The 144,179-nt window shown below is 46.4% G+C and overlaps 4 protein-coding genes and 1 long non-coding RNA gene across 5 annotated transcripts in view; all 5 read left to right on the top strand.

Annotated features, from left to right (window-relative positions):
* Window positions 1-1,530, top strand: part of LOC122929009 (zinc finger protein 260-like) — a 5,189-nt gene extending 3,659 nt beyond the window's left edge. The window contains exon 2 of the mRNA XM_044282412.1: window positions 1-1,530. This exon is cut by the window's left edge and continues 1,056 nt beyond it. Within this exon, the coding sequence (XP_044138347.1) occupies window positions 1-929 (929 nt within the window). The 3' untranslated portion in view covers window positions 930-1,530.
* Window positions 1,531-44,321: 42,791 nt separating this feature from the next.
* LOC122926326 (gastrula zinc finger protein XlCGF66.1-like) lies at window positions 44,322-47,745 on the top strand. Its single transcript, XM_044277702.1, has 5 exons — window positions 44,322-44,511; window positions 45,038-45,187; window positions 45,271-45,394; window positions 45,490-45,541; window positions 47,658-47,745. Exons 1-5 carry the CDS (start codon window positions 44,440-44,442, stop codon window positions 47,743-47,745), a joined length of 486 nt encoding a protein of 161 aa, XP_044133637.1. The 5' UTR covers window positions 44,322-44,439.
* On the top strand, window positions 45,785-61,518 carry LOC122926325 (zinc finger protein 850-like). The gene is made up of 5 exons (XM_044277701.1): window positions 45,785-45,841; window positions 47,733-48,714; window positions 50,360-50,453; window positions 56,954-57,008; window positions 59,284-61,518. The coding sequence occupies exons 2-5, from the start codon at window positions 47,765-47,767 to the stop codon at window positions 60,846-60,848; spliced, it is 2,664 nt and encodes an 887-aa protein (XP_044133636.1). The 5' UTR covers window positions 45,785-45,841; window positions 47,733-47,764; the 3' UTR covers window positions 60,849-61,518.
* Window positions 61,519-84,788: 23,270 nt separating this feature from the next.
* LOC122929016 lies at window positions 84,789-85,928 on the top strand. Its single transcript, XR_006387948.1, has 3 exons — window positions 84,789-84,848; window positions 84,932-85,055; window positions 85,868-85,928. It is a non-coding gene; the product is annotated as an uncharacterized LOC122929016 (long non-coding RNA).
* A 234-nt stretch (window positions 85,929-86,162) lies between these two features.
* On the top strand, window positions 86,163-130,332 carry LOC122929013 (gastrula zinc finger protein XlCGF26.1-like). The gene is made up of 3 exons (XM_044282415.1): window positions 86,163-86,219; window positions 87,190-88,219; window positions 128,500-130,332. The coding sequence occupies exons 2-3, from the start codon at window positions 87,222-87,224 to the stop codon at window positions 129,026-129,028; spliced, it is 1,527 nt and encodes a 508-aa protein (XP_044138350.1). The 5' UTR covers window positions 86,163-86,219; window positions 87,190-87,221; the 3' UTR covers window positions 129,029-130,332.
* Window positions 130,333-144,179: the final 13,847 nt, after the last annotated feature.

Here is a 144,179-nt window from a genome sequence, read left to right as displayed (position 1 = left end):
ATTCATGTTCAGAGTGTGAGAAATGTTTCACAGAAAAATCAAGTCTCCTTATACATCAGAGAATTCACACAGGGCTTAAGCCATACTCATGCTCCGAATGTGGGAAATGTTTCACAGAAAATTCAAGTCTTCTTATACATCAGAGAACTCACACAGGGCTGAAGCCATACTCCTGCTCTGAATGTGGGAAATGTTTTACCCAGAAATCACATCTTATTATACATAAGAGACTTCACACAAGAAAAAAGACACATTCCTGTTCAGAGTGTGGGAAATGTTTCACAGAAAAATCAAGTCTCCTTATACATCAGAGAATTCACACAGCGCTAAAGCCATATTCATGCTCAGAATGTGGAAAATGCTTTCTAGATAAATCATATCTTATTAAACATGAGATAAGTCACAAAGAAGAGAAACCATATTCATGTTCAGACTGTGGGAAATGTTTTACCCAAAAATCATATCTTGTAAAACATGAGCGAATTCACACAGGAGCGAAGCTGTATTTATGTTCAGAGTGTGGGAAATGTTTTACCCAAAAATCATATCTTGTAAAACATGAGCGAATTCACACAGGAGAGAAGCCATATTCATGTTCAGAGTGTGGGAAATGTTTTAGAGATAAATCAGATCTTCTTATACATGAGAGAATTCACACAGGAGAGAAGCCGTATTCATGTTCACATTGTGGTAAATGTTTTACAAGGAAATCACATCTTGTTATACATGAGAGAATTCACACAGGACAGAAGCCATATTTATGTTCAGAGTGTGGAAAATATTTTGGTTTGAAGTCAAATCTTATAATACACCAGAGAATACACACAGGAGAGAAGCCATATTCATGTTCAGAATGTGGGAAATGTTTTATAGAAAAAGCTAAACTTCTTTGTCATCAGAAAATTCACACAAAAGAGAAGCCGTATTAATATTGTATATTAGAACAATGATTGTAAGTAAACATAAGCTGACATTGGGGGTTTTACTTTACACAGGAGGCCGTTATAGTTGTGTCCCCTCCACAGAACAGGGTTTAGGCCTCTTTCACACTTGGATTGTTTTCTGGTTTTGAGATCTGTTCAGGATGCATCAGAATGTCTTCCGTTCCGGCAGCATTCCGCTTTGTGAGCGGACACAAACCTGCTGCAAGCTGCGGTTTTGTGTCCGGTCATAAAAACGGATCCAGCACTGAAAACAATGTAAGTCAATGGTGGCGGATCCGTTTTTTTCACCTATTGACTTTTAATGTATTTAGTGATGATTTTTATTTTTTTTTTCCGTTTTTTGATTTCACACAACCGCATCCTAATGGAAGCGATGCATCCTGACCTGCAAAATCAAAATGCATCCATTTAATTCCAGTATTGAGATCCTCTGCCGCAAGTGTGAAAGTAGCCCTACATGAAGCGTTCCTGACATATCTGCACAGTTATCCCCATCATCTGCTGCTCTGTACATTATGTGTGACACAGCCGCATAGTTACCCCCATCATCTGCTCTGTACATTATGTGTGACACAGCCGCACAGTCACCCCCATCATCTGCTCTCTACATTATGTGTGACACAGTCGCATAGTTACCCCCATCATCTGCTCTGTACATTGTGTGACACAGCCGCACAGTCACCCCCATCATCTGCTCTGTACATTATGTGTGACACAGCCGCACAGTCACCCCCATCATCTGCTCTGTACATTATGTGTGACACAGCCGCACAGTCACCCCCATCATCCTATCATGATAGAATTTTTTAATAAAATGCTTTTTCTCATTCTGTGTAAATCATGTTTCTGATACTTGAGGTTCGGTGAATTGGGTTTCGTCAGTCTCTCTTTCGGGTACGGCCACAAGAGGTGGATTTTGTTGCAGATTTTTTATTCTGCTGGAAAGTGCGTTTATTTCCCCCAAACTTCTGATGGGAGAGATTGGTAGAAGAAATGCCGTTATCCCGTGAATGTGTCCTCAGAACATCACATATCATGGAAAAAAACAAGAAAGAAATACCACAACTAAGCCACACCTCCAAAAATAAAACATTATTTATTGAAACATACTCATTCAAAACATCAATTCATGGAATATTCCCCACTAATTGGAATGAAGACCCACAGGGGGGAAAAGAAAACCCTCACGCGTATGTCTAGAGCATATCGTAGCTTCCTCAGAGGTCCACGTGAATATGCATTAGCGTTTCAACATTATAAACCCTATTGAATTAATCAATTAACAATTGTAGCTGTGGTCAAATACATAAACCAATACATAGAGGAGGAACTAGGGAGGGCGCACGTGGGTATTACCTGGATTCTCCCTGGTGCATTGTCCGAGCGCGAGTAGAGGCGCTGGTGAAAACCGGCATGCTCAAGTTGGCACCCGGGCGGAAGTCGATGCCGCAATGCGTTCCAAAAGGCGGAAACGCATCACGGCCTCGCCAACGCCACAGAGCGCCAGGCCGCACAGATACATCCCCCAAATGGATTGCCGAAACCAAGGAAAGTACTATTAGTTCCGGTGTAGAAACAGGTCATAACAATGTAAGACTGATGGCAATTAGGAACCCACAATTGCACGATGTCATCAAGGAGTATAAATGAAGAATTCATGAGATCACAATGGTGTCAAAGCATAATTCCGTATTATATATAAATCAATCAAAATAACCCCATAATCATGTGCGAAGTATAATGTTACATAGACAAAATATGCAGTTCGTGAAAAAATATATATAAAAAGTGAAAGAATATAATAAAGAATATATATATATATATACGAAAACGGACAGCACTTCCAGTAGAACAAGTGGTAGTTTATTGGGCCACAGTGGCACAGTGAGGCGATGTTTCGGCTCAAAACAGAGAGCCTTTCTCACTGTGCCACTGTGGCCCAATAAACTACCACTTGTTCTACTGGAAGTGCTGTCCGTTTTCGTCTACATTTTGTGGGTAAGCAGTGACACCCTTGGACATAGCACCCGTTATTTGCGTTGTGAATTGGTGCTGCCATACATTTTCCTTATATATATATATATATATATTTACAGCAAACAAATAAAGTAGCAGCGCGCCACTAAATGCACTGAGTGAACAGGGTCAAATACATGACGCCAATACTTACTGCAAAGCAGTGAAGAAGCTCTTAGCGCATATTATTGATCACAATTATGTCGAGCCCCCTACCAGACGACAAGGTAGCTTCTTATCAGGTGGGACCTACTCTAACACGGAGGGTCCAGCTCCATTGTTACTCTGATTTTGCTTTTATGTATATTATAGAGGACCAGGCACCCCCTTTGGAACTTAGCACTCCCCGCCCGTCCCCCACCCCTTGGTGTTTTTAATCAGAGTAACAATGGAGCTGGACCTTCCGTGTTAGAGTAGGTCCCACCTGATAAGAAGCTACTTTGTCGTCTGGTATTGGGCTCGACATAATTGTGATCAATAATATGCGCTAAGAGCTTCTTCACTGCTTTGCAGTAAGTATTGGCGTCATGTATTTGACCCTGTTCACACATTCACCTGTTCACTCAGTCTTAGTGCATTTAGGGGTGTGCTGCTACTTTATTTGTTTGCTGTATTATTGCCGGGTAGCTTGCACCTGCGATTTGTCTCAGGAGGTGCTGTTCCGTTTTTTGCTTTTACATATATATATATATATATAATCCAAAATTGACCCCAAAAAATAAAATAAATCATTCCTCATTAACATAATTACATGAATGAAGCAAATCATGGATTAATTCCCACCATTATTATTTTTATTTATATCGCAGGCAACAGCGTTGTTCCATGAGGATGGTCTTATTGATACAGGTGGTGATTTTAGATCATTGACTTCTGAGATCATTGATACCCACAAACTATATACACGTGTTTGGTGGAATATCTAAAGTTTGGAGGAGTACCTTAAATGTTCCATTGTCCCAAGGGGCTTGAGGGTGCAAAAATTTCCGGCTTGGGAGGTCACCGCGGAGTTCAAGGAGACTTGGGAACAGGGACTTTTACAATGTTCTAGGATTCTCATTGACATGCTAATTGCATAGGATAAAGAATTTCTACAGCGGACTAAATCAAGGCTTGTGGAATTAGAGTCTAAAATGGAAACATGATAAGGAGAAAGTTGACATATTTTATGCTAGACTTAAGGAGACTTTGGAGAATTTTGATAAGGAGATTATGATGGGCAAAAAATCTAAATTCCATCGGGATAGAGGTGATTTTGAGAGAAAACAGGCCTTTAGGTGGAAACACAGTGGTAACACACGGGCACCCTTAAAGGGTAACCATCCAAATGATACAACCATGAAGTATACTGCTCATACCTCCGCCAACCTAAATAGTGATGTGGATTTTTTATCCGAAAAACAGCGAGGACAGCGAACTCGGAGGGGATTGCGTAAATCCCAGAAAAAGGGGACCCCAACTTTGCAGGGGCAACAGCCATTTACCACTCCACAGGAAGCGGGTGTAGGAGTCAAACAACTGCAGGATAATGGATCACTCCAGTTATAAAACTTTCCCCCCATGTGTTGTCAGAAAAAGAAAGACTGGTTTTGCAGAAAGGATTGTCCTTCTCCCCTATGAGCACCTTGGATAATTTTGAGTTTGTTAAAGATGTATATTTATTTTGCAGGCAATTGTGTTTCAAATTACTTTATGCTCAACCGACATTACTAAAGGAACTTGCGGAGGATGAACGTGGAGTCTTTCTGGAGCTGATGGACCTGCTTAGAGAAAAAGAGAGTGGCATGGGTAGGAGACCTTTTAATTTATCTAAACCCTCTACCATCACGCCATCACTTAGTATGTTTCCTGATATTAATTTATTCTTTCAAGCAGTCCTACAAGAAGTCCGGAAATTAAGGAACAACACCATTAGAGGTAGAAACATGGCTGCGACAGAGTTCAATATCATCCGACAACTACAACACAATAAATCCTTTGTAATTAAGGAAGCGGACAAAGGTGGGAACGTGGTATTGTGGGATATGGGGATGTATATGAATGAAGCCAAACGTCAATTGGGTAATAGAGTCTTCTACATCCTTATTCTATCAGATCCCGCAATAACGTTCAAGAAAAAATGGGATCAGCTTCTAAGAAGGGCCTTTGATATGAGGATTATTACTAAGCGGGAACTTCAATTTTTGGAGGTGAGTTGCCCTATTACACCCACGTTTTATATGTTGCCCAAGGTCCATAAACATTTAGACAATCCACCTGGTCGCCCCATTGTGGAGGGTACTGGGGGCCTATGTGAACAGGCCTGTATTTTGATTTCTTTTTACAGTCTTTTGTTCTGGGCCTTAAATCATACATCCGTGACTCTATGCAGCTCATACAGGAATTGAGGGATGTAGTCCTGCCGCCTGGTACTTTGATAATCACATGTGACGTTAAATCACTACACTCCAACATTTCCCATAACGATGGAATAGCTGCTGTCAAGTCCTTTCTGTCCAACTCCGCCACTGGCAATCCAGTCCACCACACTTTTTTAGTGAGTCTACTGGAATTTGTGTTGACGCACAATTATTTTGTTTTTGATCGTACATTCTATAGACAAATCTCTGGCACAGCCATGGGGGCACGGTGTGCGCCCTCCTGTGCCAACCTATTTTTAGGTTGGTGGGAGGCCACACGGGTATACCCAGTGGACCAGTTCAGGGATCATGTGGTGGGTTGGCATCCTCTTCTTTTGGCAGGGATCAAGGGAGGATTGTGAGCAATTCATTGGCTGTCTTAATGAGAATCCGTTGAATATATTTTTAACATATAAAATTTCGGAATCGGAGGTGGATTTCTTGAATCTCCAAATTAGGCTGAAGGATTCCCATATTGTGACATCCCTGTTCTGAAAAAGTACTGCAACCAACAACCTACTTCACTATGCAAGTTTCCACCCGACTCACCTGAAGAAAGGCATACCTAGGGGCCAGTTTCTGCGCCTACGACGCAATTGTACTAATTTAAGTGATTTCAAGGAAGCCTCACAAAATCTGTCATCACGATTACAGGTGAGGGGGTACCCCAAAAAGGTTATATCCCAGGCCTTTGAAAGAGCTAAGGAATCCAATCGTGAGGACTTGTTTGAACCCAGGACAATAAAATACGAGTGATCACCAGGTATAATAACCAGTGGTCGGACCTCTACAGAATCTTGAATACCCATTGGTCCCTACTTTTAGCAGACCGTAAACTTGCTCCACGTGTCGACAATGAACCTAGGATTATAGCGTGGAGGGCCCCTAATCTAAAAGACACATTAGTGTGCAGTCACTTTCAACGCCCAGGAGGTACCACGGGAATCGGTGGTACGTTGAAAGGTACATACCCCTGTGGCGACTGTAATATCTGCCAATTTATGTTGAATTCGGACAGCTTCATCCATAGCGACAATTGTAGAGTAATTTAAAACATTATGTCAACTGTCGCTCCAGGAATATAGTTTACGTCTTATTGTGCCCCTGTAACAGGATATATGTGGGTCAGACTATGCAGGAGCTGAGGAAGAGAGTACAGCAACACACATCCAACATTCGGTTGGCAGCACGGGATAGAAGTAAAGGGGAAAAACCTTTAACATCGGTGGTGGCCCATTTTCTGGACTGCCATGAAGGTAGGTATGATGACCTAAGGGTAGCGGGGTTGGATTCAATTCATGGTAATATCAGGGGCACAAATATCTCTCAGAGATTGCTCCGATCTGAATCAAGGTGGATATTCAACCTCACAGGGGCCTAAATGAGGAACTCACCTTCACTGGTTTTTATACATAGATTTCTATTCTTAGACTGGCCGAATGGAAAGCAATAGACTAGCTTTATGTACCATTAACCACTAATTGCACTTTATATTTATGGTTGTCTTTATTTTCCAGCTTTGAGGGGCCTGGCAACACATGGACGCAGGACTTATTGTTTGATTGGACTTACGTGTATAGAACGGCACTCAGCACTTTATATCATTTCTGGTCACTTGTACGCATTCAGCCTCAAGGTCGTTATATCCTACTTTACGGATCTGTATTGCTACATATTATCATGATGGAGTATTTGTCCCTTTTGCATTATTCATTAACTATATGACTTTTATATATGCATTGATTGGCTCTTGCTTTCTGGCCCCCCTCTTTCTGGTGCATGGTCCGTCACCCCCCTTGGTTTGTCGCTACTTTTGGTGGGAAGGTATAGTTTTGGACTGTATACTTGCACCCCTCATTGAGTTTTTAAATTCTACAGCTTGGTGCCTTTGTCAGAGTTATGCTCTAATACCTAGGGCACAAGAAGAGTATAGGAACGGTGTAGTTAGGGAGTAATGAGACATATACTATAGATATAAGCCTGGTAAAGTAGTCTAAATAAATAAAAACGGTGGGACTTAATCCATGATTTGTTTCATTCATGTAATTACGTTAATGAGGAATGATTTATTTTATTTATTTGGTCAATTTTGTATTGTGTATATATATATATATTCTTTATTAGATTCTTTCACTTTTTATATATATTTTTTCACGAACTGCATATTTTGTCTATGTAACATTATACTTCGCACATGATTATGGGGTTATTTTGATTGATTTATACAGAATACGGAATTATGCTTTGACACCATTGTGATCTCATGAATTCTTCATTTATACTCCTTGATGACATCGTGCAATTGTGGGTTCCTAATTGCCGTCAGTCTTACATTGTTATGACCTGTTTCTACACCGGAACTAATAGTGCCGTCCTTGGTTTCGGCAATCCATTTGAGGGATGCATCTGTGCGGCATGACGCTCTACGGCGTTGGCGAGGCCATGATGTGTTGCCGCCTTTTGGAACGCATCGCAGCGTCGACTTCCGCCCAGGGGCGCCATCTTGTGCACGCGCGGTTGTTTGTCCAGCATGCCGGTTTTCACCAGCGCCTCTACTCGCGCTCGGACAATGCACCAGGGAGAATCCAGGTAATGCCCACGTGCACCCTCCCTAGTTCCTCCTCTATGTATTGGTTTATGTATTTGATCACAGCTACAATTGTCAATTGATTAATTCAATAGGGTTTATAATGTTGAAACGCTAATGCATATTCACGTGGACCTCTGAGGAAGCTAGTATATGCTCTAGCCATACGCGTGGGGGTTTTCTTTTCCCCCCTGTGGGTCTTCATTCCTTATGTGCCACCACTGTGTTTCTGACAAGTATATTATTTGACAGATTTTAGGCATTTGCTGTTATAATGTTATATATTGATTGTCCATGGTGGACCCTAACCCTGGATGTATTTTTGTACATGATTTTACCCATTAGTGGTTTAATAAATTATGTTTTATTTTTGGAGGTGCGGCCTAGTTGTGGTATTTCTCTCTTGGTTTAGTTCATATTGGTTTTTTGATACCAAGGCCTGCACTCCTCTATCATACTTATAGGTGTGCCCCCTGCTGCTTGTTTCACATATGGAAAAGGTGGCGGACAACTGGAGTATGCAGAGCGGGCGCGAGGGCATAACAATCAGTATAGAAGGCACCGGCCAAGATGTTCCCTTATCTTATATAGAAAATCTACAGTAAATATCAAAAACATCAGATGAGGCGGGAGACATGTCCAAATAGAGGTAAATGTAACTGGTGGCACAGTCCGGGCCCTTGGATATCATGGCTGCCACTGGTCTCATAACATCTGGTGTCAAATGGTGATAAACCTATACGGGATCAGCACTTAGCTGTGACCGCCCCGCTGCTGTTCACCCCCCGTCTGGAGTCACCACACCATAAACCTTCGCTCTTCAGCAGCTACATGTGGCTACGGTATATGAGGGGGGCAGATATATTAGATGCAGCACGGAGCGTCTTCCCCGCGCGTTTCCTCCACATGCTTTTTCTCCATGGCATCTAGAGGTAACTACCGCACATGCGATGTACAAAGTACTGCAGTAAACATACCGCGAGCATAGAAAACGTGTGGTGCCTGCTTCCCAAATACAAGTAGCTGTCAAAGACTCCTGTAGTCCATGGATTTGGGCCCTAAAACCTGGATGGGACTGTGCTGTGTGTTTAAAATGAGCACAAATTGCAATAACCCTCCCTGCCGCGTACAATAAAATATACTCGCCTCACCCGGTGACCTGGACTCGCCTTACCGGGCGGTTCTGTCAGAAAGGGTTAACTGTCTAGCTGTGTGACGGGTAATTTCACTTTGAACGCTAATTTAAGGAGTTGTCCACTTTCTGGCTACTGTTGACCAATATGTTTGTGGGGTGGTTATATGACACTTACTAGTATAGTATTTGTTAGAATTCGGCACCATTTTCTATATTTCATAAGGCATGCTCTTTTAGCTATCCATGCAACGTGCGCCCCCCCCCCAGGCCCCTATCGTGTCCCAGGTGTAGGAGGAATGCCGGGTGGTGTGGTGCGGCCTATATGTCTCTTTATGTGTCACGGTGCTCCTACCTGGATACTGCCGGACCCCAGGCTTTGGCTCCGAAGCAAAAAAAAGGGGAAGATAATTGAGGGATAAAAGTAAGATCGAGTCCAGACCTTGTATGTGGTTGAACAGCAGCTTTACTTGAGTAAACGTTCATCCAAAACAATCTTCAGGCTTGATCTTGGTCCCAGCAGGCTTTGGCATAAGCTGGCAGGCTTCTTCAATAACTCTGCTTGCTCCCTTTCTCTGCTGTACTGACAGGCTTGGTTAAATACATTGCTTTCTTTCCTTAAGCTGCACTAAATTCTGCTTGTCTGGTTTCTGTACTTTAGGACTGTCCTGGTGTCCTCGGATGGGGCGCCGTCCACTGCTATTCCCCTCCTGACACTTAGTAACACTTCTCTTCAGCCGAAGTACTCTTTCTTCCTCTTGCTGATTTCTCTTATGGTGGCTGAAGAACTCTTCCTCTGGCCCCTATGGCTTCCAGACATCTTTCTTAATGGCCAGCAGAGCTTAGGGTGACTGGGCATGCCCCTGCTCACACTCCTCCTGTCTAGAACTAAACTAAATATAACTGGAAACTTCTGCCCCACCCTTCCAGCAGGAAACAGGACTGGCCAACTTCTGCCCAAAGGGGGGATAATGGAATGGTGAGTTCCATTCTCTCTAACTATAACTCTGCCAGTTGCACTGCCACCTGCTGGTGAACCAGGCACATTATATGTAATAAAAAAGTTGCATAACAAGATTTGGAATGCACGGTGTAGAGAACCTGGACAGAAATACATAAGATAGAATTTAGGTTAGACCATTAAAGATAGTAGCAGGGTGTAGGAGTGGTAACACCACTCCGGGGTGTTACATCCATACAGAGGTTCTGTCCATAAAATGGCTGCTGCTGGAGGGTCACCATGTGAGGTCTCCTGCATTCTAATACAATCATGTCTGCCATCTCTACTTGTTCTGTTGGGAGTTTAGTGCAGGTACAGTGTATTAGAATGGTGGGGACATCTGTCACGATCAGTGTGTGTGTGTGGGGGGGGACTCCACACTGAACACAGGAGGGAAGGGGAACAGTAACTGGGCCTGGAAACTAGGGAAGAAACAGGTCACCTCCTAGACAACCCTAATCCAGGCCCTGACTACCTATCAATATGAATAGACCTTGAAGGTAGGAATATTCATATGCAGGATACCTAGGCCCTATTATCCCTATAAGGCCCTGGAATAAGCCAGAGACAACCCATTCCTCCCCAGATGGACGAATGGAAGTCTCTGTCTCAGGCCCAGATACAAGAACAAGGAATATAACAAATACAAACAAACACGACACTTAACTTCTGTATAGATGGAAGAACAGGAACACCAGAGAGGATCTAACACCAGCTCAGCCAAACCAAAATGAAGCTATCAACCGCATAGTCAGAAGGGTGTGTTGAGCTTATAAAGGGTAGAAGTAATGACCACTGAGCAACAGCTGAGAAAATGGAGGTGGTCATTAACCCTATCAACACTGAGTCGAGAGAAATCAAGAAGGCTGTTAGATTCCTCCACGCTCAGCCAATCTCCATGATTTCATGACATCAGTCACCTGAGGGACCATGACAGTACCCCCCCTTCTACGGGTGACCTCCGGGCACCCAGGACCGACCTTATCAGGATGGGCTCTGTGAAAGGCCTTCACCAGTCGTTTTGCATTAACATCGGCCACTGGAACCCACATCCTCTCCTCTGGCCAGTAACTCTTCCAGTGGACGAGATACTGGAGGGATCTATGGAGAACTTGAGAGTCCACAATCCTACTTATTTGAAATTCTAAATTACCATCCACCATGACAGGAGCGGGAGGCAAGAGGACGGCTCAACAGGTTCGACACATTTCTTTAACAACAACTTATGAAATACATTATGAATTTTCAAAGCCTGAGGAAGTTCAAGATGGAAAGCTACAGGGTTAACAATGGCAGTGATCCTATATGGACCAATAATTCTTGGGCCCAACCTCCAAGAAGGTACCTTAAAGGGGTTGTCCGGGATCAATATTTTTTTTTTTTTAAGTGTACTCACTGTCAACAGGTGATTCTAGGACCCCCCCATATGTTTTAAGGTATTTTTGCCATTTCTAAACGGCTCCGACAGTCCCCCACGCACTGTTTACATCTCTGTTTATTTTTGTCTAACTTCCTGCCACTCTGCACTGTGGGTCCCAGTGCAGCGCGGCATCACGTGCATTCAGACGACTCTCCTCTCTGCCGTGACTCCGCCCCCTCATTGTTATTCCGCCTCCTGCCGCACATCGCCATGTCCTCCATGCACCCACCCCCCTTGAATCATATTTAGCCTCCTGCTGCACATTTTTCTCCCCGCCTTAGTAACGCCCCCAAACTCCCAAACTCCTCCTGGCTTAGTCCTCCGAGTATTGCTTCTATCTCTAGCCTGCCGCCCCATTTGCCTGCATTGGAGGCGTTTACTATGCTAATTAGCATAGTTCCCTTGCCTCCATTGTGAACACGCCCTGCCTGGTGACGTCACTGGACCGGAGGGGCGTGGCTTAGCGCGATCTGTTGCCGAGTGCTCTGCATAATGCCTGCGGCTGATGGTGACGTCACCGGGCTCCCTGCAAAGCGGAAGAAGCAGCTTCGCTCTGCAGAAGGGACCCAGTACGTCATTGAATGTGAGAAAAGACTCACTTCCGGCTGAGAATTTGTCTAATGAATACGGGGCATCAGAAAAGTATGGGGAAGGTAGGACAGTCATGTAGAAGATATTTATGTCCTTGTTAAACAATTAAACCTAAGTCCCCAATCCCGGACAACCCCTTTAAGCTTAATGTTTCTTGTGGACAGCCACACAGAATCATCCACTCTCAGGTCCGGACCATTCATACGTCTCCTGTCGCCTTTTCATTTTTTTTTAAATTTTCCGCTAAATCGAAGATAAAGAAGAGGAAAATCGTTCCTCCTCAGGAATACTGGAAATGTGCCTAACTGTGAATGGAATCCATATGCCCCAAAAAACGTTGACTTATCAATGGGCTCCTGTCTACGGTTATTAATGGCAAACTCAGCTAATGACAAGAATGAAGACCACTCCTCCTGGTTCTCCAAAACAAAACATCTAAAGTAAGTCTCCAGATTCTGATTGGTGCGCTCCGTCTGTCTATTCGACTGAGGCTGAAAAGCCGAAGAAAAGGACAATTGTACCCCCAGTCGAGTACAGAACGCTTTCCAGAATCTGGAAATAAAGTGAGTCCCCCGATCAGACACCACATCAGAGGGAATGCCATGTAGCTTCACGATGTTATCGACAAACACCTGTGCAAGACCCTAACTACCTCCAGGATCACGATTTTTCCCTAAGAATTCGGTAAATCCGTGATAAAGTCCATGGACAAATGCATCCAAGGTCTGGACGGGATGGGTAACAGAAGGCTGAGTATGTGTCACCTTAGCACGTGCACAGGTACCACAGGCTGACACAAAGTCCGCAACACACTTACACAGCCCCGGCCACCAAAATCTGTGCGAGATGAGATCGACAGTGGATCTACTCCCGGGGTGTCCAGCCAAGACAGTACAGTGATGTTCCTGAAATACCTTATGACGTAAGTCTGAAGGATATAAAATGTAATGAAGCTGCACCAAAGCGTGGTGCTCACAGCTGGATAGCTCCACCCACTCTACATAAGGAAAATATATATGATGCAACAACTGGGCCCTCACTGATATTTGGGCCAATAATAAAATCAATTTATTAAAATAAGCAAATGAATAAATATATAAATAAGTGAATGGCAATACAAGTTATACGATAAGCTCACTACATAATGATGCAAGAGATGGACAAGCAAATATAGCGATGCTATGATATGTGCAATCCTCCAATAATACCGCACAGTCTTTCACTTCATATGCGGCCGTACACAAAGGAATAACTCATGCCAGACCCATTCAAGGGATCCCATACAGTCACTAGAAACAATGATTGTGGTAAGATAAGATAACGTTCCGTAGCAGGTGAGCGGCGTCCCGCTTTGCAGAGCTCTATTGCTGGTCTGACAAATGTAAATACCGGGGTTTCATGCATACACGCCGTCTTGTATAAGGCACTGCATCCTCAGTGTAACTATTAACACTTACGGCTTAGCGTTCTCCCCGCCTATCTGTACCACGCCGGCTTGCACCGCATGCTGACCTTTGCCTGTATTCTGGTGCCGGTTCACTCTGTAGCCGTCTTTCGCGCGGATAGATTCTGTATTCAGCGGCTTGTAATAACTGCCGGTCTCTTTATTGCAGATATTTCCTTAATGCTGTATTTGTGATCCAGTGATGCCGTCCTGGTATTAACAATAATGGTATTCTTGTCCTTTCATGGGAGAGCAGTAACATACGCATTTCGGGACTACTGACAGTCCCTTCCTCAGTGGTTACTTATCTCCCATGATCCCCTCCTTATTTATAAGGGGCTCAGTATTTTCCAAAATATGGCATGGATTTAATGAATAAATTACATAGGTTAAAAAAGGCATATTGCAGTTCTAAAATTAAAAGAGAAAGATATACACTTACATATGTCAAGGTCTAATAACCAAAACAAACATAAAACGGATCATTTTGCGATTTTGATGCGTTTCTATCTTAATCGTCCATTTTTAACTTCTTTGATTTAAGGGCAAATGTCACTCTTGAAAAAAAGACCTCTTATGCATAAAATACCAATAAATATTAAATATCAATGGAAATGGTAACAGTAATGTGAATTCTCTTTTTTTCTCTTTATATAGGAGTTTTGGAGCAATCCTTTCCCATTCGGTGTATCCCTCCAGGAACATCAACCCTGTTACAAATCTTTGTGTCATCAGCAAAAAGACGCACCTTACCATCGAGGCCTTCTGCAATTTCGCTGATAAAGATATTAAACAAAAAGTCGCCACCCAAAAAAAAAAGGCCACACACTCTAATATTTTGTTGGACCGCCTTTAGCTGTGATTCCGGCACACATTCGCTGTGGCGTTGTTCCGATAAGCTTCTGCAATGTCACAAGATTTATCTCCATCCCGTGCTGCATTAATTTTTCACCAAGATCTTGCATTGATGATGGTAGAGTCTGACTGCTGCGCAAAGCCTTCTCCAGCACATCCCAAAGATTCTCAATGGGGTTAAGGTCTGGACTCTGTGGTGGCCAATCCATGTGTGACAATGATATCTCCTGCTCCCTGAACCACTCTTCCACAATTTGAGCCCGATTAATCCTGGCATTGTCATCTTGGAATATGCCCGTGCCATCAGGGAAGAACAAATCCATTGATGCAATAACCTGGTCATTCAGTATGTTCAGGTAGTCAGCTGACCTCATTCTTGGAGCACATACTGTTGCTGAACCTAGACCTGACCAACTGCAGGAACCCCAGATCATAGCACTGCCCCGACAGGCTTGTACAGGAGGCACTAGGCATGATGGGGGCATCACTTCATTTGCCTCTCATCTTACCCTGTGTGAGGAATATGGATTATTATTTAATGGCAGCCCTGATTGTCAGTTGATTCACCTTTTGGCTTGTACACAGTAAGTATACATGCAAAATATGTTCCCACCCATCTGATTGTCAGCTAGCAAGGGAGAAAGCCCCAGGGGTCCAGGATTTAAGGAGGCCCCAGGTGGATAATGTCACACCTCAACCAGCTAGTTTGGAGGCAACCAAATCTGCAGGAAAACCCACAGCAGGGGGTCTCAGCTCTTGCCCAAGATCAATGATACCTCCCAGACATGTTGGCACCTACATTTCATAAGGAATTATGAATCGCCCGGCCATCGCAGGCGCAAACCGGATGCATATTTGTTTCCCGGTGGCCATGAGGAACGTGCCCATGTTCTTGGTTTGATAGTGGGATGCCAGGGAAGGGAGATATACATATCTCCCCACCGAAATCAACTAACGGTACCATGTTTGGACTCTAGTTGTAGCCGGAACCCAGGCGGATCAGTTGGTCCCAGAACCATCTACCTGTGACCATCTGGAATGGAGCTATGAACCCTAAAGGGTTTTGTGGGTCATTTGCAGCCAGTCCAGCAGGAAGGAAGTGCACCCCTCCCAAAAGCCAGGAGGGGAGGGGCCGGCGACAGGTTAAAAGGCTTGTGCCAGCAAGCGGGCGTGTCTTTCTCTGAAGAAGGGTTACATCATGTAATGTGTTTAGGGGGACCCAGGAACTAGCTGAGATCACTGCTCTTCATGTGACTACAGCAAAGAACACACCACAACCGAAAGGAACTTCTACCTTACCCGGTAACTGACTTTTGCTCTGCTTAACCCTGTTTTACCCATATAACCTGTATCTGTAACCTCAGACCTCTGTGTATATTCTCTGTGTATAGTGTTATATCTAGTGTGTCGTTACAGCGATTAAATATATAATTTAATCTTGTGCTATCTTGTATCTCGATCACGAATCCCCACGTCCGTGTTTCGGCCTAGTTATAAGCTTCCACGGGTTGGTTTCTCACCCTATATAATCCCGTTAGTGGACCGGGCTTATATCAAACAAGAAGCTGGTGGCAGATACACGGGCTGAGACAGCGCTATGTTCACTGCGGCAGTGAAAAGGCTCTCTCAGCTTGTTGCCTCTCTGTACCCACGTGGACAGGAGGTGTCTGTGTAAACTGTACCAAGCTGACCTTACCTGCTCCTCTGGAGGGCGTAACTTCACGCTGTGGTAACCCGTGACCATACTCAAGCGGGCACGAGGCGTGGTATTCGTCACACCCTGATGCGCCCGTTACTCTGGAACAGGGTAAATCTGGACTCATCAGACCACATCACCTTCTTCCATTGCTCCAGAGTCCAATCTTTAGGCTCCCTAGCAAATTGAAGCCTTTTTTCTGGTTTCCTCACTGATTAGTGGTTTTCTTACGGCTACACAGCTGTTCAGTCCCAATCCATAGAGTTCCCTTCACATTGTGCGTGTGGAAATGCTCTTACTTTCACTATTAAACATAGCCCTGAGTTCTACTGTTGTTTTTCTTCGATTTGATTTCACCAAACGTTTAAGTGATCGCAGATCACCATCATTCAGGATTTATTTCCCGCCACATTTCTTCCTCGAATACGATGGGTCCCCACTATCCTTCTAGTTTTTAATAATGCGTTGGACAGTTCTTAACCCAATGTTAGTAGTTTCTGCAATCTCCTTAGATGTTTTCTCTGCTTGATCCATGCCAATGATTTGACCCTTCTCAAACAGACTAACATCTTTTCCACGACTACGAGATGTGTCTTTCGACATGGTTGTTTAATAAATGAGAAGCAACTCATTGCACCAGTCGGGGTTAAATAACTTATTGTCAGCTGAAAGATAATCGCCCATGCAGTAATTATCCAATAGGAGGCTCATAACTATTTTCTTAGTTAAATCCAGGTGGCGACTTTTTTTTGGATAGGCAGCGTAGCTTCTGATGAGAACAGTTCTCTGGTGTTTGAACAACTCAAACATACAAACCGGATTCCAAAAAAGTTGGGACACTATACAAATAGTGAATAAAAACTGAATGCAATGATGTGGAGGCGCCAACTTCTAATATTTTATTCAGAATAGAACATAAATCACGGAACAAAAGTTTAAACTGAGAAAATGTACGATTTTAAGGGAAAAATATGTTGAATCAGAATTTCATGGTGTCAACAAATCCCAAAAAAGTTGGGACAAGGCCATTTTCACCACTGTGTGGCATCTCCGCTTCTTCTTACAACACTCAACAGACGTCTGGGGACCGAGGAGACCAGTTTCTCAAGTTTAGAAATAGGAATGCTCTCCCATTCTTGTCTAATACAGGCCTCTAACTGTTCCATCGTCTTGGGCCTTCTTTGTTGCACCTTCCTCTTTATGATGCGCCAAATGTTCTCTACAGGTGACAGATCTGGACTGCAGACCGGCCATTTCAGTGCCCGGATCCTTCTCCTACGCAGCCATGATGTTGTGACTGATGCAGAATGTGGTCTGGCATTATCTTGTTGAAAAATGCAGGGTCTTCCCTGAAAGAGATGACGTCTGGATGGGAGCAGATGTTGTTCTAGAACCTGAATATATTTTTCTGCATTGATGGTGCCTTTCCAGACATGCAAGCTGCCCATGCCACACGCACTCATGCAACCCCATACCATCAGAGATGCAGGCTTCTGAACTGAGCATTGATAACAACTTGGGTTGTCCTTGTCCTCTTTGGTCCGGATGACATGGCGTCCCAGATTTCCAAAAAGAACTTTGAATCGTGACTCGTCTGACCACAGAACAGTCTTCCATTTTGCCACACTCCATTGTAAATGATCCCTGGCCCAGTGAAGACGCCTGAGCTTGTGGATCTTGCTTAGAAATGGCTTCTTCTTTGCACTGTAGAGTTTCAGCTGGCAGCAGCGGATGGCACGGTGGATTGTGGTCACTGACAATGGTTTCTGGAAGTATTCCTGAGCCCATTCTGGGATTTCCTTTACAGTAGCATTCCTGTTTGTGGTGCAGCGTCGTTTAAGGGCCCGGAGATCACGGGCGTCCAGTATGGTTTTACGGCCTTGACCCTTACGCACAGAGATTGTTCCAGATTCTCTGAATCTTCGGATGATGTTCTGCACAGTTGATGATGATAGATGCAAAGTCTTTGCAATGTTTCGCTGGGTAACACCTTTCTGATATTGCTCCACTATCTTTCTGCGCAACATTGTGGGAATTGGTGATCCTCTACCCATCTTGGCTTCTGAGAGACACGGCCGCTCTGAGAAGCTCTTTTTATACCCAATCATGTTGCCAATTGACCTAATTAGTGTTAATTGCTCTTCCAGCTCTTCGTTATGCTCAAATTTACTTTTTCCAGCCTCTTATTGCTACTTGTCCCAACTTTTTTGGGATTTGTTGACACCGTGAAAATTTGAATCAACGCATTTTTCCTTTAAAATGATACATTTACTCGGATTAAACGTTTGATCCGTCATCTACGTTCTATTACAAGTAACATACTGACATTTGCCATCTCCACATCATTGCATTCAGCTTTTATTCACAATTTGTTTAGTGTCCCAACTTTTTTGGAATCCGGTTTGTACATGTGATGTATGAAGAATACAGAGAAAAACTAATCTGACAATACAGATGAACATCACAGAAAACGCTTCCATCACAATAACAGAGGAGTTCTGTGAACTCAGAGCAAAAACAGAAAGAACACATTATAGAAAAACACATAAAACACATGAAACATTATAAACAGTAAGTGATTTCTCTCCACACTCAGCGCCTCGCTATCGACCATTCACATTCTGCTCGGGCTACAGACGTCACACACAAACAGCTACTCATTGTCACGTCCATTCTTTGTCCAGTCAATGAATGATTTATGGCTGTAACACTGCAACAAAGCCCCCTCTGTATGATATCCATGAAACCTTTATACAGCCACCAAGCTTTCCTGGAGACACATGGACATCACACCAAGAATTACATTAGAGAAAGCTATACTATGATCTCAGCCGCATGTTTCTGGCATTAGTTGCCAACATCGTCTTCAATCTGCGATCAATCAAAATATCAGAACAACAACACGATATTCACTAAATGTGCTGCATAATATGACAAATCCCTCCGTCAGGTAAACACCACGTGGTCTTGACCCCAGTATGATGGGGGAGCACAGATATAAGTAGAACGTCTCCGCTGTCCTTCCTGAGATCCCCTGTGATACTATGAAGGTAATCCAGAATTCAGTAAATGTAGGGAAAATATAACTTTTAATACTACTAGTTTAAAAAAAAAAAAAGGTGACCCTTAGGATAACTCAAAAATAGTAGAATTAGCAAACAAAAACAAAAAAATATGGAAGAGGAGGAACGATGACGTACGGCAGCACAGACAGATCAAAAACCATATGGCCTACCACTCTGTCAGAGGTTCCAGCGTGCATCAATGGTCCAGGAAATTGATGAAAAACTTTCCCTGGGCTAAATGGAGATGCAGTTAGTATGAGACAGGGGTGGGAGTACCTGTCCCTGACAATGGCGTAAAAATGGGGGTGCTACACTGGCCCTGATAGCCTAGCCACTGAGCACCCACCCTGATAAGGGCGACCCCACCTGGAACCTCATCCTAAATAAATTCCCCTAGTTAGCCCTATTCTACTTTTCCCTACATGCATGTTTCGCATTCTGTTAGGAAAAAACTAATCAGGGAAAACACCGGAGAACTGGGCATGAACTAACCAGTACAAGGATGAGTACTGTAGAGCGGCAGTGTGGGTCACAATGGGTTAACTCCGCCCATACCTGCTCATGTATTAAGATAGAACTAAGCAGACGAGTGGCGGCAAATAGAAGTCCCACTCCTCCATTAACAGGGGCCTGATGACTCATGCGGGCAATTAGCAGCCTGGGGGAGACGCGGGTGACGCAGCGGTGACATCACGGTCCTAACTAAGACTACTTTCACACTCACATTTGGTGCAGATCTGTAAGAAACAGTCATGTAATGTGTCTAAGTTTCGTTATCCTGGTAAACTGTGTTAAAATTTAATGTATAATGCTATTCTAGTAATACAGATAAATGTAAATGCCTGCAGTATTCGTTTGGTCAGTAGATGGCAGCATAGGACCAATTTGCATTGAAGTTTGCCATAGAGAAAGTGTATTAATGTGGTAGTGGCTCTTTAAAACAGCAGTTAAGTGTTGAAGTGACACGCCCCTTATGATGTCAGCCTGCCTCAGTGTGAGCAGGAAGAATGAGGAAGAGGGACTGAAACTATAACGGCTGCCATCTTGGCTAGATAGAAAGCAAGTTCTGTGCTGTGTAAGACGTGTGTGGAGATACTAAAGGACGTTCCTGTGCAGCCAAGCTGTGTGAACTTCAGTCTAGAGACGGATGGAGTATAGAGAGACCGTGCATTTAGTGAAGCCAAGTTAAAAAGGACTGTGTGCAGCAGCTAACCTGTGAAGCTGACATTGGGCTGAGTGGATTGCCCCAAACAGTAAAGAGACTCACAGTGCTGTCGAGGTACCGGACAGTCACTGTAAAATTCTGGATTATATCCATCTGGTTTTCCGGCCTGCTGAGGAGGACTTCTTTGTTGCGGATCCTGCGCTGGTTATAAAGGAAAAGGACGACATCGGGCCCCACCGTGCACTTCCACAAACTGTAAGAGGTCCACTTGGACCACTGGGATAAGGGGGGTGCGCATCCGCTTGAAAGTTAGGGTCAGTTAGGGATAGTTCCTGGGACTGCTATTCCTTAGTGTCCGCACCGCGAACACGGACACAGCAAAGGTGGAAATTGTTGTAGTATTTGACTTGAATTGTTCATACTGTTTTATTGTTAACCTGCTTTTATTAATTGATAGTAAATGCAATTTTCTTAATCTTGACTTCTGCGTACGCACTCTTTTCTGGTTGCGGAGTCAAACCACCTGCCTTGCTCTCGGTTCACAAATTGGCGTAGTCGGCAGGATCCGCCTACCAGAATGGACGGCGACGCACCCATTAGGAGGGATGGTGCTGGAGGAAGAATGCCAGCAGGGGCTGTAATGAGTCAGTTAGCAAAGTTTGATGGCAATAATATGTCTGTGAGTGTGTGGGCAGAGCAGATACGAATGGTACAGCGCATGTACCAGACCGCACCAGAAGTACTAGTAGAGCTAGCCATATTGACGTTACAAGGAGATGCTAAGACTACAGTGATATTGCGGCCATTTGAACAAAGACAGACATTTGAGCAAGTTGTCCAGATTCTAGAAACTATTTATGGAGAAACCGCATTGCTGGGGTCCCTGCAGGCACGGTTCTTCCAGAGGGTACAAAAGGAGAATGAAAGTCTCCCTCAGTATGCAAATGCCCTACAAGAACTGCTCCGAGATATTCAAGGGAAGGAAAGAGGGGGCTCACCAGCCTTCTGTAACCCTGATCGGACACTCCGTGACCAGTTTGTTCTGGGGATCCGTGATGGCAGCTTGACTGTTGCTATGCAGGACTTTATACGACGGGAGACTGATGCTAAATTTCATGACGTACAGGTGGAGGCCATCTCACATGCCAATAGTATGGTTCAGAAGCCTCAGACCGCAGTTGGAGTTACATTGTCGCAGGGGGCTAGCTCTGGCCCAGAAACAGTGGAAAAAGGGACAGTTAAAGAGATACTTACAGTAATGCAGAAATTGCAAGAGCAAATGGAACACCTACAAACCAATTGTAATGAGAATTCTATGAGAATTGCAGGCCTCCAGAAAACTAGAGACGAAGGGGTGGGCCGTTCATACCAAGAAGGTCAGCATCACCCACAACCCTACTGGAGGGATGAGGATAGGACCTACCGAAGGGGTCCCAATAATGTAGTACAACTCTCAGGAGAGAACGATGGGGCTTACCGAAGGGGCCCAAACCGATGGCCAGAGCGACGGGAAGTACGCTGCTGGGAGTGTGGACGCGTGGGCCACATTGCTGCTAGATGTCCAGAGCAGCGACAAGCTTATGAGAGACCGCCGTTAAACTGAAATCCCCTGCTGCAGTAGGGCGGGCAGTAGGGGAAACTGAGAAGGAGATTATGAGAGGAGAATGCCCTGAAGAGGATCTGATCGCTGCAAGTCCCATCATACAGATGGAATTGGCAGGTATTCCGGTTACCGGGATGATTGACACGGGTTCCCAAGTAACGACCCTGAGTAGAGACTGTTACGAACGGTATTTTCAGCGACATGTGAAATATGATCCCCATACATTCATACGAGTGGTCGCAGCTAATCAGTTACCAGTACCGGTGGTGGGAGTGGCCTGGATGAATGTCAGATTATGTGGCCAAGATCTAGGCAAGAAAGGCATTGTGGTAGTACAGGAGTCACATGAAGTAAAGGTCCCTGTCATCTTGGGGATGAATGTGTTAAAAGAATTGGATCAGATTCTCTTTGAAAAGAAAGGTCACGGTTATTGGAGAGAAACCACTAGCCATCGGCCTACTCAAACGGCCTTCCAGCGGCTGGTCCGAACATGTGGCTTACAGAAAAGTTCAGATGCACAGTGTCCTCTTGCTCGAATTTCGGTCCCTCTGCATACAAAAGTTACGTTGCCACCCAGACGGGAGATGATAGTGTCCATGCCTGTAGGCACCTGTAGGAAACTAGAGGGCATAGCTGTGTTGATAGAACCACTGCCGACAGCCGGAAGAAGTGTTGATCCGCTAGTAGCCCGTTCCTTGGCAGTAGTCCGCAATGGGAGAGTACCCCTCCGATGTGTGAACACTCAGGATCAGAGTGTAGACCTAGCCCCAGGAAGGCTGCTGGCTAACCTCTATGTGACTCTGGAGGAAGTGAGGAAAGCGACCCCGATGCAGTTGAGGCCGGCTGAACGAGGTGAATGGGCCGTAACCGTGTCTATGGGGGAAGGCGAGAACCCCACCCCTAAATGGAATGGCGGTGCAATTCGAGAACAGATGAAGATAGAGACTTCTTTGTGTTCTCTGGAACAGATTCGGAAGGTAGATGAACTGTTATGGGAAAACCGCACAAACTTTGCATGTCATGCTGAAGATTTTGGATGTACGACAGGGATCTACCATGAGATTCCCACAGGAGACACCCCTCCAATCAGAGAGCGCTACCGACAAATTCCTCCACAGATGTATCAGGAGGTGAAAGAACTGTTGACCCAGATGCTGCAGAATGGGATCATTCAAGAAAGCCAAAGTCCCTGGGCAGCTCCAGTGGTACTAGTAAGGAAGAAAGATGGGTCCATTCGGTTTTGCGTAGACTATCGAAAGTTGAATACCTGCACCGTACGAGATTCCTACCCCTTACCTTGGATTGAGGAGTCCCTTTCAGCACTAGGAAGAGCTCGCTACTTCTCCTCACTAGACCTGGCTAGTGGGTATTGGCAGGTGCCAATGGCCGAGAAAGATAAGGAAAAGACAGCCTTTATCTTGCCCATGGGACTATACAAATTTAACCGGATGCCCTTTGGATTGACAAATGCACCTGGAACGTTTCAACGATTGATGGAGAAATATCTTGGTGACTTCAACTTTGAATTCACTCTCATCTACTTGGATGACATTATAGTGTACTCTGCAACCTTTGAGGACCATCTCCGCCAGTTGGGACAAGTATTTAAACGATTGCGGGAACATGGGCTCAAACTGAAACCCAGTAAATGTCGGTTGTTTCAATCTGAAATTGATTACTTGGGTCATTGTGTATCAGGAGAAGGGGTGAGGCCGTCAAGGGACAAGATAGCGGCTGTTCAAGACTGGCCGACACCGACTACCCTGCGAGAAGTGAGGGCGTTCCTGGGAGTAGCCGGCTATCATCGACGGTTTATTAAGGACTTTGCTAGAGTAGCAGCGCCACTTAATGCTCTCCTACGAGGCACCGCCGGGGGTCCGAAGAACCGGTCCGTGAAATGGGGCCCTGAACAGGAACACGCCTTCCAGGCATTGAAGGATGCTCTTACAACGGCCCCAATCTTGGCGTATGCTGATTACCACTTGCCCTTCCAGCTATATACCGATGCAAGCCTGTATGGTCTCGGAGCGGTGCTATCTCAGTTCCAGGGTGGCCAAGAGCGTGTCATAGCGTATGCCAGCCGATCCTTGCGAGATTCTGAGAGAAACCCTGACAATTATAGTTCATTCAAGTTAGAACTGTTGGCACTGGTATGGGCCATGACTGAGAAATTCTCTGAGTATTTGACTGGAGCTGAAGTCTTAGTACTGACTGACAACAACCCATTGGCTCACCTGGAAAATGCCAAGCTCGGGGCTTTGGAGCAGAGGTGGATAGCCCGAATGTCTAAGTTCAATTACCGCATTAAGTATCGGTCCAAGACGGAGAACCAAAATGCTGATGGACTTTCTAGGGTAACTACCCAGGCCCCCAGCGGAGACGTGGATCATGAGTTGGAGCATGTGGAGATGCCTGACTTCAGCAGATTTTCACAAGCCTTGGTCACTGCTATGCAGTGTGCAGTGGAAGGGACCGAAACGGCTCCTTTCTTTGGCCCCTCACTACAGGAATGGGTGCAAATACAGCAGGCCCATGAGGGGCTGGCGAAAATGATCAAGTGTGTTGAGAAAGGCAAGAAGCCCTGTAAAGAGGAAAGAGAACGACTGACCCGTGAAATGCTATTAGTCCTGAGTCAGTGGGAAAAGTTAGAGATGAAAAATGGAGTACTATGCCGAAAGGTATATCTGCCTTCTGAAATCGACATTTGTTACCAAATCGTAGTGCCTAGTGAACTGGCTCAATCATTGGCTCTTGAGGCTCATAATAAGAATGGACATTTTGGTCATGAGAAGACCTTTCGGTGGCTACAGCGACTGATTTATTGTCCAGCTCTCCGTCAAATGGTCGAAGAAGTATGTCATAGATGTCGAACTTGTGAGATCCATAAGGCAATAGAACAAAGAGCTCCCCTGCAAACCATAGTGACCCAGGAACCTTTAGAGATCGTCATGATAGACTACCCAATGGTGGGCCCATCCAACAGTGGGCTCCAGTACTGCCTCGTAATGGTGGACCACTTCACCAAATTTGCAGTGGTGACCGCCACCAAGGACCAGACCGCTGAGTCAGCAGCTCGAGCCCTATGCCAAGATTTCATCCGAGTGTACGGGTGTCCACAACGCATCCACTCTGACCAAGGGGCTTTCTTTGAGGGACATGTAATGAAAGAAGTTCAACGTATCTACGGGATAAAGAAGTCGCACACGACTCCATACCATCCCCAAGGAAACGGAGCCTGCGAACGATTTAATAGAACTCTGCTACAGATGATGCAGACTTTGGAGGAGGACAAGAAGTTACAGTGGCCTCAGTTCTTGTCTGAGATGGTGTGGGCCTATAACAATCAGGTCCATTCTACAACGGGGTATTCTCCTTATACTCTCCTCTTTGGACGGTCTGGGCGAAGTGTCGGAGAGTTACAGTTAAATGATGTGGATGGGTTCCCTCCAAGAGATCCAGCCTCCTGGGTGCGAGCACACCGGCAGAGACTTGAGACAGTTCATCGATTGGTGCGACAGCGTCTGCAAGAAAATTCTCATCCTGATAAGACCCCGGTGCAAAGGGCACCATTGCAGCCAGGTGACCTGGTGCTGGTACGTGTCAAGAAGCCTCAAGGAAAATTGGAAAGCAGGTGGGAGGCTGTGCCATATCGTGTAGTTGCCCGCAAGTATGCAAATGGGCCTGTGTACGAAGTTCAGAAGGAAGGAACTGATTGTGTCCGAGTACTTCACAGAAATATGTTGCGCCTGTGTCAATCTGAAGAAGCAAATTGTGATGGAACTGATAATGTCAACGAGCTCCCACAGTCCGAGACTGGTGGTGTGGAATGGGCTTACGATGATGAGGATGATTGTTGGCCAATCCCCGCTCCTGAGGATGTTCCACCTGTGACTAGTGTGCCCCCAGCCTGTGCCCCCTATGATGCGGAGTCTGCTGGTCCTTCTCAGCCTATGGCTACAGTACCCCAGAGTATACCAGTGGTTCTCAGACGCACCACTAGACCAAATGCTGGCATTCCCCCTGTTCGGTATGCGCAGGACGAGTTTATTTGGCCTGCCATACAACGGTACATTACCACTCTACATATAAGAGTACAGCCCTCTGGATATTCAGTCATTGGCAGGGACTGCCAATCTTAAAGTGGGGGGGGGGGGGGGGGAATATGTAAGAAACAGTCATGTAATGTGTCTAAGTTTCGTTATCCTGGTAAACTGTGTTAAAATTTTATGTATAATGCTATTCTAGTAATACAGATAAATGTAAGTGCCTGCAGTATTCGTTTGGTCAGTAGATGGCAGCATAGGACCAATTTGCATTGAAGTTTGCCATAGAGAAAGTGTATTAATGTGGTAGTGGCTCTTTAAAACAGCAGTTAAGTGTTGAAGTGACACGCCCCTTATGATGTCAGCCTGCTTCAGTGTGAGCAGGAAGAATGAGGAAGAGGGACGGAAACTATAACGGCTGCCATCTTGGCTAGATAGAAAGCAAGTTCTGTGCTGTGTAAGACGTGTGTGGAGATACTAAAGGACGTTCCTGTGCAGCCAAGCTGTGTGAACTTCAGTCTAGAGACGGATGGAGTATAGAGAGACCGTGCATTTAGTGAAGCCAAGTTAAAAAGGACTGTGTGCAGCAGCTAACCTGTGGAGCTGACATTGGGCTGAGTGGATTGCCCCAAACAGTAAAGAGACTCACAGTGCTGTCGAGGTACCGGACAGTCACTGTAAAATTCTGGATTATATCCATCTGGTTTTCCGGCCTGCTGAGGAGGACTTCTTTGTTGCGGATCCTGCGCAACATCGGGCCCCACCGTGCACTTCCACAAAACTGTAAGAGGTCCACTTGGACCACTGGGATAAGGGGGGTGCGCACCCGCTTGAAAGTTAGGGTCAGTTAGGGATAGTTCCTGGGACTGCTATTCCTTAGTGTCCGCACCGCGAACACGGACACAGCAAAGGTGGAAATTGTTGTATTATTTGACTTGAATTGTTCATACTGTTTTATTGTTAACCTGCTTTTATTAATTGATAGTAAATGCAATTTTCTTAATCTTGACTTCTGCGTACGCACTCTTTTCTGGTTGCGGAGTCATACCACCTGCCTTGCTCTCGGTTCACAGATCCATCATGGATCTGCATAGACGGATCCGTTCAAATAATACAACCGCAAGCATCTGTTCAGAACGGAACAGTTTGTATTATCTTTAACATTGCCAAGAGGAATCCGTCTTGAACATCATTGAAAGTCAATGGAGGACGGATCCGTTTTCTATTGTGCCAGATTGCGTCAGAGAAAAACACAATCTGGCACAAAACAGCAGCATTTTGGTGTCCACCTCTAAAGCGGAATGGAGACGGAACAGAGGCAAACTAAAGCATTCCGAGCAGATCTTTTTTTTGGACAGCTGAGCCCTGAACGAATCGCACAAACGGAAACCAAAACGCCAGTGTGAAAGTAGCCTAATACAAAAGAAAAGGGGGAGGGGGACTGGAGAAAACCTGATTATAATCCATATTTTTTTTGTTTCTGTTTGTTAATTCTACTATTTTTTAGTTATCTTAAGGGTCACCTTTTATTAGAAACTAAGTTACGTTTTCCTTACATTTATTGAATTCTGGATTATCTTCATAGTATAATTGAATCACAGGTGATCTCCCAATTGTCTATTTCATTCTCCTTTTTTTCTTTTGGTTATTGATTATTTGTGGCATAGCGGGTTTCTTGTCTGGTGGCCTAAATATGGAATCATGGCTTAATGAGGCAAAGGAGGTCTTTTCTGCTAAAACCTATATACAAAAGAAATTCACTCCATCATTTAAGAACTGAATAAACTATATAAGAAACATCGAGTGAGTTGGTGGGAGGTCCAAAGACTTGACAACTTCATCAAACACGGGATGGTCCCTAGAGGCCTTAGAATCTCACTCATCCCTGTGAACAGACAGAGGAGTCCTGGGTTCAGCTACCACTAGCTCCCTGCAATTTATGACACTGCTATTGGAAGAGGAGAACATTCATTTAGAAAACCTCAACGGTAAATTGAAGGCCCAAATTGAGGCTAGCAAAACATTCTCCCAAGACCCAGAATTTTCTAATAAGGAGAAACAATTCCAATATTATCTAAGAGAGCGGAAGCATAGACAATTCCACAGGGATTTGATTGAGTTTAAAGGAAATAAGATCTACATACTCTTAAAAGATAAATTATCAGTCAGAGAAGCGGCATCTGATCTCGCCACTACAGAAACCGATTTCTCTGATAGCGAACGTGAACAAGTAGGAGGACCCCTTAAAGATGGGGGGAGAGGAGGTAGAGGTCAAACTACAGGCCCTCCCAATCTTTTTTTAGAACAGGGGATAACTTATCCCCCGAGGAATCAATCAAGTACAAGGGAACAACGGGTCTACAAATAGTCAATCTATCTGACAGAGTACTGAACCCTTTAGAAATGACTGTGTTAAGCAAAGGTCTCTCCTTCATTCCGACACGTCACTGTGACATTTTTACTTGGTTTAAGGACTTACATTTATTGGTCCGAAAGCTCAGATGGCATTTTTCAAAAGTATCGATAAGCGACAGTGCCAGGACCTAGGAATCCCTCTAGATCTATTATCAGATGTTAGACTTTTACAGAGCCTCACCGATGGAGACAGTAGACCCGAGGGTGAAGGCCCATTTACTTAATTACAAAACAAAAGTAAGAAAATGCCCTCATCAGGTGACATATCATGTCTTGATGTCTTTCTCCAGGTTGTGTTGGAAGACTTATCTAGACTTCCTCAAGTTACCTCATCACAAAACTGTACAAAAGAGGAATGGTCGGCAATCACTTCCTTGAGAAATGACTCCTCAATGATAATGAAACCTTCAGACAAGGGGGTAACACAGTTATCATGAACTCTGGCGATTATCAAAAAATGTGTGAACAGCTATGATGGGATAGGGGGATCTATGACATACTTACCTCCAACTCCACCGAACCATATCTGATTGAACTTAGAGATATCCTTCTTGATGCTAAGTCTAGAAGACTCATTTCTAAGGAGGAATTTGACTTCTTATATCCAAGATTCCCAGTAATTGCAACTTTTTACAGTTTACCCAAAATCTATAAGGGCACTAGCCCTTTAAAAGGAAGGTCGATTGTCTCCGGTGTTGGGAGTATTGGACAAAACCTAGGGGTCTATATTGATTGCATCCTCATGTCATTCGTGGTCTAATTGCCGGCTTATACGAGGGACACTATGGACTGCCTCAAAAGATTAGATGGGATTACTATTGATAGACAGTCTATCCTGGGAAGCATCAATGTTGAAGCACTCTATCCATCTATTCCACATGAGGTTGGTCTTTGTGCCGCCAAACACTACTGAGGGGACGACAATTATTTGAGCATAATAATTTTATTCTGAGACTCCTCCAATACTTACTCACCCATAATTTCTTTCTTTTCAACAGGAAACTGTACCACCAGCTCAGGGGCGCAGATATAGGCTGTTATTGTGCTGCATCTTACGCAAATTTGCTCCCAGGCTGGTGGGAGTCAACCATTGTCTCTGTTGACGGGTCATCGTTATGTACCGGGGCCATATCACTATGGGCCGGTACATAGATGACATCTTTAATATCTGGAATGATACTGAATCTGCCCTCTCCAGTTTTGTTGACACACTTAATATCAATTACATCTACGAGTCTAATTCTAAAACCCTTACCTTCTTGGACATACTCATTTCCAGGAAGGGACCACTTCTATTTACAGACAACCGACTTCGACTAACTCAGTTCTGCACTGGAAAAGCAGTCATCCTATCCCCCTTAATAGGGGTATCCCATGTGGACAATACCTGCGCCTTCGTCGTAATTGTTCTGAGAAAACAGACTTTTTCAGACAAGCTAATGACCTCAGGGCTAGGTTTTAATCTCGAGGTTATCCAAACCATACGCTTAGAGCAGTATACCACACAGCACATACTGAATTACTGGTACCTAAGGACAAGACCAGTGTAGATCAAAAGATCCGCCTGATCACCACCTTTGACGGTGCTGCAAATCAGGCCGGAAGGATCCTAAATAGACACTGGCCTATCCTTCTGATGGACCTGACATCAGGGGTGTTATTCATGAGCATCCACAGGTTACATTTAGAAAGGGCAGCAGCCTCAGGGATCTTCTTGTTTTACCTACATTTATTGAATTCCGGATTACCTTCATAGTATTTATTCACTCCTGACATAAACAGTAATGTCTTAGATAATCCCGAGAGAAGATTTATTCCGCTTCACTTTCTGACTGTTTCTTTATTTCGGGTCACTTATAGAAGACCTTTCACCAGTTTGTACGCATCAAAGCCATTTAGAAAAAACAGCTCCCCTTCTCTCTGGGTGTGACGCCCTCAGCTGTGATTGGACAGCGCCACAGCCAGATAGAAGAAACGCCCACGGAGAAAAGCTGATGTCTCCTCCCCGGTGTTCCGATGCTATTAATTAGCATACAGCGCGCCTAAACAGAACGAGGGGCACAGCGGCGCAGTTTCTCAAGTACAAACTGGTAAAAGGTCTGCTTTAATTCCTATTCTCAGTTTAAGACACAGTTTCTCCCATGTCCACATGCATTTTTCAAAACCTTTCATTCAATGTCCCCTTTCCCTTAGTCTCTTTGGATTTTCTATGCAGCCCCCCCCCCCATATTCTAAAAGGGGTTTTCTGAGATTTTAATATTGATGACCTATCCTCAAGATAGGTCATGAATACCAACAGTCCCATTCACTTCTATGGACGTCTCTGTAGTATTCAAGTGTATAGGAACGAGCCGTCCCATTGAAATGACACTGTAATTACACTGATCACTGCTGCAATTTCGATGGAGAGCAGGTAAACAATGAAGGGAAGCTGCGCTCATGTGAAATGCAGCCTTCTCTTAAACCAGCTGATTGGTGGGTATTGGACCCCCGCCGATCTGATCCTGAGGATAGGTCATCAGCATTACAATCCTGGAAAACCCTTTAAGACTGGGGGATGGGCCTTATCTATTTCCAGTCCAGACAGATTAACCCCTGGATAAAGGGAAAGGCATTCTTAAAGGGAACAATCTGATATGTCATAGATACTCCACACAATGCTTGTACCATCTAAGAAGCTTCTAACCCAGTCTCAGCCGAGTTCATCAGTCCATGGTCACTCAAAACTTCATTACATCTGACACACCAAATCTCCAAACTGAAGGTGCTTCAACATCTTCTCACATCCGTCTATCGCTGATTGTTCCTTTACATGTTTCGCTCTACTACATGCTGGAACAAAGGCCGGTACCCCATTTATACCTATTTTACTTTTGCTGGATCTGATTGTCTACACTCTTCTCTGGTTCCCAGGACAGATGACAAGCCTCACAAGAGCTACAATACAGAGAAGACCTGGAGTCTCACCTACAGAGAGCTGCTTTTAGTTGCCAGACCCACTGTCCACACTTGCTGTAACTCCCAGGACATTTAGCAACAGTTCAAAACAGGATTTAAGGTACCAAAATCTCCCCAGGCACATGGCACTTGCAGGGAGATTTTATTCTAAGGCAATCTTAATACAGATTATTCCACTGTCCTGCCCAGACAATTCTCTGCAATGCCCCATACTGGCTCAGGAGCGGTTACCAACTTACCCCTGAATGCACCCTCACTAGCAGCAGAGCCCATGTCCACTGCCACAAACTTCCCAGTACAGATATTTCTACAAAAGAATTGCAAGAGGCCTAATAAGTCCTTGACTGACACCTTTGGACAACAGATATGAGACATCCCAGGCCCTCGCCTACAAAGGACAGTCTTCTGGAATAGGTGCAGGACTTATCAAACAAGCATGGCTGTCAATAACCTTACCTCTGATCAAACACAATCTTTACATTAAACATGTCACAATTGGGGCATGGCCTGAGCATGGAGCTGTGAACATGCACTTTACAGTGCTCCCAGACCCTGGTCCCTCTCTTCTGCCTTTTAAACACAACAACATCGCTCTATCAGATTTTAAGAGGATGGTGAGATGCTCGGGTCGCCGCGGGTCCACATATCTGACTTCGGAACCGCACATCGCAAGGTATTTCTCCCACACTTCGGCTCACCTACCCGAATCCTCCAAAATGGCACCTGCAGAGGAAAAAGTGGCAGCAGCACCCACTCCCCTAAGCCAAGCTCCTTCCCCCAGTTTACCGGCTCCAGCGCAGTCGGCCTCCCTGTCCGGCTGATGGTCCAGCTGCAGTGGTCCCCCGTGTCCATAGGCCGCACTCACCTCCCTTCATAGTATTTATTCACTCCTGACATAAACAGTAATGTCTTAGATAATCCCGAGACAAGATTTATTCCGCTTCACTTTCTGACTGTTTCTTTAATGAAAAGAAAAACAACATCTCTTTATTTCGGGTCACTTAAAGAAGACGAAGACCTTTCACCAGTTGTACGCGTCAAAGCCATTGAGAAAAAAACAGCTCACCTTCTCCCTGGGTGTGACGCGCTCTGCTGTGATTGGACAGTGCCACAGCCAGATAAAAGAAACGCCCATGGAGAAAAACGTCTCCTCGTTCGGGCCGCCGCGGGTCCACATATATGACCTCGGAACTGCACATCGCAAGGTATTTCTCCCACACTTCGGCTCACCTACCCGAATCCTCCAAAATGGCACCTGCAGAGGAAAAAGTGGCAGCAGCACCCACTCCCCTAAGCCAAGCTCCTTCCCCCAGTTTACCGGCTCCAGCGCAGTCGGCCTCCCTGTCCGGCTGATGGTCCAGCTGCAGTGGTCCCCCGCGTCCATAGGCCGCACTCACCTCCCTTGCCTGAGGGCGCAAGAACAGTCGGCCCTCCCCTCCAAGATGGTGACCTCGGGTGCGCAAGAGATAACTGCTCCCGCGCCACAAGATCATACTCAATGCCTTAACATGCCGGAATCATTTCCCCAGGCCCCCCCCCCCCCCCCGCCTCCTGCATCAGCTACCGGAGACCTTCTCTTACAGCTCCTGGAGATCCCACCTGGCTTTAAGCAGATGATGCCACCTCTCTACCTATTCCGGTGAGTGAAATGCCCCATGGCGCCATACCCAGTCCTCACACTTGCACTCTGCCGGCCTCTCCACCTCTCTGCTGTCGCCTGAGACATTGGCCCCACATCCTGGCATCATCCAACTTCCACTAGTGGCACAGCCATGTACACTTTCACCACATGCCCAGGATTATTTACCCGCTGCGAACAGGGATGTTCGGCCCTCCCAGAACTCACATGTAGATCTCCCTTCTACCCCTGCTATTTTTCACTCTCCAGCCGTTTCTGACTCTTCTTACACTCCATCTTCTGCCTCTTCCTCGCCTGGTAGACATTCCAAGCAACCGAAACTAAGAGATATATGGTCGCTACTCGGTACTCTTCCTACTAAGACGGATCTGGAGGCGATTATACAAAGGGTCGAATCTAAGCAAGACCAGGCTACAGCAGAGTTTAAGGATGACCTTCAGACATTTCTACTAAACTGGCTTCACAAGCTCAAGTTTCAACTGAGCTGGATGCTCGTCTCACAAATGTGGAAACAACCATGGCCTCTCAAAGGCTTTAAACAGACATCTGCTTTTACAGCTGGACGACCAAGAAAACAGGGGTCGATGCAATAATATTAAGCTGCGTGGGATTCCCGAGGAGGTCCCCGTCACCGATTTGCGCAAAGCTGTGTCCACTATATTCAATTCTCTTCTCTCCAGGCCTGCGGAGACAGAAATAGAGCTCGATAGAGTTCACAGGGTCCTAGGCCCTAGGCGACCAGAGAACTCAGCTCCTCGTGACGTTCTGTGTAGAGTCCATTTCTTTAGAGAAAAGGAGGAACTTTTGCAAAGGCAGGGCCCTACATTGTTCACTGGATCACAGATTCAAATCCTATCTGATGTGTCTAGAAGAACTTTGCTTATGAGGCCTTCTCTCAAACCTCTCTTGCAAGTTATCATTAATGCTGGGGCCATTCATTGAACCTGATCATCCGTAAGAATGGAACGAATTTTGCCCTACACACCCCGGACCAGGCGGGGGATCTTGGACGGTTCCTGGACATCCAGCCCATCTCACTGTCGGACTGGTTTGATGCTCCGATCTTCTCAACTCCAGCAACTGGGCTCCCACCATGTATGAGAGTCGGATCTCTACGAGACCGTTCCCAAGACTCGCAATATCCAGGACTGGGGACTCCCTCAAAAGTAGCTCCGGGACCTATGGGCAGAGGCGGGCCCCCATCATTCGACCTTTCGTTGTCTGAATATGTCCGGCCCGGGGAAAGGGACGCATCTCAGTTTGCTCTCCTTCACCCCTACTAGGACTGTGAGTCTTGGTTCTCTCATTTTGGGCTTGCCAAGAATCGCATAGTGGAAACCTTCTTCCACAGTTCTGTTTAGTTAAGTTCTAGTTTATTAATTTAGTATATTTTCCTACTACTTATCTTGTTAATTTTTGTCTTACCTGAACTGGATTAGCTGGTTTGGGTCTTTGGCCTTACAGGCATACTTACCTTTCTTTGATTTAAATTTTGTGTACTGTCCACCTATCCTCCTGTTTTTTTCCTTCCCCCCTGTTGTTCCTCTCTCCCACCTTTTGTTCTCTTACAGGCCTTGACTATGTCCAATGATACCTTTGCATCAATCAACTCCAATGGGCTAAATACGCCTGAATAACGCTCCTCTATTCTCCGGCTCCTGTGGTGTAAAAGGGTATAAATTGCCTTCATTCAGGAGACGCATTTTCGCAAAGATGTGATGCCGATTTTTAAATCCCCCAGACACCCCGATGCATACCATAGCTGTTACAACGTATCGAAATCGAGAGGCGTGAGTATCCTCATTGCTAGATCCACCCCCTGGGAATTGTTGGATACTAGCTCTGATGACACTGGCAGGTTTCTGTTTGTCAAAAGTCATATAGCAGGTCAATTGTATACCTTGGCCAATATATAACTCAGGGCCCTGGCAGGAATCCTATCTAAATTGGACAGCTTTGCAGAAGGCACACTTTTGGTCGGAGGAGTTTTAAATGTCGCTTTGGACCCACTTGAGGATGTCTCTAGAGGAATCTCTTATCTAGCTTACTCCTATCTCTGTCACATTAAAAGTCTCCTTCACACTCACCAGCTGGTAGATGTGTGGTGAGCGGTCAACCCAGACGCTAGGGACTTCACTTACTACTCTGCAGGTAGGGACGTTTACTTCAGATTAGATTATTTTCTGCTGAGACACTCGGCAGTTCCACTCATCGCCTCTTCCTTAATTGATCCAATGACATTCTCGGATCATGCCATGCTCCATGTTTCTTTGAAATCCCTCTTTCGTCTCCCAGATCTTGGCAATGGCGTCTGAAGAAATCTCTATTACAAGATTTGGAATTCTCTCAAGAGATTAGCTCGGTTTTATCTCGCAATTTTGAGGAAAATCAAGTTGACAATGCCTCTCCTCTTACGGTGTGGGCTGTGCACAAATGTGTAGTAAGGGGGAGTTCATCAAACATGGAGCTCGGAGTAAGAAAGAGAGGGCGTCTGAAATATCCCAGATTCTGACGGAAATTGCTGATCTAGAGCAGGCACATAAACGTTCCCACGCGCTGACCGTTTGTTCTGCTCTATTAGTGGCCAGGGGTAAACTCAGAGACAAGCTAGATATCCGCACGAAAACCATCCTTACCAGGGGTCAAAGACATTTCTTTGAATATGGTAAAAAATGTGGTAGGTATTTAGCACAATCATTATGGGAACAGAGAGCGAGAAAGTATGTCCCCCGAATTGCCAGGATACAACGCTCTACTCTCTGTCTTCTATCCACCGATGCCAAAAAGGCTTTTGACAGAGTGGAATAGCCTTGGTTATTTGCAGTGTTGAATCATGTGGGCATTGAGGGTTCGATGTTGACATGGATCCGCTCCCTTTATACCTCACCTTCGGCGACCACAAAGGTTAATTATGTGCTCTCGTCCTCCTTCGATATCAGGAATGGGACCCGCCAAGGGTGCTCTCTCTCACCCTTGATTTTCGTCCTTACCCTAGCGGCCTACGCGGACGACTTGATGTTCATTATTACCAAACCCCAGATCACCTTCCCTAACCTAATAGCTGAATTTAAGGCGTTCCACAACCTATCCAACCAGAAATCTGAGGCACTTAACATATCCTTGCCAAACTCCCTTAAAAACTGACCTAGCGACTTCTTTCCCATTCAAATGGACGGCGGGTGCCATCAAATACCTGGGTAAGATGATCCCGAGAGATCTGAAGGAGGTGTACTGCAAGAATTATACCCCTCTTCTGAGTCGGATTAGGGGAGACCTTAAGAGATGGTCTAAAGGTTTATAAACCTGGTTTGGTCGCTGTGCCATCTTCAAAATGAATGTTCTTCTGTGTCTGTTGTACCTCTTTCAGACTCTCCCCATACACATACCAGTTAGTTTATTTGATACTGTACATCGTGACTTTTTCAGATTCATTTGGGCTGGGGGGAACCCGAGACTGGCCAGATCCCTACTCCATGTTCCGAGGGACAAAGGAGGATTAGGGATACCTGATCTCCGGAAATATTACGCTGCTTCTATGCTCCAACGGGTTGTAGATTGGTGTCGACATGCTCCATTCAAACAATGGTTCTCCACTGAACAACTCTCTTCCCAGAGCCCGCTGGCTCTCTTGCCGTGGACTGGAAGGAGAACCCCTACTGCACTCTCCAGTCACCCCATCATTGTGCCAACCTTACTTCAATTACGCAAATATAAACACGTCCCCATGATCTCCCCAACACCTTCTCCTATCCTAGGACATCCAGACTTTCTGGCAGGTTGTCCTGGGGGCCCCTTCATGCAGTGGTGTTTGAGTGGTAGGTGTTGTGCACCTTTCTTTAGAACCTCTGGACAGTGGTTCACGTATACTGAACTGTCGAGGTTGCCTGACCCCTGTGCCCTCGGACCATGGAGATCCAGACAATTACATAATTTCCTTTCCTCTATCTCCTCCTCCCCGGGTCTCGATAGGTCCCTTACGCCCTTTGAAAAAGCATGTATCGGCTCAGGAGTTTACTGTCATTCTCTTTCAGAATTCTATAAAGCACTAGTATTACCTGACTCGGACTTCTGCCGTCCTTTTATTGACAAGTGGATTCAGGATTTGCAAGTTGATATCTCCTCCGACCAATGGTCAAAACTGCTCCAATTGGCTCATAAATCCTCCATTGCCAGTAAGTATCAAGAGGCCATCTACAAAATACTATCTAGATGTTCCGACCCATCTCCAGAAATTGTTTCCGACGACCTCCCCATTATGTTGGCGTTGCGAAGCATCTCATGGCTCGTTGCTTCATATTTTCTGGCAATGTGAAAAAATCAAACGATTCTGGGAATCGGTTCATAAGAGCTATTTTTTCTTTTTCTGTACTGAATACTCTGGGTTTTTTATTATTACTTCTTTCGGACTTACCTTGGAGTTTGCTCCGCCGATCTTGCTTGCGCCACTTGGTTATTGCAGCCAGGTCTTGCATTCCAGTGAAATGGAAATCCCCTGTTCCACCATCCACTGAGGTTTGGGTTCAGAAAGTGGATGTCACGCTGGAAACGATACAAGATACAACAGAAATCCACAAACCAGTGTCTAGGCCAGAAGCTGGGGAAAAGGTTACCTCCTAACAATTACTGCCTGGACACCATGGTTTACCTTCCAGGACTCCCCGGAATACCAGTCCTTATTGACCTGAAGGTGTTGTTTCTACTCCTGTTACTTGCTCCATCCTATTGCTGTTTTCCCCTACCTTGTGTGGCCCACCTTCCCTTTTGTGTGTTAGTCTTGTTACCCCTTTCTGTTGTCGTGTCTTAACGGCGAGTTTCCCCCTTTTTTTCCATTTTATTTTCTTTGATTTAGATTAAGTTCTTGTGTTCCGTGCCGCTCATAGAGTGGCTTCACTTCTTTCTCATACAGTCTTTCTGTCAGATGTTTGTCATATTTTGAATATATTTAGACTTTGATGGCAGGATTTATCTGATCTGTTTATGACTCACCGTTGGCTGGGCGCCAACACATGTATTCTGTTGCCTGCAGATTTACACGCTGTAACCCTTATTTGTATCTGTGAATACACTTAAATAAAGAGTTTTAAACATGTCACAATTACCACAATTTCAGTTATCACATTCATGGAAAGATGTAATAGACTGAAAATCAATACTTATCGAACAGAGGTTCGGTAGGAAATCCGAGTGGGGGGTCACATAACCATCTGGAAGTCCCTTCTAAGGATATCTGAGGTGAGCAATAAAGTAGTAACTTTTTGGATGTCAGACATCTGTGAAGTCACTCCGGATAGTCGGGTTTCGGCACCACTGTACTATCAGTGAAATCACCTCGATGCTGAGGCTTAGGCTTCCCAGTCTGCCCGACGGTTCCCAAGTAGATGTCGACTTAAGGCACAGACACGGTAAGATTCAAAGAGATGAAGGCACAGACACGGTGAGATTCAAAGAGATGAAGGCACAGACACAGTGAGTTTCAAAGAGATGAAGGCACAGACACAGTGAGATTCAGAGATGAAGGCACAGACACGGTGAGATTCAGAGATGAAAGCACAGACACAGCGAGATTCAAAGAGATGAAGGCACAGACACAGTGAGATTCAGAGATGAAAGCACAGACACAGCGAGATTCAAAGAGATGAAGGCACAGACACAGTGAGATTCAGAGATGAAGGCACAGACACGGTGAGATTCAGAGATGAAGGCACAGACACGGTGAGATTCAGAGATGAAAGCACAGACACAGCGAGATTCAAAGAGATGAAGGCACAGACACAGTGAGATTCAGAGATGAAAGCACAGACACAGCGAGATTCAAAGAGATGAAGGCACAGACACAGTGAGATTCAGAGATGAAGGCACAGACACGATGAGTTTAAAAGAGATGAAGACACAGACACAGTGAGATTCAAAGAGATGAAGGCACAGACACGGTAAAATTCCGAGATGAAGGCACAGACACGGTGAGATTCAAAGAGATGAAGGCACAGACACGGTGAGACTCAAAGATGAAAGCACAGACACGATGAGATTCAAAGAGATGAAGACACAGACACGGTGAGACTCAAAGATGAAGACACAGACACAGTGAGATTCAGAGATGAAGGCACAGACACAGTGAGATTCAGAGATGAAGGCACAGACACAGTGAGATTCAGAGATGAAGGCACAGACACAGTGAGATTCAGAGATGAAACCACAGACACGATGAGATTCAAAGAGATGAAGGCACAGACACAGTGAGATTCAGAGATGAAAGCACAGACACGGTGAGATTCAAAGAGATGAAGACACAGACACGGTGAGACTCAAAGATGAAAGCACAGACACGATGAGATTAAAAGAGATGAATTGAAAATAACAAACAAAGAAATCCCTCAGAGGGGTTGCTACGCCACTATTTACCATAAATTTGAATGGTCACTGGGACCAGGCGTATTTCTGCAGCTCCTCTGACTAGTAATATTAAAACTCAATTTTATTTCAATACTTTAAAACCAATGTATTACTTGGGAACATATTTAAAACTTCGGGAGTCACAGATTCAGGGTCGACTGCCAAGTCTCCATGAAATACATGGAGCAAAAATTAGGATAATCCCTCCCAAAAAATTGTTCTCACACTGTGGAGAAATGGGAGGAGAATATGTGGGGTATGGGAGTCCTGGAAAGGGCAGGACAAAGTCCAATCATGAGAGGCTTGGAGATAGCTAGGGAATATAGGCTGGTAGGAGCAATACTTACGGTTGGGGAGGCATCCGACCGGAGGATTCCTAGGTACCTAAGGATAGAAACAGATATGAATTAGGGATAAATAGTTATAACAACTTGGATGGTTAATAAAGATAGTTAACAATAAAATCTAATCTGGTCACGACTCTGGATATAATCCTACACTGGCAAGTAGTAGATTTACAGACGGTATAAGAAATTGAGATATATTCCCTCCAGGTTTGAGGAATGATATGAATAGGGTAGAAAGATAGTTGATTTGTTTAGATTGACACTAGGGAGACAACACTTGTGCAAAATGTACTACAGAGGGGGGATGATCTAGGGTACACATGGAGTTAGAAATATTTATAAAAAATACAGTGAGTAGTCAGGACTATCCAAGTAGAGATACATTATGCACCAATAGAATAATGCAATAACAATAATAACAAAAAATGGGATCAGGAGAGATCTGTTCTGATTTGATATATATAGATGGTAATGGACGATGCTATAGATATAAACTGGAGGTATATAAAGGTAGTTTAATATTGGTAACAGTAATAGGCCTATGGGTGATTGACTGGTCCAGAACCGGAGAGAAAGCTGACTCCATGAATTAATATACAATCCCATAGAGTAATAGAACACCCCGACATTTAGCATATTTAAGAGGGTAAAAATAATAATATTTCACAGTAGTCTGGGGGGAGGAGATGTATTTCGGCCCCACACAGAATATGATAAGGAATTGGTTCCACACATCTAAAATAATAAAATAATAATTGGTTTTACATATGTATAATAATAAAATAATAAATAAAAAATAATAATAAAATAATAAAGAAAAAAAAATAACAAAAAAAGTAGTTAGGAAAGGAGAGAAACCCTAATGTAAAACCCCAGAATTATTAAGAATAGGAACCTGGGCACTAAAATTAGGGGCCGGTCAACATTTTAAAGTATTAGGACACACACATGATGGAACCCAAAGTCTAGTGCCATATAATAGCTGGTGGGAGGTCGGTACTAGAATAGAATCTATAAAAGTCACCAACACAGACCATCCTTCTATGGCTATCCACGTAGCTCTATCAGTGATGTTGATATCCCGTCGGAGATTAAGCCCGCACGCATGCGCAAACCAGCAGGACGGCCAAAGGCGACATTAAATTCGGACGCATGCGCAGAGGACCTGTGTCGAGAGACTGAAGGGCGCAAGCGCATGACGTAGGAGCGGCTGCCGTTTTGGGAAGGAAGCGTGGCGCACCGGATGTGACATCACCAGTGAGGCCGGACATGGTAATAGGAGAGAGTGAGGTGACGTCAACACGTATGGGGACATAGTGCACACACGCAGCCCCCACCCATTGGCAGATATCCCGAGAGCCCACCCACAGTAAAGTGTGATTGGACAAATAATATAGCCCAGTTAATCCGAGGGTTTAAAAGCCCGGACCCCACCCCCCACAGTCGCCTGTTTAGTTTCCCCTGAAGACGCCGACAGGCTCGGCGAAACATGTAGGGATACAGGTTTTGAGTTTTAGGCAGGAGTTAGTCAGGGTGCCCATGAATAATTCTCTGAGTCAAGAGATGTTTCACAACCAGTTTATTCAAAACACTAGGAAGATGTAGGTACAAGAAGTCAAAGAGATGAAAGCACAGACACAGTGAGATTCAGAGATGAAGACACAGACACGGTGAGATTCAGAGATGAAGGCACAGACACGGTGAGATTCAGAGATGAAGGCACAGACACGGTGAGATTCAGAGATGAAGGCACAGACACGGTGAGATTCAGAGATGAAGGCACAGACACAGTGAGATTCAGAGATGAAGGCACAGACATGGTGAGATTCAGAGATGAAGACACAGACACAGTGAGATTCAGAGATGAAGGCACAGACATGGTGAGATTCAGAGATGAAAGCACAGACACAGTGAGATTCAGAGATGAAGACACAGACACGGTGAGATTCAGAGATGAAGGCACAGACACGGTGAGATTCAGAGATGAAGGCACAGACACGGTGAGATTCAGAGATGAAGGCACAGACACGGTGAGATTCAGAGATGAAGGCACAGACACGGTGAGATTCAGAGATGAAGGCACAGACACAGTGAGATTCAGAGATGAAGGCACAGACACGGTGAGATTCAGAGATGAAGGCACAGACACAGTGAGATTCAAAGAGATGAAGACACAGACACGGTGAGATTCAGAGATGAAGGCACAGACACAGTGAGATTCAGAGATGAAGGCACAGACACGGTGAGATTCAGAGATGAAGGCACAGACACAGTGAGATTCAGAGATGAAGGCACAGACACGGTGAGATTCAGAGATGAAGGCACAGACACGGTGAGATTCAGAGATGAAGGCACAGACACGGTGAGATTCAGAGATGAAGGCACAGACACGGTGAGATTCAGAGATGAAGGCACAGACACAGTGAGATTCAGAGATGAAGGCACAGACACGGTGAGATTCAGAGATGAAGGTACAGACACGGTGAGATTCAGAGATGAAGGCACAGACACAGTGAGATTCAGAGATGAAGGCACAGACACGGTGAGATTCAGAGATGAAGGCACAGACATGGTGAGATTCAGAGATGAAGGCACAGACACAGTGAGATTCAGAGATGAAGGCACAGACACGGTGAGATTCAGAGATGAAGGCACAGACACAGTGAGATTCAGAGATGAAGGCACAGACACAGTGAGATTCAGAGATGAAGGCACAGACACAGTGAGATTCAAAGAGATGAAGGAACAGACACGGTGAGATTCAGAGATGAAGGCACAGACACAGTGAGATTCAGAGAGATGAAGGCACAGACACGGGGAGATTCAGAGATGAAGGCACAGACACAGTGAGATTCAGAGATGAAGGCACAGACACAGTGAGATTCAAAGAGATGAAGGCACAGACACAGTGAGATTCAGAGATGACGGCACAGACACAGTGAGATTCAGAGATGAAGGCACAGACACAGTGAGATTCAGAGATGAAGGCACAGACACGGTGAGATTCAGAGATGAAGGCACAGACACAGTGAGATTCAAACTTACTCTGATTGAAGACACATACGAAGCCTTTACAATCACATTGTCTGTTTTCTATGACATTTTATTGACCAATCAGAAGACGGAGTTTCTGAACCAATCATCAATCTCACAGAGAGGACCTATAGGTACATATGGCGCAGAAGACAATTATCACCTCAACTTCTTGGAACGTGCAAGCTTCTGCTTCTTGTGATAAGACTTGACCACCAGAACTGCTGCCCTCCGCTAGTACTTTAAGTTCATGAGCTACTACAACGATCAGAGACACAAAATGGGGGGTGAGAACGGAGACTTCAGCCAGGTTGTCCTCACTTAGGCTCCATTCAGACGTCCGTATGAATGGTCCGGATCCGTTCTGCAATTATGCCGTATGGGTGCGGACCCATTCATTTTCAATGGGGCCGGAAAAGATGTGGACAGCACACAGTGTGCTGTCTGCATCCGCACTTCCGTTCCGTGGCCCAAAACTCCCGTTCCGCGGCTCCGCAAAAAAGTAGAACATGTCCTATTCTTATCTGCAATAGCGGACAATAGGCGTTTTCTATTATAGTGCTGGCGATGTGCACATGGCCGGTGTCAGTGTTCTGAGGATCCGTAAAACACTTATGGACGTGTGAATGGACCCTAAGGGCTCATGCACATGAATGTATTTTCTTTCCGTGTCTGTTCCGGGTTTTTTTGCGGACCACATACGGAACATTTAATTTCAATGGGTCTGCAAAAAAATTGGAAGATACTCCGTGTGCATTCTGTTTCCGTATTCCCAGATTTCCATTCTGCAAAAAAATAGATCATGTCCTATTATTGTCTGCATTACGGACAAGGATAGGTCTGTTCTATCAGGGACGGCTGTTCCGCTCCGCAGAATACATACGGTGGTGTGCATGAGGCCTAACAATGTGATAACCCTGCCCCGGCTCTCTCCTGTCTGGCTGGTGCACTTCGCATCTCGCATCACAATCTCGTAGGAACCTCGCCAAGAATTCCCCTTCTACCATGGGCTGTGTGCCCGGGACTAACGCTCCGACTTCTACGGGCTGATCACTTCTTCTGCGCTGGGCCTCCTGCAGATATGACAGCAGCTATAGATCCTGGCGTCTGGAGGACTACAACTCCCAGCAAGTCCAGGACATTGTGTGATCTCAGAGGACATTACAGAAGGAGGTAGAAGAGGACTACAACTCCCAGCAAGTCCAGGACGTCATGTGATATCAGAAGATATTACAGGAGGAGGTAGAAGAGGAGAAGACTATAACTCCCAGCATGTCCAGCCCGTTATTATGTGATATCAGAGGAGAGGACTACAACTCCCAGCATTTCTTTAGCTTTCATCTCTCACTCATCTCCCTTTTCGTCTGTCCTTACAAAGCTCCGCCCCTCATGTCACATGATGGTGATGTCATTACAGGTCCTACATTAGCTCTTCTCTCCACTGCTGAGCTCCGCCCCTCCTGATCACATGATGGTGACATCATTACAGGTCCTACATCGAGACTACTCCCCACTGCTGAGCTCCGCCCCTCCTGATCACATGGCAGTGACATCATCCCAGGTCCTGCAGCTCTTGCAGTGCACAGATACAGAGCAGGTCCTGGTCGGGGTCTCTCTTCTTCTCTCCAGAATCCCCCTTTATCCCCAGGGTCTCTCCTTGTCCTGGACGATCTCCTCCAGCTCCTCCACCAAGGATGGACAGGAAGGAGATCAGCAGAAGAATATTAGACCTCACCTTGGAGATCATCTCCCTGCTGAGCGGAGAGGTAAACCTTTCTAGATTTCTCTCCTCTTTATTGTATTCTGGAGCCAGTCAGACATCGGGAAGGAGAATCCATCATAGGAAGTGATAGGAAGAGGCTCCTGGAGAACGGCCTCCAGACCTTCCAAGGGACGGAGAAGCTGAAGACCGGCAACCGCTCAGTGATGGGGGATGTGGAGCCATGAGGAGGGAAGTAGGCAGGTTGTCCCCAGGAGATGGCGGCAGTGTGGCCTGGAGGGAGGATTTCTACCACTAGTCTGACATCTAGATGATACTAGAAGAAGGAGGCCTCCACTACGTCTAGAGGAAAGAAGGCTTCTCCACAACATAGAGGAGGAGTCTTTACTGTAAGAGCAGGGGGACTATGGAGCTCTCTGCCAGGGGGATGGGGAATTCTCTAGAAGAGTCCAGAAGGGGCTGGAGGGGAAGAACATTCCAGCTTCTAGGGACTAGATTACTGGAGATGGGGCCATGATCCCGGGAGGGATTCTGAGGGGAGATCTAGAGTCAGTGTCTCTCTCCATCCACAGGATTATACCCTAGTGAAGAAGACATCAGGGAGGACTCCCATCATCCAGGAATCAGGAGGGTGGACCCCCATCACAGAGCCTCCCCCCCTGATACATGAGCAGAAGATCCTAGAATTCACCCACAAGATGATGGAGCTGCTGACTGGAGAGGTGACACTGCTGGGAATACTGGGAGGGTCTCCAGTAACAGCACTGGAGGGGTCTGGGTGATGACGGTGTCATTGTGTTGTCAGGTTCCTGTAAGGTGTCAGGATGTGGCGGTGTATTTCTCCCTGGAGGAGTGGGAGTATATAGAAGGACAGGCGGATCTGTACGAGGAGGCCATGATGGAGGAGCTCCGGCCTCTGACATCTCCAGGTTAGAGACCTTCCTGATGATAGAGATGTAAAGGTCCCCTGGATACTACTCCCATCATCTCATATGTAATACAGTCTGTGTGTTATCTCCTATAGGTTCTGATTCCAGGAGGAGAAATCCCCCCAAGAGATGTCCCCGTCCTCTGTATTCCCAGGGCTGTCCAGAGGAGAAGCTCCCAGAGAACCATCAGGTAGATGGAGCTGAGCCCTATACACATCTATATAGGGGGGTCCTGCAGTCATAGAGAGGTCATAGATGGTGGGGGTCTCTTATGTGGATCTGTTAGATTTCCCACCTGTCTGCTGTATTGTCCTGCATTGTTACAGATGACAAATCAGGGGGAAGATGTGACTGATATTAAAGTGGAGGATGAAGAAGAGCGGATGATGGGTGATCCCCCGTGTAAGAGTGAGGTGGAGGAGGACATTCCAGTCCATGTGACCACAGGTATGGAATCATGAATGGAGGAAGGGAATTGGGAGGTTTCTTCAGGTGAGGCTCCACCTTAGAGCTGCAGTAAAGGAGCACTCCGGGCAGTGACCCCTGTGTTATGTGCAGGAGCGGAGGGAGATGTGACTGCACATAGACATCCTCTCCAGGATCTTCTCTCCATCCTCTCATGGTCCAGGCTGGACACTCGGCTTAGTATCGGGTCTTAGGGGCACATAGAAGCCTCGGAGCAAGAGCCTGCTAGTGCCAATAGTGCGGACACAGAGGTCGGTGAGCGCTTCTGTCATTGTCTCCAGTGACTCCATCACGGTATATGCTCCTCACCTCTTCCAGTCTCTGTACCTCCCTCCTGACTACCTTCTCTACTGACCCTATTCCCTCAGACCTCCTGCAGTCTCTGTACCTCTCTCTCGACTACCTTCTCTACTGACCCCATTCCCTCACACTTCCTCCAGTCTCTGTACCTCTCCTGACTACCTTCTCTACTGACCCCATTCCCTCACACTTCCTCCAGTCTCTGTACCTCTCTTGACTACTTTCTCTACTGACCCCATTCCCTCACACTTCCTCTAGTCTCTGTACCTCTCCTGACTACCTTCTCTACTGACCCCACACCTCCTCCAGTCTCTGTACCTCTCTCCTGACTACCTTTTCTACTGACCCCATTCCCTCACACCTCCTGCAGTCTCTGTACCTCTCTCCTGACTACCTTCTCTACTGACCCTATTCCCTCAGACCTCCTGCAGTCTCTGTACCTCTCTCTCGACTACCTTCTCTACTGACCCCATTCCCTCACACTTCCTCCAGTCTCTGTACCTCTCCTGACTACCTTCTCTACTGACCCCATTCCCTCACACTTCCTCCAGTCTCTGTACCTCTCTTGACTACCTTCTCTACTGACCCCATTCCCTCACACTTCCTCTAGTCTCTGTACCTCTCCTGACTACCTTCTCTACTGACCCCACACCTCCTCCAGTCTTTGTACCTGTCTCCTGACTACCTTTTCTACTGACCCCATTCCCTCACACCTCCTGCAGTCTCTGTACCTCTCTCCTGACTACCTTCTCTACTGACCCCATTCCCTAACACCTCCTCCAGTCTCTGTACCTTCTCTATTGACCCCATTCCCTCACACCTCCTCCAGTCCTCTGTACCTTCTCTACTGACCCCATTCCCTCACACCTCCTGCAGTCTCTGTACCTCTCTCCTGACTACCTTCTCTACTGACCTTATTCCCTAACACCTCCTCCAGTCTCTGTACCTCTCTCCCGACTACCTTCTCTACTGACCCCATACCCTCACACCTCCCTCACAAAAAATAATGAACCTCTATCTCTCTCCTGATACCTTCTTCTCCTCCTTCATGTATCCTGGCATTACCCTATTACTAAAAATAGCAGTTAACCCATTCTATGCAACTAACTACCAACTTGTCTCTTATCACCCCTTCATGTCAAAACTCCTGAAGCACTTGGTCTATTCTTGCCTCAATCTCTCTATTAAGGCCTGTTTCACACCTGCGGTACAGAGATGCGGCCAGCTGTTCAGCAGGGAATCTCTCTGCATTCTGGCATTGACGGAAGCAACCCCATCGCCGTCTGGCTTCATTTGCTATAATAGGGACCGACAGCCAGACAGATACCGCCGTGCAAATCACAGTGCACTCCATGACAAATACAGATCACATTATTCTGACCTATATTTCACCATTTAAACATGCCCTTAAAATCGTACCTGGAAGGAAGAACTTAGATGTCTCCTTTCTGCTGAATCTAGTTATGTATTTGGTCATATCCAAAATCTTGTGTTCCAGCTTTTGGAATGAAATAAATTTATCAACTTCATGGTTTGAACAGGAAATCATGAAATCTATCTTTAATCCTAACAGGAAATCCCAATAAGAATTCTGAAGGAAACGTCATGTTATCACTAGATCATAAAGAAGAAAATCAGGACAACATGCAGCGTTCTTCAGGAGAAAACCTCATTACACTGATCGGTTATCCAGGACCTCACAGTGCAGATCTATCACATAATCCTCCTAATCATGAGGAACCTTCTCCTGACCAATCTCAGATTATAACCACAAGTACCGGGCAGAAAGGAAGTAAAAGGTTTCACTGTGAAGAATGTGGAAAACTGTTTACAAGAAGCTCAGTTCTTTCTGTGCACAGAAGAATTCACACAGGAGAGAAGCCGTATTCATGTTCAGAATGTGAGAAATGTTTTACAGACAAATCGGGTCTCATTAAACATCAGAGAATCCACACAGGAGAGAAGCCGTATTCATGTTCAGAATGTGAGAAATGTTTTACAGACAAATCAGGTCTCATTAAACATCAGAGAATCCACACAGGAGAGGAGCCATATTTATGTTCAGAGTGTGGGAAATGTTTTGCACGAAAATCAAGTCTCCTTATCCATCAGACAATTCACACAGGGCTAAAGCCATACTCGTGCTCCGAATGTGGGAAATCTTTTACAGAAAAATCAAGTCTCCTTATACATCAGAGAATTCACACAGGGCTAAAGCCATACTCATGCTCCGAATGTGAGAAATATTTTACCCAGAAATCAAATCTTATTATACATAAGATTCTTCACACAAGAGAGAAGCCATATTCATGTGCAGAATGTGGGAAATGTTTTAGAGATAAATCAGGTCTTCTTATACATGAGAGAATTCACACAGGAGAAAAGCCGTATTCATGTTCAGAATGTGGGAAATGTTTTACAAGGAAATCACATCTTGTTATTCATAAGAGAAGTCATACAGGAGAGAAACCATATTCATGTTCAGACTGTGGGAAATGTTTTAAGCAAAAATCACATCTTGTAAAACATGAGCAAATTCACACAACAGAGAAGCCGTATTAATATTGTATATTAGAACAATGATTGTAAGTAAATGTAAGCCGACATTGGGGGTTTTACTTTACACAGGAGGCCGTTATAGTTGTGTCCCCTCCACAGAACAGGGTTTAGTCCTCTTTCACACTTGGATTGTTTTCTGGTATTGAGATCTGTTCAGGATGCATCAGAATGTCTTCCGTTCCTGCTGCAAGCGGCGGTTTTCTGTTCGGTCATAAAAGCGGATCCAGCACTGAAAACAATGTAAGTCAATGATGATCCGTTTTTTTCACCTATTGACTTTTAATGTATTTAGTGATGATTTAATTTAATTTCATTTCACACAACCGCATCCTAATGGAAGCGATGCATCCTGACCTGCAAAATCAAAATGCATCCGTTTAATTCCAGTATTGAGATCCTCTGCCGCAAGTGTGAAAGTAGCCCTACATGAAGCGTTCCTGACACATCTGCACAATCATCCCCATCATCTGCTGCTCTGTATGTTGTGTGACACAGCTGCACAGTCACCCCCATCATCCTGTCATGATAGAATTTTTTAATAAAATGCTTTTTCTCCTGTTTCTTATACTTGAGGTTCGGTGAATTGGGTTTTGTCAGTCTCTGTGTGGCAGGAGGCTGAGTACAGAGGCTGGTGATTTTCAATATCAATAGGAGAGCGATTGTTTCAGCAGTGAAGAAAGACTTTGCATACAAAGACCGTTATGTGCGCGGTTTAGGACACATGAGGGGACATTAATAAAGTAATGCTGTGACACATAGGGCCATGAGAGGGGCCAGCATAATATGTCATTCACACATATAGCATCTTATGCTGGCCCCCCCCATAACAGCGCATCACCCACAGATCCCCCATAACAGCGCATCACCCACAGATCCCCCATAACAGCGCATCACCCACAGATCCCCCATAACAGTGCGTCATCCACAGATCCCCCCCATAACAGTGTGTCATCCACAGATCCCTCATAACAGCGCATCACCCACAGATCCCCCATAACAGCGCATCACCCACAGATCCCCCATAACAGCGCATCACCCACAGATCCCCCATAACAGCGCATCATCCACAGAGCCCCCATAACAGTGCATCACCCACAGATCCCCCATAACAGCGCATCACCCACAGATCCCCCATAACAGTGCATCATCCACAGATCCCCCCCATAACAGTGTGTCATCCACAGATCCCCCCTCATAACAGCGCATCACCCACAGATCCCCCATAACAGCGCATCATCCACAGATCTGCCCCGCATCCCCTGACGAAGCCGCAGTACGCGGCGAAACATGTTGGGAGGGGTAGTATAATGTGATCCTATTTTAGGCAGCCTGCAATTTGAGTGAGACGAGTCGACTGGTCAATAATAACACAGAAAGACAGAGAGGAGTTTAGTGAGACAGAGAATTGTTTGGTTGTGTAACACCGACTTCTGGTGCAATGTAACTAATATAGCAAGTATAATCAAGTGTCCAGCAGTGGATCAGATACAGAGTGGTGTTTACACTGACCTCTATGAGGATAAATAGAGGCAACAGTGTGGCCACTCGAATTTATTGGAAGGTCCATTGCTATAAAAGTATCAACTTTAGTAGTGGCAACATTGTCAATGAATTATAACCCCCAGTACAATAATTATATAGTGGGGAGATTCTGAATGAATCAAGCAATCACAGTCTAATTGCTGATCCTGTAATAAGACTAACTGCAGCGTACTCACAAGTGACCAGAGAAAAGGTAGGTTGTCACATACCAACGGTCCTCACACAAACAAACAATACATCATGACCTATGAATAGATAGCTTCTGTGTAAGCCAGAGACAAAGACATGCTATAATAGGTTGCAAAAGTAGCAACCAGGCTTATTAATAATTGTCTCATAACTCTTTGCAACTGAAAGTTTTAAAAAAAAATATTTGTGTTTTCTCCATTTTATGTTTGTTAGTAAAATAAAAAATAATAAAGACATGATTTTAAATGTTGGTTAGGGACCCCTAAAGGGATTTTTGGTCCTATAGACCATTATAGTATAATTAAATAATATCCCGAGGGTCTCTAAAAGGGACTGTGGAGATAAAATTCACACATATAGCATCTTATGCTGGCCCCCCTCATAACAGTGCATCACCCACAGATCCCCCATAACAGCGCATCACCCACAGATCCCCCATAACAGCGCATCACCCACAGATCCCCCATAACAGTGCGTCATCCACAGATCCTCCATAACAGTGCGTCACCCACAGATCCCCCATAACAGTGCGTCATCCACAGATCCCCCATAACAGTGCGTCATCCACAGATCCCCCATAACAGTGTGTCATCCACAGATCCCCCATAACAGTGCGTCCTCCAGAGATCCCCCATAACAGTGCGTCATCCACAGATCCCCCATAACAGTGTGTCATCCACAGATCCCCCCATAACAGTGCGTCCTCCAGAGATCCCCCATAACAGTGCGTCATCCACAGATCCCCCCATAACAGTAAGTCCTGCACAGATCCCCCATAACAGTGTGTCATCCACAGATCCCCCCATAACAGTGCGTCATCCACAGATCCTCCCATAACAGTGCGTCATCCAGAGATCCCCATAACAGTGCCATCCACATGATCCCCCATAACAGTGCGTCATCCACAGATCCCCCCATAACAGTGCGTCCTCCAGAGATCCCCAATAACAGTGCGTCATCCACAGATCCTCCATAACAGTGCGTCATCCACAGATCCCCATAACAGTGCGTCATCCACAGATCCCCCATAAAAGTGCGTCATCCACAGATCCCCATAACAGTGCGTCATCCACAGATCCCCCATAACAGTGCGTCATCCACAGATTCCCCATAAGAGTGCGTCATCCACAGATCCCCATAACAGTGCGTCATCCACAGATCCCCCATAACAGTGTCATCCACAGATCCCCCATAACAGTGCGTCATCCACAGATCCCCATAACAGTGCGTCATCCACAGATCCCCCATAACAGTGCGTCTCACAGATCCCCCATAACAGTGCCATCCACAGATCCCCCATAACAGTGCGTCATCCACAGATCCCCCATAACAGTGCCTCCACAGATCCCCCATAACAGTGCGTCATCCACAGATCCCCCATAACAGTGCGTCTCCAGAGATCCCCCATAACAGTGCCATCCACAGATCCCCCATAACAGTGCGTCATCCACAGATCCCCCATAACAGTGCGTCTCCACAGATCCCCCATAACAGTGGCGTCATCCCACAGATCCCCCCATAACAGTGCGTCCTCCACGAGATCCCCCATAACAGTGCCATCCACAGATCCCCCATAACAGTGCGTCATCCACAGATCCCCCATAACAGTGCGTCATCCACAGATCCCCATAACGTGCGTCCTCCAGAGATCCCCATAACAGTGCGTCATCCACAGATCCCCCATAACAGTGCGTCATCCACAGATCCCCCCCATAACAGTGCGTCCTCCAGAGATCCCCCATAAACAGTGCCATCCACAGATCCCCCATAACAGTGCGTCATCCACAGATCCCCCATAACAGTGCGTCATCCAGAGATCCCCCCATAACAGTGGCGCCATCCACAGATCCCCCATAACAGTGCGTCATCCAAGATCCCCCATAACAGTGTGTCATATACAGATCCCCCATAACAGTGTGTCATCCACAGATCCCCCATAACAGTGGCCATCACAGATCACCCATAACAGTGTGTCCTCCACAGATCCCCCATAACAGTGCGTCACCACAGATCCCCATAACAGTGGTCATCCACAGATCCCCCATAACAGTGCGTCATCCACAGATCCCCCATAACAGTGTGTCCTCCACAGATCCCCCATAACAGTGCGTCATCCACAGATCCCCCATAACAGGCGTCATCCACAGATCCCCCATAACAGTTGCGTCATCCACAGATCCCCCCCATAACAGTGCGTCATCCACAGATCCCCCCCATAACAGTGCGTCATCCACAGATCCCCCCCATAACAGTGCGTCATCCACAGATCCCCCATAACAGTGGTCATCCACAGATCCCCCCATAACAGTGCGTCATCCACAGATCCCCCCCATTAACAGTGTGTCATCCACAGATCCCCCCATAACAGTGTGTCATCCACAGATCCCCCATAACAGTGTGTCCTCCCACAGATCCCCATAACAGTGCGTCATCCCACAGATCCCCCATAACAGTGCGTCATCCACAGATCCCACCCCATAACAGTGCGCATCCACAGATCCCCCATAACAGTGCGTCATCCACAGATCCCCCATAACAGTGCGTCATCCACAGTCCCCCATACAGTGCGTCATCCACAGTCCCCATACAGTGCGTCATCCACAGATCCCCCCCATAACAGTGCGTCATCCACAGATCCCCCCCATAACAGTGCGTCATCCACAGATCCCCCATAACAGTGCGTCATCCACAGATCCCCCATAACAGTGCGTCATCCACAGATCCCCCATACCAATGTCATCCACAGATCCCCCATAACAGTGTGTCCTCCACAGATCCCCCATAACAGTGCGTCATCCACAGATCCCCCATACCAATGTCATCCACAGATCCCCCATAACAGTGTGTCCTCCACAGATCCCCCCATAACAGTGTCATCCACAGATCCCCCATAACAGGGTGTCATCCACAGATCCCCCCATAACAGTGTGTCCTCCACAGATCCCCATAACAGTGCGTCATCCACAGATCCCCCCCATAACAGTGCGTCATCCACAGATCCCCCATAACAGTGCGTCATCCACAGATCCCCCATAACAGTGCGTCATCCACAGATCCCCCATACCAATGTCATCCACAGATCCCCCATAACAGTGTGTCCTCCACAGATCCCCCATAACAGTGCGTCATCCACAGATCCCCCATACCAATGTCATCCACAGATCCCCCATAACAGTGTGTCCTCCACAGATCCCCCCATAACAGTGTCATCCACAGATCCCCCATAACAGGGTGTCATCCACAGATCCCCCCATAACAGTGTGTCCTCCACAGATCCCCCCCACAATATTGTCATCCACAGATCCCCTTTTATAAACAAGTAAATAAGGACACGATGCTGTGGGGCTGGTGTGCAACTTTTTCCAGGGCTGGTTTTTATCCCCAGACTTTCCGATCACCGCAGCGCTGCCTGCGGTGATCAGAACAAAATGCCTGCCGAAATCATTCAGCAGGCACTCTGTACCAATGCCCAGGGGGGTCTTATGACCCCCCGATGTCGGCAATCGCAGAAAACCGTCTTTGATGACCCGATAACCCGGAAAGGACGGTGATCGGCAGTGTGATTATACACCACCAATCACCGTCCTGCGATCCTGTGAGGTGGCGATCACGCCACCTCTCAGGATCGCCTGCGATTGGTCCCCATGCGGCATGTGGGCGGAGAGAGGCAAGTTTGAATCATCACCGCCGCTGCTCTCCTCGCGCATTCCGGTCCGTGGAGCGGGGAGAGCAGCCGGAGATCGTGCAGCCCACCGACATTGTGCCATCAGGCACCTTAGGGGGCAGGCAGGTAGTAGGAGGTGTAGACAAGGGTAGTTAGGGCAAGTTTAGGGTTAGATTAGGTAAATAAAAAAAAACTTTTTGGGTCTGTGAGCCCCCTGATCAGGTGTCTGGGGTCCATAGCAGTTAGCTGTGTGACCCTAGACCCCCCCCCCCCTCCCCTCCCCTCCCCTCCCCAGGGGTGCTGCAGCTTGCCCCCCCCCCCCCCCACTTTTTGGGGGTGCAAGTTTTTTTTTGTATTTGCATGCGCTAACTGTGTCCGGCCACTGTTAGTAGGAGAAGAGGTGATCTAGGACCTGGGATGACGTCACGGTCATGTGATCAGGAAGGGCGGAGCTTTGTAAGGACAGACGAAAAGGGAGAAGAGTGAGAGATGAAAGCCAGAGAAATGCTGGGAGTTGTAGTCATAGAAACATAGAAACCTAGAATGTGTCGGCTGATAAGACCCATTTGGCCCATCTAGTCTGCCCAATATACTGAGTACTATGGATAGCCCCCGGCCCTATCTTATATGAAGGATCTCTGTAAGTCATAGTAGGCGGAGTCTGCCCTTGTCCTGTGGGCGTCTCCTTCTCTCAGGCTGTGAGCTGTACGCTGCGATTGGCCAGCGCTGCAGCCTAGGAGAAGGAGACGCCCACAGGACAAGGGCAGACTCCGCCTACTATGACTTACAGAGATCCTTCATATAAGATAGGGCCGGGGGCTATCCATAGTACTCAGTATATTGGGCAGACTAGATGGGCCAAATGGGTCTTATCAGCCGACACATTCTAGGTTTCTATGTTTCTATGACTACAACTCCCAGCATTTCTCTGGCTTTCATCTCTCACTCTTCTCCCTTTTCGTCTGTCCTTACAAAGCTCCGCCCTTCCTGATCACATGACCGTGACGTCATCCCAGGTCCTAGATCACCTCTTCTCCCCACTACTGAGCTCCACCCCTCCTGATCAGGTCCTACATCACCACTTCTCCCCACTGCTGAGCTCCGCCCCTCCTGATCACATGATGGTGATGTCATCACAGGTCCTACATCACCACTGCTCCCCACTGCTGCGCTCCGCTCTCCTGATCACATGGCAGTGACGTCATCCCAGGTCCTACATTACCACTTCTCCTCACTGCTCAGCTCCACCCCTCCTGATCACATGACGGTGACATCATCACAGGTCCTACATCACTTCTCCCCACTGCTGAGCTCCGCCCTCCTGATCACATGGCAGTGACGTCATCCCAGGTCCTGCAGCTCTTGCAGTGCACAGATACTGAGCAGGTCCTGGTCGGGGTCTCTCTTCTTCTCTCCAGAATCCCCCTTTATCCCCGGGGTCTCTCCTTGTCCTGGAGGATCTCCTCCAGTTCCTCCACCAAGGATGGACAGGAAGGAGATCAGCAGAAGAATATTAGACCTCACCTTGGAGATCATCTCCCTGCTGAGCGGAGAGGTAAACCTTTCTAGATTTCTCTCCTCTTTATTGTATTCTGGAGCCAGTCAGACATCGGGAAGGAGAATCCATCATAGGAAGTGACAGGAAGAGGCTCCTGGAGAACGGCCTCCAGACCTTCCAAGGGACGGAGAAGCTGAAGACCGGCCACCGCTCAGTGATGGGGGATGTGGAGCCATGAGGAGGGAAGTAGGCAGGTTGTCCCCAGGAGATGGCGGCAGTGTGGCCTGGAGGGAGGATTTCTACCACTAGTCTGACATCTAGATGATACTAGAAGAAGGAGGCCTCCACTACGTCTAGAGGAAAGAAGGCTTCTCCACAACATAGAGGAGCAGTCTTTACTGTAAGAGCAGGGGGACTATGGAGCTCTCTGCCAGAGGAAGGGGGATGGGGGATTCTCTAGAAGAGTCCAGAAGGGGCTGGAGGGGAAGAATATTCCAGCTTCTAGGGACTAGATTACTGGAGATGGGGCCATGATCCCGGGAGGGATTCTGAGGGGAGATCTGGAGTCAGTGTCTCTCTCCATCCACAGGATTACACCCTAGTGAAGAAGACATCGGGGAGGACTCCCATCATCCAGGAGTCAGGGGGGTGGACCCCCATCACAGAGCCTCCCCCCCTGATACATGAGCAGAAGATCCTAGAACTCACCCACAAGATGATGGAGCTGCTGACTGGAGAGGTGACACTGCTGGGAATACTGGGAGGTTCTCCAGTAACAGCACTGGAGGGGTCTGGGTGATGACGGTGTCATTGTGTTGTCAGGTTCCTGTAAGGTGTCAGGATGTGGCGGTGTATTTCTCCATGGAGGAGTGGGAGTATATAGAAGGACAGGAGGATCTGTACGAGGAGGCCACGATGGAGGAGCCCCGGCCTCTGACATCTCCAGGTGAGAGGAGACTTTCCTGATGATAGAGGTGTAAGGGTCCCCTGGATACTACTCCCATCATCTCATATATAATACAGTCTGTGTGTTATCTCCTATAGGTTCTGACTCCAGGAGGAGAAGTCCCCCCGAGAGATGTCCCTGTCCTCTGTATTCCCAGGACTGTCCAGAGGAGAAGCTCCTAGAGAACCATCAGGTAGATGGAGCTAAGCCCTATACACATCTGTATAGGGGGGGTCCTGCAGTCCTAGAGGGGTCATAGATGGTGGGGGTCTCTCATGTGGATCTGTTAGATTTCCCACCTGTCTGCTGTATTGTCCTGAATTGTTACAGATGACAAATCAGGGGGAAGATGTGACTGATATCAAAGTGGAGGATGAAGAAGAGCGGATGATGGGCGATCCCTCGTGTAAGAGTGAGGTGGAGGAGGACATTCCAGTCCATGTGACCACAGGTATGGAATCATGAATGGAGGAAGGGAATTGGGAGGTTTCTTCAGGTGAGGCTCCACCTTAGAGCTGCAGTAAAGGAGCACTCCGGGCAGTGCCCCCTGTGTTATGTGCAGGAGCGGAGGGAGATGTGACTGCACATAGACATCTTCTCCAGGATCTTCTCTCCATCCTCTCAAGGTCCAGGCTGGACACTTGGCTTATTATCAGGTCTCTGTACCTCTCTCCTGACTACCCTCTCTCCTGACCCCATTCCCTCTCACCTCCTCCAGTCTCTATACCTCTCTCCTAACTACCTTCTCTACTGACCCCATTCCCTCACACCTCCTCCAGTCTCTGTACCTCTCTCCTGACTACCTTCTCTACTGACCCCTTTCCCTCTCACCTCCCCTAGTCTCTGTACCTCTCTCCTGACCCTATTCCCTCACACCTCCTCCAGTCTCTGTACATCTCTGCTGACCGCATTCCCTCACACCTCCTCCAGTCCCTATTTCCTCTCACCTCCTCCGATCTCTCTACCTCTCTCCTGACAACCTTCTGTACTGACCCCATTCCCTCATACCTCCTCCAGTCTCTGTACCTCTCCTGACTACCTTCTCTACTGACCCATTTCCCTCATACCTCCTTCATTCTCTGTACCTCTCTCCTGACTACCTTCTCTACTGACTCCATTCCCTCTCACCTCCTCCAGTCTCTGTACCTCTCGCCTGACCCCATTCCCTCACACCTCCTCCAGTCTCTCTCTATGGCTGTCACTTCTTCCCAAAAAATATTGAACCTCTCTTTCTCTCCTGATTCCGTCTTCTCCTCCTTCATGTATCCTGGCATTACCCTATTACTAAAAATAGCAGTTAACCCATTCTATGCAACTAACTACCAACTTGTATCTAATTTCCCCTTTATGTCAAAACTCCTGAAGCACTTGGTCTATTCTTGCCTCAATCTCTCTGTTAAGGCCTGTTTCACACCTGCGGTAAAGAGATGCGGCCGGCTGTTCAGCTGGGAATCTCTATGCATTCTGGCATTGACGGAAGAAACCCCATCGCCGTCTGGCTTCATTTGTTATAATAGGGACCGACAGCCAGACAGATACCGCCGTGCAAATCACAGTGCACTCCATGACAAATACAGATCACATTGTTCTGACCTACAGTACAGACCAAAAGTTTAGACACACCTTCTCATTCAAAGAGTTTTCTTTATTTTCATGACTATGAAGGCATCAAAACTATGAATTAACACATGTGGAATTATATACATAACAAACAAGTGTGAAACAACTGAAAATATGTCATATTCTAGGTTCTTCAAAGTAGCCGCCTTTTGCTTTGATTACTGCTTTGCACACTCTTGGCATTCTCTTGATGAGCTTCAAGAGGTAGTCACCTGAAATGGTCTTCCAACAGTCTTGAAGGAGTTCCCAGAGATGCTTAGCACTTGTTGGCCCTTTTGCCTTCACTCTGCGGTCCAGCTCACCCCAAACCATCTCGATTGGGTTCAGGTCCGGTGACTGTGGAGGCCAGGTCATCTGGAGCAGCACCCCATCACTCTCCTTCATGGTCAAATAGCCCTTACTTTTAAAGTTTTCCCAATTTTTCGGCTGACTGACTGACCTTCATTTCTTAAAGTAATGATGGTCACTCGTTTTTCTTTACTTAGCTGCTTTTTTCTTGCCATAATGCAAATTCTAACAGTCTATTCAGTAGGACTATCAGCTGTGTATCCACCTGACTTCTCCTCAACGCAACTGATGGTCCCAACCCCATTTATAAGGCAAGAAATCCCACTTATTAAACCTGACAGGGCACACCTGTGAAGTGAAAACCATTTCAGGTGACTACCTCTTGAAGCTCATCAAGAGAATGCCAAGAGTGTGCAAAGCAGTAATCAAAGCAAAAGGTGGCTACTTTGAAGAACCTAGAATATGACATATTTTCAGTTGTTTCACACTTTTCTGTTATGTATATAATTCCACATGTGTTAATTCATAGTTTTGATGCCTTCAGTGTGAATCTACAATTTTCATAGTCATGAAAATAAAGAAAACTCTTTGAATGAGAAGGTGTGTCCAAACTTTTGGTCTGTACTGTATATTTCACCATTTAAACATGCCCTTAAAGTCGTACCTGGCAGGAAGAACTTAGATGTCTCCTTTCTGCTGAATCTAGTTATGTATTTGGTCATATCCAAAATATTGTGTTCCAGCTTTTGGAATGAAATAAATTTATCAACTTCATGGTTTGAACAGGAAATAATGAAATCTATTTTTAATCCTTTCAGGAAATCCCAATAAGAATTCTGAAGGAAACGTCATGTTATCACTAGATCATAAAGAAGAAGATCAGGACCACATGCAGCGTTCTTCAGGAGAAAACCTCATTACTTTGATCGGATATCCAGGGCCTCACAGTGAAGATCTATCACATAATCCTCCTAGTCATGAAGAACCTTTTCTTGACCAATCACAGATTGTAACAACAAGTCTAGATCTATCACATAATCCTCCTAATCATGAGGAACCTTTTCCTAACCAATCTCAGATTATAACCACAAGAAGCGTGCAGAAAGGAAGTAAAAGGTTTCATTGTGAAGAATGTGGAAAACTGTTTACAAGAAGCTCAGTTCTTTCTGTGCACAGAAGAATTCACACAGGAGAGAAGCCGTATTCATGTTCAGAATGTGAGAAATGTTTCACAGACAAATCAGGTCTCATTAAACATCAGAGAATCCACACAGGAGAGAAGCCATATTCATGTTCAGAATGTGAGAAATATTTTACAAGGAAATCACTTCTTGTTAAACATGAAAGAATTCACACCGGAGAGGAGCCATATTTATGTTCAGAGTGTGGGAAATGTTTCACAGAAAAATCAAGTCTCCTTATACATCAGAGAATTCACACAGGGTTAAAGCCATACTCGTGCTCCGAATGTGGGAAATGTTTTACAGAAAAATCAAGTCTCGTTATACATCAGAGAATTCACACAGGGCTAAAGCCATACTCATGCTCCGAATGTGATAAATGTTTTACCCAGAAATCATATCTTATTATACATAAGAGACTTCACACAAGAGAGAAGCCATATTCATGTTCAGAGTGTGGGAAATGTTTCACAGAAAAATCAAGTCTCCTTATACATCAGAGAATTCACACAGGGCTAAAGACATACTCATGCTCTGAATGTGGGAAATATTTCACAAAAAAATCAAGTCTCCTTATACATCAGAGAATTCACACAGGGCTAAAGCCATATTCATGCTCAGCATGTGGAAAATGCTTTTTAACTCAATCATATCTTATTAGACATGAAATAATTCACACAGAAGAGAAACCATATTCATGTTCAGAATGTGGGAAATGTTTTACCAAAAAGTCATATCTTATAAAACATGAGCGAATTCACACAGGAGAGAGGCCATATTCGTGTTCAGAGTGTGGGAAATGTTTTAGAGATAAATCAGATCTTCTTATACATGAGAGAATTCACACAGGAGTGAAGCCGTATTCATGTTCACATTGTGGGAAATGTTTTACAAGGAAATCACATCTTGTTATACATGAAAGAAGTCACATAGGAGAGAAGCCATATTCATGTTCACATTGTGGGAAATGTTTTACAAAGAAATCACATCTTGTTATACATGAGAGAATTCACACAGGAGAAAAGCCATATTCATGTTCAGAATGTGGGAAATGTTTTAAGCAAAAATCACATCTTGTAAAACATGAGCGAATTCACACAGGAGAGAAGCCATATTCATGTTCACATTGTGGGAAATGTTTTACAAGGAAAACAAATCTTGTTATACATGAGAGAAGTCACACAAGAGAGAAGCCGTATTAATATTTTATATTAGAACAATGATTGTAAGTAAACGTAAGCCGACATTGGGGTTTTTACTTTACACAGGAGGCCATTATAGTTGTGTCCCCTCCACAGAACAGGGTTTAGGCCTCTTTCACACTTGCATTGTTTTCTGTTTTTGAGATCTGTTCAGGATGCATCAGAATGTCTTCCATTCCGGCAGCATTCCACTTTGTGAGCGGACACAAACCTGCTGCAAGCTACGGTTTTGTGTCCGGTCATAAAAACGGATCCAGCACTGAAAACAATGTAAGTCAATGGTGGCAGATCAGGTTTATTTTTACTCATTGACTTTAAATGTATTTAGTGATTAATCAGTTTTTTCCGTTTTTATTTCACACAACCGCATCCTAATGGAAGCGATGCATCCTGACCTGCAAAATCAAAATGCATCCATTTAATTCCAGTATTGAGATCCTCTGCCGCAAGTGTGAAAGTAGCCCTACATGAAGCGTTCCTGACATATCTGCACAATCATCTCCATCATCTGCTGCTCTGTATGTTATGTGTGACACATCCGCACAGTTATCCCCATCATCTGCTCTGTACATTATGTGGGACACAGCTGCACTGTACATTATGTGTGACACAGCCGCACAGTTACCCCCATCATCTGCTCTGTACATTATGTGTGACACAGTCACCCCCATCATCCTGTCATGATAGAATTTTTTAATAAAATGCTTTTTCTCATGTTTCTTATACTTGAGGTTCGGTGAATTGGGTTTCGTCAGTCTCTCTTTCGGGTACGGCCACAAGAGGTGGAGTTTGATGCAGATTTTTTATTCTGCTGGAATGTGTGTTCATTTCCCCCAAACTTCTGATGGGAGAGATTGGTAGAAGAAATGCCGTTATCCCATGAATGTGTCCTCAGAACATCACATATCATGGAAAAGGTGGCTGACAACTGGAGTATGCAGAGCGGGCGCGAGGGCATAACAATCAGTATAGAAGGCATCGGTCAAGATGTTCCCTTATCTTATATAGAAAATTTACAGTAAATATCAAAAACATCAGATGAGGCGGGAGACATGTCCAAATAGAGGTAAATGTAACTGGTGGCACAGTCCGGGCCCTTGGATATCATGGCTGCCACTGGTCTCATAACATCTGGTGTCAAATGGGGATGAACCTATACGGGATCACCACTTAGCTGTGACCGCCCCGCTGCTGTTCACCCCCCGTCTGGAGTCACCACACCATAAACCTTCGCTCTTCAGCAGCTATATGTGGCTACGGTATATGAGGGGGGCAGATATATTAGATGCAGCACGGAGCGTCTTTCCCGTGCGTTTCCTCCACGTGCTTTTTCTCCATGGCATCTAGAGGTAACTATAAAAGGTAGTTGTATTGAACCCTTTTTTGCGGCGCTGGAAACAGGAGGCGGATTTGCATAAAATACTTTTTAGAGAATGAAAGTAAAATAGCTTGTTTATTTTTTGTCAACGCGTTTCAAGGGCATCCAGCCCTCTTCGTCAGGACAATAAAAGCATATATGCTTTTATTGTCCTGACGAAGAGGGCTGGATGCCCTTGAAACGCGTTGGTTTATGGTGTCTCTTTTTCTCTCCTTTCCTTTATCTAGAGGTAACTACCGCACATGCAATGTAAAAAGTACTGCAGTAAACATACTGCTATCATAGAAAACGTGTGGTCGCTGCTTCCCAAATACAAGTAGCTGTCAAAGACTCCTGTAGTCCATGGATTTGGGCCCTAAAACCTGGATGGGACTGTGCTGGGTGTTTAAAATGAGCACAAATTGCAATAACCCTCCCTGCCTCTTACAATAAAAAGTAAAATTAATGTTACAGCAGCGGCTGCGAGGCACCACTTCTCAACACGCCTCACCCGGCAGCCTGGACTCACCTCACCCAGCAGCCTGGACTCACCTCACCCGGCAGCCTGGACTCACCTCACCCAGCGACCTGGACTCGCCTCACCCGGCAGCCTGGACTCGCCTCACCCAGCGACCTGGACTCGCCTCACCCGGCAGCCTGGACTCGCCTCACCCAGCGACCTGGACTCGCCTCACCCGGCAGCCTGGACTCGCCTCACCCAGCGACCTGGACTCGCCTCACCCGGCAGCCTGGACTCACCTCACCCGGCGACCTGGACTCACCTTACCTAGCGACTTGGACTCGCCTCACCCAGACAGGAGATGGAGGAGACAGAAGCACTGGCCCATTAAATGTAGGTGCCAACCTGGGAACTCTCCTCTAATGTGCAGATTCTATGAGACGCCCTCTGAAGCCACAGAAATCTGATCATCCAGAATAGATGGGATTATGCCACAACATTGTCCCTATGATTGTCTTATTGACTTTGTGCCAGGATCTACTCCTCCACGTGGCTGTGTCTACCTGTTGCCTCTGCATGAAACACAAGCCATGTCTTATGATTATTTAAGAAAAAAAGTCTTCTGGACCAACAGATGCCAATTTCTTCTTTGTCAAGAAAAAAGATGGTTCCATCTGGCAGGGCATTGATTACCACTTATTAAATTGTAGGCAAATTTATTTGCCATATTTGTGGAAGGAGAGTGTAGTTAACGGCCCTATTTAGGGATGTCCTCGGGCCCTAGGGTGACTTCAGCACGCCGGCTTTTCACCTCCGGGTCGGCGTGAGGGCGGTCTCGGCGAGGTCTCGTGGCCACACATCAGCGGCGCCACAAGTGCGGAGCGATAGGAGAGCCCTTTTCCGGCTTTGGGGAGCCATGGATGACTTGGTAAGATCGTGGTTGGGGGGTGTGGGGGGCTTACGGCCATAACGCCATTCTTCACTGGTCTTTGCTTTTTCTTCTATATATATGAAGTGGGCCCTTCATTACCAACTTTGTGGTCCTACAACACTTTTTACCAAACAGCTCTACTCTACTCCCTATAATACTGAACTGGGCATCTTATCACCATTCTTATCTCCTAATTGCAGGGCTTCTGCTCCATAACTGTAGCAACCCTACATGTATTAAAGACCAAGCATGCTGGCACTACCAAGCGCTGGTGCTCCTCATTTTCCTCTCTGTCGCTTATTTCATTATTAACCATTTAGCCCACTCCACTCGGGGGGAGTACAATAATCATGTTGTATCAATTATGGAATCATGCCATTTTGTTATTGTGGAACTTGCATCTACTTCCTTATTTTCGGAAAAGAAAAAAAAAAGGTTCGGTGCTGGCTCACGGCGGCGGGTGATGTCGGCACAGCCGGGGGTCAGGTGCTGTGCTTAGGAAACGTTTTTTCAGCGTGGATGCAATATGCTGAGGGGCCACGCTCACGCTCATGGTCGGACGCAGTCATGTACGGAGTCGGGGTGTTTGTGTTCTATCTTTCTGGTTGGGGGTGGCAGCGTTGGCCCGGTACTTAGTTAGTGTTCATACGGTATATATATATAAAAAAAACGTTTTGTTGTTGTTGTTGTTGTTGCTAATTGTGTGATTCCAGCCGGAGGTGTAGAGTCAGCTCAGCATGCATGTTGGGCCCTGCATTTTCTGGGTTGAGGCGAGTGGACACAGTATGCATGTGGTAGTGCACTCCCTGGGTGCTTTGGTGGCCGTTGTGGCACCTCATAGGTAGTGTCTTGTGGGGATCGCCGGGGCGTTTGGTAAACTGTCCCAGAGGGTTAGGTACGAGTGTGTTTGCCGAGAATCTCGGGTTGCAAAGGGGAGTACCATTGGCACCAGTATATTTTCTATGTCTGGGGGGGAAAAAATAAAAATATATTGTTTGTGGGTTTTGTTTTTTCTCTTCACAGTATAGTCTGTCTATCAGGGATCGGCATTTAGAATTCAGAAAATCGGGTGTGTATGCTTGCACGTACTTAGGGGGCACGTTCAGGGCGCTTTCTGACCTTTATGTATATGTTTTTGTTAGGTCCGTGGGTGTCGTCTTGGGTCAAATTGGTGTCATTTCGGTGTTACTGCTTGCCAGAGGGTACTTATGGTCTGGATGGTCGTGTCACTGTAGGGGTGCACTAGGTTTCACTTAGGTGCTTTGCGGTGGTTGTTTCAGTAGATCCCACATAGTAGATCTTACTGTTTGGCGTGGTGGATATGTGTCGTTTTGTCACAATTCAGGCGGTAACACAATTATACGCAAGACCTGTCACGACTACAGGCACGATATTAAGAAGTCTGTCACGACTACAGGCACGATATTAAGAAGTCTGTCACGACTACAGACACGAGATTACAAGTCCTGTCACGACTACAGGCACGATGTTACAAGTCCTGTCACGACTACAGGCACGATGTTACAAGTCTTGTCACGACTACAGGCACGATGTTACAAGTCCTGTCACGACTACAGGCACGATATTACGAAGTCTGTCACGACTACAGACACGATATTACAAGTCCTGTCACGACTACAGGCACAATATTATGAAGTCTGTCACGACTACAGGCACGATGTTACAAGTCCTGTCACGACTACAGGCACGATGTTACAAGTCCTGTCACGACTACAGACACGAGATTACGAAGTCTGTCACGACTACAGACACGAGATTACAAGTCCTGTCACGACTACAGGCACGATGTTATAAGTCCTGTCACGACTACAGGCACGATGTTTCAAGTCCTGTCACGACTACAGGCACGATGTTTCAAGTCCTGTCACGACTACAGGCACGATGTTACAAGTCCTGTCACGACTACAGGCACGATATTACGAAGTCTGTCACGACTACAGACACGAGATTACAAGTCCTGTCACGACTACAGGCACGATGTTATAAGTCCTGTCACGACTACAGACACGAGATTACAAGTCCTGTAACGACTACAGGCACGATGTTACAAGTCCTGTCACGACTACAGGCACGATGTTATAAGTCCTGTCATGACTACAGGCACGATATTACGAAGTCCTGTCACGACTACAGGCACGATGTTACAAGTCCTGTCACGACTACAGGCACGATGTTACAAGTCCTGTCACGACTACAGGCACGATGTTACAAGTCCTGTCACGACTACAGGCACGATGTTACAAGTCCTGTCACGACTACAGGCACGATATTACGAAGTCTGTCACGACTACAGACACGAGATTACAAGTCCTGTCACGACTACAGGCACGATATTATGAAGTCTGTCACGGCTACAGGCACGATGTTATAAGTCCTGTCACGACTACAGGCACGATGTTACAAGTCCTGTCACGACTACAGACACGAGATTACAAGTCCTGTAACGACTACAGGCACGATGTTACGAAGTCTGTCATGACTACAGGCACGATATTATGAAGTCTGTCACGGCTACAGGCACGATGTTATAAGTCCTGTCACGACTACAGGCACGATGTTACAAGTCCTGTCACGACTACAGGCACGATGTTACAAGTCCTGTCACGACTACAGGCACGATATTACGAAGTCTGTCATGACGACAGGTACGAGGTTACGTAAGCCTGTCATGTCTACAGGCATTATGTTTACAACGGTCTAGTCACGACTATAACATACAGCAGAGGAGTGATATTAGTCCTGACAGGACTATAGCCATGATTATTAGTTGATTGGTTGCTGGTATAGGCACGATATTTTCGAAATCCATGTCACGTCTACTGGCACAGTTACGGTAGCTGGTCTTGTTACAGGCACTAGGTGGCACGGGTTTGTTAAACATGTCACGAGTAGGGGTCTGGTTAAGGTCAGTTACTTTTTCATTTATGTTGTTCATCTTGTTTTTAGTTACACAATGTCACACGCCTCCGACATCGAGGGAACATCTTCGTTACATGGAAGTGTTGATCTCCAATCTGAACAGGGCACTGTTCCTTCAATAAAGTCTTGGACTATTCCTAAGTTGACGGTGGAGTTGTCGAAGAGGGGGATACCTTTCCCAGCAACAGCTAGGAAATCAGAACCTTTCCGCCTCCTCTCCTCAGAGACTGCAGGTCCCAGTCAGGAGATAGTGTCCATGAACACTATACAGACATCTCTTACCCAACTTCATGCAGTGATTAATTCAATGGCCACATCCATTTCAGACATTCTGTCTAGGCTGGAGACTGTGGAGAGTAGGGATGTTACGTCTAGCTTAGTGGTACAGAGACCTCCAGTGGCCTCAACATCACAAGCTAGGGTTGCTGGTGGTTAAGCAAATTTTCCCAACATAGCACCATCACATTTTATTCCAGCTAACATCCGTCAAGACATCCTTGAGGGCAAGGATGTTAATTTAGCTTTACTACTTGTAGCAGCGCATGAGGTCCCTGACAATAAGACTATAGCCTGTGAGCAAGTTTCCATTATTCTCAAATCCAAAGATGTAAGACTTAATAGGAAGTTAAATGTTTCTGAATTCGTCCTAGCATTTAGTCTAGAAAATTGTGAAGAAATATCCAGCTCCGTTCAGGTGAAGTATTGTAACTTTATTCCAGCGTTATAAAATCCGTATACAAGTGTAAGTCTACGCGTTTCAGACCTCTTAGATATGTGGGTCCTTCCTCATTACAAACATACATATGAAATGGGAGCACCTCCAGATATATCCCAGCATTTAGTCAAGTTTGTGTTATCTGTTCAGTCAGTCACATAGGAGGGAAGAGTTAGACCTTTATTTATATAAGGTGGTGGATTTAGGTCATAAATATGGGGGTACGTCTTTTTATGACTACCACCATTCATTTTCAGCTAAAGCAGCAGCTGCTCTTGCTCAGTTCCGACACGTCACTGATTGGTCTAATATCGACACAGAGTTGTTTTGCCGCCACTTTGCGGGTCTTAAAGCCCCGGCGTGTGAGACGTGTAATTCTTTCTCGCATACAGCTGAATGGTGTTCAAGTCTTAATTTACTGTCAGAAACGGCACAGACTAGGAACGTTCCAGGTCCATCACCTTGCAATAGCAGGGTCGGTTCAGGGGTTGATAAATTGGGCCGGCCGATTAAGTATTTTGGTAGGTCGCAAGTTTGTAATAATTTTAATTATACAGCATGTCACTACAGTCAGTGTAGGTTATTACACTTGTGTTCCATATGTTTCAGGGCCCATCCCCGTGTCGCTTGTCCATGGAAGAACAACCACACAGCATGGCTAAGCGTGGTAGACAGTGAACTGCTTAAATCTCATTTAAGAGACTATCCTAAGCCCTGTTGGGTTCAGTATGTAGTTGACGGCTTAGAAAATGATTTCCATACGGGTTTGGTTGCGTTACCTCAGTCATCTTATGAGTGTAGGAACCTTCTGTCGGCCCTCAAAGACCCAGGGTCAGTCTCGGAGCTGATTCAGGCACAGTTAGATAAGGGGTATATGATGGGACCATTGAGTCAGCCTCCCGTTGGAGGTGAGCCCTGTGGGGGTGGTAACCTAAAAATTTTCAAATAAAAAAGGTTAATATACGATTTGTCAGCACCACATTCTTTACCTATCCTAGTCTGAACTCCTTGATACCATCAAAGAAGTTCTCTATGAAGTTCTCTTCTGTTGACGAGGCTATCCAGATGATACTCCTTTTAGGTAGAGATGCATGGTTGTCAAAAGCAGACGTTACAGACGCGTTTAAGTTACTCCCGTTACAACCTGATTTATGACAGTAGCACGGTATTAGGTGGGAAGGGCGATATTATTTTTCCAATACGCTAACCTTCATGGTTATTTGACCAATTTGCTAAGGCCCTGCACTGGATTTTGGCTAACAGTTTCCATGCCAGACATGTAATTCATTACTTGGATGACTTTTTGTTAATTAAACCTCCGTCACAAGCCCCTCGAGACCTGCATACGTTACTTTCCGTGTTCAGGGATCTCAGAGTACCAGTGGCGCTAATAAGGTAAAGATACAGTAAAGATGCAGGCTAGTCTTCCGTAAGATAAGTTGTGTAGGATCAGAGAGGTGGTACACAGGTTAGCACATGTTAGGATCATCACGATGGTGAACCTCCAGTCCCTCCTGCGCATGATGAATTTTGCGATACGTATTTTACCTCAAGGGAGGACGTTTATATCTAGGCTACTGAAGCTGCTTACTTCAGCCCCAGATCAAGACAGTTCAGTGTATCTAGATCAACAAGCTATGGCCAATTTACTCATGTGGGACACATTTTTAGCACAGTGGAATGGTATTTATTTGTTCCTACAGTGTCAAAGCAGTCCCCCTGTGCCTATACAGATGTAGCGTCATCAGTAGGGTTTGCTGCCATATATAGAAAACATTGGTTAGCAAGTCCGTGGCCACCTGAGGTGGCAAACATTCCGGGTTTTAGTCAGTCGTCTCCGTTATTCGAGATCTACCCCATAGTGGGGGCAGCACAGGCCTGGGGTAGACAGTGGACAAATCGTACAGTTTTGTTTTTGACAGATAATGCTGCAGACATTCTTATGGAGGGCAGATCAGGTTCCATAGAGAATGGTGTTAGAAGGTTTGTTTGGCTGGCACTACAGCACAGGTTTCATTCCGTGTGTACACATATTAGTGGTGATAAGAATGTTACAGCAGACTCTCTTTCCCGGCTTAACTTTCAGCTCTTCTTCCAGGTATTCCCAGGACCCCATCACAATCAACTGGTGATGGATTAGCGTTGCAGGTCATTATCTGGTTATTATCTGACTTGTTACAAAACAAACCCTTTGGCTGTACTGTTAGTTTATTGATTAAAACAGCTATGTATTTACGTTTCTACGGTTTCCTTAGGCGGAGTGAATTTACCCGTTCAGCATTGCCGAAAGCTTTCTTACAGAAAGGTCAGCTTGTGTGGCGGGACTCATATTATATTTTAACCTTGGATTCGTTAAAAACATCTCAGCCTGGGGAACTAGTAGAGGTAAAATACTTTGCCACAGGTAACAATTGGTGCCCGGTCAGGGTCTTTCATGAGTGGTTAGAGTTAGTCAGGGCTGCTCCGGAGGAGTCGCCGTTGTTAGCCATTGATGGCGTCCCCCTTAGTACTCAGACCTTCATGAGGTACATTTGCATTTTGTTAGTCAATAATATACTTTCTATATAGTGCATTTAGGTAGTGCAGCATTTGTTTGAGGTTTTTCTGCGTTACCTCAGCTACACAGAGTGACAAACGCTATTGGAACAAAAAATTTCTACTGGTGTGACATACCAGTTGCCCCCCCAAAAAACTGATTGAAGCAGGGGTGTTATATACCTTCTTCCACAAATACTGCTCTTCTATAGGGACTTTTGTCACAGGGACATTTTGAAAATGACAGCCAGAGGAAGAGGCAGGCCATTCCGCAGGGATGGTAGGGGTCGGTCAGGTGCACCAGGCCGGAGCCTAAGTGGGAAGTTGCAAAAGGTGCGTGCGATTATGTCAAAGGACGCACCAGAGTTGGCTGAGTGGCTCACCCAGCCTTCCGCTTCTGCACCTCCTCATCCTCTGTATCTGCACCCTCCTCACTCTCTGCTGTGTGCACCCCCAAAGACACCACCACCATATCCTATCCGCTTGAGTCAGAGGAATTATTTTCCCATCCATTCCCAGACCTTACTGATGCGCAGCCATTCTTAGCATCAGATCAGGAAGAGGAGGTATCAACGGTCGCCACCCAGCAGTCTGACGACAGTACCCAGATCAGCCCAGCTGTTGCTGCCTACTCTGAGGTCTCTAATATCAGTGGTGGTGAAGATGACAAATCCGATGATGACGTGTCGATGGACGTCATGTGGGTTCCCACAATAGAGGAAGATGAGAGGAGTTCAGAGGGAGAGATAGAGCAGCAGATAGGGAGGAGAAGCAGGCAGAACTCGCAGTGCACAGGAGGCAAAAAGCAGACTGCTAATGTATCTGGAGCGAGCCATCCACCATGCACAGTCACATCTGGCGCTCCCAGGACACCGGCACATGGCTCCGCAGTGTGGGCTTTTTTTAACGTGTCCGCTGCTGACAATAGTGTTGCCATCTGCAGCCTGTGCTCTCAACGCATAATTTGCAGTAAGCCCAACACTCACCTAGGGACGACCGCCTTAAGAAGGCACCTGGCCTCCCATCACCGAGCCCAGTGGGAGCAACACCGTGAGAACCCACAAAGCCACACTCCCGGCGCTCCACAGCCTGACTCTTCTCCTTCTCCTCTCTCCTCCCAGTTGTCCTGCACTCCACCTTCAACCGTGCCATTGTCACGTTCATCTGGCAAAAGGCAGGCTTCCTTGCCCCAAATGTTCCAGCGAAAAAAGATGATGACGCTGGATAACCCTCTTGCCCAACGGTTGACCGCTGGCTTGTCTGAACTGCTAGTCCGCCAACTACTGCCATATAAACTGGTGGACTAGGAGGCCTTTAGAAAATTAGTGGCCATTTTCACACCGCAATGAAATATTTCTCCCAGAAGGGCATCCTAGAGCTATATGGCCACGTTCAGCAGCAAGTGAATGTATCTCTGGCACACAGTGTCGGTGCCAAGATACACCTGACCACAGACACTTGGTCTAGCAAACAGGGGCAGGGAAGGTACATAACTTTTACTGCCCACTGGGTGAACCTTCTGACGACCTTCAAGCATGCAACCCGTGGCACCCATGTAGATTTGGTGTTACCGCCACAGATTGCATGCAGGCCTGCCTCTTCTTCTCCTCCTCGTACTCCATCCTCCGTCTCCTCCTCGGCTGACTCCTCCTTTTCCGCTGCTACCGCCTCTTCTGCTGCACCCTCAAGCTCCCCAGAACCTATTGGACGTGCCGAGGGTGAGGGCCCGTTTACTTCATTACAAAACAAAAGTAAGAATATGCCCCCATCAAGTGGCATATCATATCTTGATGTCTTTCTCCAGGTTGTGTCGGAAGACTTATCTAGACTTCCTCGAGTCACCCCATACAAAACTGTACAAAAGAGGAATGGTCGGCAATCACTTCCTTGAGAAATGACTCCTCAATGAGAATTAAACCTTCAGACAAGGGGGGGTATGGAAAATGTGTGAACAGCTATGACGGGATAGGGGGAACTATGACATACTTACCTCTAACCCAACCGAACCATATCTGATTGAACTTAGAGATATCCTTCTTGATGCTAAGTCTAAGCTAATTTGACTTCTTATATCCAAGATTCCCAGTAATTGCGACTTTTTACAGTCTGCCCAAAATCCATAAGGGCACTAGCCCTTTAAAAGGAAGGCCGATTGTCTCCGGTGTTGGGAGTATTGAACAAAACCTAGGGGTCTATATTGATCGCATCCTCATGCCATTTGTGGTCTAATTGCCATCTTATATGAGAGACACTATGGACCTCCTCAAAAGATTAGATGGGATTACTATTGATAGACAGTCTATCCTGGGAAGCATTGATGTCGAAGCACTTTATCCATCTATTCCACATGAGGTTGGTCTTTGTGCCGTCAAACACTACTGAGGGGACGACAATTATTTGAGCATAATAATTTTGTTCTGAGACTCCTCCAATACTTACTCACCCATAATTTCTTTTTTTTCAACAGGAAACTGTACCACCAGCTCAGGGGCACAGCTATGGGCTGTTCTTGTGCTCCATCTTACGCATATTTGCTCCCAAGCTGGTGGGAGTCAACCATTGTCTTTGGTGACGGGTCATCGTTATGTACCGGGGCCATATCACTATGGGCCCGGTACATAGATGACATCTTTATTATCTGGAATGATACTGAATCTGCCTTCTCTAGTTTTGTTGACACACTTAATATCAATGACATCTACGAGTCTAATTCCCAAGCCCTTACCTTCTTGGACATACTCATTTCCAGGATGGGACCACTTTTATCTACAGAAAACCGACTTCGACTAAATCGGTTCTCCACTGGAATAGCAATCATCCTATCCCCTTTAAGAGGGGTATCCCACGTAGACAATACCTGCGCATCCGTCGTAATTGTTCTGAGAAAACAGACTTTGTCAGACAAGCTAATGACCTCAGGCTAGGTTTCAATCTCAAGGTTATCTAAACTATACCAGACAGCACATACTGAATTGCTGGCACCTAAGGACAAGACTAGTGTAGATCAAAAGATCCGCCTGATCACCACCTTACCACCTTTGACGGTGCTGCAAATCAGGCCGGAAGGATCCTAAATAGACACTGGTCTATCCTTCTGATGGACCTGACATCAGGGGTGTTATTCATGAGCATCCACAGGTTACATTTAGAAAGGGCAGCAGTCTTCATAGTATATATAACCCTAAGATTTATTCCGCTTCACTTTCTGACTGTTTCTTTAATGAAAAGAAAAACAACCTTTCTTTATTTCGGGTCACTTAAAGAAGACCTTTCACCAGTTGTACGCGTCAAAGCCATTGAGAAAAAAACAGCTCACCTTCTCCCTTGGTGTTACGCGCTCTGCTGTGATTGGACAGTGCCACAGCCAGATAAAAGAAATGCCCATGGAGAAAAACGTTTCCTCGTTCGGGCCGCCGTGGGTCCACATATATGACCTTGGAACCGCACATCGCAAGGTATTTCTCCCACACTTCGGCTCACCTGCCCGAATCTTCTAAAATGGCACCTGCAGAGGAAAAAGTGGCAGCGGCACTCGCTCCCCTAAGCCACGCTCCTTCCCCCAGTTTACCGGCTCCAGCGCAGTCGGCCTCCCCGTCGCAGACAACTCTCGCTGCTGGTCCAGCTGCAGTGGCTCCCGCGGTCATAGGCTGCAAGAACAGTCGGCCCTCCCGTCAAAGATGGTGACCTCGGGAGTGCAAGAGACAACTGCTCCTGCGCCACAAGATCATATTCAATGCCTTAACATGCCGACATCATTTCAAATGCCCCTCCCCCGCCTCCTGCATTAGCTACCGAAGACCTTCTCTCACGGCTCCTGGAGATCCCACCTGGCTCTATGGAAGCAGATGATGCGACCTCTCGACCTATCCCGGTGAGTGAAATGCCCCATGGCGCCATACCCAGTCCTCACACTGGCACTCTGCCGGCCTCTCCACCTCCTGGCAGCATCCAACTTTCACTAGTGGCACAGCCATGTACACTTTCACCACATGCCCAGGATTATTTACCCGCTGTAAACAGGGATGATCGGCCCTCCCAGAGCTCACATGTAGATTGCCCTTATAGCCCTGCTATTTTTCACTCTCCAGCCATTTTTGAATCTTCAGAGACTCCATCTTCTGCCTCTTCCTCGCCTGGTAGACATTCCAAGCGCCCGAAACTAAGAGATATATGGTCGCTACTCGGTACTCTTCCTACTAAGACGGATCTGGAGGCGATTATACAAAGGGTCAAATCTAAGCATGACCAGGCTACAGCAGAGTTTAAGGCTGACCTATCAGACATTTCTACTAAACTGGCTTCACAAGCATAAGTTTCAACTGAGCTGGATGCTCGTCTCATGAATGTGGAAACAACCATGGCCTCTCAAAAGGCTTTAAACAGACATCTGCTTTTACAGCTGGACGACCAAGAAAACAGGGGTCGATGCAATAATATCAAGCTGCGTGGGATTCCCGAGGAGGTCCCCGTAACTAATTTGCGTAAACCTGTGTCCACTATATTCAATTCTCTTCTCTCCAGGCCTGCAGAGTCAGAAATAGAGCTCAATAGAGTTCACAAGGTCCTAGGCCCTAGGCATCCAGAGAACTCAGCTCCACGTGACGTTCTGTGTAGAATCCATTTCTTCTGAGAAAAGGAGAAACTTTATAGTAAAGGCAGGGCCCTACATTGTTCACTGGATCACAGATTCAAATCCTACCTGATGTGTCTAGGAGAACTTTGCTTATGAGGCGTTCTCTCAACCTCTCTTGCAAGTTATCATGAATGCTGTAGCCACCTATTGCTGGGGCCATCCTTTGCACCTGATTATCCGTAAGAATGGAACGACTTTTGCCCTACACACCCCGGACCAGGTGGGGATCTTGGACGGTTCCTGGACATCCAGCCCATCTCACTGCCGGACTGGTTTGATGTTCCGATCTTCTCAACTCCAGCAACTGGGCTCCCACCACATATGAGAGTCGGACCTCTATGAGACCGTTCCCAAGATTTGCAATCTCCAGAACAGGACCTATGGGCTGAGGCGGGGCCCCCTCATTCGACCTGCAGCACCTAGTATAGACCTCGATTGAGAGTAAATACAGTGGCCAGTATGTGGTACCTGCACCCTTGACGGTTTTTCTGTTGGTTGTTCTTAAACCCTTGTTCTTTACTGTCCTCATTATCTTTAGTCTCCTTTCATTGTCTGAATATGTCCGGCCCGGGGAAAGGGACGCATCTCAGATTGCTCTCCTTCACCCCTACTAGGACCGCGAGTCTTGGTTCTCTAATTTTGGGCTTGCCAAGAGTCGCATAGTGGAAACCTTCTTCCACAGTTCTGTTTAAAGTTCTAGTTTATTCATTTAGTATATTTTACTACTACTTATCTTGTTAATTTTTGTCTTACCTGACCTGGATTAGCTGGTTTGGGTATTTGGCCTTACAGGCATACTTACCTTTCTTTGATTAAAATTTTGTGTACTGTCCACCTATCCTCCTTGTTTTCCTTCCCCCCTGTTTTTCCTCTCTTCCCCCTTTTGTTCTCTTACAGGCCTTGACTATGTCCGATATTACCTTCGCATCAATCAACGCCAATGGGCTGAATACGCCTGAGAAACGCTCCTCTATTCTCCGTCTCCTGTGGTGTAAAAAGGTACAAATCGCCTTCATTCAGGAGACGCATTTTCGCAAAGATGTGATGCTGATTTTTAGATCCCCCAGACACCCTGATGCATACCATAGCTGGTACAATGTATCGAAATCGAGAGGCGTGAGTATCCTCATTGCTAGATCCACCCCCTGGGAATTGTTGGATACTAGCTCTGATGACACTGGCAGGTTTCTGTTTGTCAAAGGTCATATAGCGGGTCAATTGTATACCTTGGCCAATATATACTTGCCCAATACTAAGCCATCAGGGCCCTGTCAGGAATCCTATCTAAATTGGACAGCTTTGCAGAAGGCACACTTTTGGTCGGAGGAGTTTTAAATGTCGCTTTGGACATGAAGATATCTCTAGAGGAATCTCTCATCTAGCTTACTCCTACCTCTGTTGCATTAAAAATCTCCTTCACACTCACCAGCTGGTGGATGTGTGGCGAGCGGTCAACCCAGACGCTAGGGACTTCACTCACTACTCTGCAGTTAGGGACGTTTACTTCAGATTAGATTATTTTCCACTCATCGCCTCTTCCTCAATTGATCCCATGACATTCTCGGATCATGCCATGCTCCATCTTTCTTTGAAATCCCTCTTCCGTCTCCCAGATCTTGGCAATGGCGCCTGAACGAATCTCTATTACAAGATTTGGAATTCTCACAAGAGATTAGCTCGGTTTTATCTCGCAATTTTGAGGAAAATAAAGTTGACAATGCCTCTCCTCTTACGGTGTGGGCTGCGCACAAATGTGTAGTAAGGGGGAGTTCATCAAACATGGAGCTCGGCGTAAGAAAGAGAGGGCGTCTGAAATATCCCAGATTCTGAAGGAAATTGCCGATCTAGAGCAGGCACATAAACGATCCCATGCGTTGACCGTTTGTTCCGCTCTAGGACCAGATGGCTTACCAGCTTCATATTACAAGAGATATCTTTCCCTCCTCCGGACCCCACTTACCAATGCCTTGAATAGGGTAGATTTGCAAAACCCTTTCCCCAAAGATATGACGCACACACACATTACAGTAATTCACAAGGAGGGTAAGGACCCTACAGCCTGCGCTAGTTACCGCCCCATCTCATTGCTTAATGTTGATTTTAAGTTATTTGTGAAGGAACTGGCCACACGTTTAGTCCCGCTCCTGCCTGATCTCATACACACTGACCAGGTAGGTTTCATTCCTTCGAGGGAGGCGAGGGACAATACTACCAAAGTGCTGAACTTTATTCATCATGCCAGGATACAACACTCTTCTCTCTGTATTTCTATCCACCGATGCCAAAAAGGCTTTTGACAGAGTGGAATAGCCTTGGTTATTTGCAGTGTTGAATCATGTGGGCATTGAGGGTTTGATGTTGACATGGATCCGCTCCCTTTATACCTCGCCTTCGGTGGCCACAAAGGTTAATGCCACAAAGGTTAATGGTGTGCTCTCGTCCTCCTTCGATATCAGGAATGGGACCCGCCAAGGGTGCTCTCTCTCACCCTTGATTTTCGTCCTTACCCTTGATGTTCATGATTATCCAACCCCGGATCACCCTCCCTAACCTAATAGCTGAATTTAAGGCATTTCACAACCTATCCAACCTGAAAATTAACTTTCAGAAATCTGAGGCACTTAACATATCATTGCCAAACTCCCTTGAAACTGACCTAGCGACTGCTTTCCCATTCAAAAGGAAGCCATCAAATACCTGGGTACGATGATCCTGAGAGATCTGAAGGAGGTGTACTGCAAGAATTATACCCCTCTTCTGAGTCGGATTAGGGGAGACCTGAAGAGATGGTCTAAAGGTTTATATACCTGGTTTGGTCGCTGTGCCATCTTCAAAATGAATGTTCTTCCGTGTCTGTTGTACCTCTTTCAGACTCTCCCCATACACGTACCAGCTAGTTTCTTTGATACTGTACATTGTGACCTTTTCAGATTCATTTGGGCTGGGGGGAACCCGAGACTGGCAATATCCCTACTCCATGTTCCGAGGGACAAGGGAGGATTAGGGATACCTGATCTCCGGAAATATTACGCTGCTTCTATGCTCCAACAGGTTGTAGATTGGTGTCGACATGGTCCATTCAAAAAATGGGTCTCCACTGAACAACTCTCTTCCCAGAGCCCGCTGGCTCTCTTGCCGTGGACTGGAAGGAGAACCCCTACTGCACTCTCCAGTCACCCCATCATTGGGCCAACCTTACTTCAATTTCACAAATATCAACATGTCCCCATGATCTCCCCAACACCTTCTCCTATCCTGGGACATCCAAACTTTCCAGGAGGTTGTCCTGGGGGCCCCTTCATGCAGTGGTGTTTGAGTGGTAGGTGTCGTGCACCTTTTTTTAGAACCTCTGGACAGTGGTTCACGTATACTGAACTGTCGAGATTGCCTGACCCCTGTGCCCTCACACCATGGAGATCCAGACAATTACATAATTTCCTTTCCTCTATCCCCTCCGCCCCGGGTCTTGATAGGTCCCTTACGCCCTTTGAAAAAGCGTGTATCGGCTCAGGAGTTTACCGTCATTCTCTTTCAGAATTCTATAGAGCACTAGTATTACCTGACTCGGACTTCCGCCGTCCTTTTATTGACAAGTGGATTCAGGATTTGCAAGTTGATATCTCCTCCGACCAATGGTCAAAACTGTTCCAATTGGCTCATAAATCCTCCATTGCCAGTATCAAGAGGCCAGCTACAAAATACTATCTAGATGGTATTATGTTCCGAACCGTCTCCAGAAATGGTCTCCGATGACCTCCCCATTATGTTGGCGTTGCGAAGCATCTCATGGCTCGTTGCTTCATATTTTCTGGCAATGGGAAAAAAAATCTAATGAATCCGGGAATCGGTTCATAAGACCTTGGCGACTATTTTTTATTTTTCTGCACCGAATACTCTGGGTTTGTTATTATTACTTCTTTCAGACTTACCTTGGAGTTTGCTCCGCCAGTCTTGCTTGCGCCACTTTTTGGTTATTGCAGCCAGGTCTTGCATTCCAGTGAAATGGAAATCTCCTGTTCCACCATCCACTGAGCTTTGGGTTCAGAAAGAGGAAGAGATCCGGAGAATGGAGGAACTAACGGCGTTTATGAAGAATAATCATAAGGCCTTTATTACTGCCTGGACACCATGGTTTACCTTCCAGGACTCCCCGGAATACCAATCCTTATTGACCTGAAGGGGTTGTTTCTACTCCTGTTACTTGCTCCATCCTATTGCTGTTTTCCCCTACCTTGTGTGGCCCACCTTCCCTTTTGTGTGTTAGTCTTGTTACCCCTTTCTGTTGTCTAGTCTTAACTGTTAGTTTCCCCTTTTTCTTTTTTTTTTCTTTGATTTAGATTAAGTTCTTGTGTTCCGTGCCGCTCATAGAGTGGCTTCACTTCTTTCTCATACAGTCTCTCTGTCAGATGTTTGTCATATTTTGAATATATTTAGACTTTGATGGCAGGATTTATCTGATCTGTTTATGACTCACCGTTGGCTGGGGGCGCCAACACATGTATTCTGTTGCCTGCAGATTTACACGCTGTAACCCTTATTTGTATCTGTGAATACACTTAAATAAAGAGTTTTAAACATGTCACAATTACCACAATTTCAGTTATCACATTCATGGAAAGATGTAATAGACTGAAAATCAATACTTATCGGACAGATGTTCGGTAGGAAATCCGAGTGGGGGGGGGGGGGTCACATAACCATCTGGAAGTCCCTTCTACGGATATCTGAGGTGAACAATAAAGTTGTAACTTATTTTTGGATGTCAGACATCTGTAAAGTCACTCCGGATAGTTGGGTTTCGGCACCACTGTACTGTCAGGGAAATCACCTCGATGCTGAGGCTTAGGCTTCCCAGTCTGCCCGACAGTTTCCAAGTAGATGTCGACTTAAGGCACAGACATGGTGAGATTCAAAGAGATGAAGGCACATACACGGTGAGATTCAAAGAGATGAAGGCACAGACACAGTGAGATTCAAAGAGATGAAGGCACAGACACGGTGAGATTCAAAGAGATGAAGACACAGATACGGTGAGATTTAAAGAGATGAAGGCACAGACAGGGTGAGATTCAAAGAGATGAAGGCACAGACGTGGTGAGATTCAAAGAGATGAAGGCACAGACGTGGTGAGATTCAAAGAGATGAAGGCACAGACATGGTGAAATTCAAAGAGATGAAGGCACAGACACAGTGAGATTCAAAGAGATGAAGGCACAGACACGGTGAGATTCAGAGATGAAGGCACAGAAACGGTGAGATTCAGAGATGAAGGCACAGACACGGTGAGATTCAAAGAGATGAAGACACAGACACGGTGAGACTCAAAGAGATGAAGACACAGACACGGTGAGACTCAAAGAGATGAAGACACAGACACGGTGAGACTCAAAGAGATGAAGGCACAGACACAGTGAGATTCAAAGAGATGAAGACACAGACACGGTGAGATTCAGAGATGAAGACACAGACACGATGAGATTCAAAGATGAAAGCACAGACACAGCGAGATTCAAAGAGATGAAGGCAAAGACACTGTGAGATTCAGAGATGAAGGCACAGACACGGTGAGATTCAAAGAGATGAAGGCACAGACACGGTGAGATTCAGAGATGAAGACACAGACACGATGAGACTCAAAGAGATGAAGGCACAGACACAGTGAGATTCAGAGATGAAGACACAGACACGGTGAGATTCAGAGATGAAGGCACAGACACGGTGAGATTCAGAGATGAAGGCACAGACACGGTGAGATTCAGAGATGAAGGCACAGACACGGTGAGATTCAAAGATGAAGGCACAGACACAGTGAGATTCAAAGAGATGAAGGCACAGACACGGTGAGATTCAAAGAGATGAAGGCACAGACACAGTGAGATTCAGAGATGAAGGCACAGACACGGTGAGATTCAAAGAGATGAAGGCACAGACACAGTGAGATTCAGAGATGAAGGCACAGTCACGGTGAGATTCAGAGATGAAGGCACAGACACGGTGAGATTCAAAGAGATGAAGGCACAGACACGGTGAGATTCAGAGATAAAGGCACAGACACGGTGAGATTCAGAGATGAAGGCACAGACATGGTGAGATTCAGAGATGAAGACACAGACACAGTGAGATTCAGAGATGAAGGCACAGACATGGTGAGATTCAGAGATGAAGGAATAGACACAGTGAGATTCAGAGATGAAGGCACAGACACAGTGAGATTCAGAGATGAAGGCACAGACACAGTGAGATTCAGAGATGAAGGCACAGTCACGGTGAGATTCAGAGATGAAGGAATAGACACGGTGAGATTCAGAGATAAAGGCACAGACATGGTGAGATTCAGAGATGAAGGAATAGACACAGTGAGATTCAAAGAGATGAAGGCACAGACACGGTGAGATTCAAAGAGATGAAGGCACAGACACAGTGAGATTCAGAGATGAAGGCACAGACACGGTGAGATTCAGAGATGAAGGCACAGACACGGTGAGATTCAAAGAGATGAAGACACAGACACAGTGAGATTCAGAGATGAAGGCACAGACATGGTGAGATTCAGAGATGAAGGAATAGACACAGTGAGATTCAGAGATGAAGGCACAGACACAGTGAGATTCAGAGATGAAGGCACAGACACAGTGAGATTCAGAGATGAAGGCACAGTCACGGTGAGATTCAGAGATGAAGGAATAGACACGGTGAGATTCAGAGATAAAGGCACAGACATGGTGAGATTCAGAGATGAAGGAATAGACACGGTGAGATTCAGAGATGAAGGCACAGACACGGTGAGATTCAGAAATGAAGGCACAGACACGGTGAGATTCAGAGATGAAGGCACAGACACAGTGAGATTCAAACTTACTCTGATTGAAGACACATACGAAGCCTTTACAGACAATCACATTGGCTGTTTTCTATGACATTTTATTGACCAATCAGAAGACGGAGTTTCTGAACCAATCATCAATCTCACAGAGAGCACTTATAGGTACATATGGCGCAGAAGACAATTATCACCTCAACTTCTTGGAACGTGCGAGCTTCAGCCTCTTGTGATAAGACTTGACCACCAGAACTGCTGCCCTCCGCTAGTACTTTAAGTTCATGAGCTACTACAACAATCAGAGACACAAAATGGGGGGTGAGAACGGAGACTTCAGCCAGGTTGTCCTCACTTAGGTTCCATTTAGACGTCCATATGAATGGTCCGGATCCGTTCCGCAATTATTCCGAACGGGTGCGGACCCATTTATTTTCAATGGGGCCGGAAAAGATGTGGACAGCACACAGTGTGCTGTCTGCATCCGCACTTCTGTTCCGCGGCCCCAAACTCCTGTTCCGCGGCTCCGCAAAAAAGTAGAACATGTCCTATTCTTATCTGCAATAGCGGACAATAGGCGTTTTCTATTATAGTGCTGGCCGTGTGCACATGGCCGGTGTCAGTGTTCTGAGGATCCGCAAAACACTTATGGACGTGTGAATGGACCCTAAGGGCTCATGCACATGAATGTATTTTCTTTCCTTGTCTGTTCCGGCTTTTTTTGCGGACCACATACGGAACAATTCATTTCAATGGGTCCACAAAAAAAACAGAAGGTACTCCGTGTGCATTCCGTTTCCGTATTTCCGTTCCGCAAAAAAATAGAACATGTCCTATTATTGTCTGCATTACGGACAAGGATAGGTCTGTTCTATCAGGGGCGGCTGTTCCGCTCCGCAGAATACATACGGTGGTGTGCATGAGGCCTAACAATGTGATAACCCTGCCCCGGCGCTCTCCTGTCTGGCTGGTGCACTTCGCATCTCACATCACAATCTCGTAGGAACCTCGCCAAGAATTCCCCTTCTACCATGGGCTGTGTGCCCGGGACTAACGCTCCGACTTCTACGGACTGATCACTTCTTCTGCGCTGGGCCTCCTGCAGATATGACAGCAGCTATAGATCCTGGCGTCTGGCCTATAGCCTCTAGGACACTGGGATATGGAGTAGACGCTGCCTCCCATGTGTCCAATGTCCAAACGCCCTGGGATGACGACCCTGAAGTCCCCCGGACACCTCTCTGATGGACCCCAGTAACTACGGTAACAGGCAGTCCAATCACCACCATCCTTCTTACTCACTTATCTCACCACAAGCTTCACACATTATAGGAGAAGGTAGAAGAGGGGAGGACTACAACCCCCGCAAGTCCTTTACATCATGTGATCTCAGAGGACATTACAGGAGGAGGTAGAAGAGGGGAGGACTACAACTCCCAGCAAGTCCAGGATGTCATGTGATCTCAGAGGACATTACAGGAGGAGGTAGAAGAGGGGAGGACTACAACTCCCAGCAAGTCCAGGACATCATGTGATCTCAGAGGACATTACAGGAGGAGGTAGAAGAGGGGAGGACTACAACTCTCAGCAAGTCCAGGACGTCATGTGATCTCAGAAGACATTACAGGAGGAGGTAGAAGAGGGGAGGACTACAACTCTCAGCAAGTCCAGGATGTCATGTGATCTCAGAGGACATTACAGGAGAAGGTAGAAGAGGACTATAACTCCCAGCATGTCCAGCCTGTTATTATTTGATATCAGAGGACATTACAGGAGGAGGTAGAAGAGGAGAGGACTACAACTCCCAGCATGTCCAGCCTGTTATTATGTCATATCAGAGGACATTACAGGAGGAGGTAGAAGAGGAGAGGACTACAACCCCCGCAAGTCCAGAACGTCATGTCATCTCAGAGGACATTACAGGAGGAGGTAGAAGAGGAGAGGACTACAACTCCCAGCAAGTCCAGGATGTCATGTGATCTCAGAGGACATTACAGGAGAAGGTAGAAGAGGGGAGGACTACAACCCCCAGCAAGTCCAGCCTATTATGTGATATCAGAGGACATTACAGGAGGAGGTAGAAGAGGACTACAACTCCCAGCAAGTCCAGGACATCATGTGATCTCAGAGGACATTACAGGAGGAGGTAGAAGAGGAGAGGACTACAACTTCCAGCAAGTCCAGGACGTCATGTGATCTAGGAGGAGGTAGGAGAGGACTACAAATCCCAGCAAGTCCAGCCTGTTATTATGTGATATCAGAGGACATTACAGGAGGAGGTAGGAGAGGGCTACAACTCCCAGCATGTCCAGCCTGTTATTATGTCATATCAGAAGAGAGGACTACAACTCCCAGCATTTCTCTGGCTTTCATCTCTCACTGTTCTCCCTTTTGTCAGTCCTCAGAAAGCTCCGCCCCTCCCGATCACTTGATGATGACATCATCACAGGTCCTACATCACCACTTCCCTCCACTGCTGAGCTCCGCCCCTCCTGATCACATGACATAGACGTCGTCACAGGTCCTACATCACCTCTTCTCCCAAATGCTGAGCTCCGCCCCTCCCAAACACATGGCAGTGACATCATCACAGGTCCTACATCACCACTTCTCCCCATTGCTAAGCTCCGCCCCTCCTGATCACATGGCAGTGACGTCATCCCAGGTCCTACAGCACCCCTTCTCTCCACTGCTGTGCTCTGCCCCTCCTGATCACATGGCAGTGACGTCATCCCAGGTCCTGCAGCTCTTGCAGTGCACAGATACAGAGCAGGTCCTGGTCTTCTCTCCAGAATCCCCCTTTATCCCCGGGGTCTCTCCTTGTCCTGCAGGATCTCCTCCAGCTCCTCCACCAAGGATGGACAGGAAGGAGATCAGCAGAAGAATATTAGACCTCACCTTGGAGATCATCTCCCTGCTGAGCGGAGAGGTAAACCTTTCTAGATTTCTCTCCTCTTTATTGTATTCTGGAGCCAGTCAGACATCGGGAAGGAGAATCCATCATAGGAAGTGACAGGAAGAGGCTCCTGGAGAACGGCCTCCAGACCTTCCAAGGGACGGAGAAGCTGAAGACCGGCCACCGCTCAGTGATGGGGGATGTGGAGCCATGAGGAGGGAAGTAGGCAGGTTGTCCCCAGGAGATGGCGGCAGTGTGGCCTGGAGGGAGGATTTCTACCACTAGTCTGACATCTAGATGATACTAGAAGGACGAGGCCTCCACTACGTCTAGAGGAAAGAAGGCTTCTCCACAACATAGAGGAGGAGTCTTTACTGTAAGAGCAGGGGGACTATGGAGCTCTCTGCCAGAGGAAGGGGGATGGGGAATTCTCTAGAAGAGTCCAGAAGGGGCTGGAGGGGAAGAACATTCCAGCTTCTAGGGACTAGATTACTGGAGATGGGGGCCATGATCCCGGGAGGGATTCTGAAGGGAGATCTGGAGTCAGTGTCTCTCTCCATCCACAGGATTACACCCTGGTGAAGAAGACATCGGGGAGGACTCCCATCATCCAGGAGTCAGGAGGGTGGACCCCCATCACAGAGCCTCCTCCCCTGATACATGAGGAGAAGATCCTAGAACTCACCCACAAGATGATGGAGCTGCTGACTGGAGAGGTGACACTGCTGGGAATACTGGGAGATTCTCCAGTAACAGCACTGGAGGGGTCTGGGTGATGACGGTGTCATTGTGTTGTCAGGTTCCTGTAAGGTGTCAGGACGTGGCGGTGTATTTCTCCCTGGAGGAGTGGAAGTATATAGAAGGACAGGAGGATCTGTACGAGGAGGCCATGATGGAGGAGCTCCGGCCTCTGACATCTCCAGGTGAGAGGAGACCTTCCTGATGATTGAGGTGTAAGGGTCCCCTGGATACTACTGTAATAGAAATATTAATAGTAGAAATCCGCTCTCATCAGACTTTGTGTAAGGAAAGGCAAATCTCTCAACCAGACACAGGTGTTACCATCTTGAGTTCTGCTGAGCATCTGCTCCTCCTCCACAGTCTGTACACTTTTATTTCTTACTCACAAAAGGTGTAACAATAGAGAAGGGCCGGCCCGTCACCCGACCACTTCCTTCATGTAACAAGGATACAGGAAGTGATGACACAGGAAGACAAGACACCATGATAACCCAGCCAACAAACACATGTATCCTATCACCACTGGAGGTAACGTTATCCATCCTTGCTCAGTGATCAATGCCAGATAAAGTTACTATGATCCTCCTGCAGGTTTATTTACAGGACAACGTCACTATCTCCAGCGGCTGATCAAGCGCACTAGAGACAACAAACGCACGTTCCTTTCATATATTGTTCTCCACGCCAAGCCAATAAATCCGCGTCCTGCGCGGGGGCCCTAGCCGGCGTCCATACATCAGCCAACAAAACCCTGCTCTGCTGAACACATCAGTCTCCCCCGGCCCACAGCCCAGTGCTTAGCACATGGACCATTCGCCGATGGAGACGCCCGGCAGCTGTGACAGGACATACACGGGAAGATATCCACTCCAATGGTTTACCCTGACACTGAGAGACACGATGACAATATATCAAATACACATCCTAATAAAATGTCCACAACAGTACTCCCATCATCTCATATATAATACAGTCTGTGTGCTATCTCCTATAGGTTCTGACTCCAGGAGGAGAAGTTCCCCCAAGAGATGTCCCCGTCCTGTGTATTCCCAGGACTGTCCAGAGGAGAAGCTCCCAGAGAACCATCAGGTAGATGGAGCTGAGCCCTATACACATCTATATAGGGGGGTCCTGCAGTCATAGAGGGGTCATAGATGGTGGGGGTCTCTTATGTGGATCTGTTAGATTTCCCACCTGTCTGCTGTATTGTCCTGAATTGTTACAGATGACAAATCAGGGGGAAGATGAGACTGATATTAAAGTGGAGGATGAAGAAGAGCGGATGATGGGCGATCCCCCGTGTAAGAGTGAGGTGGAGGAGGACATTCCAGTCCATGTGACCACAGGTATGGAATCATGAATGGAGGAAGGGAATTAGGAGGTTTCTTCAGGTGAGGCTCCACCTTAGAGCTGCAGTAAAGTAACACTCCGGGCAGTGACCCCTGTGTTATGTACAGGAGCGGAGGGAGATGTGACTGCACATAGACATCCTCTCCAGGATCTTCTCGCCATCCTCTCATGGTCCAGGCTGGACACTTAGCATCAGGTTTTGAGGGCACCAAGAAGCCTCGGAGCAAGAGCCTGCTAGTGCCAATAGTGCGGGCACAGAGGTCGGTGAGCGCTTCTGTCAGTGTCTCCAGTGACTCCATCACTGTATATGCTCCTCTCCTCCTCCAGTCTCTGTACCTCTCTCCTGACTACCTGCTCTACTGACCCCATTCCCTCACATCTCCCTCACAAAAAATTTTGAACCTCTCTCTCTCCTGATTCCTTCTTCTCCTCCTTCATCATGTATCCTGGCATTACCCTATTACTAAAAATATCAGTTAACCCATTCTGTGCAAGTAACTACCAACTTGTCTCTAATCTCCCCTTTATGTCAAAACTCCTGAAGCACTTGGTCTATTCTTGCCTCAATCTCTCTGTTAAGGCCTGTTTCACACCTGCGGTACAGAGATGCGGCCGGCTGTTCAGCAGGGAATCTCTCTGCATTCTGGCATTGACGGAAGCAACCCCATCGCCGTCTGGCTTGATTTGCTATAATAGGGACCAACAGCCAGCCAGATACCGCCGTGCAAATCACAGTGAACTCCATGACAAATACAGATCACATTATTCTGACCTATATTTCACCATTTAAACATGCCCTCAAAGTCGTACCTGGAAGGAAGAACTTAGATGTCTCCTTTCTGCTGAATCTAGTTATGTCTTTGGTCATATCCAAAATCTTGTGTTCCAGCCTTTTTGGAATGAAATACATTTATCAACTTTATGGTTTGAGCAGGAAATAATGAAATCTATTTTTAATCCTAACAGGAAATCCCAATAAGAATTCTGAAGGAAACGTCATGTTATCACTAGATCATAAAGAAGAAGATCAGGACAACATGCAGCATTCTTCAGGAGAAAACCTCAATACACTGATCTGTTATCCAGGACCTCACAGTGCAGATCTATCATATAATCCTCCTAATCATGAGGAACCTTCTCCTGACCAACCTCAGATTGTAACAACAAGTCCAGATCTGTCACATAATCCTCCTAATCATGAGGAACTTTCTCCTGACCAATCTCAGATTGTAACAACAAGTCCAGATCTGTCACATAATCCTCCTAATCATGAGGAACTTTCTCCTGACCAATCTCAGATTGTAACCACAAGTCCAGATCTGTCACATAATCCTCCTAATCATGAGGAACCTTCTCCTGACCAAGCTCAGATTATAACCACAAGTAGTGGGCAGAAAGGAAGTAAAAGGTTTCATTGTGAAGAATGTGGAAAACTGTTTACAAGAAGGTCAGTTCTTTCTGTGCACAGAAGAATTCACACAGGAGAGAAGCCATATTCATGTTCAGAATGTGAGAAATGTTTCACAGACAAATCAGGTCTCATTAAACATCAGAGAATCCACACAGGAGAGGAGCCATATTCATGTTCAGAGTGTGGGAAATGTTTTGCACGAAAATCAAGTCTCCTTATCCATCAGACAATTCACACAGGGCTAAAGCCATACTCGTGCTCCGAATGTGAGAAATCTTTTACAGAAAAATCTAATCTCCTTATACATCAGAGAATTCACACGGGGCTAAAGCCATACTCATGCTCCGAATGTGAGAAATATTTTACCCAGAAATCAAATCTTATTATACATAAGAGACTTCACACAGGAGAGAAGCCATATTCATGTTCAGAGTGTGGAAAATATTTTGGTTTGAAGTCAAATCTTAAAATACACCAGAGAATTCACACAGGAGAGAAGCCGTATTCATGTTCAGAATGTGGCAAATGTTTTATAGAAAAAGCTAAACTTCTTTGTCATCAGAAAATACACACAACAGAGAAGCCGTATTAATATTGTATATTAGAACAATGATTGTAAGTAAACGTAAGCCGACATTGGGGGTTTTACTTTACACATGAGGCCGTTATAGTTGTGTCCCCTCCACAGAACAGGGTTTAGGCCTCTTTCACCCTTGCGTTCTTTTCTGGTATTGAGATCTGTTCAGGATGCATCAGAATGTCTTCCGTTCCGGCAGCATTCCGCTTTGTGAGCAGACACAAACCTGCTGCAAGCGGCGGTTTTCTGTTCGGTCATAAAAGCGGATCCAGCACTGAAAACAATGTAAGTCAATGATGGCGGATCCATTTTTGTTCACCCATTGACTTGTCCGCACAGTCACCCCCATCATCTGCTCTGTACATTATGTGTGACACAGCTGCACAGTCACCCCCATCATCCTGCTCTGTACATTATGTGTGACACAGCCGCACAGTCACCCCCATCATCTGCTCTGTACATTATGTGTGACACAGCCGCACAGTCACCCCCATCATCTGCTGTGTACATTATTTATGGGCAGGGCTGAGCGCGTCTTGGACGTGGGTAAGGCATGCCAATACTAAACTATGGCTGAGTTGTGCCGGGAGCCACGGGCGTGGGTAGGCCTGGAGAGGGCGTACCCTATTGGAGTGTGTGAGAAGAGGGGTGGGAGGGAGGGGTAAGTGAGACACACCACCTGAGGGGAGACCTTAGCAGGCATATATAGGGAGCTATGCCCTGCCCACAAATACAGGCTGAAATCAGCCTTAATACTTATGGGCAGGGCTGAGCGCGTCTTGGACGTGGGTAAGGCATGCCAAACCTAAACTATGGCTGAGTTGTGCCGGGAGCCACGGGCGTGGGTAGGCCTGGAGAGGGCAAAAAAGACAAGTACACTGTGTCGTGCAAACCGGTTTATTGTGTGCTACCGCCCCGCATGACCTATAACGCCAACGATTGAAAAGCCTGGGATATTTCCCTATGTGGATTCGGGATGTATCTATTGAAACAAGAATATCTCCAGCGTCCCATGGAACGGATGACATGAGCAGGGACTTGGTGTTTTGAAGCTGACGAAGCTGCTCCGATGCGGAATGAGTGACCCGAGATGACGCCTGGGTCGTACCCAAGGCCTGCCGTTAGCGAACGGATATGGGACGTGAATTGGTGTGAAGAGAGGGGTTTATCTTTGAAGGGTAGGAGAGGACTGTTGGGAGGAGCAGACTGTAACAGGGATAATAATTTGTTAAGAATCCGGACCGGGCACCAGTTGTTTTGGGTAGGGAAATATTTAATCTCCGTGGGTGGCCCTGTTTGGCTTGTTTTGGTCAGTGGAAGGCTGAGTACGAAATGGTCATTATGCCACGACAGCTGGTCTTTGCGAAGACAGCCGTGCCCCGGGGAGCTGCCGGTGAATTCTCCTGGACTGAGAAAGCCGTAAAAACTTAAAAACATGGCTGCTTGTAAAACCGTGCTGGTCAAGGGCCCAAAAGGGTAGCCGTCTAGCGCAGAAGACAGATCCCTGAACAGCTTGGTGGACACCGGTTGTCTGCGGGAAGGAGTTTGTTTGGCGGTTTTCTGAATTCCCCTAAGGGCTGCCTTGATGGCCTGGTTTGAAAAAATAGAAGAACGATCCGGATTACTAAGCATGAAGTGGTGTTGGAGGCCTGCTAGATATAATTCGATGGAACTGTGAGAGAGTTTGAGTTGGGATTGACAGAAAGCTATGAACGCCAGCAGGTACGATGTTTCGTCCCGGCCGTCCTGAGGGTAAAGGAGTCTAAACCTGCTGAATGCTTTCAACCCGGTTCTGTAATTCCTGGCCGTGTTTGGGGCTAAGGATTGACTTATGAAATGTTTTGCTGTCGAGATGAGAGACTCTAGTCCATCACTAGAGTGTTGTGTGGCGGAATTGAGGCTCCCGTGGGATCCGCGTCGGGCATCTCCTGGAAAAAAACCGAAAAATGTAATCTAGACAATGCATCTGCTGCTACATTTTTATGTCCCTGAATATGTTCCCCTGCAAAACGGAAATTAAAAGAAAGGGACAACCATACTAGTCTGCGTAGCAGTGACATGATTTTTGGGGATTTAGCCCTTTGTTTGTCGAGGATGTCAACTAATGCCTGGCTATCCGTGACAAAAAGGACAGAGGAATTGGCCCACTGTTTTCCCCAGACTTGAGCGGCTGCTACTATGGGATAAAGCTCTATGAGGGGGGATGATTTTAAGGCATCTATGTCGGAGCTTAATTCTGGGGGCCATTTGCCCGCCATCCAATGGTTGCCAGAAATAGCAGCAAACCCGACTGACCCTGCTGCATCTGAAAAAATGATGGGGGAGAGTGAGGTTCGGGGAGGAATAAATAAAGAAATACCGTTCCAGTTTGACAAGAAAGACTTCCACATGTGCAGATCTGCCCTGGCATGACTGTCTAAAGAAATTGTGCTGTCCTGATCCTGAGCTTCAAGGGGTTCTGCACTTTCAATTAACTGATGATCTATCCTCTGGATAGATCATCAGCTTCTGATCGGCGGGGGTCCGACACCCGGGACCCCCGCCGATCAGCTGTTTGAGAAGGCAGCGGCGCTTCAGCAGCGCCGCAGCCTTCTCGCTGTTTACCGCCGGGCCGCCCGCCCACTGACGTCACGACTTGTATCAACTAGAGTGGGAGCGGCTAAGCTCCATTCAAGTGAACAGAGCTCAGCCGCGCCCACTCTAGTTGATACAAGTCGTGACGTCAGTGGGCGGGCGGCCCGGAGGTAAACAGTGAGAAGGCTGCTGCGCTGCTGGAGCGCCGCTGCCTTCTCAAACAGCCGATCAGAAGCTGATGATCTATCCAGAGGATAGATCATCAGTTAATTGAAAGTGCAGAACCCCTTTAAGGAAGAAGCTGCAGCAACCTTGACATGAACGATTTACCCTGCGGCATGACCCTGGTCGCAAAATAGAGCATCTCCAGAAGAGACTGGAGTTCCGTTTTGGTGATGGAGTTTCCTAGTACGGCTCTGTCCATGGCTATTCGGATTTTACTTAATTTCTCTGGAGGAAGCCTGGCTTCCATACGGACCGTGTCCAAGATGATACCTAGGAAGGTGACCTGTGTGGCTGGCCCTTCTGTCTTTTTTTGAGCTAACGGGACCTGTAACTGATTAAAGAACTCCGTCAAAGTGTTTAATCCGGTCGGGTGAGGATGCCGCTTCTCAATTATCAAGAAGTCGTCCAGATAGTGGATGACCATTGGCAAACCGCCGTGGTGAACCAATATCCAGTGGAGGGCCTGTGCTAACTGGTCAAAGAGCCATGGACTGCTTTTGCAACCGAAAGTGAGACGATTTGCAAAATAAAATTTATTGGACCATCTGATGCCATAAAAACCCCAAAGCTGTGGCTGGATGGGCAGCAGCTTGAAGGCGTCAGCTATATCTGCCTTGGTGAGCCAAGAACCCTTGCCTGAGAGCAAGATGAGTTGGACTGCCTGATCGATAGAAGAGTATCTTATTGAGTACTCCTCTGATGGAATCAGTGAATTCAGGCTGGGGGTGGACGAAGCATGTGGAGCAGACAAATCGTAGATCATACGTTTTTTATTCGATGACTGTTTAGATAGGACTGATGCGCCAGTGCTGAAAGGGAACATCAGAAAAGGGGCCCAGCAAGAAACCTTTATTGACCTCTGCTTGTATCAATGTCTCGACTGCTTCTGGGTCATGACTGGCTGACAGTAAATTGGAACCCTCCCAGTTGGCTTGAGGAAGAGCGACTAACCCTGTGTGAAACCCTTCGTGGAACCCAGCTATTAAGGATTCAGTGAAGACTCGGTCAGGATGGTTTTTGAGGAGACTTGACAGCAGTTCGACATTGATGTCGGTTAGTCATAACTGCTTTGAGGCTTTCCTAGGGCACAAGGAACGTGGGTGAGCTCTGAAACACAATGAACAGATGTGCAGGGCCCGACACGCATTGAAGGCACAACTTCCCAAGTTAAAGTTATTGCATAATTGGCTTTTGCCGAGGTATATTATGGGCCGGCCTAGTTTGTCCACTGAACTGGGATTACCCTGAGCACCGGAGGGACCGGGCCACGCCCCTTGCGGCGTGCCGGGGCTAGAGTTCGGGCACCAATCTATTAAATGAAATATGGATTGGCAGCTCGAGCAGGTGGGGGCCCTGAGACCTGCAAAGTGCCGGCAAAATAGCTCGGTGTCCATCTCCGCCCAATTGGTGACAAACTGGAATTGGGAAAGTGCTGCTGCTTTAGCGGAGAAGGACCGGTGGTAATCGTAAAATGCCGATCCACCATATTTCTGACCCAGGTCGGTGACCTGGTAAAGATATCTGTCCAGTTCCTCCCTTCTGTCTGGCTGGGCTGAACAGACCACATCTCTATATACGCTGAAAGCTAACACGAATTCCGGAATGGTCAGCTTCCTGTTGAGACGTGCATCTTTAGCTTTCATGACTATGGACACGTCCCCACAGTTAATCACGCGACTTTCTGGAACATCATGGGATGCAATGAGGATGGAGGCTAGATTTATATCTTTCCCTGCCACAATGTCCTTTTTTAGATTCTCTGGCAGAAAGTGGGACGGGGCAATTTGGGGGGTAGGTATGTGAATACCTGGGAGAGACTGTGGGGTGGCCAGGGATGATGTGGTAGCCTGACTTTGACCGGATGTTGAGGGCTGGACTTCCAGAACGTCGACTCTGGACTGGATGTCCGAAACCGAACTGACCAAACCACTGATGGAGGATTGGAGCTGGGACAGTGAGAGCTGAATCGATGACAGGGAAGTTTGTTCCCCAGAGGGCCCAGCCTCAGACATCAAAATTCTGTAAAGTTCTGCTTTTCTGGCAGATGCAGGATACCGGATCCCTTTTCTATTCAGCTCAGCAATTAACTTTGGAATGGTCCAGCTCCCGAGGGATCTGTTGGTGACCCGACCTGAGACTGCAGAGCCTAAGGAAGAGACGTTATCTTCTATATCGGACACCTGTGACATCTTGGACCCGCCTTAAGCTGAACCGACTTTTGACGAATGACTTGATCTGGATTGCCGCGGACAGAAAAACCAACAATAAGAGCTAGACAAGGTATATGCGGACTGAAATAAGCAAGAACAGAACCTACCAGTGATATAACTCTTGTATCGAATATCTTACCTTGCGGGACTTTAGCCTACTTTCTACTTGGAAATTATAGCAGCTGGAAACACTTCTAGGAATCTGAGGGAAAATTTAAGTAGACTGAATGACGTAGCCGTGAGAAAGGATGGGAACCGTGAGACCCTTTAAACATCCGTAAGGCTCATGAAGCCGAGCCTATGCAGACTAGGACAGGGTGTGGCGAACCCAGTGGCACACTATATTGAACAGCCCAGATGATCTGGGTGACATACAACATTGACACTAGACCTGGACGATCCAGGAGAAACGCATGCGAGACATGTCCTGGACGATCCAGGTGACCCTACATGAACGTGCCTGGATGGTCCAGGAAACATGCGACACTAGACCATGGCCTGGACGATCCAGGTGACCTACGACGTGAAGCGTGGCCTGGACGATCCAGATGACATACAATATTGGACTAGGCCTGGACGATCCAGGTAACATACAACATGAGACCAGGGCCTGGACGAACCAGGTGACATACAACATTGGACTGGCCTGGACGATCCAGGTGACATACAACATTAGACTAGGCCTGGACGATCCAGGTAACATACAACATTGGACTATGCCTGGACGATCCAGGTAACATACAACATGAGACCAGGGCCTGGACGATCCAGGTGACATACAACATTGGACTGGCCTGGACGATCCAGGTGACATACAACATTAGACTAGGCCTGGACGATCCAGGTAACATACAACATGAGACCAGGGCCTGGACGATCCAGGTAACATACAACAATGGACTAGGCCTGGACGATCCAGGTGACATACAACATGAGACCAGGGCCTGGACGATCCAGGTAACATACGACATTGGACTAGGCCTGGACGATCCAGGTGACATACAACATGAGACCAGGGCCTGGACGATCCAGGTAACATACAACATTGGACTAGGCCTGGACGATCCAGGTGACATACAACATGAGACCAGGGCCTGGACGATCCAGGTAACATACAACATTGGACTAGGCCTGGACGATCCAGGTGACATACAACATTAGACTGGCCTGGACGATCCAGGTAACATACAACATGAGACCAGGGCCTGGACGATCCAGGTGACATACAACATGAGACCAGGACCTGGACGATCCAGGTGACATACAGCATGGAACATGGCCTGGACGATCCAGGTGACATACAACGTTGGCACTAAGCCTGGACGATCCAGGAGACATGCGACATGAAGATGGAACCAGAGTGACATGCGGGGTGTGCTGGGCAACTGCAGGGAGTGGGGGCACGGGGCTGGACCTGCTGGAGACAAACTCTTCTCAGACCTCATTCATCTGAACAGACAAACTGACATGCCTGAGAATATCTGAGTGAGTGACCAGTTTGAAACGGCAACATACCAGAACCTCGCCGCATGTGGATGTGACCCATCTTCTGTGTGCCTGGCCGTGTCACCATGTGGGCCACAGACAAGACCCTGATGGAACGCCATGAGTCCAGTGCTACCCACTGCAGTCATGCAGCGGTACCTCATGCTGGGGAAGGAGGACTCCGGTGCGGCTCCGGCGGGTGAGTGTGTGGGAACGGTCTGTGCTCTGCCTGGGGAGGCTGAATGGGGCAGGCGGAAGTAGGTGCGTTCCACCTTGGACCGCAAGACGACTTGGTACAGGAGGCGGGCGGAAGTACATGCGTTCCGCCTTGGACCGCAAGGTGATTTGTAGGGAAGCACTGCTGGTGGACGTACGGGAGTATCACGCTCCATAAACTTACTTTGAGGAGAAAGACTTCTCACCGGAATGTAGCACCGTGCAGCAAATCACTCTGGACAAGAGAGAGAAACGAGAAGCTTGCTAGACGGCTAGATGTGGCTCCTCCTACGAACGTAAGTGAGACACACCACCTGAGGGGAGACCTTAGCAGGCATATATAGGGAGCTACGCCCTGCCCACAAATACAGGCTGAAATCAGCCTTAATACGTGTGACACAGCCGCACAGTTACCCCCATCATCTGCTCTGTACATTATGTGTGACACAGCCGCAGTCACCCCCATCATCTGCTCTCTACATCATGTGTGACACAGCCGCACAGTCACCCCCATCATCTGCTCTGTACATTATGTGTGACAGCCGCACAGTCACCCCCATCATCTGCTCTCTACATTATGTGTGACACAGCCGCACAGTCACCCCCATCATCTGCTCTGTACATTATGTGTGACACAGCCGCACAGTCACCCCCATCATCTGCTCTGTACATTATGTGTGACACAGCTGCACAGTCACCCCCATCATCTGCTCTGTACATTATGTGTGACAGCCGCACAGTCACCCCCATCATCTGCTCTCTACATTATGTGTGACACAGCTGCACAGTCACCCCCATCATCTGCTCTGTACATTATGTGTGACACAGCCGCACAGTCACCCCCATCATCTGCTCTGTACATTATGTGTGACACAGCTGCACAGTCACCCCCATCATCTGCTCTGTACATTGTGTGTGACACAGCCGCACAGTCACCCCCATCATCTGCTCTCTACATTATGTGTGACACAGCCGCACAGTCACCCCCATCATCTGCTCTGTACATTATGTGTGACACAGCCGCACAGTCACCCCCATCATCTGCTCTGTACATTATGTGTGACACAGCCACACAGTCACCCCCATCATCTGCTCTCTACATTATGTGTGACACAGCCGCAAGGTCACCCCCATCATCTGCTCTGTACATTATGTGTGACACAGCCGCACAGTCACCCCTATCATCTGCTCTGTACATTATGTGTGACAGCCGCACAGTCACCCCCATCATCTGCTCTGTACATTATGTGTGACACAGCCTCACAGTCACCCCCATCATCTGCTCTCTACATTATGTGTGACATAGCCGCACAGTCACCCCCATCATCTGCTCTCTACATTATGTGTGACACAGCCGCACAGTCACCCCCATCATCTGCTCTGTACATTATGTGTGACACAGCCGCACAGTCACCCCCATCATCTGCTCTCTACATTATGTGTGACACAGCCGCACAGTCATCCCCATCATCTGCTTTGTTCATTATGTGTGACACAGCCGCACAGTCACCCCCATCATCTGCTCTGTACATTATGTGTGACACAGCCGCACAGTCACCCCCATCATCTGCTCTCTACATTATGTGTGACACAGCCGCACAGTCATCCCCATCATCTGCTCTGTACATTATGTGTGACACAGCCGCACAGTCACCCCATCATCTGCTCTGTACATTATGTGTGACACAGCCGCACAGTCACCCCCATCATCTGCTCTGTACATTATGTGTGACATAGCTGCACAGTCACCCCCATCCCCATCATCTGCTCTGTACATTATGTGTGACACAGCCGCACAGTCACCCCCATCATCTGCTCTGTACATTATGTGTGACACAGCCGCACAGTCACCCCCATCATCTGCTCTGTACATTATGTGTGACACAGCCGCACAGTCACCCCCATCATCTGCTCTGTACATTATGTGTGACACAGCCGCACAGTCACCCCCATCATCTGCTCTGTACATTATGTGTGACACAGCCGCACAGTCATCCCCATCCTCTGCTGTCCGCACCTCTCCTCTACTGTCCGCGCCCATCCTCTGCTGTCTGCGCCCATCCTCTGCTGTCCGCGCCCGTCCTGTGCTATCCGCGCCCATCCTCTGCTGTCCGCGCCCATCCTCTGCTATCCGCGCCCATCCTCTGCTGTCCGCGCCCATCCTCTGCTGTCCGCGCCCATCCTCTTCTGTCCACACCTCTCCTCTACTGTCCGCGCCCATCCTCTGCTGTCCGCACCTCTCCTCTACTGTCCGCGCCCATCCTCTGCTGTCCACACTTCTCCTCTGCTGTCTGCGCCCATCCTCTGCTGTCCGCGCCCATCCTCTGCTGTCCGCACCTCTCCTCTACTGTCCGCGCCCGTCCTCTGCTATCCGCGCCCATCCTCTGCTGTCCGCGCCCATCCTCTGCTGTCCGCGCCCATCCTCTTCTGTCCACACCTCTCCTCTACTGTCCGCGCCCATCCTCTGCTGTCCGCACCTCTCCTCTACTGTCCGCGCCCGTCCTCTGCTATCCGTGCCCATCCTCTGCTGTCCACACCTCTCCTCTGCTGTCCGCGCCCATCCTCTGCTGTCCGCGCCTATCCTCTGCTGTCCGCGCCCATCCCCTGCTGTCCACACCTCTCCTCTGCTGTCCGCGCCCATCCTCTGCTGTCCACACCTCTCCTCTACTGTCCGCGCCCGTCCTCTGCTGTCCGCGCCCATCCTCTGCTGTCCGCGCCCATCCTCTGCTGTCCACACCTCTCCTCTACTGTCCGCGCCCATCCTCTGCTGTCCGCACCTCTCCTCTACTGTCCGCGCCCGTCCTCTGCTATTCGCGCCCATCCTCTGCTGTCCGCGCCCATCGTCTGCTGTCCGCGCCCATCCTCTGCTGTCCACACCTCTCCTCTGCTGTCCGCGCCCATCCTCTGCTGTCCGCGCCCATCCTCTGCTGTCCACACCTCTCCTCTGCTGTCCGCGCCCATCCTCTGCTGTCCGCGCCCATCCTCTGCTGTCCACACCTCTCCTCTACTGTCCGCGCCCGTCCTCTGCTATCCGCGCCCATCCTCTGCTGTCCGCGCCCATCCTCTGCTGTCTGCGCCCATCCTCTGCTGTCCACACCTCTCCTCTGCTGTCCGCGCCCATCCTCTGCTGTCCGCGCCCATCCTCTGCTGTCCACACCTCTCCTCTGCTGTCCGCGCCCATCCTCTGCTGTCCGCGCCCATCCTCTGCTGTCCGCGCCCATCCCCTGCTGTCCACACCTCTCCTCTGCTGTCCGCGCCCATCCTCTGCTGTCCACACCTCTCCTCTACTGTCCGCGCCCGTCCTCTGCTGTCCGCGCCCGTCCTCTGCTGTCCGCGCCCATCCTCTGCTGTCCGCGCCCATCCTCTGCTGTCCACACCTCTCCTCTGCTGTCCGCGCCCATCCTCTGCTGTCCGTGCCCATCCTCTGCTGTCCGCGCCCATCTTCTGCTGTCCGCGCCCATCCTCTGCTGTCCACACCTCTCCTCTGCTGTCCGCGCCCATCCTCTGCTGTCCACACCTCTCCTCTGCTGTCCACACCTCTCCTCTGCTGTCCACGCCCATCCTCTGCTGTCCACGCCCATCCCCTGCTGTCCGCGCCCATCCTCTGCTGTCCGCGCCCATCCTCTGCTGTCCACGCCCATCCCCTGCTGTCCACACCTCTCCTCTGCTGTCCGCGCCCATCCTCTGCTGTCCACACCTCTCCTCTACTGTCCGCGCCCGTCCTCTGCTGTCTGCACCCGTCCCCTGCTGTCCGTGCCCATCCTCTGCTGTCCGTGCCCATCCTCTGCTGTCCGTGCCCATCCTCTGCTGTCCGTGCCCATCCTCTGCTGTCCACACCTCTCCTCTGCTGTCCGCGCCCATCCTCTGCTGTCCACACCTCTCCTCTACTGTCCACGCCCATCCCCTGCTGTCTGCACCCGTCCCCTGCTGTCCGCACCTCTCCTCTGCTGTCCACACTGGCTGCCCATAAAAATGGAGAATGACTTTTAACCCCTTCCAGAGCTCCACCATATATGTACAGTGGAAGTCCGTTTTTTTACTATAGCACCCACTCAGAAGCTGAGAGGCGGCGCCTTAGCCGTGGGGTGCCTGCTGTTTTACGGCAATATTGCCAATCATGGTGAATTGAGACCTCGCCAGCTGAGCGGTGAGACCCGGGAGCTTTGCATTTCCGGGTCCTGAACGGTTCCCGGCACGGAGATCGCTCCGTTACTATGGCAGTCTTGGGCCCACTTAAGATCCCGAGGCCTGTCAAAGAGAAGTTCCTATGACTATTTTTCCTCTGGTTTCCGTCCTGTAGGTAGAACTTCCTGATCCTGTATCCAACCAACCCCATGATGCACGGCCCCTAACAACACCCAGCTTGTCTATAGCTCCTCCCACCCAGTGAGTAATATAGACACTCCCCTATCACTGCCCCGCCCATGGACATGACATCATGTACGGCTGTCATCACCGATTAACCAATCAGTGTGAGAATAAACTATGATTGATATCAGCCAATTAGATCCTCCACATGTAAGAGCCTGAGCTTAACCCTTAATGGCATCTGCTGTCAGTGTATGGCGCTTAGGAGCTGCGCTCACGTCACATGCAGCGGGTTTCGGATACGGTATGTCAGATATGTTATACAGCTGACTATCCCCCCCCTCACACAGAGAACTCAGATCCTGCTCACTTAACCCCTCGGGTGCCTTTTACATCTATTAAACCATGCCTGAGTCAGGGCTGAGAAGGAAGACAATCGCCATAGAGCGTAGACGCACTACTATCGAATACAATAATTGCCTGCTCACGTCTCCCTGGGGAACTAAAAGTAAAAGGAACAAAAAAAGTTTAAAAAAAAATCTAAATGTCTGAATTGCCGTACGGTCACATCGCTCCCTAGGGAAGAAAAAAAAAGTGATCAAAAGGTCACATGTATCCCAAAATGGAACAAATGAAACCTACAGCTCGCCATTAAAAACATACATTCGGTATCGCGGTAACCGTACCGATCCACAGGATGAGTGACGTCATTTTTCACACACAATGAATAAAAAAAAACGAATTGTGTTTTTTTTCATAAAAAAAAGCTTTCCAACCATTTTTTGATACCTGAGTAAATTAAAGGGATTATCCAATATCTAAAATATTCCCCCCAATGCGCGGACCCCTTGTGTGGATTATACTTACCTGCTCCCCGGCACCCGCCTCGCTCCGGATCCGCGCACAGCCAATAGCTGGTTGCGGTGATGACCAGTCTCAGGCTCGTCCCTGTCACAGCCGGCTATTGGCTGATGTTTTGATCCGAGCGACAGCGCGATGCCAAGGCGGCCGTGCAGGGATCCGGAGTGACGGGGGTGTCAGGGAGCAGGTAAGTATAATCCATACAAGGGGCCCGGCCTTGGGAGGGATATTCCAGATATCGGATACCCCTTTAAATGCTGCCATTAAAATGTACAAATCATCCAGCAAAACACAAGCACTCACACGGCTCTGTGAAGGGGAAGGTTACGAGCGCCTGGCTGTCTGAATGTGACGATGCAAAACTGAAAGAATTCCATACAAATAAAGTCACCCCTATCCTGAATGGGCGGGTCCAGCCGCCGGAGCGGCATGCTGTGCCATTCATTCTCTATGGGCTGCTGAAGGGCAGAAATAGACTAAAAAATCTGGATTAAAATTGAGAATTGTTCTTAAAGGGGTTGTCCCATCTCAGACATTGTCTAATTGTGCAGGTCCCACCTCTGGGACTAACACCCATACTCTGCAGAACGGAGCCTGCAAAGTCACAGAGGGGGCACCGCGAATGTGTGGCTACCCTCCATCCATTCCTATGGGAGCTCGGCTATTTCCATCAGCCCGATAGAAGTGATTGGACCACCAGACTTCCAAAAATAGCCAAGAGTGCCGTCAGCTAACTTTAACCGTATAGGAATGAATGGAGGGGACTGTGCATGCCCATGCAGGCTCCATTCTAAGTATAGGTGGGACCCGCACCCATCAGACATTGGGGGTATATCCTAGCCATATGCCCCCAATGCCTGAGATGGGACAACCCCTTTACGTTTGAAATTTTTTTTGTTTTAAATCAGGTTTTTATAAGAAATAAGGCACCAACTATGTAGATAGGTTTTGAGATGGTCCAGCTCTAGGGGTCTTCAATCTTCCCCTCGATTGCGGGCTCTTTAATGTTATGGACTGGATTCAGCATGGGCTCAGTAATCAACATCAAGACTTGTTTTGTTCCACTTCTGATTGGTCGGCTGCTGATGCTGTAATCTGCCTGACAACTGATGATGCATCCTGGTAGCTGGTTCTATGGAACATGTGAGATGCACGAGGACAGGATACAAGTGGCTGATCAAGGCTGTAGACATCAAACTGGTCATCAGTGGTCACTGTTGTGGTTATCAAGCTGGAAGTTGGCAGACTTCAGCAAGGTCATCAAAATGGTCATCGCTGGTCAACGTTGGGGCAGAACAGGTTGACAGGTACTGTAGTCAGATTGCAGATCTAGAACATGTAGGGCTCGGTGCTCCCCTTTTTCACTGGCTCTCTGGCATCTGCTCTGCAGCAAAAAGACTCAAAAGGACATTGGTATCTGGACCGAACCAAATACTGGACTGTCAAACAGTACCACCAACATAGTCATCACGCACAATATACACGGTGTACATGAGAATAAGCCCCTTCTCATAGTAGTCCTTATGTCAAGTATCATTCTGACCCTTTTTCACTTAACCCTTTATAGGGCTGACGTTAACGCCTTTTATCACAGCTAGTAAAATAACAGACTTCCTCACTGAATGTGACCAGTACACGGCCTTACACATAGACGCAGCAAGACAATGGTTCTTCAGAGGATACAAAGATCTTTAGCATCATCAGTAAGACTGCACAGCATCATAAATGAAGCCTAGGTATAGTCATACAGTCATCATCACAAATTCATAAAGATCTCATTTCTCTACAAATGTTTTACCCCAGAAATCACATAACACAGATGTGGAGGGAGCACTTACTCCTGGCATCTGGCTAGTTTGATACCTTTGGTGGCTCTTTCAGATCTCCTTGGCTGTGTGTCAATCACAGGATCAGAAAGAGCCTTGATGATGGAACCACAAGATTTAGTAACAGTAGACACGGGTAACGACATTTTTGGTACCAGTTAAAGGGGGTTTCACTGACTGTAGTTGGTTTAAACTCAACTTCCCAAATCCTGATTCAGGCCTCTCACTCAGTACTCTCTGCTCTGATGAGGGGCAATCACCACCAAACAGCTGTCTGCAGATGAGATGTTGGCTTAGTTATTATCCAGGTCATGTCTCAAGGCCTAGTTAAAGGGTCAAACATTGACGTATAGGATAGCTGCCTTACATCTGGTGGCATCAGGGGCTCATTTGCATCTTTAACTCCACTTCCAGTAATACATTTTTAGTTGGTGCATTTTCCTGAAACATAGGGGTTTCTTTCTTTTTTTATTTTATGCACTTATATCGCGCTACTATATTCCACAGCACTTTACAGACATTATCATCCAACTGTCCCCAATAGGGCTCACACTCTAAGGTCCCTATCAGAATGTCTTTGGAGTGTGGGAGGAAACCCCCGCAAACATGTGGAGAACATACAAACACCATGCAGATGTTGTCCTTGGTCGGATTCGAACCTAGGACCCCAGCACTGCAAGGCACCAGTGATAACCACTGAGCCACCGTACTGCCAAGTTCTCCAAGTTCCTTGACAAAACCCAGTTTTTAGGTTATTATCACCCTATTTACTTATTTGATATTAGATACCCATGTCAGACATTTTGCTTTCCCACAATCTAGCAATTTATCCAATAGATTTATTATGTTTTGGTAAATTTTTTCACACCATTGCAATGTGGATGATAGGCAGTTTATGTATTTTTTTTATTTGTACACTGTGCACATTTCGTGGAATAATTGTGACTCAAATGCTGAACCCTGGTCGGTCAGAATCTTTTCTGGTGGTCTGTGGACCCCAATAAACCTCTTCTCAAACACATCCACAGTGGTTTGTGATGATAAGTCTCTTACTGGTATCACCATGGCATACTGGTTATAATGGTCAGTGAGCAAACACATACCCATCTCGGCTGGGTCTTAATTTAGCATGGTCCAAGGCAACAAGCTCAAATAGTGTCTGACACTGCATTGGGTTAGGGTTAGGGTTAGGGTTAGTTGGGTGCAGTTTTGCTTTCTGTCTGGGCTGGTCATTCCTATTGATGGGACACTCGCAGCACCATTTTTCTATGTTTCCTCACATTCCAACCTAAAACAATCTCTATCTGATTAGTGACTCTGTTTTTGGCACCCAAAATGTCCTGATTGATTGTGGTATGCATCCAGGATCAGATGGGCATCCTGTCTGGGCTCTACAATCTGTTTAATACTGTCATGTATCAGAGGAGGAATAGTGAGACGTTTGAGCTGACCCTTCTCAGAAAAGAGGTGTTTCTGCTCTCTGCACAGTTTGAGGACCTCAGCAGTTTCATTCTAATGTTTGAGGACCTCAGGGTCGGCAGTTTCTCTCAGCAGTTTGAGGACCTCAGGGTCGGTGGTTTCTTTCTGATGTTTGAGGACATCACGGTCGTCAGTTTCTCTCAGCAGTTTGAGGACCTCAGGGTCAGCGGTTTCTCTCTGATGTGGTGTAAGGCTCTTACCAGTTTGTAACACGGTCCATAGTTCCTGGAGCACTCTGCTTTCACATTATAATTGTTCTAATGTATTCTGGCTGCTTGTGGATGGATGGGATTTTGTTGACTGGCCTCTCGGGCAGTGATGGTCTCCTGCTTGAGCCCCAAGGTGAAAAAGACTGGAAGTTCCCCGTCCTTCCAGTAGTCATCAGGCAGGTTGGCTGGTATACCTATAAGAAATCTCCAGAGTGCATCTGCATTAATATTACATTTGACGGACTGATCCGTCACTGGGGCTGCTGGAGAAGCCTAGGGACAGCCTCCTTCCTACAGACTATGGACCGAGAACTATGGAGACCCCCTCAGACCTTTTGGGGTTACAGGGAACTATGAACCCTGATTTATGTGTGTAATTTATATGCCACATATTTCATATTGCCCATTAAAAAGGCATGGTGTGCATTCAGCAGCACAAAAAGGGTTAACTCTGCACTGAGACTCCCACTGATTGTGTTAGTGATGGGATTAAGATAGTTGATTATAATAGCAGCCGACTCCTATGATACACTCAGGAGATAATCCCATCACATGTGTCTCCTCTCTTCCCATTCATTCATTATGGAGGGGGTGAAGATGTCTGTTTGCATGTTCATTGTTGATTGCGTCAAAGACAATGCCAGTGTGTTTGTTAATTGTGTCACAGACAATGCCAGTGTGTTTGTTAATTGTGTCACAGACAATGCCAGTGTGTTTGTTAAATAGGGTTAGTTTTGTGTTTAAACTGTACAGGATTGGCTGCTATGTCATGTCCTCAGTATGTCATGTGTATATAAGTCAATGCTGTGTGTTCAATAAAGTGTTCCTGTTTTACTCTTCATCATGTTGAGGCTGGTGTTTGGGTGTAAAAAGAAATTTATCACCAATCCGCAAAAATGCTGTGCTGCAGGTCCGAGAAGTGTTGTGGGGTCAATCACGCTTTAAGCAGATATAAATATAGAGTTCAGACCGCGCATGTCATCAAGGCAAGTATACAAATGTTTTTTTCTTTCTTCCTTCTCCTTTTTGAACGAGAACCGGGGGCTGCAAATATCCTTTATATGGATATCCTGCAACTAATAAAAGTTAAGAAGATAGTGTAAGTCCGTACGGCTATTTAACCTGCACTGCACAGACTATACTTACACAGCGCTATGTAAGCCAAGGCGTGTATGTGATATCCTCCGTAGCTGATGGAGATCCACGTTCACATGCAGTCATGCAGGGTCTAAGCACGGACTTAATTCAGATATACCCCAGGTAAATCTACTGTTATTTTCTTTTCTTAGAGGTTTCTGTGAATACAAGTAGCTCCTACAATAGTGAAGCTCCGATAGTTTTTGATTTAAAAATTTATTGGCACATACTCACAAACATGCTCTTAAAATTCGCATTTAAAATCCCAGCGTCTTAATCACTGCCCTGTTTGGGTAACTGATCGACACTGGGGATTGCTATATGCTGAAAATGTGCTATACTCCCCTGGCTATACTATTAGCTTTTGTAAGAGCTGTTCCTGTTCCTGGTTCCTGTGGTGGTTTTGGTGTAGAGCGGAGTGCTTGGAGTCCTCGGGATGCACTAGGAGCATCTATCAACGGAGGTACCCAGTCGGGGTGCCAGGAGATCCGTTACATTACATTTACCAGAACAGTATTTGATGGTAAATTTGTAATTAGCGAATCTAGAGACCCAGCGCTGTTCTATGGCACCTATATGTGCAGTGGAAAGACGAACCATCGGGTTGCTGTCTGTATAGGCCACAAATTCATTAGCGGTCAAATATTCCATACATTTTTCTGTAACCGCCCAGACCAAGGTGAGGAATTCTAGTTTAAAAGAGCAGTAATTCCAGTCCTTCCTCTCAGTAGGCCTAAGTGATCGACTGACGGATACAATGACTCGTTGGGGTTGGTCCTGCACTGGAACCAACACTGATCCCAAGCCCTTCTTACACGCATTGGTATACAGTCTGAAAGGATTCAGTATAGTCTGGGTAAGCAAGAATAAGGGCTTCGGTAAGTTTATATCTCAGATCATTAGAAGCTTTCTCCTGAGCAGTCCATACAATAGCCAAATTATCTGGACCTTTCTTATTAGGCCTTCTAACAAGTCCTGTAAAAGGGGTTGCAATCTCACTAAAGTCCTGAAAAAATCACCTGTAATATCTAGCAAAGCGTAGAAATGTCTTCACCTCATAGATATTAATGTGTGCGGGCAGAGATTTTATTGGGGTCTGGTAGGACTCCTTGAGCACTGACCACGTGCCCTAGATAGTGCACCTCAGACTGCAATAAGTGCACTTATTATTACTTTGAGTCCATGTTTTATGAGTGCAGCAGGTACCTCAGGCAGGTCTTGTAAATGGTCTTTGTAGGATTTAGAGTATATAATAATTTCATCAAGATATAAGAGCGCAGTCTCAAAGCTTCTGTGAACTCAGCAATACTCCATGAGTTGCTGGAAGGTGCTGGTGCATTACCCAGGCCGAATGGCATATGACTGATCTCATAAAGTCCCATAGGTGCGGTAATAGCTGTCTTTTCCCGGTCTTTGGGTGCCATGGGGATCCGCCAGTACCCACTAGTAAAGCAAAGTAGAGAAGAATGCTGCCGAGCCCGGGGCTGATAGGGGCTCTTCTATTCTAGGGAGAGGGTGCGCGTCTTTATGGGGGATGTTATTTAGATTGCGGTACTCTGCACAGAATCGTATTGTACCGTTATTTTCACGCACAAGCACTAAGGGTGTGGCCCAAGGGCTATGACAGTCCCGAATTACATTAGAGGCTTTCATGTCGTTCACTAGTTGTGTGAACTGGTACATGGCTGGTGGTATGGGCCTGTATCTTTCTTTAATGGGTAGGTGGACCCAGTAGGGATGGTGTGTTGGATCACCTCGACTTTCGCAAAACCTCTGGACGGACTTCTGCCCGGCTGGTAGACTGCGTGGCTGGACAGTCAAAGTGGACAATATCATCATTCCCAGTATATGGTAATTTACCACCAGTCTGGTATTTGTTCAGCTAAATAGGTTGGTCACTAATGTTCAGCATGCGGACGGGCATCTGCCACGCTTCACAGTGACTAGACTGTGGGCAGCCACTGAGTATTCCTCACCCCCATCCAGTAGAGGTTCTACAAGGGCCTGGTCAGCTTGTCCATGTGGTCTTATACGTGCTTTACACCACAGTAATGTCTCTGAGTGAGGTTGTAACCATATGGGTTTAGCGTCAGTTACCCTTACATCTCCAATCTTACCCTTGTAGTCCCTGAAACGTTTATGCCCTCGGAGTGCCCCCAAGTGTCTGCTGTAACACTCTGCGGTCTGGCAAAGGGATGGCTGGTAACTCTTCTGGAGGATAAACATCAATTCCACCACTGGGGGAAACCCTCATCATGCACAACTATTAACCCTTGACGCTGTAATCCAGTGTTACCAGTTTGCACAGTGGGCTCCCAGTATCCCCAGGACACTATGGGCTGGCTATTGCTGGTGATTACATTTATCTTCCTCTGAGTAGGATGGATAAGATGGTCTCGCTCCCAATGCCGCTGATAGAATGGCAGGTGCATCGTAGTCACTTGTGACCCAGTGTCCACTAAAGCAAGGCAGGACACACCATTAATTCTGACGGTAATTGTTGGACGTTCACTAATATATGCAGAAAAGTCTGGACCCAGAAGTCTCCCTATGAGGGTTGGTCCATTGCCCCAGGAGACACTAGTTTAACTTCTTGCATCCCCGCTCCACATGACCAACTTTTTGACACTTACGATATATCGGTTGGCCACTGGCATCAAACTGGTCAGTAATCAACCATAATTCCTATGGTTGCTATTAGGACCATATCTCGGTCTACCTCTAGGACACCAAGTACCTCTATCAGGCTGGCGGCCATGTTTCATGCCCTGGACCTCTTTTTGTAACACCTCAACATTTTTTGCAGCTGCAACACCAACTTCTTCAAGTTAACTTTGGTATTTTCATGACATTTCCTAACATCGGACTCTACTGGTGCACTCCTTTGTTTCGACATAATGGAACAATTATAACCCGGGTCTGGATCAGAACCAGTACCTTCACTGCAAGCTCCTTAAAGTCAAGGAATGGCAGATCAGGGTGTTGTAACTCTCAGCTGGGTTTTTACAGCATGTAGTCTGGCACCTTCTACAAACTGATCTTTCAGAGTCCAGTCTGGGTTAAGTACCTCATGTGGACCATGTGCTGGATGGTACGCAGAGCTCCCGGAGACTTAGACTAAAATCTTGCAGGTTTTCACCCATGTTTTGTATGTGGCTAAAGAAATGCATTTTTAGCTCTGAGTCTGTCAGACACGCTCCGCCACTCCTCCGGGACGTCCTATTGTCTCGGGGTTGGTGGACTATGTATGAACGTTGGGAAGTTTATTGATTTTTTCCTGAAAAATGTGTAGAAACCATCCCCTCGTTTATAAAAGATACTACAGATATGTTGAGGCGCTTGAATGGGATTCATCTGGAGGAGGGGACATAGTTACGTGTGAAATGGAATCATTATACACGTCCATACGTCATGACCAGGGAGTGCGAGCATTAAGATTTTTTCTATCAATAACAGATATTGATAATGCCTTGATAGAACTAATGTTAATGCTATTGGAGTTTATGCTAACGCATAATTACTTCCTATTCAAAGATCGTCTCTTCCTACAGCTCCAGGGAACCACAATGGGGGCATCTTGTGCGCCCTCATATCCTAATTTGTTCCTGGGGCTGTGGAAAAGTGAAATTGTCCATAATACTTTGGGATATGATGCCGTACGCATGTGGCCAAGATATATAGACGACGTGTTCTTCATCTGGCAGGGCTCCATACGTCACTTGGAGAACTTTCTAAATAAACCCAACAGAAATTAATTTAACATAAAGTTGACTTGGAAGTATAGTTCAGTGATGGTGGAGTTTCTGGACATTATGATTGGAAAGAAATCTGATGGATTTATATCTACTGATGTTTACAGGAAGACAACAGCTGTCAATTCTCTCCTACATGCAACATCTTCTCATTAACCGAAGGTCCTCCAATCTTCTCCAGTTGGTCAATTTCTCAGAATGCGGCAGATCTGCTCCGATGAACAAAACTTTGAAAGACAATCCTCGTATCTATCAAAACGTTTTTTGGATAGAGGTTACCAACCACATACAGTAAAGGAGGGTGACGATAGAGCTAAAGTCATCCCGAAATATGTTGTTGGCAAATAAAAACAAGAAAAAGACAGAGGATTCTGTGGTAAGATTTATTACTCCATTTAATAGTGAATGGCGTACTGTCCAGAGCACCCTGAGGAGACACTGGGCAGTACTACAAACTGATAGAGATCTAGACATGTCCTTGCCAACACACCCACAGATCACATAGAAGTGTTCTCATAATTTACATGACGTTTTAACAAACAGTCTTTATGTAGCAAATGTACCAAAATAAATTTTTGGAAGTGAAGGTCCAAAATGGGGATCGACTTTGTGTGGAACATGTGCGGCATGCAAATTTATGACTCGCTCCACCACTTTTTGGGACTCTGGGGTGAAAGAATATAAGATTGTACATAATATCACTTGCAATACAGAAGCAGTGATGTATATGATTACCTGTCCCTGTAATTTTATATCGGTATGACCACAAGAGCTGCATCGGAGGCTGTTGGAGATGAAGTGGAGGGGCTACCATCTATCCCCTTTGACTTTCATACATATCATGCCTGCAATTCAAGAGGTCTAAAGTAAGGGGAATAGATAGGGTCCGACTGGGAACCAGGGGGGGATGTAAAACGAGCTTTGTTACGTAAGGAAACCAAAAGGATAGTATTGTTAGATTCAGACCCATCGGGGTCATTGTATCAATCCAATAGCTTCAAACCCTTTTTGTAAGTCCTGCCTGAATTTTAACTGTGGGGTATAAGTTGTGTTATTTTATTCTGTTAGTTATTGTTTCTTTTTTCTTCTTTTTTTTAAAGAGAGCAGAATGTGAACAGCGATGAGAAGGATATAAAGATACGGAAAAGGAGAGACCAGCTGTAAGGACGTTAGCACCTACAGAGGATTCCCTATGGTGTATCTATCCTGAGGTTTATTTCAAAGACTATTAGGCACGAGTCCCTTTATTGGGGGATGCACTTATCCCACCAGATTCCACATTTGTGGATTTCGGTGGTTTGACTACTTCCTTTTTTTGTATTGTATTTATATTCATTCCTTCACATATTTTTAGCAATTTTAGGATTTGCACTATTCTGCACCCTAGTTACCCGGATTCTGATATGGACCCTGGTGATTTTGACGGCATCTTCACCCACAATGCCACGCACTTTGCACTTTAATTATGTCATTTTTGCAATTCTGCACATCATATACACAATTTGCGCTGGTCCTCGGGATGTGATTGTGTCTCTGCTCTCTTATTATGCTAATAATCACATTCATTTCTGGATATACATTAAATATATAAAAAATAAATATACAATGACATGAAGGCACAAGGTAAAGGGGGATGGGACGCCCCATGTAGCGGGACCGTAAACCCCCACCCTCACATATACCATAAAACACTGGGTGTAGAACCGCATGTTAATGGGGGAACTGTAAATTCCCCAGAGGGACATATAAACAAATACAAGATCAAAAAAATCATGAGGTCACACATATGAGAGTTGCGAACCACTGGTAACAGTTGTGGCCAGGCCGTATGAAACAGGCAGCCAGATCGCGTAGTGACTGACCCTAGAGCAAGAGTGGTACGCGTGAGCAGTGACACTAAGGTAAGACATTAAACATATGAAATACATAAGCTACCCATGGGATGCGGAAACACCAAGTGTCTGACCGGAGCTGCACCTCGACGCGCGTTTCGCCAAGAAAGGCTTCGTCAGGAGGTAGAGATTAAACACAGGTGTCCGTCTTAAATAGTGTGGTCCACATCCGGCATTTTTCTTTGCAGGATATGGCATCATAGAAGTGCGCCACCGGTCACCCGCAAACCAAGCGAGACACGCCCATCGCGTCACGTGGCCAGGCAAGGAGGAGGGAGCCACGCTAAAGACGCACAACCACACCCCCTCCTGCCCGATCACATGACCAAGGGGCGCACGTCGGCTCCCATGGAGACCAGGTAAAAGGATCGCCCCCACGATGTCGCACCACAGCGCACTGGTGCGATGCACAAATGCCAGGTGGAGATAGTGGATGGAAAGCAAGATAGGGCAAGTATCATAAACATGTCATCTAGGCAATACAGCACACAGGAGTAACAATAGATGAATAGCGCTACTCAAGAATGGCCCAGCCTGTCCTGGGTACAATAGACCCGTCCAATACAGTACATATCATATCAGGACAGCTACAGATGGCACATTTAGATCCAGAGACCATTGAGTTTGTGATTGAGATTCTGGACTTTATTTTAAAACACAACTATCTCACATTTAAGGATCGCCTCTTCCTACAGCTCCGGGGAACAGCGATGGGGGCGACTTGTGCGCCCTCTTACGCTAATCTGTTCCCCGGACTGTGGGAGAGGGAGATAGTCCAGAACCTCCCGGACTGTGGTCTCGTGGTCGCGGTATATCGATGATGTACTGTTTATCTGGCAGGGCACAGAGGGGCAGCTTCTGGCCTTCCTCCAGCGACTCAATGACAACACCCTTAACATCAGACTGACATGGGATTACAGCCAGGCTAGCAAGGAGGGGGACGGTCGGGTCTCCACGGATCTATATAGGAAGCCGACCTCCACCAACACCCTTCTTTATGCTAAGTCCTCACATTATCCACAGATGATTAGGGCTATCCCGGTGGGACAATATTTGCGCCTTCGCCGTGTCGGCTCAAGCGATCAGAGATTCGATGCCCAGTCAAGGGAGCTGTCCAGGAGATTTCAAAATAGAGCATATAATCAATGGGACATTAAGAAGGGTTGGGTTATGCACGTGCCAAGTCCACAAATAGGGACTCTCTCTTGGCCAGTAATAGACAAAAGACCGATAATACCAGCTGTCGGTTCATTACGCCTTTTAATACACAATGGCGCAAAATACGGAAATACTTACTAACCATTGGCCCATGCTGCTCTCAGATAATGATTTGTGGGCGTCACTTTGGGACTATCCCCAGGTTACATGGCGACGCTCCAAAAATCTGGGTGATATGCTTACTAACAGCCACTATGTATCCCCATCGCCATCTTACATCTTTGGGAGCAGGGGTCCTAAATGGGGCTCCTATCCATGTAACAACTGCCAGGCGTGTAGATACATGGTTCGGACCTCCACATTTATGGACTCTGAGGGTCTACGGGATTATCATATTGTACATCATATCACATGCAGAACTGACTACATGTCCCTGTAATCTCCTGTATGTTGGGATGACCACCAGGGAGTTGCGTGTAAGGGTAAGATCCACCAAGCAGCTACCACTGAGTATGAGGAGTTGACTCAATTTCAACCTATAGCCCTACATTTTAGGGATAAATATAATTGTGATCCCCGATATCTTACAGGTTAGAGGCATAGACAGGGTCTTCATGGGCTGTCGTGGAGGTGATATTAAGAAGCGTCTCCTGCAGTTGGAAACAAAGTGGACAGTACTACTCAAGCGTGAGATCCCTAGAGGGTTAAATGAGACAGTTAGCTTCAAGTCTTTTCTATAAATCGTGTTTTTTATTATTGGTTGTCCCCTTATTAAGTATTTGTTGTCTGTTATTTGTTTTTTATAGTACATCTAACCTTGCTGCGATTTTCTGTGGTTCAACTGGAGACATGTGAGATTCGGGTTTAGGGAAGAATAACCGTTATTGGAGCAATGGATATCCATCCACATCCTAATACCCACATACCAGCTGGCGGCTGTTTCTCCACACAGTATTTGTTAGTATTTGGCGACTTCATGATGTAGCTGTGGTACTGGCACTTATAATGAATTATGCACTCGGTATTTATATTTGTAGGTATTTATGCTTTGTGACTTTCGGGGCCTTATTGCACGGTGCACTTTATTATATTGTTTTTACACATTATTTTCACGGTATTTATATTTTTATATTTTGGATTGGACCCATATGTTTTGATTTGATATTGTCACATGTACCGCACTTTATCAGATGAATTGTATCTTTCAATATATGAATTATATAAAATTATATATAGATAAAGGGGAAAAGAATTTTCAATTAATTGATTTTTTATTTTATTATTTTTCCTTATTATCACAATATTATGTTGTTGTATTTATTATGAGTGTAAATTGTTAGTAGGTCACTTGTAGCAATGCATCATGTGGTATGATTGAGGGGGGAGTAAATCCTCTCCTGCTCGCCAATACTGGTTTTGTTGATAATCACTCTGTAGCTGTCCTGATATGATATGTATTGGACGGGTCTATTGTACCCAGGACAGGCTGGGCCATTCTTGAGTAGCGCTATTCACCTATTGTTACTCCTGTGTGCTGTATTGCCTAGATGACATGTTTATGATACTTGGCCTATCTTGCTTTCCATCCACTATCTCCACCTGGCATTTGCGCATCGCACCAGTGCGCTGTGGTGCGACATCGTGGGGGCGCTCCTTTTACCTGGTCTCCATGGGAGCCGACGTGCGCCCCTTGGTCATGTGATCGGGCAGAAGGGGGTGTGGTTGCGCGTCTTTAGCGTGGCTCCCTCCTCCTTGCCTGGCCGTGTGACGCGATGGGCGTGTCTCGCTTGGTTTGCGGGTGATCGGTGGCGCGCGTCTATGATGCCATATCCTCAATCGCTGGGCGCATGCGCAAAGAAAAATCCCGGATGTGGACCACACTATTTAAGACGGACACCTGTGTTTAATCTCTACCTCCTGACGAAGCCTTTCTTGGCGAAACGCGCGTCGAGGTGCAGCTCCGCATCCCATGGGTAGCTTATGTATTTCATATGTTTAATGTCTTACCTTAGTGTCACTGCTCACGCGTACCACTCTTGCTCTAGGGTCAGTCACTACGCGATCTGGCTGCCTGTCTGTTACCAGTGGTTCGCAACTCTCATATGTGTGACCTCATGATTTTTTTGATCTTGTATATGTTTATATGTCACTCTGGGGAATTTACAGTTGCCCCATTAACATGCGGTTCTACACCCAGTGTTTTATGGCATCTTTCCCTTGTTAGTTTGGTATATGTGAGGGTGGGGGTTTACGGTCCCGCTACACGGGGCGTCCCATCCCCCTTTACCTTGTGCCTTTATGTCATTGTATATTTATTCTGTGTCTTAATAAACTACATATATTTTATATGAGTGCTTTCTTATTTTTCTATGGGGTTATTGGTTTTTTGCTCTTTTTGGTTTCTCCAATTAATTTATACCGTATTGTTGGATCACATCTAGATGTCATAAGTGCCGTGTGACTTTATGTCCAGTATAAGTGTTCTTTTCCCTTTAAGTCCCTGCTCTCAGGCGCGCGCTGGGGCGCGATTCGACGCATGCGCTGTGCGGCCTCTGTCGGGACGTGCTTCATTATACGTCATTGCGCTACACACATGTGCATGGTATGATGACGTGGAGGTGCTGAACGAGGAGGCCGTACATCATGGCGGATTTGCGGCATTATCAGCATGCGCCAGGTGATTTAATTTAACTACCCCGCTCTCTCACTATATATACCCCCATTACCTCCTGATGAAGCTTTGAGGAGCGAAACGCGCGTCGAGGTGTCAGATGATTGAGGCGTCATCCTAGCAGTGGTTTGGGCATGTCTTTGGGCATTGTATGTGCTTATAATTGAGGAGATATCCATAACGAGTGTTTATTAGTGTCCATGTGGGATGACGCATGTCTACCTGCACCCTCACACCCTCAGCGCCTCTATCTGGCCACAGTTATTATTTGGAGTCTGTGATGTACAGAAGGCTTGTGACGCTGAGGCTGCAATACAACATTAGGGATATTTTGTGTATAGCATCCAGGGCACTGTATTTGTGACCCCACATAGATGATCTATCACTTATCGTTATGGTAGCCTATCTGATACTTGACCAGGTGGGAGTTACTCACATTACGAGGCAGTGTTAGTAGTATCAGGGTGTTTTATAGGATATTACATTGATTTGCGGACGTAATCTTCCTTCCTGGGGACGCCTCAGCCATTTTTCTTCTGTATCTAATTTTACATCATGTCTATTTCTACCAAATTGATCAATCATGTCTATTTGTAAATGATTAAAGATTATTTTTATATTATTTTATATTATTTATGTATATTAGTACGCCATAGCTTTTTCGTATTGGTTTTGGTTCAAGTAGAGGCACTAGGTCTATGGATCATTATTAATGTGCAGAGAGAGGTTTGTAGGTTAGACATGGTGACAAGTCTGTCTACAATGTGGTCAGCGGTACACGTCTCAGTACTGGGCCATGACTGAACCTTGCTGAGGGCTGATCCTTCCAACTGACCAATCAACATAGCGACTTTCTGTTCATCATTAAGGGAAATCATCTTGTAAATGGCGCTCATCTGATCCCTAAAGTCTTTTAAACCCTGTAGGCTCTCCTCCATATTTCAGTAACCATGGTGCGTCAAGAAGATATGGGACTGACAAGGGTATTGGGCAGGCAAATCACGGTCTCCATCTACTGACATGGCAGCAAAGTATAGCAGCACCATAAGACAGTAGCCCAGCCCCTCACTAGCAATTCTCTAGCTAGTAATACAGGACACAGTCTCACTAGCATAGTCACTTGCTTGCGGCAGACCCTACAAGGGGAACACGAACAGTTGCAGATGCCTTGATGGGGCTGGTTCACCTCAGATTCAGGCTCGGGCATTCCTGTCGCCACTAGCTGTCTTGGTCCACTGTGGCTGGATCTACAATGACTTGTTCTGCTGGTGCTAGACCAAATCCTGTTTATGAAGCCAAAGTACAGTGGCCGGTTTGGGGTGGCCTCAACGCTACGCCAGATCCCTTGGACACCGTCAAGGTGTCACCACGTGTTGCTGCTCTCCAGAAGGGATGGTAAGGTGTGGTGTATTCCAATGGAAAATAAGTCCAGAGTCAGGGTCTGTAGTAACCAGTGTGCTTCTTTACTAGAGAAATTCAGGTGCAAAACAATACAGGCGAGGCACTGAGCTACTTTTCCAGTCTCCTCCCTGAGATGAGGCACTGAGCTGCTTCTCCAGTCTCCTCCCTTAGACGAAGCATAGGGCCGGCTTCTCCAGTCTCCTCCCTGAGACGAGGCATAGGGCCGGCTTCTCCAGTCTCCTCCCTGAGACGAGGCAGAGGGCCGGCTTCTCCAGTCTGCTCCCTGGCAGAAGAAGGGTTTAATGCAGAGGAAAGGCCTGAGCTAGCTGTTCCTCTTTCTCTCAGAAGGCTGTTACCCTGGTCAAAGGCTGGAAGACCACAGTCTGTGGCAGCGTATCCTCGTCTCAGCCTCTTCTTCTGGTCACTCAGTAGTCTGGCAGAGTCTCCCCTTCTAAACACTATTCTCTAACTGCAGAACACTAGAGGCTCTGACTTCTCTCCTTATATACACCTCAGCCGTGTTAGCCGTGTTTGAACAAAACATATGCAGTTGGTTAGATCTTTGTTAGATCAGGTTAGATCAATTGTTGTTTGTGTTAGATCTAACACAGAAGTAGAGATATTAACAGTTATTTGCAGGGGGGCTAACCCGTCATCAAATTAGCTTTTTTGGAAGATATTTGTTAGATTCAGTATGATCAACAAGTTGTTTTGTTAGATCTCACATAATTACAGACTTATTAAGTGATTAATGAGGGGGGCTAGCCCCCGACATGCAATTTTCGGGTAAAATTTGATGCAGAGTAATAGGCCTTCGTTAGATCCGGTAAGATCAAGTGGTTTCAACGTTAGATCTCATATAATTACAGAGATATTTCACATAAACAGAGATATGAGGTAATATGACATAAGGGGGGGGGATAGCCTTTCAAATATCAGCACCAATTCAGAGATGATTGGAGGACATACAGCCGAGCGATTCACACATAATATACATTTCCCTAAATAGTTGGGCAGCTCGAATGCATTTTTAACAGTTAACTCCTGAGTTTAGTGTCACTTTAAAGTAAAAGTAGGGCTTGTAAGCGTAGCATAGAATCCGAAACATCCCTGAGATATAGTCCAATCTGTGACAGAGAACACAGCACTTGTCTATGAACATTAAAGTCCTTGTCAATTGTGTTGGACTTTTGAGCTATAGCATGAAAACCATATTCTTCACCAGTCACCTCGATCCATATCTAATTCCGGTGTATCTTAGGGTACCACCATTTTTCATATGTAATTCTGTTAATAATAGATGGATAGAATTAGGTAATAGATTTGGTAGGAGGTGTCGTCCAAAGTTTAACTACTTCCAAGACAAAATAATGGAGAGGAGACTTTATTTAGGGTCACATCTAAGCGGTTTATGATGCGGCTTTAGCGTCCTATCGCTTAGCATGATATCGCACAAAACATTCCGGTCTATGAGCACAGTTCACACCATAGCGATTTGTCGAACGTTAAAAAAAAACTGTAGTGCAAAAAGGTGCAGGAGCTGCGGTGCAGACCTATGCGATCGGGGACGCCCGTCCTGCACAATTGCACACAGTGATTTATTTCAATGGGGTGACATCTGTGCAGAAAAGGGTACATGGACCTTCTCAGCGACCCATGAAGCACGGCTGTTTTTGCCAGGATCGTGTTTGTTTCCACGGGCAGAATTGTGGCGGGAAGCCTCACGTTGCACCCAGGGTGACTGGGGTGCCATTAGAAAATAATGGCACCATCAGCGCCTCTGTCGGAGGTAGGCGACTCCGTGACCATCTGGCAAACCGTGGGACAAGCAAAATCGCACAAACAAAAACGCACGAAAACTGCGCGAAAAAAGCTCACCAGCTCATTCGCTTAGGAGTGAACTGAGCCAAAGTAATGTTAGGCAACTGCCCCCGAGGCCTCACTTCTCCTATAACATCACCAACTGTCCTGTCCTTATCTGAGAGGAGATAAAACATCTCAGTGATCAAACTCCAATAAAGAGCCTTTATTCCTAATTACATTATGATTATTACTCTTTACCGCCATGTGCAGGCTCCGCCTAATAAAAACCTAACAATTATCTATCAGCTTGAATGACTTTTTCCAGAAAATTGCATGGGGGGGGTCTATCCCCCCTATTTAATACTACCTAATATCTGTGTTTTCATGTGAAATATCTCTGTAATCATATGAGATCTAACGTTGAAACCACTTGATCTTACCGGATCTAACGAAGGACTATTAGTCTGCATCAAATTTTACCAGAAAATTGCATGTGGGGGGCTAGCCCCCCCCTCATTAATCACTTATAAGTCTGTAATTATGTGAGATCTAACAAAGCAACTAGTCATACCGGATCTAACAAATATCTTGAAAAATAGCGAATTGTTTGGTCAATTTTTTGATAAGGGGGGGCTGATGACGGGTTATCCCCCCCTACAAATAACTGTTAATATCTCTACTTCTGTGTGAGATCTAACACAAACAACAATTGATCTAACCTGATCTAACAAAGATCTAACCAAATGCATATGTTTTGTTCAAAAATGTTGATATGGGGGGGCTAATACGGCTGAGGTCTTATATACAGTTTCTGGCTGAACTGGAACCTTCTAGTGGGTGGGGTGGAGTGGAGAAACTCAGCACAGATACAATGTTGCACTTTCCGTCTGCCATCGACTTACATTAGATGATGATACTCAGTGGTAATGACACTGCAGGTTTCCCAGACAAAAACAAGTTTCCAGACATAACAGAGATAAAAGCAGACAGTCACAAGGTCAGTCTGTCTGGTTTTGGTGGTAAACAGCGTCTGGATTTTTCCCTCCAAAACATGGTCTTCTTTAAACTTTATGGCAGATGTGGAAAATTACCAGCTTCTTATTAGTAGCTAAAAAGTCCCAAAAGTTTCTCTGTGTTCATTAACCCTTTCCACGGTGCAACTCTAAAGTGAAATAAAGTAAGGAGTTGATGACTTTGTATAGGGGAAACGGTTGCAAATATCCACAAATGTCCAGGCTTCAAAGTATCACTTCTTCGGGGCACTACAAGGACTACAACTCCCAGCAAGTCCAGCCTTTTATTATGTGATATCAGAGGACATTAAATTAGGAGGTAGAAGAGAGGACTACAACTCCCAGCATGTCCAGACTGTTATTATGTGATATCACAGGACATTACAGGAGGAGGTAGCAGAGGAGAGGACTACAACTCCTAGAATTTCTCTGGCTTTCAGTTCTCACTCTTCACACTTTTCATCTTTTCAAAGCTCTGGCCTTTCCTGTCACATGAACATCATCACAGACTTCCCACCACTCCTCTCCACTGCTGAGCCACGCCCCTTGCATTGATCACATGACGGTGACATCATCACAGGTCCTACATCACCACTTCTCTGCACTGCTGAGCTCCGCCCCTCCTGATCACATGGCAGTGACATAATCATAGGTCCTACATCACCACTACTCCCCACTGCTGAGCCCTGCCCCTCCTGATCACATGGCAGTGATGTCATCCCAGGTCCTGCAGCTCTTGCAGTGCTCAGATACAGAGCAGGTCCTGATCCGTAGTCACTGCTGTGGGGTCTCTCTTCTTCTCTCCAGAATCCCCCTTTATCCACGGGGTCTCTCCTTGTCCTGGAGGATCTCCTCCAGCTCCTCCACCAAGGATGGACAGGAAGGAGATCAGCAGAAGAATATTAGACCTCACCTTGGAGATCATCTCCCTGCTGAGCGGAGAGGTAAACCTTTCTAGATTTCGCTCCTCTTTATTGTATTCTGGAACCAGTCAGACATCGGGAAGGAGAATCCATCATAGGAAGTGATAGGAAGAGGCTCCTGGAGAACGGCCTCCAGACCTTCCAAGGGATGGAGAAGCTGAAGACCGGCCACCGCTCAGTGATGAGGGATGTGGAGCCATGAGGAGGGAAGTAGGCAGGTTGTCCCCAGGAGATGGCGGCAGTGTGGCCTGGAGGGAGGATTTCTACCACTAGTCTGACATCTAGATGATACTAGAAGAAGGAGGCCTCCACTACGTCTAGAGGAAAGAAGGCTTCTCCACAACATAGAGGAGGAGTCTTTACTGTAAGAGCAGGGGGACTATGGAGCTCTCTGCCAGAGGAAGGGAGATGGGGAATTCTCTAGAAGAGTCCAGAAGGGGCTGGAGGGGAAGAATATTCCAGCTTCTAGGGACTAGATTACTGGAGATGGGGCCATGATCCCGGGAGGGATTCTGAGGGGAGATCTGGAGTCAGTGTCTCTCTCCATCCACAGGATTACACCCTAGTGAAGAAGACATCGGGGAGGACTCCCATCATCCAGGAGTCAGGAGGGTGGACCCCCATCACAGAGCCTCCCCCCCTGATACATGAGGAGAAGATCCTAGAACTCACCCACAAGATGATGGAGCTGCTGACTGGAGAGGTGACACTGCTGGGAATACTGGGAGGTTCTCCAGTAACAGCACTGGAGGGGTCTGGGTGATGACGGTGTCATTGTGTTGTCAGGTTCCTGTAAGGTGTCAGGATGTGGCGGTGTATTTCTCCCTGGAGGAGTGGGAGTATATAGAAGGACAGGAGGATCTGTACGAGGAGGCCATGATGGAGGAGCCCCAGCCTCTGACATCTCCAGGTAAAAAGAGATGAGATGAGAAGAGGCCATGTTAAAGAGGACCTCTCACTACTCCTGAAATGTCTGTTTTAATAGCTTCATGCATTCCCCATGTAATAATAATAATTCAGGAGCCCCTAGTCTTATGACTCTATGATGTGTCATTCCTTTATTATTTCTACCAGACGTTATGAATGAATTGCTATTAGCCTTCAGTAAGGGTACAGAGGAGAGGTAACCAGTTAGGGGTGTGTCCCTGCATAGTCTGAAAATGGCAGCACTGATTGGATAGACTGAGTCTGTGCAGGGACACCCCCCTCCCAACTGGTAACACCCCTCTGTACCCTTACTGAAGGCTAATAGTAATGTATTCATAGCTTCTAGTAGAAACAATAAAGGAATGGCATGACACAGAACCATTAGAATCGATGCTCCGGAATTGGTATTACATAGGGAATGCATGAAGCTATTAAAACAGACATGTCAGGAGTGGTGAGAGGTCCTCTTTAAAGCCTTCACCCCTTCCTGCCTCCATGATTTTTGTGTTTTTTGTTTTTGTTTTTACTCCTGGAGTCATAGCTTTTTTACTTTTCCATTCACAAAGCTGTTTAATGGCTTTTTTTTTTTTTTGCATGGAAACATTTAATATTTAATTCCACCACAGTTTTATGGATTTTGTTTTTATGTCGTTCCCTATGAGATAAAACTGACCTGTTCCCTTCATTCTCCGGGTCAGTACGATTACACTGATACCACATTTATATAGTGTTATGAGTTTTGTTTTTACAGCGTTCTCTATGAGATAAAACTGACCTGTTCCCTTCATTCTCCGGGTCAGTACGATTACAGTGATACCACATTTATATAGTTTTATGGGTTTTGTTTTTACGGTGTTCCCTATGAGATAAAACTGACCTGTTCCCTTCATTCTCCGGGTCAGTACGATTACAGTGATACCACATTTATATAGTTTTATGGGTTTTGTTTTTACGGTGTTCCCTATAACATAAAACTGACCTGTTCTCTTCATTCTCTGGGTCAGTACGATTACAGCGATACCACATTTATATAGTTTTATGGGTTTTGTATTTACAGCGTTCCCTATGAGATAAAACTGACCTGTTCTCTTCATTCTCCGGGTCAGTACGATTACAGAGATACCACATTTATATAGTTTTATGGGTTTTGTATTTACAGCGTTCCCTATGAGATAAAACTGACCTGTTCTCTTCATTCTCCGGTCAGTACGATTACAGTGATACCACATTTATATAGTTTTATGGGTTTTGTATTTACAGCGTTCCCTATGAGATAAAACTGACCTGTTCCCTTCATTCTCCGGGTCAGTACGATTACAGTGATACCACATTTATATAGTTTTATGGGTTTTGTATTTACAGCGTTCCCTATGAGATAAAACTGACCTGTTCTCTTCATTCTCCGGGTCAGTACGATTACAGAGATACCACATTTATATAGTTTTATGGGTTTTGTATTTACAGCGTTCCCTATGAGATAAAACTGACCTGTTCTCTTCATTCTCTGGGTCAGTACGATTACAGCGATACCACATTTATATAGTTTTATGGGTTTTGTATTTACAGCGTTCCCTATGAGATAAAACTGACCTGTTCTCTTCATTCTCCGGGTCAGTACGATTACAGAGATACCACATTTATATAGTTTTATGGGTTTTGTATTTACAGCGTTCCCTATGAGATAAAACTGACCTGTTCTCTTCATTCTCCGGTCAGTACGATTACAGTGATACCACATTTATATAGTTTTATGGGTTTTGTATTTACAGCGTTCCCTATGAGATAAAACTGACCTGTTCCCTTCATTCTCCGGGTCAGTACGATTACAGTGATACCACATTTATATAGTTTTATGGGTTTTGTATTTACAGCGTTCCCTATGAGATAAAACTGACCTGTTCTCTTCATTCTCCGGGTCAGTACGATTACAGTGAAACCACATTTATATAGTTTTATGTTTTGTTTTTTTTTGCAGCGTTCCTTGTGTAGAGAATGTAGATGTGAACTCAAGAACAGCTTGTCCTTCTAGTGGGTTTTCTTCTGGCGAGTGTTGCTCGCGCGCTGTATTCCTGGATGCATGGCTCCGTTTTCTCAGCAGATTGGTGTGCAGGCTTGTCTATTGATTCTGTAGGGTAGGTGTGTTGTGGTATGGCCACACATTCAGGTTTCTTGATGCAGTTTTATAAGTTAAAACGAAAAGTGAATGAAAACAACTTGAAAAAGTAATATTTGTTCTTAATACAGTATTTCACCTTTTTTGATTCACTTCTGATTTCCACCTCATCACCACGACGGCAACAAGGAGATTGACCCCTGACCTCTGTAGGGGCAGGAACAGAGAGAGGGTTTAAATCCCCCCCTCCCACCACCAACGCCAGTGTTTCCTGTCCCTACAGAGGACAGGGGCAGAGAGAGTCTCCCTGTGGGGAGATGAAGATGGATTACTTCCTGACACCTTACCTGGTGTTCCCCCTGCCCTCCTGTGGTCCTCGTACTAATGCTGGACAGGGGTGAAGGAGGGAGGCCTCGCTCCATTACAATATGTGAGTCTGCTCCCGGGTCGCGATCTCCCGCCGGGCCTCCATGACTATCGCCGGGTGCACGCCGAAGCGCTTCAGAAGGCGGCTGACGTCACTTCCGGTGGACGGGGGAAGTGACGTCATTCAGGAGCGTCTCCAGTTCAAATTTTCGGCGCCAGCAAGTGCCAAAGTCTCTGGGCTACCAGCGTACCTCGGGATCAGCGTGCAGCCATGTCGACTGAGCCCCGCTCCCCTGGAGACCCTTCTGTGCCGCCTGCCATAAGTTCCCCTGTGGGGAAGCGCTTCTTTGCCCTGCTACATGTTGAATCACTGTACCAGGTTGCTTTTTCCTCCTCCTCCACAACTCTAGCTTGGGGCTTCAGGCTTTCTATCCCCTCGTATACCTATCATGGCTGATTGGGGTTATTCTTCCAGGTCCCTAGAGAAAAAAAGTCAAAAAGCAAGCTAAATGTGTGTCCTGCCTTAAACGACTTCCGGACGACTACCACAAGAGACTATGCAAGGACTGCATCTCTAGTGTTATTGCTGAAGAACAGCCTTCCTTCTTTGCCGAATTAAAATCCATGATACATGAGGAAGTAAAATCCTCCTTATCCCAAATTCCCTCCTTACCCAGGGACCCCCCTCCACCAAAAAAGCGAAGGGGGCCATCTCCTTCTTCACCAGACCCAGAGGACATAGGGGAAGATGCTTCATCATCCAGAGCCTGGGAGGACGAGGAGGTTTCCTCTGATAATGAGACTACAGAATCAGATAGGAAATTTTGTTTCTCTATGGATGAGATGCCAGACCTTCTAAGAGCTGTCCGGGCCACTATGGGGGTGGTAGAAGAAGCCCCAAAAGCCCACTCCGTACAGGACGAGATGTTTGCGAGGCTCCGCGTTAAAAAGACCTGTGTGTTTCCGATCAATGAGAACATACGAGATATGGTGCTTGACGAATGGTCTAACCCTGAGAAGCTTTTAGGGGTGTCCAGGTCCTTTAAGAATCGTCTATTATTTGACGCTAATGAAGGGAAGATTTTCAACGAAACACCAAAAGTTGACATTCAGGTGGCAAAAGTCAATAAAAAGACTGCCTTGCCCTTTGAAGACACCTCCCAGTTACGTGACCCCATGGATAGGAAGGCAGATAGTCTTCTAAAAAAAACGTGGGAAGCGGCTATGTTTAACTTAAAAGCAAACATCGCAGCCACCTCGGTAGCAAGGTCCATGGGGTTGTTGCGAAATGAGCTAGAATCTCACATCAGCGATAATACTCCTAGGGAAATAATCGTAAAGTCCCTTCCCTTATTAAAGTCCTCCACAGCATTTATGGCAGATGCCTCGGCAGAATCTGTCAGATTTGCTACTAAAGACGCTGGTCTCTCCAACGCGGCCCGCGGGGCTCTGTGGATGAAGAGCTGGTCAGGCGACAACACGTCAAAAATGAAATTATGCTCCATCCCATTCTCAGGGGAGTACGTCTTTGGCCCCATCCCGGACCGTATCTTAGAAAAGGCTGCGGACAAGAAAAAGGGCTTCTCAGAGGAGAGACCCTATAAAAGGAAATATCCCTTTCGGGCCCCCACTAGCCAGAACAGATCCTTTCGGGATAAAGGGAAGTCAGGGCGCTGGAGCTATCCGAAAGGGGGCAAGGGTAGAAATAACCCTTCCTCCTCCCAAAACAAATCCTCGGATAAACAATGACGCCAGATTAGGGGGGAGACTGAAGAATTTTCCGACTCCTTGGGAGTCCATTACCCCGAACCCTTGGGTCCGGGACATCATAAATCTCGGATACCGAATCGAAATTTCTTCATCTCCCCCAAACCGCTTCATTGTGACCAATCCAAACTCTTCCAACGTACGCAAAAAAATTCTGCTAGGAATTCAAAGCCTTCTGGCAATGGATGTGATATTACGGGTCCCATCAACACAGCTAGGACAGGGGTTCTATTCAAATCTTTTCCTGGTAGAGAAAAAAGAAGGCTCATTCCGTACGATCATAAACTTAAAAGCCCTGAACAAATTCATAGTTTATCGGAAGTTCAGGATGGAATCCCTTAAGTCCCTGATTCCTTTAATAGGGAGAAATGCCCTGATGTGTTCTGTAGATCTTCAGGACGCTTACTACCACGTCCCAATTCATCCAGAGTCCCAAAAGCTCTTGAGACTTTCCATCCAGGACCCCAGGGGGGTAACCTGTCACTTACTGTTCACGGCCCTTCCCTTTGGGATATCATCTTAGGCCCAGAGTCTTCACGAAACTGGTGGTCGAAATGGTGGCCTTCCTGAGGCGCAAGGGATTGGTGATCATACCATACCTGGACGATTTCCTCCTGATTGGGAATTCAGAGAACAGACTCAGAACAGACTTATTAACTTTTCTGTCTCTCTTACAATTTCTAGGATGGTTGGTGAACCAAAAGAAATCGAATATCGTACCCTCCAGCACTGTCCAGTTTTTGGGTGTCATCCTGGACTCCCAAGCTAAACATACCTTTCTCCCACCAGACAAGATCAGAAACCTCCAATTGAAGGTTCGACGGTTTCAGACCAGGAGGTCTTGTTCCATAAGGAAAGCTATGAGTCTCCTGGGTCTTCTCTCCTCCTGCATTCGATCTGTCCCATGGAGCCAGTCCCACTTCCGATCCCTCCAGTTATGGATCCTCAGACTGGTGGAAAAGCACAAACAATCTGTCCTTGGGAGTTGCCTGGGAAAAGACTCCCTACATTCAAGTGCTTACAGATGCAAGCAAAAAGGGATGGGGAGCGAAAGCGGGAGATCACTTCTTTCAGGGTTCCTGGATTCCAACAACCCGCTCTCAATCTTCCAACTTCAGAGAGCTGGAAGCGGTCTGGAAAGCTCTTAAAGCTGCAGAATTTCTTCTCATAGTTCGACATGTAAAAATTATTTCAGACAATACGACGACGGTAAAATACCTCACTCACCAGGGAGGCACGAGATCGGTGAAACTGATGGCCGTCGCAAGGAAAATCTTCAATTGGGCGGAGTCCCACGTAAGATCCATCTCCGCCATTCACCTGAAAGGGGTATTGAACGTGGAAGCAGACTATCTCAGTCGCCAGTTAATAGACCACACCGAATGGTCTCTGAATCATGACGTGTTTCATGTACTGGTAGAAAGATGGGGCACTCCACAAGTGGACCTGTTCGTGTCCAAGAAAAACGCAAAGGTACCAACGTTCTGTTCATTGAACCCACGGGACAATCCTTGGGCGCTGGATGCGCTCACGATTCATTGGGACTGGGACCTCTGTTATGCGTTTCCACCCTTGCCTCTTTCTTCCCAGGATAATTCAGAAACTCTGCCTAGAGGACACGACTCTAATTCTGATAGCTCCTTACTGGCCGAAAAGGAGCTGGTTCCCTTCCTTAAAGAATCTGTCAATAGAGGACCCATGGCCTCTTCCTTCCAGGAGGGACCTGCTTCATCAAGGGCCAATCCTACACCCAAATCCGAGCTTACTCAAGTTATCAGCTTGGATCCTGAGGTCCAGAGGTTGAAGTCACAAGGACTTTCTGACCAAGTAATATCTACCCTAAAAGCGAGTAGGAAGAAGGTTACCTTCTCGATCTACCTAAAGATTTGGAAGAGATTCTGTTCCTGGATCGGTAACCCTGCCCCAAACTTGGAGCCGCCCAATTTTCAGAAAATCCTGGACTTCCTCCAACAGGGACTTGAATTAGGTCTTAGACCTTCCACCTTGAAGGTACAAGTCTCAGCCCTAACTTGTTTTTTTATCAAGATCTAGCCAATCATCGCTGGATCAAAAGATTTATGAAAGCAGCTTCTCGGCTACGCCCCTCTCTAAAATCTCGGATCCCCAACTGGGACCTCAATACGGTGCTCACTGGTCTAACACTTGCCCCGTTTGAGCCCCTGTCAAGCTGTTCCACCAAACATCTATCTCTAAAGACCGCGTTCTTGGTGGCCATCACGTCCGCAAGAAGGCTAGGCGAGATTCAAGCTCTATCAATACAAGAACCCTATCTTTGTATCACCGATGATAGAATCATTCTTAAGTTACACCCGGGGTTTCTGCCTAAAGTAGTATCTGATTTCCACCGTAACCAGGAGATAATCTTACCTTCCTTTTGTGGCAATCCTTCTAATGATAGGGATTCTAGCTTCCACTTACTAGATGTGAGACGCTCAGTCTTACGGTATCTTAAAGTGTCAAAAGGTTTCCGTAAATCCAACAACCTGTTTGTCTTATTCTCAGGTAAGAATAAGGGTCTGAAAGCTTCCAAGTCCTCCTTAGCTTGGTGGATTAAGGATTCCATTTCTATTTCCTACAAGTCCCAAGGCCTTCCTTGCCCCTCAAATTTAAGAGCTCATTCTACCCAAGCTATGTCCTCCTCCCAGGCCGAGCGGGCCGGAGCTTCTCTTGAGGATATCTGTAAAGCTGCTACCTGGTCCAGCATTCACACCTTTACAAAACACTATAGGCTAGACCTATCTAGTTCAGACCTGTCTTTTGGATGTTTTTAGGTCCTTCAGGCGGTCCCCCCCCCCCCAAGCTATAATTTTTTATATCTCCTTGTTGCCGTCGTGGTGATGAGGTGGAAAGCCGGAATGAAACTTACCGGTAATTCAGTTTCCACGAGATCACCACAACGGCACATATATTCCCTACCCTTTATTTAGTTCTTACCCGGGAGGTTATGAAGTAATACCCTCTCGACTTATTTTATTTTGTGTTCTCACCACCTATTTTCTGTCTCTGTAATTTTGGACACACTGGTGTTGGTGGTGGGAGGGTGGGATTTAAACCCTCTCTCTGTTCCTACCCCTACAGAGGTCAGGGGTCAATCTCCTTGTTGCCGTCGTGGTGATCTCGTGGAAACTGAATTACCGGTAAGTCTAATTCCGGCTTTTGGTTTTAAAAGCTGCATCAGGAAATCTGACCATGTGACTGTACCCTCAGAGTTGAGAGCCGAAACAATTGAGGTGTTGTGTAGTAAAGGCAGGGAGAGTGTGTAAACATGTGTGAGGCTCCTATGTGGGAGTGCTACCTCTGGACCTGGGGGCAGTTGAACAGAAAAGGGAAAATAGTTTAAGGAGATGGTGTTCAGAAATATAAAGTACGGATTCTTCTTCCTACTGGCTCCACTTCTAGCTTTGGTTAAAAAATTGCAGGTGTTTCGGCCTAATATGATGTTATAAATTTGTGGCTTGAAAGAAAAAATTCACTAAATCTATTTTTAATCCTATCAGGAAATCCCCATAAAAAGTCTAAAGGAAACTTCATGTTACCACTAGATCATCATGAAGAATATGAAGATATCATGCAGCGCTCTTCAGGAGAAAGCCTCATTGCCTGTAATGTACATCCAGGACCCCACAGCAGAGATCTATCATATATTCCTCCTAATCATGAGGACCCTTCTCCTGACCGATCAGAGATAATTACCACAAGTATTAGGCATAAAGGGGGTGAAAGGTATGAATGTGAGGAATGTGGAAAACAGTTTATAAGCAGCACAAATATACATCGGACATGTCACATAGGAGAGAATCCTTATTTATGTTCAGAATGTGGAAAATGTTTTTTACAGAAATCCGGTCTTATTACACATGGGAGAAGTCACACAGGAAAGAAGCCATACTCATGTTCAGAATGTGCCAAAACTTTTATATATCGATCACAGCTTGTTAGACATCTGAGAAGTCACACAGGGGTGAAGCCATATTTGTGTTCTGAATGTGGGAAATCCTTTATATATCAGTCACATCTTGTTAGACATCTGAGATGCCACACAGGAGTAAAGCCATATTCATGTTCAGAATGTGGGAAATCTTTTACAAATAGATCAGATCTTGTTACACATGAGAGAATTCACACGGGAGAAAAGCCGTATACATGTTCAGAATGTGAGAAATGCTTTACAAATAAATCAGATCTTGTTTCACATCAGAGAGGTCACACGGGAGAGAAGCCATATTCATGTTCAGAATGTGGAAAACGCTTTAGAAGCAAATCCTCTCTTATTATACATCAAAGAATTCACACAGGAGAGAAGCCATATTCATGTTCAGAATGTGGAAAATGCTTTAGAATTAAATCAGCTCTTACTATACATGAGAGAAGTCACACAGGAGAGAAGCCATATTCATGTTCAGAATGTGGTAAATGCTTTACAGTTAAAACGAATCTTGCCACACATCAGAGAATGCACACAGGAGAGAAGTCATTATGATGTTCTATATAGGGAAAATCAGTTTTTGAAACTAATCAGAAAATTTAAACTGAGAAGGAACCAATTTTGTTTTTGGATTGTGAGAAATGCTGTGAGAAGTTCTTACTGGTGTATCATTTTAATAAAAATTTCCATGATGGCACCTAACCACGAGATGATCATCAGATAGTGATAGGTAGTTTAAAAGAGACTTTACTCCAATGCCTTTTCAGTGTCTTCCTGAACCTTACAGGACCACTTACCTTATACTTTATTTTACATAGTTTCTACCATTTGAAAGTTTTTTTTGTGGGGTAGAGATCAAGAATAAGCAGGTGCTGTTTCATGAAAAAATAAATTACTGGAAAGTATCATTTTTTTATTTTTCAATCTACACAACTACAACTGACCATAAGATCTACCAGATCAAGCACTGTCCTCATCAGGCAACAGCTCGAGACCTTCCTATTTTTATTTAGAAGTAATGTTTTAGAAAAGCTTAAGTTTTTGGTTTTATAGGCCTAGCTTCTTCCCATGTAATAGATTTGATTAATGATTTCTTTGCTCCTTGAAATCACAGGAAATTACAGATTATTCCAAGTCTTGGAGGAGACTAGATACTGGAATGTGATAGGAAGATTACACCGCCACTTGTTATGCTTCGGTATTTATGAATACCCATATGGTTGGTCAATTTGCCCTTCCTCAGTAATATGAGTCTATGAAATCATATAAATTAATAAGTTGATAGCCATAGTGAATGTGTACATTGCACGCAAGATTCACTCCTGTATACACACGCGCCAGCAATCAGGTCGGCATGTATGTGCAAAAGAACCATTACTGCACACATACACACACAGTGAATTAGTATACATATGCAGTGGAGGTCCAAATATATTACAGCAACCTAACATATACTATCTAGATGGATGAAGTAATCGTATGAGAAGTGTATGGAGGAATCCCCGTATTCTATGAAATGTCTCCCCATTGTTAGGACACCATCGTGTGTCTGCTCTATGGAAGATGGCTATTATGGGCTGACGTGTCCGTGCCATGAACAAACCGATAACATGTCCACCACATCTTTGACTCCAATCCTAAAAGGGAAAATGAATCACCTGGGAAATTGCCTTTGGTGAGCAGGATTCCTCTATGGAGATCAGGCTGCAGTCCTATATGTGGGACGTGGCTTATCTAGAGCTCATATCATAGCACCCAGAGACACCAACCACACAACTGTAGGGTATACCACCACCGCACTGTAGGCGCTGTTATCCTAAATTGGGATCAATATAGAATGAAGCAACCCTAGGTAAATGTAAGGCCTCTTTCACACGACCGTTTTTTTTTTCCGTTTTGCGGGCCGTTTTTTGCGTTCCGTATACGGTCCGTATACGGAACCATTCATTTCAATGGTTCCGCAAAAAAAACGGAATGTGTTCCGTATGCATTCCGTTTCCGTATTTCCGTTTTTCCGTTCCGTTGAAAGATAGAACATGTCCTATATTTGGCCGCAAATCACGTTCCGTGGCTCCATTAGAGTCTATGGGTCCGCAAAAAAACGGAATGCATACGGAAATGCATCCGTATGTCTTCCGTATCCGTTCCGTTTTTTGCGGAACCATCTATTGAAAATGTTATGCCCAGCCCAATTTTTTATATGAAATTACTGTATACTGTATTTGCCATACGGAAAAACGGAACGGAACAACGGAACGGAAACGGAACCACAACGGAAGCCAAAAAGGGAACAACAGATCCGTGAAAAACGGACCGCAAAACACTGAAATGGACATACTGTCGTGTGAAAGAGGCCTAAAGCACACCAGGAGCTAAGGGGTGAAGAGAAAATGATCAAATCATTGATTTTCTAATGTTAATCTATTTTCCCTTGGTCCTAACAGAAACAAAATAATGAGGTATTTTGCCCCTGTATACTAGTAGGACAGATAGAATTTTTAATTTAACAATATTCTAATTAGAGATCCCTGAACCTATATAAACGATAACTTGAAGAAAGGTCAGGATCACTGGAGGTGCTGCCGAGGTTCAGGTGAATGATACCTCAGAGACGGTGTAGTTGATGCAGGGTATCTTTTTTCACAGGTGGTCTACACGTTTCTGGGGCTGGATTGCCCCTTCGTCAGGACTATATTCATGATACAATGTTACAGCACATTTAAAACAAAGATGTTTGGCATGCAGGCCAGGGGGAGGCTGGTGGGGGTGTTTCGAGTTGACATTCCTCTCCTACAGTGACACATAGCCCAGGCTGATGCTGGGATGTGGAGATGGTGTCGGTGGTTAAGCAAATAAATCAATGAATGTATACATCAGTGAAAAGACCTGTTGTGTTTATTTGCTTTATAGGTGCTGTATTTGATGGGTGTAGCAATCGCTCTGTTATATGTGCATGCCAGGGGCTGATGTCCCGGCTAACAGTCATCTTGCGCTGGATCTTTACAGAGCGGGGGTTGTGGCGGAAATAACCTCGCCACTGGGTTTTGGGGGGGCCTGTTTGCAGCCTCTTGCCCCAGGATTATGGCCCATACTAACTTTGAAGGAGAAAGACCGGCCGCACAGCCTAAATCTGTGGAACTGTTTTGGGCAGGAAAGCCATGCTTGTGATCGGCCAAATGTGACTTCCATGGAATTCGGGAACCCCTGCTTGGATCTGGGTGATTTATGGACATGTTGTTCGCCCAGATGAGAGCTATCCAGGGATGTATAATTTATGGGGATATGTGGGGCTTTGGGGTGTTTTCTGTGTTTTGGGGCAAAGTGTGTGTTTTCTGCCTGTGAGTGGTCGGCAGTACTTACAGTGTCAAATGAAGTGCTTGGAGCCCTTCGGGAAGCACTAGAAGAATCCATCAACGGAGGTACCCAGTTGGGGGGCCAGGACATCCGTTACAGGGATGTTTAATTGCATTTAGATCTTTTCTTGGTGCCGTGATCGCTCTGTGTTTGTGCCGGCATGGGGGGATGAAGGTGGAAGGGGGGGTGTTGTGGGTCAGGAGAGATGATCAGTGCTGTTACACTGTGTGGATGTGTACAGTGAAGGAGGTCACAGTTAAGGAGATAAGCGCTGCTTCCCAGTGTAGGAGGTCACAGTTTAGAAGACAAGCACAGTTTGGAAGGTCACAGTTTAGAAGATAAGCGCTGCTTCCCAGAGTCGGTGCTCAGCGCTGCTTTACAATGTAGCAGATATGCTGCGGTGTGATGTATGGCTACAGGTTGTTTCTGGATACACTGTGGCTGAGGCGCGTATCGGGTGCGGGGATGCCTACCTCTCAGCCATTCATTGTGGAGTCTACCCATGCTGAATATACAGAACAAAGGTACTTAATTCAATCTAGCGGGTAACTAAGGCTGAGTTCACACGGGCGAGATTTCCGCGCGGGTGCAATGCATTGCACCCGCACTGAATCCGGCACCATTCATTTCAATGGGGCTGTGCACATGAGCGTTTTTTTTCACACATCACTTCTGCAATGCTTTAAAATCGCAGCATGCTCTATATTCTGCGTTTGTAACGCAGGACAGGCCCCATAGAAGTGAATGGGGCTGCGTGAAAAACCCATTGCATCCGCAGGCAAGTGCGGGTGCGATGCGTTTTTCACTGATGGTTGCTAACAGATGTTGTTTGTAAACCTTCTGTTTTTTATCACGCGCCTGAAAAACGCATCAAAACGCACTGCACCCGCACGGAAAAAACTGAACAACTAAACGCAATCGCAGACAAAACTGACTGAACTTGCAAAATAGTGCGAGTTTCACTAAACGCACCCTGAACGCATCCTGAGCCAATCCGTCACGCCCATGTGAACCCAGCCTAACCCACTTTTTAGGTATCTTCCTTAATTTGTCACCCAGCTCAGGGTGATATTTGAATAGGCTATGCGGTATAGTATAAAAGTGTGTATGTGTGGGAAGGAGATTGCCGGCAATTGTGATACCAATATAATGGCAGTGTGAAAATATTATAGAGAGATAAACATAACAAAGCCAACAATAGTGGGGATCACGTGTGTATAGGACAGTACGTCCATATAGTGTGCACATATAATAAATAAATAGTATGTACATGTAACAGAAGAGACAATATATATATATATACAGTATGCATATCTTGGGTCCGTATATTTCTGATGGTCGGGTTAGTATATTTATTGTATCTACATCTACAACTAGAAGCTCTGAACATCCTTCGCGACACCTGCTATTATGAAAAGATTATGGGTGACCCCTTCCCCGAGCTAACCAAAAGACTGAACACACTAGTTAAACAAGCCTTTGCAAACCAGTTTATAAATAAAAAAGAGAACTTTCTAACACCAAAAACACTGTGTGCCCCACACTTCTATCACCTACCTAAAATACATAAAAATACCACACATCCACCTGGACGGCCGATAGTCTCAAACACCAAATGTGCCACGAGCAATCTATCCCAATACCTCGATATGTTCCTACAACCGTATGTGAAACAACTACCAGATTATCTACACGATTCCAGTCAGCTCATTCGCGAATTACAGGCAATAGAATGGTCACCGAACGATGGCCTCCTCACACTGGACGTAACTGCCCTATACGCCAACATACGTCACCACTTAGGGGTCAGCTGTGTAAAAGATACTCTTCATAAGGACCAATCCCTCTTTATCTTAGAAAACAATTGCTTTATATATAATAACAACATTTATCATCAACGAATTGGGACCGCTATGGGGACACGGGTAGCGCCATCTTTTGCAAACATATTTATGGGCGTATTCAAGGAGGCACACATTTGGGGCCACCAGACATACAAAGATAACATCATCCACTTCAGAAGATATATAGACGACTTGTTTATCATATGGAACAGAGACGAAAAATCTGCCATGGGGTTCTGCAGCAGCTTGAACCTTCCAGATTGGGGCATCACCTTTACCCCAAAATACAGTACAGAGTCAATAGATTTCCTGGGCATCAGCAGTAGTAATCAGGACAATAGACTTATTACTAAAACCTTTTTTTCAAAACCGTCAACACAAACCACTATATCCAACACACCGGTGTAACGGATCTCCTGGCACCCTGACCGGGTACCTCCGTTGATGGATGCTCCTAGTGCTTCCCCAGGACTCCAAGCACTCCGCTCTACACAAGTGTCCAGGAGTAGTAGGGTAAACTGCAAGGAGAAGGAACAAACCAGAGAGCAAGTTCCAGGCGAGAGGACTGCACAAGTAGGAGCTAAACCCAATACTCAAGCAATGAGTAACAGGCGTTAGAGGTTTATATATGAAACAGGAAGTAAGATGGCACCCAGCTGAGACACAATCCACCATCTTAACTGAGGGAAAACTTAAGGGCAAGACAGTCTGAACTAAGCAGAAATAACAGGATGATTCCTGACAATAGGCTTGCAGAATGGCCTTTTTAGGCCGATACACTCAGACTTTCCCCAAATCCTTTCTGCAGCGAGGCTGATAATCTATGGTCTGTAACTATCCAACCCTCCAGCAGAATTCAAGCTGAATAGATTCACTTGATCCTTGTGTAAGCCCTTGAAGTGGATTGAGACAATGGCTACGAAAAGGTCTTCATGACTATGAGATACCACTCGTAATGGCTGTCTCTTTCAGTCTCCCCAGGTCCTGGCAGAATTGATACACTACACACTGGATCAAGTCTTCAGGCTGTGAGACTGAACCTCTTCAGGTCTCGGCAGAGTCCGGAGCCTTAGGCCTCTTGCACACAAACGTATTGGTTCTGTTCCATGCATTAGGGACTTCAATTTGCGGTCCCAATGCACGGGCAACATCTATGCGGCGGCCTGGACGGATCCAGACCCATTCAACTAGAATAGGTCCGTGATCCGTCTATTCCACAAAAAGATAGAACAAGTTCTATTTTTTTTGAGGAACGGAAGCATGGATCGGAACCCCATGGAAGCACTCTGTAGTGCTTCTGTGGGGTTCCGTTCTGCACCAAATCTCCGGATTTGCGGACCCATTCAAGTGAATAGGTCTGCATCCGTGATGCGGAATGTACACGGCCGGAGCCCCGTGTATTGCGGAACCACCTTATGTGTCCCGCAATATGGCCACGGGAGCACAACACACATGATCCAGTTACACCATTGACTCTTCTGAATGAATTAGGAAATCTGACCTTCTGTTATATTAAGACCCAAAGTGTGGCAGAGTCTTCCAGACTATATCAGAGAGGCCTCTAGATAGAATTCCCTCTAGATTTAATGTACCATGGCCTGGTCTATCCTAATTTTCATCCATACCATAGGTAAAATGTAGGCCAGGAATGGACAGGGTATCTGCTGCCAAGAGAGTGTCCTGATAAAGGAATGCTTCCATCTTGGCACTGAACCTGACTGCCCAGAGATAAATCTCAGGTACTTCCCACATCTTGGCGGTCTGCTTTAGGATCTCTGGATTCAGAGACCATAGAAACCTAGAATGTGTCGGCAGATAAGAACCATTTGGCCCATCTAGTCTGCCCAATATACTAAATACTATGGATAGCCCCCGGCCCTATCTTATATGAAGGATGGCCTTATGCCTATCCCATGCATGCTTAACCTCCTCCACTGTATTTGCAGCTACCACTTCTGCAGGAAGGCTATTCCATGCATCCACTACTCTCTCAGTAAAGTAATACTTCCAGATATTACTGCTAACCCTTTGCCCCTCTAATGTAACACGATGTCCTCTTGTAGCAGTTTTCCTTCTTGTAAATCTTCTCTCCTCTTTTACCTTGTTGATTCCCTTTATGTATTTAGCAGTTTCTCTCATCTCCCCTCTGTCTCGTCTTTCTTCCAAGCTCTACATGTTAAGGTCCTTTCATCTTTCCTTGTAAGTTTTATCCTGCAATCCATGGACCAGTTTAGTAGCTCTTCTCTGAACTCTCTCCAAAGTATCAGTATCCTTCTGGAGATATGGTCTCCAGTACTGAGCACAATACTCCAGATGAGGTCTCACTAGTGCTCTGTAGAGCGGCATGGACGCCCCCCTCTGTCTACTGGTAATGCCTCTCCCTATACACCCCAGCATTCTGCTAGCATCTCCTGCTGCTCTATGACATGGTCTGCCTACCTATCCTTCTGGATATATGGTCTCCAGTACTGAGCACAATACTCCAGATGAGGTCTCACTAGTGCTCTGTAGAGCGGCATGAGCGCCCCCTCTGTCTACTAGTAATGCCTCTCCCTATACACCCAGCATTCTGCTAGCATCTCCTGCTGCTCTATGACATGGTCTGCCTACCTTTAAGTCTTCTGAAATAATGACCCCTAAATCCCTTTCCTCAGATACTGAGGTTAGGACTGTATCACTGATTGTATATTCTGCTCTTGGGTTTTTACCCCCAGGTGCATTATCTCGCACTTATCAACATTCTATAACAATATTGAAGGAGTCTTAAATAAGTGCAGCAGACAGATGGGTCGGGTTCAATTCAGTCCATTCCATAATGCTTCCCACTTCCTAACGAAGGGCTTCTGCTTCATGGACTGCTTCCCCCTGAGTCTGTGGGGCAAGTCAAACAGCATATTCTAGAGCATTACATTCTTTGAGGTTTGAGAAGAGAGACCTCTCAAGGGATTCCAAGAGCCCACTGGGTGTACGCCACCCTTGAAATGAAAGGGTGCACCTACTGTTCAAACCCTCTGGGTTATGTCTACACTGGCTCAGGCCCATTTCTCTATATAGAGGGCATAAGTGCTATAAGACTCAAGAAGCTGGCACCGCTTACATGATGCCTAAAACCCTCAGCTGCCAAGTGCTGAAATAACTGACCTGAAGATGGCCAATCATCCAGGTATGGAACCACAGAAATGCTCTGTCTTCTTGAGGAGGCACCACTATATAAAGAAGATGTTATACAGATGGGCTGTGAACTGAAGATGCATAAGGTCTTGTCCTCAGAAGACCACCTCAGCTGAGGTTCTAAACTATGCAGCCATCCCAACTGACTCTGTAAAAGGCTTTATATTTTCTTGACCTCAGGAACCTCAGAGGAGATGTTCTACCTGTAATGACCTTCCTTTCATATCAGATAAGGTCTCCATTATCTTATCTAGATCTAAAGTCACAAGATAACTTGACTCATACCAGAGCGCACCTTACGTGTGCTAATCTAGGCCACAGATCTGACAATGTATCTGTTAGGAGCTGGCCTCGCTGGAACTCTAGACCTGAAGGATATATTGTCTTAGGACTTGGAGACATAAGCAGTCACAGCCACCGGAGGGAAGGGCCCTCTAAGAGCGCTCTCAGCAAAGAGGAGACAGGCGTCGAAAGTACAAAAGAATACCAGGAAAATCGGGCTAAATATGTATTAACTGTAGGAGGACCCCACTAAGGTGTACACATTCACCCTCGTTAGTGGAGGTGAAGCTTTGCTGACATCACGGGCACCGGCTCCCGCTATCACCGACACCATGACCTGCTGCCCCGAGCCGATGAGGAAGCGTTTCACTCATTCATCGTGATCTGCGGCACCTCCAGACGGGCAGATTCTCCAGGAATCAGAGAAATGTTCCCGATGACGTGGGTCTGTGTGAATCCAGCTGAAGAGACGGGTATATAGCAGTGCCTGTCCTATAACTGGTCTGAGAAAGGGGGACTTCTTCTAGTGGTTTCCATTCAGTGACAGCTGACCTGGGTGGATTAAGAGACACCAGTCAGTGGCAGTAAGGGGACAGGCTGAGGTCACGGCAAGAAGAGCCCATTCAGTCTGGTAAATGGGCAGAAGACAGGCGTGGTCAGACAGGAGCAACAATGTAGCGAAGACAAAAAGAATATGCGGCACTCACCGAAGCGTTCAGAAGTGTTGCTCTTTATTCAATCCTTCATATGGGGTTCTGGGGCGGACGGCTCCTGCAGATGAATGGCGGCTACGGCCGTTTCGCGCAGTATATCGCGCTTCTTCTGGCCGCTCTGATCGTCAAGGCGCAATACTGCGCCATATATAAGCGACGCCCCTCAGCCGGCATCATGTGCAGCAGCTGCGCGCCGCCAGTAAGTGATGTAAAAACATATCCGTGTGACAGAGGGAGAGAGAAGAGACAGATGCGACATACCAAAATATAAATAGGCAAACAAAGGTTGGATTAATAGAGCCGGCAGCAGCAGCTGCTCAAACCTGCAGGAGTAGGGAGGACAGGATGTGAAAGGGTTAATCTCTTAAAGGGACCTAAGGCCTATTAATGATATGGCAGGCCCACCCCTATGACTATATTCCTTGATATCCCACTCTTAAAGGAACACGGACCTGTCGTTCCTGTCGTGCAGTCCTGCTGCGCCGGTGGCTTTAGTACGGAGAATCCACCTTGCTTCCCTCTGCAGGAGCAGCCGGTGACGATCCCCTCCCCTGGGGATAGATCGGACCTGTTCCACTCCCGCAAAGGAAAGACGGCGCTGACGGCCATCATGCGCATCCCTGATCAATCAGGCGGGGACATCCTCTACCTGAACGGATGGAGTTCACATGTTCCCGTATCAAAGAGCGGGCGATGTAATACCTGTTGCATGGACAGAACACGGCGTACACAGCATAAGGCGTCCGACATGGTATAAAGTCCCGCACCGCATGCTGAGCCCCTCCTATCTGCAGCCATGGTCAATGCGCAGAAAGAGCAGCGCCCACATTTATGATCGGGTTTCCTGCTGGGGAGCCACGTCTCCACCCGGGGTGTGCGCAATACGCTGCTCACCGGTTTATCTCTGAGGGTTGCGCATTTTCTGAATGTGACTAATGGTCGCTGACTGGAGAGGTTACTCAAGGCTGGATCACCCTGAAGAAGGTATTACACGCCTAATGATGTCTGCGGCCGGACTGTACTTGGATGCGAAAGCAAAACGGGGCGGTTCATGTAGCGGACTGAGGTTAGCGATGGGCTGATACCAGTGTGTTATAACTCCCTGCCGCCGCCGCCGTTCTCTTAGAATAAAGATTTATAATCTGCTAATGAGCCTCTTCAGGGGCGTAACGATCGCGGCGCAACAGCGACCAGGGCTGGAGGCGGGACATGGGTGTGGCTGGAGGCGGGACATGGGTGGGGCCTGGAAGGCCTCCCTTCTGTTCGGGTTTGGCTTGAAGAAAAGGTGGCAACCCTAAGGCAGGAGAGGACTACAACTCCCAGCATGTCCAGCCTGTTACTATGTGATATCAGAGGACATTACAGGAGGCGGTAGGAGAGGACTACAACTCCCAGCATGTCCAGCATGTTACTATATGATATCAGAGGACATTACAGGAGGCGGTAGGAGAGGACTACAACTCCCAGCATGTCCAGCCTGTTACTATGTGATATCAGAGGACATTACAGGAGGCGGTAGGAGAGGACTACAACTCCCAGCAATTATCTGACTTTCATCTCTCACTGTTCTCCCGTTTCGTCTGTCCTTACAAAGCTCCGCCCCTCCTGATCACATGATGATGATATCATCACAGGTCCTACATTAGCTCTTCTCTCCACTGCTGAGCTCCGCCCCTCCTGATCACATGGCAGTGACGTCATCACAGGTCCTACATAATCACTTCTCCCCACTGCTGAGCTCCGCCCCTTCTGATCACATGACAGTGACGTCATCACAGGTCCTACATCACCACTTCTCCCCACTGCTGAGCTCCGCCCCTTCTGATCACATGACAGTGACATAATCACAGGTCTTACATCACCTCTTCTCCCCACTGCTGAGCTCTGCCCTCCTGATCACATGGCAGCGACGTCATCCCAGGTCCTGCAGCTCTTGCAGTGCACAGATACAGAGCAGTTCCTGGTCTTCTCTCCAGAATCCCCCTTTATCCCCGGGGTCTCTCCTTGTCCTGGAGGATCTCCTCCAGCTCCTCCACCAAGGATGGACAGGAAGGAGATCAGCAGAAGAATATTAGACCTCACCTTGGAGATCATCTCCCTGCTGAGCGGAGAGGTAAACCTTTCTAGATTTCTCTCCTCTTTATTGTATTCTGGAGCCAGTCAGACATCGGGAAGGAGAATCCATCATAGGAAGTGACAGGAAGAGGCTCCTGGAGAACGGCCTCCAGACCTTCCAAGGGACGGAGAAGCTGAAGACCGGCCACCGCTCAGTGATGGGGGGTGTGGAGCCATGAGGAGGGAAGTAGGCAGGTTGTCCCCAGGAGATGGCGGCAGTGTGGCCTGGAGGGAGGATTTCTACCACTAGTCTGACATCTAGATGATACTAGAAGAAGGAGGCCTCCACTACGTCTAGAGGAAAGAAGGCTTCTCCACAACATAGAGGAGCAGTCTTTACTGTAAGAGCAGGGGGACTATGGAGCTCTCTGCCAGAGGAAGGGGGGTGGGGAATTCTCTAGAAGAGTCCAGAAGGGGCTGGAGGGGAAGAACATTCCAGCTTCTAGGGACTAGATTACTGGAGATGGGGCCATGATCCCGGGAGGGATTCTGAGGGGAGATCTGGAGTCAGTGTCTCTCTCCATCCACAGGATTACACCCTAGTGAAGAAGACATCGGGGAGGACTCCCATCATCCAGGAGTCAGGAGGGTGGACCCCCATCACAGAGCCTCCCCCCCTGATACATGAGCAGAAGGTCCTAGAACTCACCCACAAGATGATGGAGCTGCTGACTGGAGAGGTGACCCTGCTGGGAATACTGGGAGGTTCTCCAGTAACAGTACTGGAGGGGTCTGGGTGATGACGGTGTCATTGTGTTGTCAGGTTCCTGTAAGGTGTCAGGATGTGGCGGTGTATTTCTCCCTGGAGGAGTGGGAGTATATAGAAGGACAGGAGGAACTGTACGAGGAGGCCATGATGGAGGAGCCCCGGCCTCTGACATCACCAGGTGAGAGGAGACATGTCTGTGTGTATTTATATACAGTGGTGCTTGAAAGTTTGTGAACCCTTCTGAATTTTCCATATTTCTGCCTAAACTTGACCTAAAACTACATCACTTTTTCACATAAGTTTGGAAAGTAGATAAAGAACCAAATCAAATAAATTAATAAAAAGTATTAGACTTGGGGATTTATTTATTTCCAGTAGTTCTACTTTAAATCTGTAAATAATGACTATGGCCCGGCTTTGTCTGGTGTTCCAGATTCTCCAGGGATTCCCAGTGATCACCGCAGTGAGGAAGGGACCAGCTCAGTATCTTCTCTGTGTAAGAGCTTGTGACCTGTTTATTTCATAACATTATACAAAAAGTAACTAATCATCATCATTATACACAACAGAATATTACCAGTCACAGTGAAAGGGTTAATTAACCATGCACATAACCCAGCTATGTATCAATATGTCAGTGATGTGTGAAGACATTAAAGAGGCGCTGTCACCAGGATCAAAGCCTATGAAACCAGACAATGCCGTTCTTTTGTCTTAATGCTAAACGGCTGCATATGCAAATGAGCAAGTCGGAGCACCAGAAGGCACTGAACCCTCAGAGCACTTCTTTGTAACACCCCCTGTGCTCTGCACACTTTCCATCCCCTTGATTGACAGGGATAGACATGCTGAGGGCAGATCTGTGTCCTAGTATCTACATATCATATCACTATGTACTATAGCTTCACCACACTGACATCTACTCAGAAAGCTCATCTACATAGCACTGCTTTATTCACAGACACAATATATGATTGTACAGACACCAGTAATATGTGTTATCTTATAAGTATAGGAAAGACATGCTGAGGGCAGAGCTGTGTCCTAGCATCTACATATCATATACACTATGTACTATAGCTTCACCACACTGAGATCTGCTCAGAAAGCTCATCTATATATCACTGCTTTATTCACAGACACAATATATGATTGTACAGACACCAGTAATATGTGTTATCTTATAAGTATAGGAAAGACATGCTGAGGGCAGAGCTGAGTCCTAGCATCTACATATCATATACACTATGTACTATAGCTTCACCACACTGACATCTGCTCAGAAAGCTCATCTACATATCGCTGCTTTATTCACAGGCACAATGTGTGATTATACAGACACCAGTAATATGTGTTATCTTATAAGTATAGGAAAGACATGCTGAGGGCAGAGCTGTGTCCTAGTATCTACATATCATACACACTATGTACTATAGCTTCACCACACTGATATCTACTCAGAAAGCTCATCTACATATCATATACTCTATGTACTATAGCTTCACAACACTGAGATCTGCTCAGAAAGCTCATCTATATATCACTGCTTTATTCACAGGCACAATATATGATTATACAGACACCAGTAATGTGTGTTATCGTATAAGTATAGGAAAGACATGCTGAGGGCAGAGCTGTGTCCTAGCATCTACATATCATATACACTATGTACTATAGCTTCACCACAGTGAGATCTGCTCAGAAAGCTCATCTACATATCACTGCTTTATTCACAGACACAATATATGATTATACAGATACCAGTAATATGTGTTATCTTATAAGTATAGGAAAGACATGCTGAGGGCAGAGCTGTGTCCTAGCATCTACATATCATATACACTATGTACTATAGCTTCACCACAGTGAGATCTGCTCAGAAAGCTCATCTATATATCACTGCTTTATTCACAGACACAATATAGGATTATACAGACACCAGTAATATGTGTTATCTTATAAGTATAGGAAAGACATGCTGAGGGCAGAGCGGTGTCCTAGCATCTACATATCATATACACTATGTACTATAGCTTCACCACACTGAGATCTGCTCAGAAAGCTCATCTACATATCACTGCTTTATTCACAGACACAATATATGATTACAGACACCAGTGATATGTGTTATCTTATAAGTATAGGAAAGACATGCTGAGGGCAGAGCTGTGTCCTAGCATCTACATATCATATACACTATGTACTATAGCTTCACCACAGTGAGATCTGCTCAGAAAGCTCATCTACATATCACTGCTTTATTCACAGACACAATATATGATTATACAGACACCAGTAATATGTGTTATCTTATAAGTATAGGAAAGACATGCTGAGGTCAGAGCTGTGTCCTAGCATCTACATATCATATACTCTATGTACTATAGCTTCACCACACTGAGAGCTGCTCAGAAAAGCTCATCTACTTAGGCTGTTTTCAGATCTGAGCTTTACATTTTCATTCTTCTGCTCCGTTATAGGAGCAGAAAAACGAAAATAATGGAAATGTCCGATTTGCAAATGGAGCCTACGGACTATAATAGGATTTGTTTTTGTAGTAAATACAAACGTCCTGCAACCTTTTTTGTAGTGATAGTCAATGGTGTTGCAGTGCGACATGCTGCGACTGATGGGCCACGTTGGTATTTGGTGGGCTTTGTTTGCCCGGTGTTTCTTAGTTATTTGCCGGCTCCCATGGTGGCGATTAGCACCGAGTCTCCAATCACCTGCTCACTTTTTAGCAAACAGATAATATTGTTGTTTTCTATTCCAACTTCTATATTTCTAGGGGATCATTTTTAGATGGGAGTCTTGTTTAATATTAACCAATGTTTTATTAGCTGCTGGGCCCTCAGCACATGAGGTGCTGGGCCCTCAGCAAACAGAGTATGTCTGTGCACAGGTATATTCTATAGCTGTGTATTTTATATTCTTTTAATCATTTTTTAATTTTAATTCTGTATTTTATTACCAAATATTCCTAACCAATAAATATATCATAGATTCCTGCAGGACCTCACTATTTTTGAATATTTATATTAAACATATGAGACCTGATTTCCATCATCCAGGTTCTTACATCCACATCTCTCCATTTCTGATACACTCTCCGATGCAGTCCGTGATCTCTCCATCCATCATGAGTTTTCTGAAATCTTCTCCAGTCACTCACCCCTAAATGTCCTCCTTTCGGCATGCCTGCTTTCTTCATCATTCTCTCACAATCTTTCACTGCTTCTGTTCCCCTCCTTGTAGCCACTATCTCTATAGTGGGGACTCCAGCATTCCCAGAACTCCTACTTTCAGTATTCCTAATTTTCCTTTTGTAAGGTGCCTCCCACACCCTCACTTTTAGTGGCTTACCGCTCACCCATTCCACACACTGGGATTATCAATACACTGGGATTATCAGTCTGCCGAGCTCCATAGACTGGAGTACGATTGCATATTGCTTCTCACAATATGCTAAATACAAGAGGGGTTCCTTCCTTGTCCAATTTCTCTGGTCAATTTACAAC

Source organism: Bufo gargarizans, chromosome 2 (assembly GCF_014858855.1).
Source record: "Bufo gargarizans isolate SCDJY-AF-19 chromosome 2, ASM1485885v1, whole genome shotgun sequence".
Classification (NCBI taxonomy): Eukaryota; Metazoa; Chordata; class Amphibia; order Anura; family Bufonidae; genus Bufo; species Bufo gargarizans.
Note: the sequence above shows the minus strand (reverse complement) of the source record. Positions and strands in the feature narration are given on the sequence as shown.

What these genes read in the sequence shown, in the direction of transcription:
- LOC122929013 (XM_044282415.1), top strand. Translation starts at nt 87,222, where the DNA reads ATGTTATCACTAGATCATAAAGAAGAAGATCAGGACAACATGCAGCAT. An exon ending in ATACACACAACAGAGAAGCC is followed by an intron (nt 88,220 to 128,499) that starts GTATTAATATTG and finishes ACATCTGAGAAG; the next exon opens with TCACACAGGGGTGAAGCCAT.
- LOC122926325 (XM_044277701.1), top strand. Translation starts at nt 47,765, where the DNA reads ATGTTATCACTAGATCATAAAGAAGAAAATCAGGACAACATGCAGCGT. An exon ending in ATTCACACAACAGAGAAGCC is followed by an intron (nt 48,715 to 50,359) that starts GTATTAATATTG and finishes ATAATTATATAG; the next exon opens with TGGGGAGATTCTGAATGAAT. An exon ending in TCCAGTCCATGTGACCACAG is followed by an intron (nt 57,009 to 59,283) that starts GTATGGAATCAT and finishes TAATCCTTTCAG; the next exon opens with GAAATCCCAATAAGAATTCT.
- LOC122926326 (XM_044277702.1), top strand. Translation starts at nt 44,440, where the DNA reads ATGGACAGGAAGGAGATCAGCAGAAGAATATTAGACCTCACCTTGGAG. An exon ending in TGGAGCTGCTGACTGGAGAG is followed by an intron (nt 45,188 to 45,270) that starts GTGACACTGCTG and finishes TTGTGTTGTCAG; the next exon opens with GTTCCTGTAAGGTGTCAGGA. An exon ending in CCGGCCTCTGACATCTCCAG is followed by an intron (nt 45,395 to 45,489) that starts GTTAGAGACCTT and finishes TATCTCCTATAG; the next exon opens with GTTCTGATTCCAGGAGGAGA.